Source organism: Megalobrama amblycephala, linkage group LG17 (assembly GCF_018812025.1).
Source record: "Megalobrama amblycephala isolate DHTTF-2021 linkage group LG17, ASM1881202v1, whole genome shotgun sequence".
NCBI lineage: Eukaryota > Metazoa > Chordata > Actinopteri > Cypriniformes > Xenocyprididae > Megalobrama > Megalobrama amblycephala.
This window is the reverse complement of record NC_063060.1, coordinates 29,959,898-30,104,076: the sequence shown is the minus strand read 5'-3', so window position 1 is coordinate 30,104,076 and position 144,179 is coordinate 29,959,898. Positions and strand designations below refer to the sequence as shown.

Sequence of the window (144,179 nt, the reverse complement as noted above, 5' to 3'; positions counted from 1 at the left end):
ATATATGCCATTCAATATCTGCATTTTTATTTTCTTTAACTTTATTAATGTCATAAATACAGGGGCGCAGGAGACATTTTCAAAGTGAGGGGGACCAAACTGCGTTCCGGGGGGGTTATGACAACGGGCGGTGCACATAACGAACGCGTCTTTCGCATGGTCTTTCCACGCTCATGGGCAAATTAGTTTCTCTGAAAGGCTCGCGCGAGACTGAACGGAACGCGGGAAATGAAGTATACCCGGGCCTTAACCGCTCTAAATTGTAATGGACTGGAGCTCACGTTCACATCGGGAACACGGGAGTACCGCGATGCGACCGCAAAAGGCACTTTCACTTTCACTTTCACGATCAAAGTGCACGCCACTGATAAGCATTGTAAATTAAGTATTACAGTATACTACCAGTTAAACGCACAGATCTCCTCTCGTGCGTCCTCCACTGGATGAGGCAATATCACTTTCGTTTCTATTTCAGATATCTCTTTTATAGATGCCATCAATGCTTTTGCCTTTCAAGATGTAATTACCGAAATCAAAACAGTCCATAAACTATAAATCCTCACGAAAACTTCAGTCAAGCCAGCTCGCGCGTCAACCTGAGAGATCAGCCTCCAGGGCTCTCAAGTTTTGGAGACAGGCAAGAGTGACGACACCCCAACCCCCCCCCCCCCCCCCCCCCCATTTAAAAAAAAAAAAAACCCGGAGTAAAATTTTGTACATTTTATATTTAAATGCATGAATCTAGTGCATTCTAAGAGCAAAATTAAGAGACTAGATCAATGAAGAAATTTGTTCTCTCGTAAACAATTTTGTGCTCTAAAAGTAAAAGAATGCACTAAACACACCACTTCATTATAGATAAAAATAAAAATATACCAATAAATAAATAAGTAAACTAGGTGAGTATATAATTCAGCAGCAAAAAGTATTCTAGCCTAATTCTTGGAAGAAAAAAAAAAAGCTATGGAATGGCTTCAGATGACTTTGAATATAGTGCACGAAAACTTAATTGGTGCTAGTCTAATTACGGACGGTAATTTAAATATCGCGTCATATCCGTATTCATATTTTGCGACTGTGGCGGGACCAATTAGAATGTGGCGGGCTGCCACAGTCTAGTCAATGTATGGGAAACACTGATCCATGGCCAGGATATAAAATGTGACATGATTTTAAAAGTGACCTATAACATCGACGATGCAATACACTTTAATTTATTTAGTGCTAATAAAATTATTAAAACTATTTGGAGAGAGAGATGTTTAATGTAACAAAATGTCAGTCTTCGTGTGATAGCAAAATATAACTAGGCCTAGACTACTTGTTCTGAGCAGGTGTCAATGAACAGGCTGTAAAACTGTTGTCTAAGTTCACACTCATGAAAAACTGAAGCTGATTATCTGATTATCTAACAGCAGTTGTCATTGTTTGTGTCAAACAATTTGTGAATTTGTTGTAACATTAAAACAGGAGATCATGACTTACTCTGTGGTCAAAGTGATGCTCAGAGCTCCAGTGTTTTCCTCTGTGGGTGAACGAGGATGATGGTGAACAATTCCAGGATATGCTTTTTTTTCATTGGTTGTTGCGTTAAATCTTACCCAGATACAATAGTGCTATTTTCTGATTGGCTATTGTGTAGCCTCTTTCTTTTTTTTTTGATTGGCTGATAAGTGGCAGGTTCGAGACGCGCTTGATTCCTGCCCGGTTCCATAGAGAGAGCGGCGCGGCCAGATACATTTTGGGCGCTGCGGCATATTAAATATATGATAAATAGTTTTTCTGCGTGAGAAATACAATGTGTGGCGGGAGTGCGTGACAAAAGACCGAAATGAGTGACTGTCACGCTCAGTGCGTGACACTTGAGAGCCCTGAGCCTGTCAAAAAAAAAAGTGTCAAATTTCTTGGTTTCTGAATGGACGGTTTGGCTTGATTGACAAACGCTAACGTTCGGGCATGATTTATATACCACGTTAGCACGCTTTGATCGATGGTTTGGAGATCACGCGTTTCTCCGTTCGAGAGCGCATTTCCTGTTCACATCCGCGACAAAACAGCTGATTATTTACAAATGGAAGCTCACAGAAACGTGAAAATGGTCTGAAAGAAAATTTCATACCATTTGAAAGAAAATATCCTAAGCTAAAAGATGATAAAGGCTAGTGTGACCAATTGAAGCAGCCCTTATCAAAAGTGCGGGGTCGACTTCTATCTTTTCAAAACTGCAGGGTTCCTGACCCCCCTGTCCCCCGTGCCAACGGCGCCCCTGCATAAATATGTTGCACTACCGTTAAGCACAAGCGCCATATACTGTCCGGGAGTGAATTTGCACGTTCACTCTGCGCATCGCCAGTGAAAATCGCTTGGGTGTGAACACAAAAAACGTCTCGAAAAACGCTGGCGATAAACGCGTGCGATATTCGTCCCGGTGTGTACAGGCCTTAAAGGATTAGTCCACTTTTAAATAAACTTTTCCTGATAATTTACTCACCCTCACGTCATCCAAGATGTTCATGTCTTTCTTTCTTTAGTTGAAAATAAATTATTTATTAGTTTTTTATTAGTTTTCATCAAAAACTTTAATTTCTTTTCGACTGAAGAAAGAAAGACATGGACATCTTGGATGACATGGGGGTAAGTAAATTATCAGGAAAAGTTTATTTAAAAGTGGACTAATCCTTTAACCGCGCTCGTCAATTTTAAAATGATAGCCAATCAGATCAACGAAGGCAGGGCTTTATTAAAGCCCTTACATTGAAAGTGTGTGTGTTAAGATATAAGTAGCTAAACATTTAATATTTGACAATTATTTTACAATGGATGTGTAATGTCCAGGGTTGAAAGGTTTTCACACCGAAACCCGCCTAATTGCTCCTCAAAACTAGCCCAATTGCATTTCAAGGGGGGTCCCACGGTAAAAAATTGCATTCTGCGTTTTTGGAGGGGGAACCCCCTGGTAAAATTCCCATTCCAGGGGCTAAATATCACGTCATTTGGGGTCGATTTAACCTGCGGACATGCAAAACAACCCGCGGCAACAGTGTAAAAGTAGCTCAATTCCACAGGAAAGTCACAAACTGGGCAACACTGGTAATGACCCACAATAACATACAATGATGCAAAGTACTCAACTTTTTTATGGAATTTCTCATGTAAATTATTTTATTCATAACTGAATGTGACGAGACAAGAGACGTTTTCTACATTTTTAACATATTAGACATACAAACAAGAGTGAATGTGTGCATATTTTTGAATAAAATATTATTTGGAACGAGTTTAAATGGACTACTTCATAACTATAATTAAACAAACCTCTTTTATCATTCTTATTTCTTCTTTATTCCCTTAAATTAATTCTCTTAAATTATTGTTATTCACCTCAGATTTGATTCAAATAACCCGAAGCCATGAGCTGTAAACACCGCAATAAACAAAACCCTTTCAAACATTGAGTAAACCTCATTTCCCACTTCTTACGTTTTATATATAAAAAAAAAAAATCCAACTAGGTCAAGTATGTTGCAATCGTCTTCAAACTATGGCCATGAACTGCCAGTAAATCAGACTAAAGTCAGGATGTAAATTAGCTGAATCAGTACTAAGCAGTAAAATTGATGTCAGCAGACAAATTAGGCAATTATAAGTCACTTCACTAATTGCATTTTCTCTATTAGTAGGCAAATTAGTAATGTTAAAACCACTTTCACTTAAGCTACATGCTTTTTTTGGCTCACATACATATTTATATTATCACATACACACCCACACACACACACTTTCCGTTGCTCTTACCTCTGTCTTTATTTCTCTCTCTACCACACACACACACAGACAAACACGCACACACATGATGAACACACTAGTTCCTCTGTGCTAAGCAACAAAGAGCACATACATGACAGGCTGATGGAGCCACAGTAAGATATTGTTCAGGTGTAATGGATAGCTAATGGTCACATGACTGCCTCACAAATCAGCAATGTGTAGCCGGATTGAGAATTGAGGGTCCACACATCCTTATTCTCTTTCTGTTTCCACCAAAAAAACCCTTACAAGTATTATGTCAGTACAATTCAAGTATTCTTAAGTGCAAGTTAAAGTATATTTCTGATAAGTACATAAAGTATATTTCTGAGAAGACTAAAAGTATACTTTCTTTTTTGTTTTGTTTAAAAGAAGTATACTAATAGCACACTTGAATAAACTTCTTTTTTGTAAGGGAAGTCTCAGTCTGAATGTAACGTTATAGACCTCAGAAAAAAATATATTTCCCAATCATGTTAGTCAAAGAGATACTGGTGGCCGCAGTCTGTATCTCTACAATAACAGCATTACAGTTACGTACATTTCATGTCTATAGGCTAAATTAAATGCTTATGAATAAGGGCTTTCAACATAGTCTCAGTAGTGACGAACCGAGATGAAAATTCTTGGCTAAAAAGTAAAATTCTGAAACACGTTTAGCCAAATTACACATACTGCACAATGTTTGTGTATTTGTACATTCTTTCGGTGACTTGTTCCATACACATGTGGGAGGTTATATGGTACTGGTTTTACTCAACAAGTGTCTCAGGAACTGTAAAAGAAAATTCTCCAGCAGGTCATCATTATAAGACAGCATTAAAAAATATTGCCCATGTCCAGTCAAGATAGAATCGCTTGTCTTTATACACTCTGCATAAGACCCTTGAAATAATACTGTCTGTCGTGAGGTTCAGACCACAAACCACAGCAAAAGCAGAAGATAAAAGCTTTGTTATATATTTTATATTATATATTCTATAAATTATATATATATCACATTATATTATATTACTTCAATGCTTGTAATTTGATCTCAACCTTTTTTATCTTTCAGAAATTAGATATGATGAAGAAATAGAGATGAGGGCTCTACAACGTCCTGGCTAAAGTGAAAGTTCATCACTTCCTGTATATGTGCATGAGCATCATTTTGTAGCTGAATGTTCTGAGTATGGCCCTGATGTGTGCAGAAACTGCTTTTACCTTTCATCTGAAACAAAATTATACTGGATTTTATGTAAACAAGAGGTAGCCAGTAATTATGAAGAGACACTTGGTAATAAGGTTGTATACGTAAGAGTGAAGGAGCATACTAACGCTTGATGAATATTGTTAGAATACTGCAGTTTAACAATATGTTTATGTGTGTAATCCTATAAATGTGGCTTTATAGGAAGATCATAATATTCATGACCCATTCCATACAGTTTTATATTTGATTATTTCTGATATTTGACATGAACAGAATAGGTTTAGCCATATCAGAAGGTATTTATGACTGTACATTGAAGGCTTTTAAATACTAACATTGAAATAAATTTATGCTGTTGAATGAACTGATTAAAGACACAAAGATTGATTTCATGGGTGCATTTATTGTCTTTACCTGCTGATGAATGAACAGAAAATGTTTAATGTTTGTTTAAATTTGTCTTAATAGTCAGGTGGCATATGGCAGTTTGATAACTGGTCTTTTGTTTTTTTTCCATTATCTTGCTTCATAGATCTTTTTAGCAATGTGGTCATCTAGTCCTGCAAAAAAGGAAACATGATTCATTGATAGATATGTCTGTCTGTACTATTTTTGAGCCACAGACTCTTCTTTTCTTGTAAGAAACCACATTCAGGTGAAGAGTATTGCTTTTGTACCTTGAAAAATCCCTTGTCATCATAATGATTGTCATGTAAGGAGTAAGGATACTGACATTTACAGTAGAAATCGGTGTCATTTCAAATAGATTCTCATTGTAATTTTTCACTGGATATTTGGGGGGCAGTATGTCATTATGTACTTATTTGTTCATATGTATTTCAAATAAAGTTAAATTTAATGCATTTATATTACATGTGATTTTAATAAAAGGTCATGTGTCACACTGTATATTTCTATAGAGTGGTGCAGGGATGACGTCAGGAAGGATAATTTGCCAGTGGTTCCTTCGAGATTTTCCTATTGGTTTTTATACTGGGGTTTTTCAAATTATGAGGGCAAATAAAGCCTGTGGTAAACATAACTTGACAATACTTTGACATTTTGCTCCACAACGTAAACTGCACACACTCACACCCCAAACTGTCTTATCTAGTAACTTATTATTTCAAAAATAAACATAACTGCTTCAAAATTTGCATTTTTTGTGTGGGTGTATGCAGTTTATGTTGTAGATTAACACGTCAAAGTATCATTATGTTATGTTTACCACAGACCTTATTTTACACATAAATTGAAAAACCCCATTTAAAAAATCCATTGGAAAATCTCAAGGGAACCAGTAGCGGTTATTCCAGGTTTTGACGTCATCACTGCACCACTCTATAGAATCATAGTATTTATTAATATTTTGAATCAGCTTTTGTTACGAAAACCTGGCAACCCTGTGTTTCGGTGATTTGTTTAAAACACTTGTCCCTGACACTCTGGTTTCATAAATCATTCAAATTACTAAGCACTTGAAAATTCTGTCATCATTTACTCACCCTCAAATTTTTCCAAACCTGTATGAATTTCTTTGAACACAAAAGAAGATATTTTACAGAATGTCAGTAACCAAACAGTTGGGCCCCACTGACTTCCATAGTATATTTTTCCCATAATGTGGAAGTCAATGAGGCCCATCATTCTTGTTGGAAATTATGGACACTGTGTCCTCTGGGCTAAAAAGGAGGGAGACCTTCCAGCATGTTATCAGCATTCATTTCAAAAGCCAGCATTTCTGATGGTATGGGGGTGCATAAGTGCATACTGTATGGGCAGTTTGCATGTTTTGGAAGGCACCATGAATGCTGAAAGGTATATAAAGGTTTTAGAGCAACATATGCTCCCCTCCAGATGACATCTATTTCAGGGAAGGCCTTGTGTATTTCAGCAGGACAATGCAAAACCACATACTGCGTCTTTTACAATAGCATGGCTTTGTCGTAGAAGAGTCCGGGTGCTGAATTGGCCTGCCTGCAGTCCAGATCTTTCACCTATAGAGAAAAATACGTCAAAAACGACCACAAACTCTTCAGCAGCTAGAAACCTATATCAGGCAAGAATAGGACCAAATTCCAACACTAAAACTCCAGAAACTCATAATAACCTTGATGCCCAGAAGTCTTCAAACTGTTTTGAAAAGAAGAGGAGATGCTACATCATGGTAAACATGCCCCCGTCTCAACTACACTCAAAAAAATGAACTTTCACTGTTGTTTGTTTCACTCAAACCATCCTTGTTCACATTACTTAAAAAACTCATGTAACTACATGAACTTAATTTAACTGAGTTTCTACTAAAAATGAGTATTGTCAGCTTTACTTAAGTGTTTATTCAGTCAACTTAACATTGCTGAGTGAAACGCGCAAATTAAAGGGTTAGTTCACCCAAAACTGAAAATTCTGTCATTTATTACTCACCCTCATGCCGTTCCACATCCGTAAGACCTTCGTTCATCTTCGGAACACAAATTAAGATATTTCTGTTGAAATCCGATGGCTCAGTGAGGCCTGCATAGCCAACAATGACATTTCCTCTCTCAAGATCCATTAATGTACTATAAAACATATTTAAATCAGTTCATGTGAGTACAGGGGTTCAATATTAATATTATAAAGCGACAAGAATATTTTTGATGCGCCAAAAAAACAATATAACGACTTATTTAGTGATGGCGATTTCAAAACATTGCTTCAGGAAGCTTCGGAACGTAATGAATCAGCATGTCGAATCAGTGTGTCTAATCAGCGTGTTGAATCAGTGGTTCGGAGCGCCAAAGTCATGTGATTTCAGCAGTTTGGCGGTTTGACACGCGATCTGAATCATGATTCGATACGCTGATTCATTATTTTGTTTTTTGGCGCACCAAAAATATTCTCGTCGCTTTATAATATTAATATTGAACCACTGTACTCACATGAACTGATTTAAATATGTTTTTAGAACATTAATGGATCTTGAGAGAGGAAATGTCATTGCTTGCTATGCAGGCCTCACTGAGCCATCAGATTTCATCAAAAATATCTTAATTTGTGTTCTGAAGATGAACAAAGGTCTTACGGGTGTGGAACGGCATGAGGGTGAGCAATAAATGACATTATTTTAATTTTTGGGTGAACTAACCCTTTAATGTTGACATAACTAACTGGGCCGTGGATCTGTAGTTCCCAGCATGTTTTGCAAGGGACTGCATTAGGAGAGAAAATTTAAGGATTAAAGTGTTTTGTTTTTTTTTTATGTGTTTTCAGTAAAGGGAAAGATGTTGTGAGTTTATGTTAGTGTTTAATGTTCAGTTATGTTGGACATTTAGAGAAGTTTCTGTAATGTTTTTGAATTTTGTGGTTACCATTATGCAAAAGTGTGGTGCCTGTGTTTAGGCTGTGAGCACTCATACGCATATGCATATAGGATGGAATTCAAATGAGTTTGTTCAATGAGGGTTTTTTTTTTTTTTTTTTTTTGAGTGCATTTTGAGTAAAATTGTATCCAATATTATTTTGTGCATAAAATTGTAAGATTTCTCATTTAAAATATTTGTTATATTATCTATGTTCTATTGTGAATAAATATTGGGTGATGTGATTTGAAAGTCTTTTAGTTTTCATTTTATTCAAATAAAAAAAACAAAAAAACAAAAAAAAAAAACGGCCCAACATTTCTGGAATTCAGGTTGTACTTCAAAATATCTTCTTTTATGTTCAGCAGAAGAAATAAATTCATACAGGTTTGGAACAACGTGAGGGTGAGTAAATGATGACAGAATTTTCATTTTTGGGTGAACTATCCCTTAAAGGAGACTTACTGAATGTTTGCTTCAATTGAACATTAAACCATAACACTACAGCAACAATATGACTGTATATCTGCCATTTTGATGTAAGCATGCTGTCATTTAGACCGTTGACATGCCAACTGCAAACTGACTGAATTTGTATTTAAATCATATGACCTATTCCACTGGACCACAAGGAAAAGTCAACACCCCCCATATAAAGTAGCAACTATATGCAACTGCACCCAGCAGCTTCAAAGCTTCTAAAACAGAATATTGAATATACTGTTTTGTCTTCTGAATACAGAGGATCCACATCTGTGTCAATTCACTTTTCAAGTGATCTAAAAAGTCATAGTCTTGCTTGTTTGCTTTCAAAAAGCATGTTTTTGTACAAACCCGATTCCAAAAAAGTTGGGACACTGTACAAATTGTGAATAAAAACAGAATGCAATGATGTGGAAGTTTCAAATTTCAGTATTTTATTCAGAATACAACATAGATGACATATCAAATGTTTAAACTGAGAAAATGTATCATTTTAAGGGAAAAATAAGTTGATTTTAAATTTCATGGCATCAACACATCTCAAAAAAGTTGGGACAAGGCCATGTTTACCACTGTGTGGCATCCCCTCTTCTTTTTATAACAGTCTGCAAACGTCTGGGGACTGAGGAGACAAGTTGCTCAAGTTTACGAATAGGAATGTTGTCCCATTCTTGTCTAAGACAGGCTTCTAGTTGCTCAACTGTCTTAGGTCTTCTTTGTCGCATCTTCCTCTTTATGATGCGCCAAATGTTTTCTATGAGTGAAAGATCTGGACTGCAGGCTGGCCATTTCAGTACCCGGATCCTTCTACGCAGCCATGATGTTGTAATTGATGCAGTATGTGGTCTGGCATTGTCATGTTGGAAAATTCAAGGTCTTCCCTGAAAGAGACGACGTCTGGATGGGAGCATATGTTGTTCTAGAGCTTGGATATACCTTTCAGCATTGATGGTGCCTTTCCAGATGTGTAAGCTGCTCATGCCACACGCACTCATGCAACCCCATACCATCAGAGATGCAGGCTTCTGAACTGAGCGCTGATAACAACTTGGGTTGTCCTTGTCCTCTTTAGTCCAAAAGACATGGCGTCCCAGTTTTCCAGAAAGAACTTCAAATTTTGATTCGTCTGACCACAGAACAGTTTTCCACTTTGCCACAGTCCATTTTAATTGAGCCTTGGCCCAGAGAAAACGCCTGCGCTTCTGGATCATGTTTAGATATGGCTTCTTTTTTGACCTATAGAGTTTTAGCTGGCAACAGCGAATGGCACGGTGGATTGTGTTCACCGACAATGTTTTCTGGAAGCATTCCTGAGCCCATGTTGTGATTTCCATTACAGTAGCATTCCTGTATGTGATGCAGTGCCATCTAAGGGCCCGAAGATCATGGGCATCCAGTATGGTTTTCCGGCCTTGACCCTTATGCACAGAGATTGTTCCAGATTCTCTGAATCTTTGGATGATATTATGCACTGCAGATGATGATAACTTCAAACTCTTTGCAATTTTTCTCGGAGAAACTCCTTTCTGATATTGCTCCACTATTTTTCGCCACAGCATTGGGGGAATTGGTGATCCTCTGCCCATCTTGACTTCTGAGAGACACTGCCACTCTGAGAGGCTCTTTTTATACCCAATCATGTTGCCAGTTGACCTAATAAGTAGCAAATTGGTCCTCCAGCTGTTCCTTATATGTACATTTAACTTTTCCGGCCTCTTATTGCTACCCGTCCCAACTTTTTTGGAATGTGTAGCTCTCATGAAATCCAAAATGAGCCAATATTTCGCATTACATTTCAAAATGTCTCACTTTCAACATTTGATATGTTATCTATATTCTATTGTGAATAAAATATAAGTTTATGAGATTTGTAAATTATTGCATTCCTTTTTTATTCACAATTTGTACAGTGTCCCAACTTTTTTGGAATCGGGTTTGTATAAATGACACCACTATAAAAAATACCACGGTAACATCCAAAGTACTATAGCACATAAATAAGATAATCATTTAGTACCAGGGTATATATATAACACTACAATGGTTTTACCATCACAGTTTTTGTTAGGGTCACGTACTGCAAAACTTTGTAGCTTGTTTGTGCTGTACGTGGGTCCACAAATGTGTTTTACCATAGAACAAAGATGTATAATTGGACTTTGGACCAGATTAGCTGCATTTGTCAACAGTCCAAAGAGATGTTGTTATCAGATCACTTTATGACTTTTAGATGGCTGTTATCAAATCACTTCTAGCAACCGAAGACGGCTGTATTTTCAAATGTGTAGATTGAAAGACGCTACAGCGCCCTCAGCTGTCTGAGAAAGAAATTACAGCAAACAGCAACACCGATTGCTCATTAGATGCATTACACAAATGAGCGCAATTTAAAGGCGTTGCGAGGTTCAAGACACAAATACAGCACTGAGGTCATTTAAAATATAATCATTTATTCATTAAAATCACTCTATCGCTAATGTAAAGCTGAGAGTAGTGTCACATCAGAGAGCAGAATCGTCAAATCTTTAATGAGGATGAAAACATCTATCTTGGCTCCTCATTTAAAGCTGTGGGTGAAGTGCACGAGAGGGCCTTTCATCTTCAAACACACTCGATGAGCAAATCGTCATGCTCTGACATCATGGTGAATGGTTAATTGAGGTAGTCAACCTAGTGTGTCACGCTAAATGAAGTGTTTCACTCCACTAATCAGCAAGAAGATTCGCACAATGCCCATCAGACAGCTAATTCCTCAATCCTCTTGTCGTTATTAAGACTTGATTAGAGGGAAATTATAGCATGAAAAATAAACAAGATACAGATGTTAATATGTTAATAGCTCTCCCTTGGGCCAGAAACAGGCAGATTATAACAATCATTCACAAATCCTATCAGTCTAAAACGGAACAACAAACATGAGCAACAAGCCTGCATTCAAGCTATCATGATGGGGACTTACTTAGCATTGACTGCTATTGTTTTTATACCGAGCTAATGATTTTCTGTCCTCATATCCCTAAGCCAAACCCTCACACAAACATTTTTGCATTAAGACATTATTAAGTAGGTTTATTTGTTAGGTTTTTACCTTTGAATTAGAAATTAATATTACAATTATAAAATTCTGAAAATAATTATTATGTTATGAACAATAATAATATTGGACCAATATTTGTCTAAATAAAAGATAAAATAGTAAAAACTAAAACAAATCATTTTAAATTAGTAAATTTAGGCATCAAAATATTATAATGTACAGCATGAAAATGGATATTTATTTTGAGATTTGATTTAACAGCAACATTAAAGGGTTAGTTCACCCAAAAATTAAAATTCTGTCATTTATTACTCATCCTCATGTCGTTCCACACCCGTAAGACCTTCATTCATCTTCAGAACACAAATTAAGATATTTTTGATAAAATCCGATGGCTCAGTGAGGCCTGCTTTGCCAGCAAGATAATTAACACTTTCAGTACCTAGAAAGCTACTAAAGACGTATTTAAAACTGTTCATGTGACTACAATGGTTCAACCTTAATGTTATGAAGTGACAAGAATACTTTTTGTCTGCTAAAAAACAATATAACGACTTTATTCAACAATATCTAGTGATGGGCGATTTCTAAACACTTTGAAGCTTTACGAATCTTTTGTTTCGAATCAGTGGTTCGGAGGGTGAATCGAACTGCCAAAGTCACACGAACCATTGAAATTTCGAAACACTTAAGCCTCATTCACTGAAATCACGTGACTTTCACCCTCCAAACCACTGATTCGAAAACAAAAGATTTGTAAAACTTTGAAGCTTCATGAAGCAGTGTTTTGAAATCGCCCTTCACTATTGTTGAATAAAGTCGTTATTTTGTTTTTTGGCACACAAAATTTATTCTGGTCGCTTCATAACATTAAGGTTGAACCACTGTAGTCACATGAACTGTTTTAAATATGTCTTTAGTACATTTCTGGGCATTGAAAGTGTTAATTAACTTGCTGTCAATGTAGGCCTCTCTGTGCCATCGGATTTTTTCAAAAATATCTTAATTTGTGTTCTGAAGATGAACGAAGGTCTTACAGGTGTGGAACCACAGTATGGTGAGTAATTAATGACAGAATTTTCATTTTTGGGTGAACTAACCCTTTAAAGATTAAATTTGATTTAGAGAGGATGGCGAAGGTAATCATAAAAAATATAGGAGGTAAATGTAAAAATATGGGAAATGAGCATTGAATTAAATATTCAATATTTAAGAATAAATTTGTAAAATCTCTTATAACAGCCGATAACTGACGATATGGTACAGATATATCGCACACACACACGCACACACACTGGATTTTCATTTTGAGACTTGCTAAAGATTACATTTAACAATTATTAAATTAAATATTCAAGCTCAAACAATAAAAATAAATTATATCTAATATCAGTTGATAACTATGGTACCGATACATTGTGCATTCTACATTGTTCTCTTTGACCAAGCCTATGCTCATTCAGTCTTTGCATCACAAAGACGTGCTTTAAATAAACATATATTCTCAATACGCTTCTGTACAGTTGCCATGTGTATGAATAGTCCAGGGCTCTTTTATGTGGCATATACCTGTAAGTAAACAAACTGATCGTGAACACAGAGGGGGATGCATGAGCAGGGATCAGACAGTGCCTTTCGCCCTGAATGTCACTGTCCCAAATCTGCCCAAACCTGTTTTGATCAAACACTGTGCTTCCATGCGGGAACAGAAATGACTCAAGTGTGTAACCTGAAATCATTTTATCAGCATGGACACAAAGCAGATACAAATTTGAGCTGGAAAATATAAAGTTGCTTGTGATGGCTTATTGTTTTCTATGTTTCTTGGAAAGGACTCGAAGAAAATCATTCAGGTGGCCACCCTAGTGTGATGTACCAGCGCACATAAACTTAAAGCAAGAGGAAACAGATATATTTTGCTTAATAGGATTTTGTTCTCAGATAAGTGCTGCTTTATTTATATCTAGTGGTGTAGTTTGACATGATTCCTGGCACACTTGTAGCTGCTTTGAAGAAACAGCAGGGGGAGCTCTGAGTATGCGAGTATTTATGTACGAATGGAGGATAGAAAGGTTTCAGGCCACAGGCCATCTAATTGAGTGATCTGCCATGACCTTTCATGGTCAGAGGGGAAATATCAGTGACAAAGGATTATTCCATTTGACATTTCTATTATTCTCCTCCAATATTCACATGGATAGTTTATTTGTTGTTTTTGTTGCCAACAGCACTAGGGCTTGCATTTCAGACATGGATGATTAAGTTTTATCTTGCAGATTTTGAACCGTTAAAGTGTGGGACTAATTACATAGAGTTGTATCTTGGATTTTTAATCTATACAATAAGATGCGCAACTTGCTACATGGAAGTTCTGTCCTCTTTATGAGTTAAGCATGTGAAACATGCAATGAAATTTGTCTGGGCAAAATTCAGCTCTTCATTGTAAACATCAGACATAATGGCAGTGGCTCTAATTGATTTGTTTCCATAGAAGAAGATTAGGTGGACCCAGATGTACCCTCGAGTACAGAGGTATCACTTCCCCCTTTTGTTTTGCATTAATTCACAAGTTTATTGATGTCATTCCCGGAATGACCTTTTGCTATTACAGCTTTAATACAAAAGAGCTTAAAGCCCAAACAGATGGTTGCTTCATGGGTTGAGGGACAACTCAACGCCCTTGTAAAGCTGGTGCATTTCCCGTCTGCATTACTACTCATTTTAGCAACAAAAATATACTGTATGCCGTGATGGAGACAGAGGGTCCCTTTACATTCCCTCAGCACAGATATCAAATCACTAGTTTTTTTTTTTTCCTTGCATGTGAATAGAGAAGGACCATAGTTTAAAAAAAAAGAGAGAGAGCGAGAGAGAGAGAAATTCCTGCGATGGAGTAGTAAATCCCAAGGGTCCCCAATGCCCCAGGCTACTACACCTCCACAGACACTCAGATGGAGAAATATTATGGAAAAAAGAATTTAATGATAAGGTGTTCTAATGAGAAAGAAGGCTAAAGAGAGAAATCAGATATAAACCACTATAGTTTCTGTAGTATATTCTGTTTGTGGACAATATAGAAAATTCATATGCGGTGCAGATCAGCATTTTACTGGAATGGGATTCTGAAAGAGATATAATAACAACAGATATAAATCAAACAGCAAAATCTAATCCATTTCACCATGACCTTTGTGCCCAAAAGAGAATGTGTGCAGAGAGAGAGAGAGACAGAGAGAGAGAGGAATGACTATTGTTCCATTAAGCTGCTCTAAAAATAACTACCATTTCTAACCAATGAGCTGTGGGTTGCTATAACGTCCATATCTTTATGCCAATGAGGGAGATATAAATGTGCAGTATGGAAGAAGAGAGGGGGAGGGGAAAGGAGAGAGAGAGATATTGATCACTCACTCCCAAATGGAATTGAGTGTGCTTGACAACACAGGGCTGGGGGTGCACAAGAACATGGCCTTGTAATTCTGCCCACAGGCTCCAAAGAGAACAACATTCGGTTTGAGAATATTCAAATCATTTTTGCCGTTTGCTCTGCAATTAGTTTGTGTGGGCAGTTTACACAGTTGTCAGAATCTAGCAGTGGCAAAACAAAAACAAAGTGGTGTTCTGTTTTCAGACAACATTCTTTTTCTGTTGTAATTTAACAGTTGAAGGCTCCATCAGATATGTTTGCAAATTAGGCTGTTAAGAACATCAGTGACAGTTTTGGACAGAAGAGATATGAAAGAGATTCTCCGCAGAGATTCATTACGCTTCTGTTTTAAAGCAGTATCACAAAAGCAAGAGCGTTAATATTTAGAGATGCACCGATTGCAATTTTCTTGGCCGATTCCGATTTCCGATTTTTTGTTAGTGAGATCGGCCGATACCGATTTTTGCCGATTCCGATTTTCTTTCTAAGAACTATAATTGACAACATATACAAACAGAAATCTACTTTTCTTCAATGCAAAGTTTTATTTTCATTAAAAAAAAACAAGTAAAAGTCAGTAATAAAATATAAACAGCTCAAATAAATGCAACAGAATAAAGAGAGCTATGAAACTAAGTTTTTTGGGTTAACTGGGTTTCTATTCAGGTAAGAAATACTACAGAAATTAAAGTAATCAAATGTAAAATGACACATTCAGTGTTATTTTACATTGGTTACCTTAATTTCTGTAGTCTTTATTGTAAGTATTAATACAGGTCAATTCTTACCATTAAAATTATAAAACGTATTTCAGTCAAGAGCTGAAATTGATTTTCTTTGTCTTTTGTTCTTTGATTAACATGACAGACAGCAGCAGGAATATTGGACTGCTGTCTCTTTAAGAGTTTATGAACGGTCTTCAACGGACCCTGTTACACATAACATGGGTTCGCTTTCTTTGCTATTTAACGATTCAAAACTGAGCGTGTTTCTGTATAGGCTACTCGCCAATATTGCCTGTGCCGCTGGTTTTGACATACTTTTGTATCTATTTGACAGTTTAAGCGCATTATGCTACTCGTTTTAGTACTTGTGACTCTGTTTGACTTCTGTCTCTGAGACTGAGCGTGGCTTGTTCGCTTTACGAATATAGATCAGTGGTGCGCGCGCTTTTGGTGTGAGCAAGAAACCTGCGGGAATGACTCAAATTTATGCGCAGTAAGCACTATTTAACCGGAGCGAATGAGACGAGTGAGAGAGAGGAGGCGCCCGCGCGGGTGTGTGTCACTTCACCGTGACAGAGAAGAGAGCAAGAACGCGCATTTGACGTTATTGCCTGTGCCGCTGGTAACAAAAAAGATCGGCTCGATCATGAGGAAAATCGGCCGATTCCGATCCCTGGCCGATCAATCGGTGCATCTCTATTGATATTCAGTACTTCAGCTTTTAGTAAAAATAGTTTAATAATCAATAAGTAAATATTGATTAACTTACATTTTAGTCACAATATTGCCAGTTTCTTTGTCTTTTTTTTCTCGCTCTGCTGATGAAAATATTTCCAAATAAGAATGGATTGCGCATCTCTGAGCAACACACAGTAGTGGTGTTTCCGTCCTAAATCTGTTGAGTGAATGATTCAATGACTCACTCACAAAAGCAATCGCCTGTTTATTTCCTGAATGAATCAATGTTTTAAATGAATCGCTTTTGAATGTTTAGACTAACTCAGAAATAAATTAGCCTCTGGTTTCACAGACAGGGCTTAAGCCTTTTCCTAGACTAAAATGCATGTTGCACTGGCATATCTTTAAATGGCAGTGCCATTGTTTTATGTCAAGACACACCAGTAGTGTTTTTGTCTAAGGCACGTTTATAAAAGCTACATAAATATCCTAATTAAACTAAGGCCTAAACCTGGCTTAATCTAAGTTCTGTCTGTGAAACCAGACCCTAGTCACTTGTTTTGTTCTTAAATAAATCAGTGTTATTAAATGAATCATTTAAATGATTCAAGGATTCATAGTTTTCATAGAATGAATCAATGTTTTGGTGACAAGACTTTCATTAAGACAGAAAATTGCCTAAACCTGGCTTAATCTAAACCCTATCTGTGAAACCAGACCCTACTCACTTGTTTTGTTCTTAAATAAATCAGTGTTATTAAACGAATCCTTTGAAGGATTCAATGATTCATAGATTTCATAGAATTAATCAAATGTTTTGATGACAAGACTTTCATTAAGACAGTAAGTTGTCACCATTTACTGGTGTAATGATGTAACTACCAGAAAGAATAGAACAATTCCCAACACTAAACTGAATAGACTGATTGTCGGCCAATCAAATTCAAGAACCAGAGCTATATGTTGTATAACACAAACCATTTTTTCCACAATGAGCATAAGGCCCTTTTAAGCAAATAGCAGATCAGATTTCTTCCTTCTTGACATTCACCACTAATCTACTATCAATCTTTAAATCTAAAGTTACTTTAGTAGGCTCTTTGTCATGTTAGCAATCCTGTCTAGAGTGTCAGGCCTGTGGAAAAGAAAACTGCCATTAAGAGGAATATTAATGTTATGCTGAGTCGTAAATAGGGCTCAGATACAGGCAGCTGACTTATGCACACTTGATGAGTTTAATCATGCAGTTACAAACATTATTTAGATGTCAAGCTTACATAAAGTGACTTCAGCATTTGTCCTATTGTATTATTGGACATAATTTAAAAAATCTTTTTTGTGTTGCTTCTCTTTAAAGATCATGCTGTATGGTCTCTGCCTCTCAGTATTAACACATGGTTTTAAAAGCAAAAGTTAAACCATGACACAAGTTATATACAAGTTTCTTCTGGCGACAAAATCTATCAAACCTGCAGCTTCATGACAGGGGGTGTTTATTATCGCAGGGAATCACACCCTGCATGGCCAGAAGCAGTGGATGCAAATGGAGAGGCACGAGGTTTTAGCAGCCATTCCAGGCAGGCAGCAGAGCATTATGTGGACAGATTGGAGTTGATACGTGATTGTGTGAGGGCAGGGACCCAGAAAATGGGCAGTTATTGAGACTGGGCTCTGAGGGGAGGACAATGTCCCATTCAATTGGTGAATGTGACACAAGTGTTGATGATGAAATGTGAAAGAGAGAGACTCGAAACGATGGAATTTGCTGCATGGAGCCTCCCAAGTTTGGAATTTCATCACACTTTAAACTTACTTAGGCTCAGGTTTTGTTCGCAAGCTTCATGTTAACGTTCCCATACAGATTAGAGTCCTTTCCAGATAAATGATACGAGATAGCAGTCACAACGGACTCTTCGTTTTGTTAACACACCTCATTAAAGAACAGCATTGGAAAGAGAGTCAGGCATAATTAAACCAATGAGTGGTCATTTAAGTACAACTAGAGGATAATCAATATTGATTTTTCAACTGTTTTAGAAGCGCATTGATTAAACATCACTCAGGAATAATTGATGTTTCTAGGCATATGTTACATTAAAAATTAAAAAGAGGTTCAAACTCTATGTCTGAACATATAGCGCTGGAAAATGATGGAGTCTTGACAGGACCCTGCTAAAGGGGGTCACTGCAAACCGTACTCTAACAGAGGCAATGACCCAGCAGAAAGAGATCATCAGAGCAAACTAGGTCTGTTGCCCCTCAAGTGGGCTGTGACAGTGGAATCAAAGGACTATTAGGGTGGTATAAGATTCTCCACTTTTGCTGAACTACGTGTCCTTTCTCCTGAAGCTGAGCTTCCGGAACCCACCAAGCATCACTGAACCCGCTGATTAGCTCATAACAAAGTCTGATCAGGAGTCCACTGTCAGACCACCAAGACTCAAGACACTAAATAGAGTACTAAACCCAAACGCCTCAGCTGAAGACATTTTGATCTGGGCCCAAAACCATTCATGCACCCACAGAAACCACACTAGCTTAGTAGCTCTTAATAAATATCCAATTCTTGCTCTGATTCCAATTTCTCTTAATAATTCTGGTCCTTAACTGTTCCATTAACGATTCTTTTAGTTTTATTAAGGAAGAAGTAGGTTATGATATAATAGAAATGACAAATTATGTGTAATAATGTAAACAAATAAGAAATGAAAACAAATAAACAAACAAAATCAAATGGTGGCATATTTTATTCATTCCTATATACTAGTGTTGTCAAAAGTACCGACTTCAGTACCAAGTTGGTACTGAAATTTTAAAAATGTGACGATACCAGCATTTCCCCTAGCGTTTTGAGCACTGTTGGATTCGTATACACATCTTATTGGCCACTGTGTTCACGCACTAAACAGATATGTCTGTGATTGGCTAAAATGATCAATGCACTGGAGCGTTTGAAAGCACAGTTTAAAAGCGGTTTGAAGGCGGGAGTGTGTATCTGTGTAAGCGCTTGGTGAAGAGCATCAAAGATGTCTATTTACAACATGTTTTTGAAGTGTTGATCATTGTAGCCAATCACAGACATATTTGATGAGCGTGTGAACACAATAGCCAATCACAGGTGTTTAAGAATCTGCTCAACAGAAACTAAATTCATGTAGTTACACTAAAAGAATAAAGAAATAACTAGACTTATTGGCTAGGCTACATTTGGAAAAGAACTTCAGACATTCCGGTATGCTGACCATTAGCAGAGCTGGCGATGGGGTAAATATGTTTGGTCAATATATAATAATATAAATAACAATAATAATGTCTCAGCAAAGACCGAACATATTTATTTGTCTCGGCACACATCCGCTAACAGTAACACAGCGCATCAAATCTTGCTGTACCTTGCAAACGGCAATGGGAACAACAGTGATGAATTTTTCCCCCTTTTGTGGTAATTTAGCACAGTAGTTTAAAAGCGGTTTGAAGGCGGGAGTGTGTATCTGTGTAAGCGCTTGGTGAAGAGCATCAAAGATGTCTATTTACAACATGTTTTTGAAGTGTTGATCACTGTAGCCAATCACAGACATATTTGATGAGTGTGTGAACACAATAGCCAATCACAGGTGTTTAAGAATCTGCTCAACAGCGCTCAAAATGCTAGGGGGAAATGCTGGTATTGTCACATTTTCAAAATTTCAGTACCGACTTGGTACCGAAGTCGGTACTTTTGACAACACTACTGTATACCACTGACAAAACTCATATGTATTTTAACTACACATTGTTATAATAATAATAATAATAATAATAATAATAATAATAATGTTTAATTTATATAGCGCCTTTCCTGAGCTTAAGGACACTTCACAAAGAGCAATAACATAACAATCAGTCATTTCACATGAACAATTATATAGACAATGGACATTTGCCCACTCCAAAACAAGAGATGATGCAGTTGCATATGTAATATCAAATTGTGAAAACATTTAAATCCATACAAAGAACCATAACATTGTGTAGAGTAGACAATGTAGAAGGTAGATAGATAGTATAAACAAACAAACACAATCATGAAGCAAATAAACAATATGACTGATAATATTGGGAGAACACATTGTGACTGATGATCTGGGTTTTGGGTTATATAAACCAGTCATTAGCCACACTGATTTAGATATCACAATCCTAACATAACAGTATCAGTTGCTTCATGTAGTCTGGAATTAATGACTTAGGGTTCAGTAATCACTAATTAATATCACATGTTTGAGAAACTCAAATTGATTCATGTGCTTGTTATTCATGAAAAAGAACTGGTTCATAAGAGTCATTTGTTGTGGTCACACTGTAGCCTATGTTTTTGATTCTCTAAAAAACAGCCAGCTCTTAAGAGTAATTCGGTTGAGAATCAGACTTCACTGCTTATGCTGAATATTCACTAAAAATAACCAGTTCATAGGAGCCTTTTGCTCGGAATAGGACTTTACTGGTCGAGCGGTGTGTTGTTGATTCACTAAAACGAACCAGCACACAGGAGTCATTCGGTTGAGAATCAGGCTTCATTGGTCGCTCTGTATAGTATGTTCTGCGCTGATAGTGCTGGGAACACTTTCAGATTACTACATTGTCAAAGGCAAAAGAGAACCGTTAATGGAACCAAACATCATGTAAATCATATAGCTAATAAAATAAAACCGGATAGGAAGGCCTATTTTTGAAAAAAAAAAAAGAAAAGAAAAGTAACAGGACACACAGCTGAAAAATTAGCAACTGGTTGTGTCAGGTGTTCTTATGATAATCATGATCTTGAGAAAGTAATCAAAATATTTGTTATAAAACACTGATGTTTCAGGCAATTTTCTTATTATGGAAGCCCTTTTCCATATTAGAAAAAATGCTTTAGTGGGTTAAATCACAATTATGACATAAGAAGTTGAAATTATGACATCAAAAGTAGAAATTAGAACATTATAAGTGATAGTTATGACATCAAAAATCCAAATGAGGACACAAAGTCATGATTATGACTTTTTTTTAATGACATAATTATGTCTTCCCATAATTTCAACTTTCATGTCATAATTTTGCCTTTTCCCCCATAATTATGACTTGGCATCTGATCATTTTGATTTCATAATTACGATTTTAGGAAAGCATGTTTTTTCTTATGTGGCAAAAATGGGCTTCCATACTTTAAAATATAGCAAAGCTTTTTATGATTTTATATTATAGATGATGGGCACATGTATCTAGGTTGTGTCATGTCCTTCACTGAGCTCTCAGCCTCTTGAAAAAGTCAATGTTGTGAAATGTTCATGTTTATTTACATGGCTTCACTGTAACAGACTCTCCTTTCATTTTGAGAAGTCAGCACAAGTCCTTTGGACACAGGAGAGCCAGACTACGAAACTCCACCGGCATTATGTATATTTTATTTGGTGTGGTTTATACCTTAGTGGAGTTTCACACCTCCTGTAAGTGCTGTAAGTTATGCTTGGGCTGTATTCTGTTTCACATTCATAATGAGAAGGAATGGAGGAGAGGAATGTAATCACAGCTGCCCCTTATAAAACCCTCCTTGTGTTTTGCAAACCACATGCCACACTGAGCTAGCTGTGCCAAGTCAAATAACATGCATTGTATAGTAACATTTACTGTGAGACAACAGCTTGATTGAACATATTCAGCACAGACACAATCTCGCATTACGGTCCGAGGCTCTGGTGGCTTGTCATCAGTGTATTGATCAGCAATTCATCACAGTCTGGATTTAGTCTTGGCTCTCAGTTCGCTTGTAAATAATGATCATTAAAAATGGTTATGTATGACATTTCCTCATTTATCAAAAATTATACTGTTTGCTTGTTCTCCACTCTCTCGGTCTATAAATGCCAATGCTTTCTCAGTAACAAAAACATAAAGCTTTTGAAAACTGAGTGATATGCAAGAATGTAGTTTTCAATGAATACAACAAGCTGGTTTCACTGAGTGAAGATAAATATTTGAGATAGAAATAAGATTTGGCAAAATCTAGGTCATAAAGTTCATGAAAACAAATCCATTCAGGGAATGTTTATGTTGTTTGGTTAAACTACTGTGTGCCCAACAATGTTCCTTCTTAGTCTGAAAATTTGAAAGAAGTTGAAAGAACACATAATTAGATGTCCATCTGTTGAAAAGATGTTTCAGATATAGGCACGTCTGGGTTTGGAAGCCTCAAGACCATGGCTAAATTTGTAATAGCATTCTAGCATACTACTCTTACTATTTTTGCCATTTTCAGGAATAGTGGTATGCTAGTGTGCTATTCGGAAATTGAGCCCATATTTTTCTTAGAAAGTATGCTTAAAGTCACCGTCAAATCAAAATAGACTCTTTTTTATTTTTTTTATGGAATATTTCAGCATTTATTATAAACTGCATCTGTGCACATCATAATTTTTTTAAAATTCATGTGCCCTCATAATTTTAGATTAAAGGTACCCTAGATTCAAAAATTGAATTTACCTTGGCATAGTTGACTAACAAGAGTTTAAAGGTACCCTAGATTCAAAAATTGAATTTACCTTGGCATAGTTGACTAACAAGAGTTCGGTACATGGAAATGACATACAGTGAGTCTCAAACTCCATTGTTTCCTCCTTCTTATATAAATCTCATTTGTTTAAACGACCTCCGAGGAACAGCGAATCTCAACATAACACCGACTGTTAAGTAACAGTCGGGATCATTAATATGTACGCCCCCAATATTTGCATATGCCAGCCCATGATTGAGGCATTAGACAAGGGCAGCCAGTATTAACGTCTGGATCTGTGCACTGCTGAATCATCAGACTAGGTAAGCAAGCAAGGACAATAGCGAAAAATGGCAGATGGAGCAATAATAACTGACATGATTATATCATGATATTTTTAGTGATGTTTGTAAATTGTCTTTCTAAATGTTTCATTAGCATGTTGCTAATGTACTGTTAAATGTGGTTAAAGTTACCATAGTTTCTTATTGTATTCATGGAGACAAGACTGTCGTTATTTTCATTTTTTAAACACTTGCAGTCTGTATAATGCATAAACACAGCTTCATTCTTTATAAATCTCTCCAATAGTGTGTAATGTTAGCTTTAGCCACATCAAACTCATTCAGAATCAAATGTAAACATCCAAATAAATACTATACTTACGCGATTAGACATGTTGCATGATGAACACTTTGTAAAGATCCATTTTGAGGGTTATATTAGCTGTGTGAACTTTGTTTATGGTGTTTAAGGCAAGCGCAAGCTCTTGGGGAGTGGAGCATGAGATTTAATGGGCCGCGTACCCTGAATCGGCGCATTTATAATGATAGGAAGTTAAAAAAAATTAATAAAAAAAAAAAAACTATGGGGTATTTTGAGCTGAAACTTCAGACACATTCAGGGGACACTTAACACTTATATTACATCTTTTGAAAACATGTTCTTCGGCACCTTTAAAATGACTTCCTCTCCTTTTCTTCTCTTCTCTGATGATGTGTTTACTGGCTCGAAGGCGGGGCAACCTGTCACTCATATGAGATGACAGCAATAGCAAACCACAACCATCCAATCAATTCCAGAGGGACAAAATCAAGTCTTGCCCTACATTTTTTCTTGTTCGAGAAGCCGTTTCACTATACATCACAATAATGAAAGAAAAAACTATCAAACTTCCTTTTAATGCCGACTTTAAATGTAAGCTTAGTATTATTTGTTGAAGTTGCACGGACCAATATGGCTGTTACGGCCCATGTCGAGTTAACAGCTCGTTTAAAAAGAATAACTAAATGAGGACATGGACCGCACACATGCAAGAGCCACAGACACGATTGTCAATTTTCAGGACAATAAATCGCCCTCGTTTAATTATAATAAAAAGAAGAAATAAACAATTCATAAATAATGTTGCAAACAAGGTTAGACAAAATATTAGCAAAGGAATTAACAGTAAACAGGTAGGGAAAAAACAGCCAAAGGAACAAAGAACGCCTGCCTGGCTATTCTCACCAACAGTTCTTACCTAGCTTCCGATAAAGCAAAAGGAGTGAGTCTTCCGGGCCTCTGCTTCCTTCACTATATTTACTACATTATTAAACAGTGACCTGTTTAAACAAATCCACTACCCGTTACTGTTAAAATTAAACATTAACCATATAAAGAAAACATATCGAACAAAACAATGACAAATCAAGAAAACAAACTAAACTACAACAAAACACAGACTAAGCGCCCCATGAGAGCGGACGATGGATGTTCAAAAGGACCGCATCGAGGGGAGAACGCAGAGAGAGACACCAGCGAGAGAAGCCCAGCGAGAGAGAGAGTCCATTGACGCCATCCACGCTTTTTATGCCGGAAACCCAGTGACGTCATCGTGCTTCCACCAATCCAGAGCTCCACCTATGGGTCTTTAAAACAAACTACACAGCCACGTAACACCCTCACCCTTAAGTGAATAAATTGTAGAAAAGAAATGATCTTACCTTCTCCTTTACTTAAGTAAAGTGTGCATACAATTTATTCCATCTAAACACGGGATAAGGCGTCAGCAATAAGGTTATCCTTACCACGAATATGTCGAATTACCAACTCACGAGCCTGTAGTAACAAACTCCAGCGCATCAAACGTTGGTTATTATTCTTCATTCGATTTAAAAAGACTAAGGGATTATGATCTGTGTAAACAATCAAAGGATATGAAACAGAACCAATATAAACATCGAAATGTTGAAGTGCAAGGATAAGCGCGAGCGCCTCCTTCTCAATGGTGGAGTAATTCTGTTGATGTCTATTAAATTTGCGCGAGAAATAGCAAACAGGATGCTCAACACCAAATTGATCTCGTTGAAGGAGAACCGCTCCCGCACCGGCATCACTTGCATCAACAGCAAGTAGAAACTGGGACGAAAAATCAGGAGCAGCGAGAACAGGAAAATTAGTCAGAAGCGCTTTGATTTTTTCGAAACTCGTTTGACACGTTTCAGTCCACTTAAATGGTACTTTGGGGCTAAGAAGATCCGTTAAAGGAGAAGACACAGCAGAAAAGTTTTTACAAAAACTCCTGTAATACCCAACCATGCCAATGAATCGACGAAGTTCTCGGCGCGTCGTAGGCGCAGGAAAATTAATAATAGCCTCAACCTTAGACTCAACAGGACGAACTTCTCCGCCACCAACAATCTTTCCTAGATACGTTACCTTTGCTCGACCAAATTCGCACTTGGCTAAGTTAACCGTGAGGTTAGCAAAAGACAGACGACGGAACAAGAAATCAAGTTGTTCTAAATGTTCTGACCAAGACGCGCTGTAAACAACCAAATCATCCAGATAAGCTTCAACATTATGCATGCCATCAATGACACGATTTACTAACCGTTGGAAAGTTGCCGGTGCGTTTCGTAAACCGAAAGCCATTACGGTGTAATGTAGGAAATGGTCTGGTGTTACGAATGCACTGATCTCTTTCGCACGATCTGACAAAGGCACCTGCCAGTAACCTTTAAGCAGGTCGATTTTAGTAACGAAAGCAGCATTTCCAACGCGATCCACGCAATCTTCCATACGAGGCAATGGATAACTATCTGGTTTTGTTACAGAATTCACGCGTCTAAAATCAGTACAAAAACGAAACGTTCCGTCCGACTTTTTAACCAACAAACAAGGCGAGCTCCAAGGACTGAAGCTTGGCTCTGCGATGTTATTATCAAGCATGAAGGTCACCTCTTTTTGCAGCTGAGTTCGTTTCTCAGGACTTACCCGGTACGCGTGCTGTTTAATAGGCAAAGAATTGCCAATATCAATATCATGTTCGATCAACGTAGTACGAGAGGGAACATCAGAAAACAGATTACCGTACGTCCGAATAATGTTACTCACATCAGCGCGTTCGGTAACATTCAAATAGGAAAGAAATGAGTCAAGGTTTTGCATTATTTCAGAATTTTTCAACCTTCCTGCCACCAATTCTGAAGGAGGAAAATTAACCCCATCCTCCTCAAGTATGGATAAAGCGACAGCGTTATCAGGAACTGCAGAAGGCGATGGACAGGTCAGAGATTCAGCACCGGACATCTCCTGCTCTTTAACCCCCGGGGAATCTGCGGATGAAACAATTAACACAGCCGACTTTTGTCCAGACGAATCTGGCTGCCTCTCACAGTACGGCTTGAGCATGTTAACATGACACAGACGAGTTTTTTTCTTTCTGTCAGATGTCATAATCACATAGTCGAGCTCACTCACCTTTTCCTTCACCTGGTAAGGACCATAGTAACGAGCCTGTAAGGCTGATCCAGGTACTGGCAAAAGCACTAATACCTTGTCACCATGAGAAAAACTACGAAGTTTAGCACCACGATCAAAGCGTTTTTTCATTCGTTGTTGTGACATCTCCAAATTCTGTTTAGCCAGCTCACATGCACGGTGCAATTTAAAACGAAACTCTGAAACAAAGTCAAGGATATTCTTTGGACTCGAAACATTAGACCAATGATCTTTGATCAGTTTTAGTGGGCCGCGGACAGTATGTCCGAACACTAACTCGGCCGGACTAAAACCCAACGACTCCTGCACTACCTCCCTCACTGCAAACATAGCCATAGGCACTCCATCGTCCCAGTCTTTTTGGAACTCCAAACAAAATGCACGAAGCATAGATTTCAAAGTCTGGTGGAACCTTTCGAGTGCCCCCTGACTTTCTGGATGGTAACAACTAGAAGTGCAGTGTTGAATATGCAACTGATCCAGAGCTTGTTTAAACACACGAGACATAAAATTCGTACCTTGATCTGACTGGATGGTACGCGGAAGGCCAAACAACGAGAAGAATTTGATAAGTGACTTCACAATCACTGGTGCTGTAATTTTTCGCAGAGGAATTGCCTCTGGAAAACGCGTTGATGTACACATGATCGTTAAAAGATACTGATTACCAGACTTCGTACGAGGTAAGGGACCGACACAGTCAATTAAAACACGCTCAAATGGTTCACCAATGATAGGAATTGGATACAACGGAGCAGGTGGAATTTTCTGATTCGGTTTTCCAATCATTTGGCACACATGACAGCTTCGGCAATAGCTTGCTACATCGCTTTTTAAGCCAGGCCAGAAAAAACAACGGAGTACACGATCGTATGTTTTATTTACTCCCAAATGACCGGCAAACGGACAATCATGTGCGAGTTTCAGAATTTCAGAACGATATGAGGAAGGAACTACTACCTGCTTAACGATTTGCCACTCATCCTCAGCAGATGCAGTAGATGGTATCCACTTCCTCATCAACACACCATCTTCAACAAAGTATCCTTGCGATACATGGTCGAGTTGTTCAACTGGAACAACAGCTTCAAAGAGGGATGACATGGTCTCGTCTTTCCTCTGTTCAACAACAAGTTGCTCGCGTGACAGAGACAATTTATCGAGCCCCATGGAGTGTTCATCTTTTTTAACGGCGATGTCTGAACCGTCAACAGAGTTTGAACACTTCACCTCACAAAAATCTGAATTAGAGAGAAACGTATCATTCAGATCAAAGTTCCACTCACCTTCTGACTTACCATGGTTCTCATCTTTCAGTCTCTGAGACATAGCGCGAGTAACAGCGCACGAAGGAAATACCTCTGGGTATTTCTGAGCCAATTCATCAGGAGTAGTACAGGGAAGAGGAACATCAGTTACCTCAGGGCTAGCAAAAACTTTTCCTCCCGCCAAGTCATTCCCTAAAATAAATGTGACATCACGAACAGGAAGACACGGTCGCACTCCAACAACAATGCGGCCAGTAACAAGAGAGGATTCAAGTTCAATTTCGTGCAAAGGCACGCTCACAAAGCCCATCTCGAACCCCTGAACCAAAACACTTGAACCAATAGAGCTCTCTTCAGACAATGGCAATATTCCTTCCAGAATAAAGCTTTGAGCAGCTCCTGTATCACGGAGTATCCTAACTGGTTTACGCGAGCTAACATTACCTGTTAGTGACACAAATCCGTCCATTGTGAACGGCACATACCCCTGATCTTCACACATGTCAGCTTGAGAAGCTAACAACTCCAGTCCTTCAAACTGTGGCGAGGACGTCATCAATAAACCCACTGGTTTAGGAACACTATTTTTCTTTTTAAGTACTGGGCACTCAGAAATAATGTGTCCACGTTTCCTACAATAGAAACAAACAGGGGAGGACAGAGACTTGACAAAACTCTCATTGACTTTGACATCAGACGGAGCGCGATCAAAATTACGCTTAGAACGCTGACTATTGCTAACAGATGGAAATTTCTGTGCAATGTTGAACACATGCTTATGTGTAAGCACATATTCATCAGCCAGAACAGCTGCAGCAGAACATTTCAGAACTTTTTGCTCATTTAAATATGTTGCGACACGGTCAGGCAGGCAGTTTTTAAATTCTTCTAATAAAATCAGTTCACGGAGCTCTTCAAAAGATTGCACTTTCATAGAAGCACACCACCGATCAAACATCGATTCCTTCTCTCTAATAAATTCAACGTAAGTCTCATCAGTTTTTCGATGGTTACGGAATTTTTGGCGATACGCCTCAGGAACCAGTTCATAAACTCTAAGAACGGCTGTTTTCACTTGATCATAATCAAGAGACTCTTCCACTGACAATGAAGAATATGCCTCCTGGGCTTTACCTACAAAAACACACTGCAGCAACATAGGCCAAAATGTTTTCGGCCACTTAAGATTAGTAGCAACACGTTCGAAAAGCGCAAAAAATTTGTCTACCTCCCGCTCTCGAAAAAGGAGGGACAATGCGAATGTTACGACTCACGTCAAACTCAGAGTTATCGGTTACACCTCTTTCACGAGCTTTCAACTCCATTTCTTTGAGGCGGCACGCTTGTTCCATTTCAAGCTTTTTCAACTCAAGTTCATGTCTCTCACGCTCTCTTCGTCTCTCTCTCTCACGTTCCCATTCCTCCCTTTCTCTTAACAAACCTCTTTCGTGCTCTTTAGCTTGCAACTCCAGCTTTTTAACTTGCAGCGCAAGATCCTCTGAACTACCCTCAACTAATTCGGGATAGTCTACCAGCCTTTCCTCATCACCAAAGACGCCTTGTTTATATAACGAATCAACAAGCAAAATCTGCAGTTCGCGTTTAGATGCAGTATTGCGAAAACTTACCTTATAATAAGCAGCAATTTTCATAAGATCAGTTCTATTAATTTGAAACAGCTCCGCTTGCGTCGGATTCGCAATAAAATCTGTTAATTCAAACATGATTAGATTTTAAACGTCGAAAGGTTGAAGAGAAAAATAAAACATGTACTACACGAGCCGAAATTCACACCAAGCAACTGTGACTCAACGAAGTTACAAAGTAACAAATTCGAAACGCGTGCACAGATCAAAAGATCAAACAAAGCCACGCAAAAATCGAGATCATTCGGATCATTTAGATCATCCAGATCCTATTAATCCAGATCCCGGACGAGCCCCCAAATATGTTACGGCCCATGTCGAGTTAACAGCTCGTTTAAAAAGAATAACTAAATGAGGACATGGACCGCACACATGCAAGAGCCACAGACACGATTGTCAATTTTCAGGACAATAAATCGCCCTCGTTTAATTATAATAAAAAGAAGAAATAAACAATTCATAAATAATGTTGCAAACAATGTTAGACAAAATATTAGCAAAGGAATTAACAGTAAACAGGTAGGGAAAAAACAGCCAAAGGAACAAAGAACGCCTGCCTGGCTATTCTCACCAACAGTTCTTACCTAGCTTCCGATAAAGCAAAAGGAGTGAGTCTTCCGGGCCTCTGCTTCCTTCACTATATTTACTACATTATTAAACAGTGACCTGTTTAAACAAATCCACTACCCGTTACTGTTAAAATTAAACATTAACCATATAAAGAAAACATATCGAACAAAACAATGACAAATCAAGAAAACAAACTAAACTACAACAAAACACAGACTAAGCGCCCCATGAGAGCGGACGATGGATGTTCAAAAAGGACCGCATCGAGGGGAGAACGCAGAGAGAGACACCAGCGAGAGAAGCCCAGCGAGAGAGAGAGTCCATTGACGCCATCCACGCTTTTTATGCCGGAAACCCAGTGACGTCATCGTGCTTCCACCAATCCAGAGCTCCACCTATGGGTCTTTAAAACAAACTACACAGCCACGTAACAATGGCATTATCTTGAACTTATACTGACGTCTAGTGGTATGTGTATATCATGACACCAAAGCAAAACCAATTAAAGTTGTGGTAAGCAATATTTCAAAAACGCTGTTTGGAAGTTAGTCGGACCGACACACCAGCAAACAACAAAGCCAATCAGCATTAGGGGGCGAGAGAGAACGAGCAAGAGGGAGATTTGAAGAAAGACTGCAGAAGGAGAGATGAGACACAATACAAAAGAGAAAAGAATATCACTGGAATGAAGGGTTATGACTAGGCAAGATCTATAGGACCCACGTTAATATTAGAAAGCTTTCCAGCGCTGGAGAGAGCTAAATGTGGGAAGGCCTGACAACAGACACTGAGGCTGCTTTGATTCCTCTTCACGCGTGAGTAACACTGGGTTTGAGTATCATTGATTGTCTGGAGCTGCTGTGCTGTTGGCGACTAACAACGAACTCTTGTTTGTATTTATGGTGTACTGTATGTTAATTTTTTGTGCTTCCTTGTTCGTTCATCATCTGCGCTTTATTTTTTCTAAAGCATTATTTTGTTGCGCGTCAGCTGTGATACACAGCCATCCACTCTTGCATTGCATGTGTAAAAGAGGCCAGCTAGTGAAAGATGTGCAGGTAAACCCATCTCAAGAGGTGCAATGACGACCGCTAGAGAATGCGGTGTTTAGCGTCATTGTTAGTGCACTCGGCAAGCGGGGTTCGAGACCAAATCGGTGCAGGGTGGTGAGGATTGGAAGGTGAGTTTTGGAGGCAGAGCAATGAAGAGAGAGGTGTGTTTTTCCCCCAAATATCAACAATGTCCAACAGTGTTTTTGAAATATCGCTTACCCCACCTTTAACATCTTCAGTTATCAATGCTATTGTAGAAATACACTATTCAGAGTAAGCTATGATCAATTTGTTTCAAAAGTGTCCGATAATAAAGTAAATAAAATTCGACTGGTCATTTGATTGTAGAGAAAAGCAGCTTTTTAAGCATCTTTTTGAGAGAAAAATTACTTTGTTGTTTATACTATGTTTTTTTAGGTTTGAGCTGCACCAACACAAGATTAAATTGACAAAAGATTAAAAAGGTTTTATATAATAGACTCACTGTTGATCAGTGAAATATGCTATTTCACGACAGCTGGTCTGAACACAGCCCAAAGCATCCCAGCAAATCATTCCTTTATCAAAATGTAGCCGTTCCGATCTTTACTCATTTTCTATTACACAAGCGCTCCGCATAGCAACTCCACCCCACCCCCTCCATCAGAGACACACAGACTGAAAAAAGAGGTAAAAATTGAAATCCAAAAACTCATCTTACATTGTTTGCTCTATAACATTCCGAACAGAGGATATCAGATGCATGGCCAGAGTGAGCCCAGGTGGAGTGGGAGTGCAATCACTCCAGAAGCAATAAAGAGCTGAAGAGATTGAGGTCTACACTGATCAAATCACACTGTTTCTTCTCATCAAAACGAGCACACTAATATTGATCTCGAACATAAAAAGCACACGCACCTGAACTCTTTTTCTGAAGTCGTCACAGGCTATTACCACATTCATTTTTCCCCTTTCTCCATTTCCCTTTAATTAATATCAAATTGAATTTCTAGTGGTGCCCTAACAACTTGACAAATCAAATCAAAGATTTTCTGGCCTGATAATACAATACATTCCCATCTCACAGCCTGCAACGTGCCTTGCTTCTGTTGTGTGGAAGTAATCATTACGCCGCTGCTGTCAACAGCATAATCAGATCAAATTATACATGGGACTGTGTTTTTGCCGCTGTAATTGATTTACATTGGTGTTTACAGATTTGCAGTGCCGTCAGCTCAGCACTCTCCCAACTTCATTTTTTAAAGCAGATTCCAGTACAGATGCCATATACACAGCACTTCTAATAAGGTGAGGCTGTAGCTTTTATTCCCTGGAGCTTTAAGAGAATGGATGTGAACTAAATGAACGTGGTACAAACTAGCAGCAACACAATATAGGTAATTTGGCATGATCTCATAATTTCATTGCTGTTGAGTGATAAGATACAACTCTATCACTATGGCCATAGACTTACAGAAACGATATACACCGAGGCCCAATAGCTTGAGACCACATAGAACCTAGAAATAAACAGAAAGTTTTAGGATAGTAGAAAATCTATGACATTAAATGAAGAAGATTCTTATTTCTAGGTCACTAAGCAAATTTAAGCAAATTTGTGACACTGACGTCAACTGATGTGGACTCAAAAGGTCAGATGATCTTGAGTCCAGTGAAGCACAAGATGCTCTTGGGGTCGTTCTCAAATCACGCTGGAGAACATGATCATCAGGTTTTACATAAAACCTGTGGAGTTCATGCAGTTCAAATGCTGTATATACTGTATACTCTGCTATATATTATATAGCCAAACATTTATGGACTCCAGTAAATTACACAATTGTGTGATTGTTGTTTTTACACCATAAATACATCATCCGATTGCTAGAATATGTTAATGGGTTCTGCACTTAAGATGCACAGCACCTGCACTTCACAATACAGCAAGAGCTAAGTACCTTACTGACAGACAGAAAGCAGGCGTATTGAAGTATATAGAACTATATACTGTTTACTTTTGTTCTCATGTTTAGGTTTCTGTTCCTTGCAAGCATATGCAAACTTCCTTTAGGCTATTCTGGCCCACTATCACTTTCTAGCTCTGTGCCAATAGTAAAGTTTTCTTTTACAAAAACTGCCTATTGGCTACACATTTTCCTTATAACATTTAAAAAAAAATACACTACTATTCAAAAGTTTGGGATCTGTATGTTTTTAAAGCCAGGGACACACTTAACAACTAGCTAAAACATTCTAAGACTAAGCTCAACACATAAAGATTCCTTCGACTGAAGCAGATTTGAATACTTACACACGCAATTTAAACACCGACTGAACGCAACTGGCTCTGACTCGGCGCGTTTGGGCATGATCAGTCATAAGTATCAAATTACATTCATAATCGGCCTTACAATCGTTAAGTGTGTCCCTGGCTTAAAGTAGGTACAGCACTGTTTCTACATTCATAATAATAAGAAATGTTTCTTGAGCAGCAAATAATCATATTAGATTTCTGAAGGATCATGTGACCCTGAAGACTAGAGTAATGATGCTGGAAATTCAGCTCTGCCATCACAGGAATAAATTACATTTTAAAATATATTATTTGTTTTTATATTTACAATTTGAACATTGAAAATCAGTAATTTGGGAATTTAATATGTTGAGTTGATTTTAAATAATTTCATTACTTCCTTTAAAAACCCCATTCCTTCAAAAAATCCAGGGGCCGGTTGCATAAACCACTTAGACTAGTCTTAAAAGTTAAGACACTAATGTTTTTCTTGAAGAGTGGTCCTCATTTTTTAAAGTCTGTTGCACAAAAAGGTAGATTGGTGTAATTTGAATTGGAAAAATAACATTGATTACCCCTTGGTAAACTGCAAGTTGGTCAAACTAGTTCTTAAGACACAGTCTTAATATAGTGACTAAGTTTATGCAACTGGCCCCAGTTTGTTTATGACATCCTACAGGAAATTGCAATATTTTTGTTAAAAAGTTTTTTTTCTTTTTTTCTTTTATAGCTCCTGTTTTGTATTATTCATTGGTTTTTCTCACTGTAAATCATTCCATGTCAAAAAAATATCAAAATTAACTTCAAGTTGACATCCTACTGTGCTAACTCTCAATCCTCCAGTGAACAATGGCTAACTTTAGCTCTTTATATCATGTTAGCTTCCAGCCTGAAAGACATCTTGCTCTTTTCTTGCAATTTTTCCATTGTGTAAATAACCAAGTTATAATTAATAAAAAGTAGGTCCTGGAGCTTCACCAGAGCACACTTCTGAGTCTGCTTTATAGTCTGACAGCTATAGTCTTTTTATAGAGATACTTCCATACATCATAACACATGTATATTCATTCTTTTGAAAAAATTACAGTGCTCAAAATATACTGTACAACAGCAATAACCCTAGCCGCATTTCAGTTTGTCCTTCTCTGCTTCCAAGAGATACAGTCCGTTCAGACAAGATGCAATGTTCCGTCAACATGCTAATGTTCTTTATATCGCTCCTCACTGATATTCAAAAACAGCTTCTTGCACAATGCTGACTCACTCATTTCCATTTCTGACTAAGCCTATTCAAACACTGAGATGATATATGCATGTACCCGTACATCAGTGTGCAGTAGTTTTATTGAGAGTGGTAGAGAGAAACAGAGTTAGAGAGAATTTAAAAGAGAAGAGAGTGAAAATGAGACCTTTGACAGCAGACAATAACAGCTGTCTGAATGCTGGCTCTGGATTTTTTTTATTGTAATGGTAAAACTATTCTTTAGTTGGAATCACAGTCTGAATCTATTAATGTTTTACTGAACAACAAACAGAAGACTGAGTCACAGTGAGAACACTAACCATGTGCTGTTAAATAAAACTGCTTTTGGTTCTGTGCAATCAGTAAAGAGAGAGCTCAAGAATAATGGAAAATTAGATTGGCTTATCATAACAAAGAAATGCACCAGTCTTATTTATTAATTTGTGCTTCATCATTCTAGATAATGCCCTAAATGATCAGTTAATAGGACTATAAGAGCTGGCAAATAAAACTAGACATTTTGAAATGAATCAGTGACATATGCACATGACCTTTCAGTCTCCTCATTCAGAAACTGCTTAACTATACATTCTACTCATTCTAAGCTGAGCATGCATTATGAATTAATACACAGAGGGCCTTTTTTTCTTGTCCTATGAAGCTAATTTTACCCTAAATGAAACGATGACACAAAATTCCAGTTTTTGTCTTTAGATGACTGATCAGAATGAGTCTTTGGGTGGTTTTTCTGATGTTGATGAACTATCGGTGAAATGAAACCTACAAATCTGCACATTGATGTCTTATACCACACAATTAGTTTTGATGTACAATTAGGGTTGCAGCCATTTCAAGGGAATTACCATTGTAACAATATTCTCTATAGCGTTTTGCTCCAGGGGGTTTCAAACCATTTGGAAAAAGGTCCAACTTCATAAAAAATAAAGCTTTCAATTTTTCCAGTATAAAACCCATACTGTGTGAGAAACAGCAGAATATTATAAAGACAACATGTTGTTTGCACAATTAAATAATTGTTTTTAATAATTTATATTATTGTACTGAAGCCAATGCAAAATTATTTAACTAATATCTGGAAAATGCTGAAAATACTTTGTATGAAGTTTATCTTTTTCCTACCTACACTATCCACTAAGATATATATTTTCAGTTCAATTTAAATTTATTTGTATAATGCTTTTCACAACAGATGTTGCTACATAGCAGTTTTCAGTTAACTTTGACAACCCTAAAAATATATTTTAAAAAATTGTTTTAAATTTCAATGTGCAGTTTGAAAAATGGAAGGAGATTCCAATATCAATTTATTGGTTTTACAGTAGAAAAAAATTATTGTAGCAATTATGGTAGGCAGTTTTTTCATGTATTGTTCGCTTTTTATTGCCAATGTGTGAACAGCTTGTAATGAAACTTAAAGGGTTAGTTCACCCAAAAATAAAAATTCTGTAATTTATTACTCACCCTCATGCCGTTCCACACCCGTAAGACCTTCGTTAATCTTCAGAACACAAATTAAGATATTTTAGTTGATAGCTCCGTGAGGCCTCCATAGCCAGCAATGACATTTCCTCTCTCAAGATCCATAAAGGTACTAAAAACATATTTAAATCAGTTCATCAGTACAGTGGTTCAATACTGATATTATAAAGCGACGAGAATATTTTTGGAGCGCCAAAAAAACAAAATAACGACTTATTTAGTGATGGCCGATTTCAAAACACTGCTTCATGAATCATCAGAGCACAAATGAATCAGTGTGTCGAATCATGATCGCGTATCAAACTGCCAACGGCTGAAATCACGTGACTTTGGCGCTCCGAACAGCAGATTCGACACACTGATTCATCTGTGCTCCGATGCTTCCTGAAGCAGTGTTTTGAAATCGGCCATCACTAAATAAGTCATTATTTAGTTTTTTGGCGCTCCAAAAATATTCTCGTCGCTTTATAATATTAATATTGAACCACTGTACTCACATGAACCGATTTAAATATGATTAAATAGGCCTCACGGAGCCATCGGACTTCAACTAAAATATCCGTGTTTTGAAGATTAACGAAGGTCTTACGGGTGTGAAACATAGTGGAACGGCATGAGGGTAAGTAATAAATGACAGATTTTTCATTTTTGGGTGAACTAACCCTTAAACCGAGACCTTTCCCAATTTCCTAGTCTGTCTATGTAAGCCTGTAGACTGATTTTTATGCAAAGGACACGGAACGTTTTTGCCGGTAAAATCAAAAGGATGTGACGTTTACGCGCGCTCCTGAGAGCCTCAGTCCGTTCAATGACACATGAAACATATGCTTTAATGTTCATAATTCCGAAAGAGCTATTCTGTACAGTAATGTCAATGTGTCATTCACAGAAAAGGGATTAATTCAAATTATAGTCTCACATAGCCAGGTCTATATAGTTTATAGTCTCAAATTTATAATCAAACTATCATAACAGTGTAATTTTAATTAGCCTACCTCATCGACATGATGCCGGTGAATTGCAGAGCTCATCCAAACATATCCACATCGCGATCAGATGCTTTCTTACCTGCTGTTTTCTCACCGCTGTCACTTTTGTTGTGTGTTTATATTGTTGAGCAGAAAACACTCTGCACATATTCTACAAAACACTCCGAATGGCGTCTGGATGTTCGATAGCAGTAGCCTATATCTACAAAGGTATTTCCAACTTCCTCTTACTTCTAAGCAAAGAACGGAAAATAACTTCGCCGTCAGTAAATCGGGGCCTTGAATCACATTCAGTCTAATTGTAGCCTACGTTACATGTGATGTGCACGAGAGCGAGCGCTTGGAGAAATAAGTTGCTGTCTGCAGTTCATTTAACGGCCAGCGGTGTCGCTAATAACAAGGGTTTCTGAATCAAGGCTGCATATCACGTTGTCTTGCACTTTTGGATATTGACAATGTTCTCTCTCTCTCTCTCTCTCTCTCTCTCTCTCTCTCTCTCTCTCTCTCTCTCTCTCTCTCTCTCTCTCTCTATATATATATATATATATATATATATATATATATATATATAGTGAGGGACATTATTGATATAGGATTTTTACAACAACAACAACAACAACAACAACAAAAAAAAATCTTTTCACATTCACCCAATTATTGCACTGGATTCAGTAATCAGTGGCAGTCTCTGTCTCACTGGTTGCAAACAAGTCACCTTTAGCTGTCTGCTTTGATTCTGGCTAATGCAAAGTAAGCTTGTGTTACAAACACACCCTGCCGTATACAATTACAGGTCTCCATGGCCATAATGTTTCTGTCTACTGTAATAATATCATAAGTGTGGCTACTGAAAATGACCATGAGACAAAGCTCTCAAAGCACAACAGTGAATTGAGGACAATTTCACCTGCCTACAAAGTTTCCTCCAAGTCATTTTGAATGACCTTGAGATCAACTGTGAATTATTTCTGTATTTATCTTCATAAAAATTCCTTCACAAATGCGATTACATTCAAATGATAGATAGAGGCAATTTTCTATTAATTATGTTAGAGAGCAGGAAAAAATGCAGAGAGAGATGGTTGCTTTGAGAAGGTTTTTTTTCCCCTTATAAAACAAGTGTAAACAGAGACTGAATGATGTCTTTGAGTCAAAAGGAAACTGTGCTGCTGGCTCTGGTCCCAGAATTACTGAGAAAGAAAAGAGGAAAATGAAGTCATATATTAATCTTTGGTAATTGCAGGATACAGTGAGGTATATAGGACAGCCTTTGGACATCATTTGAGTTGAACCCAATGGCATGTAAGTAAAGCACCAATTTTGGTTTTGGCAGTGCACTGTGCTATTAAAAATCCTGGAGGAATGTGAAACCACACAGTTTCTCTTTCTCTCTGTTTTAAAAAGAGAAAGAATTAGGATTACAACTCTCTGATTGTAAAGGTACAAGGTATTTGGAAAAACTATGAAGGCCTTTCAACATAAATATAGACCTCAGATATTTCATAATGGTCTGCAGGATGTTTAGGATGTGTTTGGACAGTATATTTCCTCTCCTCCTGTGCTAGAACTTTAGTACTTTGACTATTTGTAAAAAGACAGACTGGGTTATATAACTCTTAAAGAAAAAAGTGTTTTTTTTTTAATTGTCCACTCAATCGGAAAAGACTAATTTCTTGGATGACAATAAAAAATAAAAAAATAAATATTTAAGGTGCAAGGTGAAAATTATGTATACTCATTCATTCGTATGCTATATAGTTTATATCATTCATATACTTAATTTCTTCAACAATAGTATAATATCAGAGCACAATGAAATGGGGGATATGTTACAAAACAAAAATATTAAAGTGCCCCAATTATGCTATTTTAAAGATTTCTAATTGCGTTTTGGAGGTCTCCTACAACAGGTTTACATGCATCAAAGGTCAAAAAACACTTTCATTTTCTCATAATATACATTGCACATCACCACATCCCTCTTTTCCGAGAGCTACTCTGCTCTGTTTGGTCAGATGGCCCAGTCTGTTGTGATTGGTCTACTGCTTACAGTGTGTGTCAGAAACGAAACGGCAATTACCATAACTGAATTTCAGCTCAGAAGGCTGAACGTCAAAAAGTTGTACTGCTGTGGTAATTTTAATCACTGACTCTTTACATCCTCATCCTTTGGAAGTGTTTACATAGAGAATTTGCTTTTGCAGAGCAGAAAACAGCGTCTATATATTAGATATATCCAGCGTGGATATATTACATACAAATTGTAGTCAGTTACTGATTCCAAATTACATGACAAAAATTGTAGTTAGTAATGTAATCTATAGATTACTCATTTTATGTAATGTATTCTGACTACGTTTTGATTACTTTTTAGATTACTTTTAACCTTAACCGTTTATCACATTGATTTGAATAGGATAATCTTGTACCATATTAATATAAAAATACAAAGAGGAAGAAAATATATTCCATTCTTTGTTATTAACAACATGAAGTGCATTAAATATGTAATACGTCAGGGGTTCCCCTGAAACGAAGTAGAATCAATGAATTATGAATAATTGACTACCATTGTCAGAATAAAATGTAATCATGAAATCAATAGAAAAGTAACTGTAGTCTGATTACGAGTATTTTATCTAATTACAAGAATTCTTAATATTTGTATTTATATCCAGATTACATGTAGTCAGTTACTACCCAGCACTGACAAAACTTTATTTATCACTTTTGACTTTACAGCTTTGCAGATGTTTACATTCACAGACACACTGCATGAAAGGTAATATTCAAAAAAGCATAATAGGGACACTTTAAATATAATAAAATACAATTTAATTGCAATTTATTAAAAAAATTTTAATAATACATGATCTTGTCATAGCTTTCTTTGTTGTAGAGCACAATGATACAGTTGGGATATATGTAAGCAATAAGGTACTCGAGGCTAGTGCTCTATTGTGAATAAGTCACGGCTGAAGGGCGTTGTTAGGTACGATGCGAAGTGGAGTGCCTCCAACCCTTACAGCACCACACAATACAAATATTAAAGCCAAAAAATATGTAGCAATGCAACTTTCATGAAGTAAACTTTCACTAAAGCCTTCCTTCCGCCGGAAAAAATAGTCCCTGACCGTGAACAACAACAGAAGTTACATTATTACGCCATTAGATGGCGACAAAGACTGTCTTTATGAGTGTGTCAGTCAGTAGCAAAGACTTTTACATTGAAAAGACTGAAATGTTGTGAACACGGAACAAGACGCAACTGACAAATGCTTTGACTAGCGCTGTCAGTCATGGGAAAACCCCTTAACTGTTAAAAGGACAGGATAATACATCGGACATTTAAACAGGTTTTTTTATTATGAACATAAACTCGCTCACTCGATCTCTTTCTCACAACACTCTTCTACATAATACAGTACGTTTCATTGAACAATATCAATTGAGAACATACAGTTTACTTTGAGTGCTAAGAGTGCTTGCTAAGGGTGTTGTGTAGTGACACACAGAACCGTTGGGTGAAGCGGTTATAGCCGTGTTTTTATCATGAATAAAACACAGCTATTGACCAACCAGAATCAACTAACCGTTTTATAAAGAATAATATAATAAAAATACAAAAAATATGATAAAAATAAAATTACTATTTATCTAAAAACCTGATAAGTACCTTTTTTATTGTAGAGGTGCAAAGAAAATGCTTGTACTCATAAAAACTATAACATAGCATTATACCATGTCCTACATGATGCGTATTAAATAGCTTTACAGACATCGCAGTTGCATCCTTCATCATTGGCATCGCCAACAGATGTTGCTAAAAACTGCTTTCACAACATTAATGTTAAGCTGTGTTTGTATGGGCTTAAAGAGCTAATCTGCACGATGATTGGCAGTAGCATGTGCAGGTTCAATATGCTGGTGGTTTAACCCTTTGAATGAGGAGTCACAGTACAGGAAGAGGAAAAGCAGAAGTGAGCATGCATCCTCATTACCTCTAAATGCAATTAATTATTTATCAATGCAAATTCTAGCTTCACATGGCCCTTCCTTTTCGAGAGAAAAAAGCTGAATTTTTATCATATTGAGAGGGCCGTATTAATAAAACATCAACTCTTTGCAATGTAGTCATCTTTATTCCTTACATCTTCCACCAGACTCAGAATATTCTCTTTTAGTGCCACAATGCACTCTAATGAAAAAGAGTGACAGGGAGGATTGCTTTTTTATTCAGAGAACCGGGGTGGAATGCACCTCATTTGAACACACCTGGAGGCTGCACAGGGAGGTTAGCGTCATTGATCAAAGAACAAACCGATTCGTGAATGTGAAATCTCTGACACATACAGCCAGTGTATCCTATTTCAGGGACAAGGACTGCATTACAGCCGTTCCTCTCCAAAAAACACGACACAACAAACTGAGGAGCCCAAGACTCAGCAAACAATATATATGCACTGATGAAGGTGGATCGTTCAAATAACATCCCCGTCTGGGGTTCAAGCGAACCGACACCCCGCACAGGAAACATCTATCTCAATTTTTTTACCTAAATGTGTTGTCTGAGAGGAAAGAAGGAGAAAAAAAAGAGAAAGAATGAGAAACCGAAATTAGCCTGTCGACAACAGGTCGTCTAGATGCGCAGATCCATTCCGCTCCTTCTCTTTTTATTGTTCTCCTTCTCTCTGAATCAAAGTAACAATCACTCAGCGTTGGAATATCACTCTTAATTCTTTGAAGATTTACTGTAGTGAGATGTGTAAGTTGAAAGTGGTGACTTCAGTAAATGAGGGTTAATACACAGACTAGTTTTAACAACCATGAAATTTCGCCCAGGGCGTTCAACAATTCAGAGCTCTCTGTAATGACATGACTGCTGCCAACATGAAAATTCAAACCAATTCATTGGTACTGACAGATGGAATAGATTGAGAGGAGGATGAGTTTCACAGTTCATCCTTGCTTCTCTTTCTCATCTCCTAACACTGTGGATGATCCAGAATAAGGCTAAAAGATAACAGTAGGGTACGCTGGAATAACATTTATAAGCTACTGTGAGGGTTTCATAACATTATTGCATGTTAAACCACAACCAATAAGGGCAAGGCTTATCAAAGCAAAAAAAAACTGTTGCATTATATCTGAATTGTAGATGGTTAATAGCAAATCTGGCCCTTTTTGGATGTAGATGGCTGTGGTAGTTGCCAATTTTGGTCTAAATTGAGAACAGCATTAAGTAGCCAAAAATATGACAGATACTATCAAGGCCACATCCCTTTAACTGCAAAACATGCAGGAGCCCAGAGAAATTATAAACATGTCCTGTAGCATTTTCAAGAGCTCAGAAAGTTGAAAATAACTCATTGATGTTTACCAGAAGAATTTAAAAAGAGAAAAAAGCCATTTCATGGTTATACACAGCACACCATCAAGACAGAAATCAATTAAAAAGAAAAATACATTGCCAAAATAAATCCTGTTGAAGTAATGAACCGACCATTCGTGAATTTCTCAAATCCAATTTTGTGGTCGAGTTTTGAAGAGGGAATGTGGATGATTGCCATTTGGATTATGGAGAAGCTTCATTCATGTGCTATTGATTACTGCTGATGTTCCTTTTCCTCTTTAAACATATTATATTCACATGAAGTCACCATTCTGATTTCCTTCCTGTCATTTGTTTTCTTTTTAATATAGCCAATATTACTGGCAGATTGAAAATGCTGAAAGCGAGAATGTTCTGAATGAAAAGTTTTTATGCGCTGAAAATATCAAAATCAACACACATTAAAAAATAACACGAAAGAGGCCACCAACAGAGGTTGTCACAGCAGTTTGAGTGGAGTAAATTTTTAATCTTTTTTCCCCTCCAATAACCTTGATATAAATTATGGAACAAAATACCTACCATTTTTCCGGTCCTAATCCAGTCCCTGTTGGAATGTCTGATTGCGGTATGATTTTTTCCCCACCTCGCTTCTGTTAATTTATTTTGACCTTTGTGGACTACCATAAGTTCAGTACCTCATTTTGGCACACAGATTCTCTGACTGCCTGCTACACATTCATTATAGACCTTTATGCCATTCGATGAAAAAGCAGCTCAAAATGGCAGCTATAATAGCAATGTAAGGTAAGGATATAAACAAGGGGTTCTCAACTCTGGCCCACAGGGTTCACTTTCCTGCAGAGTTTAGCTCAAACCTTGATCAAACTCACTTAGTAATCCTGAAGACCTTGATTAGCTTGTTCAGGTGTGTTTGATCTAATCATTAATTAATTATTTTCCTTATTTATAAACATAATGTTAATTATTCACACTTGCAAGTCTTATTTCAATTTTCGTTTGTTTCATTGCCTACCTAATTCAGTACATTGATTCTGTTTTATTACTCATAATATATTAAGTGATGCATGTATTCACATATCCACCTCAATAGCTATAGTCCAGTCCAGACATGAACATTGTTTGCAAAACGAATCCTGTCTGAATAGTGCTGAAGACAGTAACAACAAATGCTTGTGTTTAGGTCCTTGATTAGTTCGAGGCTGCATCCCAAACCCCATATTTCCCTACTATATATATTAGGCGATAAACTATCAGTGCGTTCCAAATGGGATATATCGCTCTCCGAAGGGCACTTTGGAGTGAAAACAATCATGGCCGCCATACTGAAGGGTCGTTCCAAACCGAAGTGCTCAAAACTGGCCACTTCAAAGGGCCCTTCGGAATGAAGGATTTCAAAGGGTACAACTGATGGACACTTCGGGCCCCCATGATCCTTTGCACAGGGAAGTTGTTTTGCATCACAGAATGGGTACAGGAGGCTCGGAGTTCGATTTTACCTATAAATGTATGTATAGTATTTTTCTATACTACTGTAATATTTATACGAGTTAGATTTGTTACATTATTATGGTCAAAACGACATTTTACTTCAACAAAAATTCTTTACAGCTCCCTTTGTCAGTCCATTCAAATGTTTCAAATACATAGACAAAATATACGATATGGTGCGATAAACCAAAAATAAATAAATAAATAAACTAACATTAAACATAAGGCGCAGCTTGCACAATCTACTCCTCCTCTATTGTCTCGTTAAGATGACGCAGAAGTGCGTTCCAAAAAAACGAGTTTTTTTGACCCCTACACCCTTCTTCCCTTCGAAGTTCTCACTCCGGAGGGTAAACCCTTTGAAGGGATTAGGGCATAGGGATGAGCCCTTCCGAATGGAATGCAGGGATATGTGACAAGAGTAGTTTGATGGAAGTATGCGATTTCGGATGCAGAAAGAATCATTGATTAATTAATTAATGATTCAGGGGCTGTTTACACGACATAAGCCAAAAATGGAACGGTTTTGGCTGTTCATTTACACAACAGCGTTTTGGTGGCCTGAAAACACAAACTGTTGAAAATGGGTTTCAAAGTGGAAGTTTTTGAAAATTATACAGTTATCATCGCCGTATAAACTGCAAAAACGTCTTGCACATGCGTATTACCAAAGACTATAGAATACCACAAGACGCGTCACTCGTATTGTTTTGAATGGGAGAAAGTGTAACGTTCAATATGGCGGAATAAGTCCCGCCTTCTAAATAAGAGCCAATCGGCGACTGGTAAAGTCATCGCGTCACTTCAGCGGCCGTTAGAATCACCGGTTTCTATAGAAACAGTCAGACAGTAGTCATTTAGGTCTGCGCATGTGCATTAGCTTGATCCAGCCTGAAAAATACATTTTTTTTGTCATGATTCAAGCGTTTAGAAACTAAATTTATGAGCCGGTTGTTGTTAGATTTCATTGGTGATTTCAAATATGAAATTTAATCATAAGGTTTGCAAACAGTTTTGGAGAATTTGATGTTTCCCCATTCAAACAGATTGCATGATGCCCAGGATGCCCGAGAGGCGTTTCAAAGATGGCCGCCAAATGTAAATGACTTGTCTTAAAGGGACTTTGGTATTACGTGTTTAGTCTATACTGTGAATGTGCGAAACTCCCTATTTATAAGTCGCTATAGGGAAATAACAAGAAGAATATCAAAGTGCAGTAAACTGTAAAATAAGGTGAATATATAGGCATGTGCGAGGCGAGTGCTCTGTAAAAGAATGCGTAAGTGCGCAGTAGTCTTTATTTGTAGTCAACTAATTGTCTGGCATGCGAAACACAGCGTTTTTAGTCATTTGCACGGATCGGTTTCAACAGTTTTGAAAACATTGTCACCCTCGGTGACTCATAATGAGAGTCACATGTTGCCACCTACTGGCATAATACCACCAATGCACCAGATCATTAGACTGTAATGTTACACTAGAAACTGGTTAAGAGAGAGATGTTATTGTTAATTCATCTCATCTAAATGCATGTCACAAAGTAAACACAAAAGCTGTTGAGTATCCTGAGGGAAACATTTCTAACTAGATCTGTTAATGATGTAAAATATAGTTCCTGAACTTATTAAAATTTGTGAACGTCTCGCATTTCTGTTTTTACACTTCTCTCCGAAATGGTGATATGGTAATTTGAGTGTTTCTGTGGCTTAGTAATGACTTACTTCTGACACTCTGTTTTGTGGGGGTGCTCTTTGTTTATTTCATTTTTTCTTTTAAAGACATGCAGAACTCTTGACTTATGGGACATTCTTGCCGACAGGCACTAGGTCTATCATTATAAACAGAAAAAAAATGAATATCAGTCTTCTCTTCTCTTCTCTTCTCTTCTCTTCTCTTCTCTTCTCTTCTCTTCTCTTCTCTTCTCCAATTTACACAATACAACTGCATTCTGCAGTAATACAGAAGCCTGAAGCTAGACAATTTATACAAGTAGTGCTGCCTCTTTTTGTTATGAGAAATATAAATATATATCAACCTCTCTCAATAAAAACAAAGTGCATCACATGAACCTGTGTGTTTGTTTAGATGGTCAATAAAAGTGAGAGCATGTGGGTGCCCTATTGATGAGAAAACAGTTCTCAGCAGACCTCTGCTGCAATTCATCACACTGGCTATTAATGTCCATTTGTTCTGTTACCAGCGACTATGTGACTGCAGCCCCTTGCATGTGTTGACATTTGTTAAAGAATGGTTTCTGCCTACTTTTTATGTTTTTTATAAAATAGATCGTTCTGGTCTTGAATGCTAGTGAGTCAGAGTTCCAGTGCTAAAATCCATGATATAGTAACAGCTATGATATGAAACACCTGTTTACCATTCCACAGCTCCCAAAGAATAGCATTCTGTAATGTCAGGGACTAGCTTAAAGCTGGAATACACTATATAACTTTTAATTAATTTGCATATAAAATAATATTTTTACTAAAAATTTATTTAAAAAGTTGCCAGCCACAACCAGCATTTTTGAACATTTTCACAAAAATGTACTGGCCCCCAGAATAATTGGTTGTATGAATATCTAAACAAACAATGCTAAGCTATATCAAAAGAAAACCGTTTTATTCTAACTTCATGCATTCTTTTTTTATTAACATTTCAACCAAAAATGGAGACAATCAGATTTTTTGCAAAGACTACAACGTGCATAAGCATTAAGCAATGCTTGTATCGCTTGTTTCTGCTCCTTTTTTGCCGGTTTTGACCCAAAGATTCTCTATTCTTTCACAAGATGTGTAGTAGCGCCACCTACTGTATAACACTTAAAAAGAAATTCTGTCAATGGTGGGGAAAGAGTTAAAAAATAAAGTAAACAAAAATATTAATCTCCATTTCACAACGGCACCACAACACATGCGTGTTGTGTTGACGCAAGAGCAGACAAATTTCCCCTACCCTTATATAGGGCACTATTGAGGGGACAGCTATTTGTAGTGGTGTCCGAAACCATATAAGTGGACCATTGAGTGCACTCATTCACCCACAATGCACCGCAATAACGAGTGTACAACCGATGTACGCTCAACCATAGACATACAGTACACTGATGCCTCATTAGCGGCCGTTTCAATGGGCCGCTAAATGTAAGCCGTCCACCATATTGGAGCAGTCCGTGAACATTCGAGAGCAAGTTGACAGCGTTTGCAACCGTAGTTAGACACATATATGAAATTTATATTTGAAATCGACTTCAGCAGTTGATTTCGCTAAACTAAACAATACAACAAGATGAATGCGTCAGCTGACATGACATTAAAAAGTTACCATAGTAAGAGTAAAAATATTAAAAGTACCATAATAAAAATATGTAATATTGAGTTAATACATATAAAAACGTCTCGGTTACGTATGTAACCCTCGTTCCCTGAAGGAGGGAACGGAGACGTACGTCAGTAGTGACCGACGAATTGGGATATCGCTTAGAGAGCCCTATCATCTTCGTGTAAACTAAAACAAGCCAATGGAATTGGCGTGCGATATTTGCATAATGCGCACCGCCCCCGACAGGTGTATATAAATAGGAAGCGGATGCAATCGCACTCTGTTTTTCGCTGAGGAGACAACTGGTGTCCGCACTACAGCGAGGGTACAGAAACTGTGGCGACGGGACGTACGTCTCCGTTCCCTCCTTCAGGGAACGAGGGTTACATACGTAACCGAGACGTTCCCTTTCAGTCGGTCACGTTCGACGTACGTCAGTAGTGACCGACGAATTGGGATCCCAACTAAAACGCCACAGTTACGAAACCCCTTCCAGTGCCCAGCGCAAGCTCAGCCGCCCATAGCACCGGCTGACGGTGAAGGGGGCGAGCTTACACCGAGAGAGTCTACTGCTGTCTAACCACTACCCACTAAGTAAACTAGACACACTGGGGAAGCGAACCCGAAGGGACGCTGCGGAGACCACTACCTACCCAATGGGGGAGGAGTTTACGTGGGAATACACATATGGACTGGCCCGGGGGGCAGTACGCATATGGAGTCCCTGGGATGGCTCCACCTGGTTAGGGGGAGACTCATCTGACAGGTGACAGCAGAGCTGGCTCTGCTAAGGGAAAGACACGGACTCGGCCCGTAGGGAGTTTTAAACCGTGGAAAATACACATATGGGACCGCTCACGTAGAGGGGTCACGACATATGGGCCCCAGCCAACAGACAGCGTCAGCGACGGATGTAGGCCTGGCATCAGACACTCCGCAATGTCCGAGCCGAAGGGGGAGGCGGAGGAGCTCGACAGGGTTCGCCAAGCGGGGAACACGACTGGAGAGAAGTATGCACGTATCCGGCCAGTGGCGGGAATGGCATTGCAAGCCGACACTTAGAGTGGGTACAGCACGTCTACCGACTAGTGGATGCGAGTACACGTGAAGATACCGGCTCTACACGTAGGCTATAAAACCTAGCGAACGTGTTGGGTGTCGCCCAGCCCGCAGCTCTACAAATATCTGTCAGCGAGGCGCCATGAGCCAGCGCCCAGGAAGAGGCCACCCCTCTGGTGGAGTGGGCTCTCAACCCGAGCGGGCAAGGCACGCCCTGGGATTCATACGCCAAGGCGATGGCATCCACTATCCAGTGGGCCATCCTCTGCTTGGAGACAGCCTTTCCCTTCTGCTGGCCTCCGTAACAGATGAAGAGCTGATCTGAGGTCCTGAAGCTTCGCGTTCTATCCACGTAAACGCGCAGAGCGCGGACGGGACAGAGCAAAGCTAGGGCTGGGTCTGCCTCCTCCGAGGGCAGCGCTTGCAGGTTCACTACCTGATCTCTGAAGGGAGTGGTAGGAACCTTGGGCACGTATCCAGGCCGGGGTCTCAGAATAACGTGAGAATCACCGGGCCCGAATTCTAGGCACGTTTCGTCGACCGAAAATGCATGCAGATCCCCTACCCTCTTCAGGGAAGCCAATGCAACCAGAAGAACCGTCTTAAGAGACATTAGTTTCAGATCGACTGATTGCAAAGGCTCAAAGGGATGACCCCGGAGAGCTGTGAGAACCAGGGTCAAATCCCAAGAGGGTACGGAGGAAGGGCGAGGAGGATTTAATCTCCTCGCTCCCCTCAGGAATCTGACGATCAGATCGTGTTTCCCCAGGGACTTACCCTCAACTGCGTGGTGATGTGCGGCGATAGCGGCAACATACACCTTAAGGGTGGAGGGAGACAGCCTTCGCTCCAACCCTTCTTGCAAGAAGGAAAGCACGGATCCGACCGAACATGATCGGGGGTCCTCTCGGCGAGAGGCGCACCATTCGACGAACAGGTTCCACTTCAACGCATAGAGACTCCTAGTGGAAGGAGCTCTAGCGGAAGTGATGGTGTCTACGACCGCTTGCGGGAGATCACTCAGAACCTCCGCATCCCGTCCAGGGACCACACGTGGAGGTTCCATAGATCGGGACGCGGGTGCCACAGGGTGCCCCGTCTCTGAGTCAGGAGGTCCTTCCTCAGAGGAATCGGCCAGGGAGGGGCTGTCGCGAGGAGAATGAGGTCTGAGAACCAGGTCCGAGTGGGCCAATACGGAGCCACTAACAGAACCTGCTCCCCGTCCTCCCTGACCTTGCACAGGAGCTGTGCGAGAAGGCTCACTGGGGGAAACGCATATTTGCGCAGACCCGGGGGCCAGCTGTGTGCCAGGGCATCCGTGCCGAGCGTGCCGCCGGTCAGGGAATAAAACCACTGGCAGTGGGCAGTTTCCGGGGAGGCAAACAGGTCTACCTGGGCCTCGCCGAAACGCTGCCAAATCAGCTGGACCGCCTGGGGGTGGAGCCGCCACTCGCCCGCAAGTGGAGGCTGCCGTGACAGCGCATCGGCTGCACGGTTGAGCACACCTGGGACATGAGTGGCCCGAAGGGACCTCAGATACTTCTGACTCCACAACAAGAGATGGCGGGCGAGTTGCGACATGCGACGGGAGCGTAGACCACCCTGATGGTTGATGTACGCAACGGCCGCAGTGCTGTCTGAGCGGACTAGAACGTGCTTGCCTGACAACAGCTTCTTGAAGCGGGCCAGCGCAAGACGAACCGCTAGCAACTCGAGGCAATTGATATGCCAATGCAGCTGAGGCCCCGTCCAAAGACCTGCCACTGCATGCCCGTTGTACGTGGCCCCCCATCCCGTGGCAGAGGCATCTGTGGAGACCACAGCGTGCCTGGACACTTGTTCGAGGGGTACTCCGGCCCGCAGGAACGAAGGGTCCGACCACCGGACAAGGGTGCGACGGCAGCTCGGTGTCACGGGGACACGGAGCGTGCCGCACTGCCACGCCCATCTCGGGACCCGGCCGCGGAGCCAGTGTTGAAGCGGTCTCATATGAAGCAATCCGAGCGGCGTGACCGCGGCTGCAGATGCCATATGCCCCAGGAGCCTCTGAAAAACTTTCAGTGGAACCGCTGTCCTGCGCTTGAGCGAACTCAGGCAGTTCAACACCGACTGGACACGCGCCTCGGTGAGACGCGCAGTCCGTGCAACCGAGTCTAGCTCGAGACCGAGATAAGAGATCCTCTGCCCGGGGGCGAGTTTGCTCTTGTCCCAGTTGACCCGAAGACCCAACCGGCTGAGGTGAGCTAAAACCATGTCCCTGTGTTCGCACAACTGCTCTCGCGAGCTGGCCAGGATCAGCCAGTCGTCGAGATAGTTGAGAATACGAACGCCCTGTTCCTTGAGGGGAACAATGGCCGCCTCCGCAACCTTCGTAAAGACGCGGGGTGACAGGGCCAGCCCGAAGGGTAGGACCTTGTACTGATATGCCCGACCCTCGAACGCAAACCGGAGGAAGGGTCTGTGTCGAGGTAGAATCGAGACATGAAAGTACGCGTCCTTCAGGTCTATTGCTGCAAACCAATCCCGGGGACGGACGCATTCGAAAATGCGTTTCTGCGTGAGCATCTTGAACGGCATCTTGTGAAGATACCGGTTCAGGACGCGCAGATCCAGGATTGGCCGTAGCCCACCGCCCTTTTTTGGTACAATGAAGTAGGGGCTGTAAAACCCCGACTTCATATCGGCTGGAGGGACCGGCTCGATTGCATCCTTCGCCAGGAGGACAGCAATCTCCGCCCGGAGAACAGGGGCACTGTCCAACGACACCTGAGTGAAGTGGACACCCCTGAAGACCGGGGGACGCCGGGCGAACTGAATCGCATAGCCGAGTCTGATAGTGCGAATGAGCCAGCGGGACGGGCTGGGAAGCGTGCTCCACGCCTCCAGACTCCGAACCAGCGGGACCAAAGGCACCACAGACGCACCGGGGGTGGGGCAGCAAGGCAGAGAGGGACCCGACTCGGGCGGCTTGGAAGCGGCCGCGAGTGGGGTCGGACTCTGCGAGGCAGCAGTGTGCATGGGAGACGGCGCACGGGACGCGGTCTGCGCCATCACACTGCCGCCTGCTGGCGAATGGGGAGGGTGCTGCCAGCAGCGAGGCGGGGCCTGGCACACTGGCAGACACACCTTGTTGTGACCTGGAGCTTGAGGAAACTGCTCTTTTTGTGGCAAAGTGGGTACCGCTGGACTCCGGAGAGCCAGCGGCGGTAGATAGACAGACGCCACAAAATCCCCCCGGCCCTCCTCCGGGGGTGGGAGAGCAGATGGAATACTCTCCCGAAGGGCAGGAACCTTCCGCTCCAGGTCGCCCGTCTCAGGGCCGAGTTTTCCCCGACCGCTTGCCACCTGGCTTGGCAGAGACGGGCTGGGCACCACGTCCGCGACCGGCACCCTGCTGTTTGGCTGGTGTAGGCTGCTGCTTTGCCGACTTAGCAGGGGCGGAGGAGGACGCAGGCGGGCGCCCTCGGCGACGAGCGGGCTGAGGCTGAGCCACGGGCGGCTGGGTGGAGGCAGCAGCGGACCGCCGTGGCATGACATGTCTGATAGCCTCAGCCTGCTTCTGTGCAGCGGAGAACTGTTGGGCACAGCTCTCCACCGCGTCGCCGAAAAGGCCGACCGGAGACACGGGGGAATCCAGGAACCGATGTTTGTCGGTCTCCCTCATGTCTGCCAAGGTCAGCCAGAGGTGGCGTTGCTGGACTACCAGTGTAGACATCGCCTGGCCAACAGAACGCGCTGTCACCTTCGTTGCCCGGAGGGCAAGGTCAGTGGCAGCGCGCAGCTCCCCAAGCAGCTGTTGGTCAGGACCTTCCTGGGGCATCTGCGACAGCGCTTTTGCCTGATAGACCTGCAAAAGGGCCATCGCGTGCAGGGCAGAGGCAGCCTGCCCACAGGCACTGTAAGCTTTCTCAGTCAGACCGGCTGAGAAGTCACAGGCCTGGGACGGGAGACGCGGCTCACCGCGCCCGCCAGCGGCCGTTGGACACAACTGCATCGCAACAGACCGCTCGACTGGCGGGAGCTTTGCGTACCCCCTGGCTTCCCCGCCGTCCAGGGAGGTGAAGGCGGACGAGGGACCAGGCCCTGTACGAGCCCCATACGGAGCTTGCCAAGACCTGGTCACCTCATCGTGTACTTCCGGGAAGAAAGGCATTGGGGCGGGACGCTGGATTTGACCAGCGCGACCCCCCCCCAAGTACCAATCGTCCAACCGAGATGGGCCGGGACAGGGTGGAGGGTTCCACCCAAGCCCGACGCACAAGGCGGCCCGGGAGAGCACAGCCGCGAGCTCGGGATCCGATTCGGGCAACACTACCGTCCCGGGCGGCAGCGCGTCCGGATCTTCCCCCGAGGACTCAGGCTCACCTTCCGACGCAGCGGTCGACATCCGATCCGCCGCCAGCACACCAAAGGTAACGGCTGGACAGTCCGTAGAGGGCCCAGCGGAAACCAACGGTGGCACGATGGGTTGCGGTGCTGATGAGGCGGCAGGGGCCCGAGGAGCGTTTCCGCTCGGCGGGAAAGCCCTGACCGGAATCCTCAGGTCGCCCTCTCTATACAGCGCCGTACCGTCATTCCGGTTCCGGGGGCCGGAAAAAACGGTCGTACGCGGCATAGGAGAGGGGACCCCCGCTTCCTGAGACTTCAGGAAGGAGAGCCTCGACCTCAGCACCGCGATGGTCATGTTCCCGCAATGGGAACATGAACCATCCACAAAAGCTGCTTCAGCGTGCAGAATGCCCAAACACGAGATGCAACGATTGTGCCCATCAGCAGGGACCAGGGAACGACCGCATCCATTAACGCACAGACGAAATGACATACTGTCAGGGTTCGTCTGTAAAGCTCTTTTAGAAGGGGAAGTCAACTCACTCGTGCTGAAGCACCCAGGGAGCGACGCGATGTGTCAGGTACACCACTCCCTGACACACCGAGGAACCGGCCCAAATCGCTCACACACACACTCTTTGTGTTGCTGTGAAAACAGCAGTTTTAGAGCTTATAGCTCAGCTCCTCGGACACTCGCGACCTCGCTGAACGTGCCCTCTTCACCAGCACTAAAAGCTCGCTGTGATCCTCTTCTGTTTTTTTGTTTTAGAATAAATAACAAACGAAGAAAAGAGTCTTCTAAATAGGACACCAGAGAATGGCTCCGAAGCGAAAGACAGAGTGCGATTGCATCCGCTTCCTATTTATATACACCTGTCGGGGGCGGTGCGCATTATGCAAATATCGCACGCCAATTCCATTGGCTTGTTTTAGTTTACACGAAGATGATAGGGCTCTCTAAGCGATATCCCAATTCGTCGGTCACTACTGACGTACGTCGAACGTGACCGACTGAAAGGGAACACAAACTAACACATTCTCATCTGTGAAAGGTTATCCTATTTCTTCGGGAATTTAAATCTTGGTGGTTTCACAACCAGAAGCTGCACAATGTTGTGCAATCATTGATTCTTACTGTGAGTGACGACACTCTGACCATTGCAAGATGGTCGGCACGCCAATGTGTCTGAAGCGGTGGAATGAGGCATCTGCGTATACATATCTATGCACTCAACGGATAGAGAATACCCATAATGCACTGTGAGGGTCGTGCTGAATGACGATGGCGCCCACAGATGAACTGTAGATCCAGTCATTTTCCAAACTGCTTTTCCAATCGTAACATACAGCGTAATATAATCCAGGTATACATTCATTTATAATTGATTATTAAATTGTTTAATTAAGGTTTATACATGACAGAGTTCAAGCTACATTTTTTTCATCTTACTGCCCATTTGTTAAGTTTCAAATGATTATTAAACAGAAAGCACAAACTATGCAAAAGCAGCAGACCTTCCAGCACACTCAGTGTCCAAATTAGCTCACTCGTTTTCATTCACTCCTTCAAGTGGTCTATAAAGTGGAGTAATAGTCACTGAGGGTATAGGGGGTGATTTCGAACATGGATTTCGAACGTGGTAGTTGCATAGGCTGTCAATGGAGGGACAGAAAGCTCTCAGATTTCATTAAAAAGATCCTAATTTGTGTTCCAAAGATGAATGAATGTCTTACGGGTTTGGAATTAATTACAGAATTTTCATTTTTGGGTAAACAGACCCTTTAAATCTTAAATTCAATAATATTTTTATTATATGCCTAGCAACACTCTTTACAGTTGACTGTTTTCACTATAGCACTGCCACTCTTTTCTTATTGCTTAAATGTACATTCTGTATTTTTGTTTATGATGTGCTGATATGGAAGTCATCTTGGATTGGACTTGGTGTGGATTTCTTTTCTTATTTTGTATTTTATTATTTGACGTGTTATTCGAGTGTAGCTATATAATTTTACACATATTTTAAAATGTGCTATAGTGGAATTTATTTGTGTAAAATGCATTAATCAGGAAAAAAGTAAGTAAATATGGTTAGTATAGTGAAACATGATCATATACAAACTGTGCAGTGAGTTTGTAACACATGAGACATAAAGAACTATTAGCAATAAAATGAATAGTCAGGAGATATAAAGCAGTACTGCAGATATAAAAGCTGCCCTTGCTGTCTCCAGGACAGGAGGAATAATTTTGCAAGATAGTTAAGAAGATAACCATTTCACAGAAGCATCCTTCACAAGCCATTATGGCTGACAGCCTATTACATTTCAGATTGAGGAGGTGAAATGATTAAGAACATTGTACTATGTTGCCATGACAGCATGCATTTTTTCATCCTAAGAGTGTAATCACTATAGTTTCAATGATGTACAATCAAACCAGATGATAATAAGCAGCAGAGACATGGAGATATTGGGTTTGGAGGGATGTTTCCATGGCAACTGAAATAATAATCCCCATGATTGATGTTTTCTTTTGCGTTTTCCCCTTTGTATGGCTGTAAGATTCAAAGCCTGTGTGTGTTTTTTTTCTTCTTCTCCACAGCAGCTTCATATAGTTTATTAGTCTGTCAGAATAGTTTATGAGATGTTGTTGCAAAGGAAATAACCAAGTTCTCCTGCTTAATAACATGCCACATTTTCTGTTTACATACTCTTTGGGTATAAAACAAACATCAATGGATTCATCTTTCTCAAATACATTTTCCAGTTGCATCCTGGGTAAACAATTTTGCTGTCTATTAGCATCCAGGTCACACATAAATGTCAGAGAGATAGGGCTTTTGGGCAGAAACGAAAATAACAGTCACAGAATGAGTTGCCACTATTTGTTCATGAACGATGTTAAAAGTGTGACACCCAATTACTCTGACAATAATTCAGCAGCCGGTTATTCTTCACAAATAAAATTCCATTCCTCTACATAATGAAAATCTGATCAACTTGAAATAGGGTTACATAGTGAATACGTGCTAGAATTAGTTATTTGTAAGTGTGCTGCTGTAACTTTGTAAGTCGTACAATAATTAGATATGTATTTGTTGTGTGAAGTGTGGGAGCTGAGATATAAATGAACAGATGGTTCTTTCAGCATTGTGTCAGTATTATACTAACATTATTGTATATCGTCTTGGTTTTAGGAGCAGGACTCACCTTGCATGGAGCAAAAGTGAAAAGACCTTTAACACAGAATGTATTCAGTTTGGGTTGGGTATGAATTTCACATCTAGTGCATAATGCAAGACGCATGTGAGAACTGAGCATATGTTACACCAATCCACAGCAATTAAAAAACGTAACAGGCACCATAAAGTAGGCCATATGGCACATTCCAAATCTTCTTAAACCAAATGATAAGGTTTTTTTTGTTGTTGTTGTGAGGAACAGCATGAAACTGAAGTTGTTATTCACTGAAAATAGCTCTTGGTTTCATTTAAAAAGATACATTCAAGCTTGGTCATGTGACACATGAGAGCCAATGCTATATAAATGCATGTATATAAAGACAGAATTTCTATTTTCGAGTGAAGTAATGAGTTGCACACAGATAAAAGTCCTGAGCAAATGTGCCATTTGTAGAGATTAGACCCCACTATTTCTAGTATTACAATGAGCCAAACAATACCTACAGTGCATCCGCAAAGTATTCACAGCGTTTCACTTTTTCCACATTTTATGTTACAGCCTTATTTCAAAAGGGATTGAACTGATTATTTCTCAAAATTCTACAAACAATACCCCATAATGACAACGTGGAAGAAGTTTGTTTGAAATCTTTGCAAATATACTTTGTTGAAGCACCTTTGGCACCAATTACAGCCTCAAGTCTTTTTGAGTATGATTCTACAAGCTTGGCACACCTAATTGTGGGCAGTTTGTCCCATTCTTCTTTGCAGGAGCTCTCAAGCTCCATCAGGTTGGATGGGGAGTGTTGGTGCAGAGCCATTTTCAGATCTCTCCAGAGATGTTCAATCGGGTTCAAGTCTGGGCTCTGGCTGGGTCACTCAAGGACATTCACAGAGTTGTCCCGTAGCCACTCCTTTGTTATCTTGGCTGTGTGCCTAGGATCACTGTCCTGTTGGATGATGAACCTTCGCCCCAGTCTGAGGTCCAGAATGCTCTGGAGCAGGTTATCATCAAGGATGTTTCTGTACATTGCTGCATTCTGTCATTCCTGTCTAGTCTCCCAGTTCCTGCTGCTGAAAAACATCCCCACAGCATGATGCTGCACCACCACGCTTCACTGTAGGGATGGTATTGGCCAGGTGATGAGCGGTGCCTGGTTTCCTCCAGACATGATGGTTATTCAGGCCAAAGAGTTCAATCTTTGTCCCATCAGACCGTAGAATTTTGTTTCTCATGGTCTGAGAGTCATCCAGACGGGCTGTCATGTGCCTTTTATTGAGGAGTGGCTTCCGTCTGGCCACTCTACCATACAGGCCTGATTGGTGGAGTGCTGCAGAGATGGTTGTTCTTCTGGAAGGTTCTCCTCTCTCCACAGAGAAATGCTGGAGCTCTGTCAGAGTGACTATCGGGTTCTTGGTCACCTCCCTGACTAAGGCCCTTCTCCACCGATCGCTCAGTTTGGCTGGGCGACCCACTCTAGGGAGAGTCCTGGTGGTTCCAAACTTCTTCCATTTACGGATGAGGAAGGCCACTGTGCTCATTGGGACCTTCAATGCTGCAGAAATTTTTCTGTACCCTTCCCCAGATCTGTGCCTTGATACAATCCTGTCTCGGAAGTCTACAGACAATTCCTTGGACTTCATGGCTTGGTTTGTGCTCGGACATGCACTGTTAACTGTGGGACCTTATATAGACAGGTGTGTGCCTTTTGCAAATCATGTCCAATCAACTGACTTTACCACAGGTGGACTCCATTCAAGTTGTAGAAACATCTCAAAGATGATCAGTGGAAACAGGATGCACCTGAGCTCAATTTTAAGTGTCATGGCAAAGGCTGTGAATACTTACGTACATGTGATTTTTTTCGTTTTTAATGAAGATTTCAAACAAACTTTTTTCACATTGTCATTACTGGGTATTGTTTGTAGAATTTTGAAGAAAATAATGAAATTAATCCCTTTTGGAATAAGGCTGTAACATAACACAATGTGGAAAAAGTGAAGCGCCGTGAATACTTTCCGGACGCACTGTATATGTGTTCTGTATGCATGTGTTCTATATTTTCGTATATTTATATGCAATGCAGAAAATGCAGTGTTTCTGTTGATGTAATTTTTATGGCATATTTTCTTTGCATTGACGATGAAGCCATATGTACATTTGTGCATTCCACAGACATGAGGCAATTGGTTTTTCAGCACTATATCATATAGAGGGAATGATGAAGCTGAGTTCTTTAAACATTCATGGCAAAATGCAAGAAAAAAAGTGTTAAGACATGCATTGGAAAATAAAAAGCATCTCTAAAATGGATTTGAGAGACACTCAAGAGTCTTCTTCAGCAAAAAGATGCAGACACTGAAAAAATATGTTTAAATTTGAATCTATTATACAGCAATGTTCTAAATGTACTTAAACTATAAACTTTTCTTAAAGAAAGTGAATTGATCTTGATGAAGAACTGTGCAGTATGATGAATATATGAGTCATGGTTCTGAGTTTAACTAAGATTTTTTTAACACCAAGACTTATGCCTGCTATAAAATGTGTGATTTCGGAAATCCTATAAGATTATTACAAATCACACTGTATGACATGGATCTAATAAACTTGGGAATGACATACATGTAGACTGTACGATGATGACACCTATTGAATCGTAGGCTATGACGCATGTTAGTATAGAAGAATAAAAATTCGCTAGCATGCGCTAGTGGTAAACAAATAGAGCAAGATGAATCGCACTTTGGCAATCGCGGTTGTTTTGTGCACTGAAAAAAAGGAGGAAGCGAAAGAGGAGAATATGGACTCGATCATGGCTAGCGAAAGGCCAAATTGGCATGCCAATTTTACAAATGGTAAGTAGTTTTGAAGGCGTGGTTGATTAGGATTTCAATTTTTTTACTTTAGAAAGCGTGTAATGTTGCTGTTTGAGCATAAACAACATCTGCAAAGTTACAATGCTCAAAGTTTAATGCAAAGGGAGATATTTTCTTTTAAAGAAAATGCTTTTTAAGGACTACAACAAATGGCTGGTAGGGACTACGAGCTTCTTCCCAGGTTAGTGACATCACTAACCCTAAAATTTACATAAATCCTGACCCCGAGAACATGCAATACAGTACGTAACACAAATGCAATAGCATGTCATAAAAGCAAGATGACAAGTTATAAGTTATAACCGTAATTAAACTATACCTGTTCTATCTTCATGCAGCAGATATTCTCTGATTCTGTAGGATCTTACAACAGTTCCCACACGAGTGATTTATAGGTTATCATGACATAATATGCTAATCAATAACTTTAAGAGAGTTAACTCCACATCAGCTACATAAATTCATCAACTAACCATTCAGAAACATCCTGTTGCATTCTATATGTTGTCACTTCTTCTGAGTCTCTCCACCATTGTCCAACTCCGTTTTGAACATAAAAGGCTGAACAGTTTCTGATATTTTCAGTGAGTCTGCATGAGGTAATCTGAGTTGCTAACAAGAGCTCTTGAAACTCCACCCTCTTCTTGAAAGCAGCAGGTCATTTGCATTTAAAGGGACACACACAAAAACTAAGCGTTTTTGCTCACCCTCGAAAAGTGATATATTTAACATGCTATAAAAAATTATTTGTGAGGTATTTTGAACTAAAACTTCATATACACTTTGTATCAGAGACTTATTTTACATCTTGTAAAATTGGCATTATATGACCCCTTTAAGTTTTAGCACCACATTGCGTTCATCAGTATACGCCATTTCATAGTAGGACGTAGCATGCAACACTGAGATGATCATGCTAAATTTCTGACACTGTCTTCGCAGGCTTTCTTTGGTCGCAAGACCATGACAATATCCGTCTTTGAACCTCTCTCACTGTATGACCACCGTTTAAGCCACGACCACAGAAATCACCACGACTGGTCATCTTTCGTCTGGTAGCCTATAGCCTAAAATGTGTACCAGGCATTAGAAAACATTAAGAATAGAGTAGCTAGTAAACATATTTTTGGTGGGTAGTAAAAAAGCATGTGCAAGCAATAGCATGCTCACTTAAATTGAAACTGGTTTTATGTTGTAATTATTCCTGTATTTGCCACACCTGTTTCTTGTTATGCTTTATTACTTTAGTCTACATGCTGTTTTCCTTATGTGTTATCACTGCATCAGTGAGCCTTTTCTTATTTTAAGCATAATTGCATCTTTGTGTATTTACATTCTACATTACATATCTTTCTCAACTTTGTTGCCTTGATTGTGTTCTGTACATTGTATGACATCATATAGTCAAGGATATCGGTCTCAAATGATAAGTGCCTCAGACAAAACTCTTTGAACTTTGAAAACAAATCCAGTGACAAGTTCTTCCTGTTAGGTTCATTGTAGCAACCTGGTAAACGCAATTTTGTTTCCCAGTAGACCTGTGCACTCTGACTCCCAGTGACATTGGACTTTTTAGTGGCAATGAATTTTGAATGGAAGGATTTTCCATCCACATTGTTTGCTGGATTTCCCATGACCCTAGATTCTTATCAATCCACAAGAAAATTTCACATCAAGCTGAACATAGTAGTAAAGATCATGTGGCCCAGACATTCTAGACTCTTTTAAAGGCATCCATCGTTCGTGACCACCCAGATTGTCTACGGCCTAGAGGCAGGTCTTGTTATGACGAGAGATTGGCTTCTGGAGCCGGCCCTGGGGTAAATCCAGAAGATTCTCTAGTTTGACTTCAGAGGTTATTAAGCCCATGAGCTGTATGGTATGATGGTTTCAGGTATTGGTTACAGATGTTCCTTGTTATGTTTAATTAGTTACCTTCTTATTCTTTGTGAAATCTTGCATGTGTTTATCTTCAAGATTTCCCTTGTTAAGTATAATTGATTCTCCATATGCTTACTATTTGCTGTTTCTCAACTGATTGTGTTTCTGTACATTGTGCTTGGAAGTACTATACTTTAATGGACTTATTACCTGTCTTATCGATTCACAGTATTTAGATTATACGAAGTTCCAAACTTAGGTTTGGAAGGAGCCTAAACATTCAGTCCTGTCGATCATCATTACGAGCGTATAAGCAGCAGTCACTTTGGCATCCCTCTTCCTCCCCGTCTCCTCCTCTATTTCTCTTATTCTTCATCTGTGCAGTACTGTTATAGAGGGGTTTAGCGCGGAGCTCGAGCCAAACCTCGGGTTCGAACCTCCTTCGTGGACAGCAAGCTTGTTTACATTAACGATTAAGACTGAATGGGCAGGTGAACTGGTGAAATATGGGTTTGATAAAACAGTGGAATCTATCACACATATTGTAATTGTTTCAAGACTAGATGGATGTGTGTGAACATCGATAAACAAATGACATTTTTATTTATTATTTTTTTTGCATATGTGTAATCACATCATCAGTTATCACAGTTATCATTACCTTATGTTGAATTACCCTATTTCATATTTTCCCCATTGTCCACAATCCAATCTAAGAGTCTTCTCAATCTAAGAGTCTTCTCCATCTAACAACTATCTAGGATTTTAGGCATCTACATAAGGTTTCGTGGGGTATTTTTTTAAATAGTTAAGATGCACTAAATTATTTATCATTCTTTGAGGTCTTTCACATAATTGGTGCCATCTGTGTCTCTCAAAAACAAAAGTGTACAAAACTTTTACTAACCAACTGTTACTCTATGTCAATTTAGACAATAGTCTAAAATACTATTGAATAAGTTCACAACATATATTGGTAAAAAAAGAAAAAGGAGGTTGTGCGTCAAGCCTGTTATCATCATATTTTATGCCTTTTAAAGTGATAAGGTCTTCAATATAAATCACTCATCACTTTATCTTTTGCTTTTTTACATTCGTCAGTAGAGGGTAATCTTAAAATGTCAACCCTGTTAACATAATTTCGTGAAGTAAACAAGTGATAATTGAAAAGTATATTTTGGTAAAAAATATTGGCATTAAATTCTTTAGAGCACCTTGTAGTTTCATGAGGCTTGTAATGTCAAATTAAAAAACTGTTAAACCCTCTTACCATCAACCTTTCTGAAGGCTCTTATATTAAATTGTGTAAACTTAGCATGAGATAGCACAGTGCAATTGATAAACAATTAAACTCATTATTTTTTCTTATAGAATGTTTGAAATCTTACAAAAAAAATAAAAAAATCTATATCAAAGAAGAACAGGCCCATTTCATTGAATGACCTCTTTCTGAATTTTGTGCTCTACTGTGAAGGTTTTCCAGTTGAAGATGAGGAGGAGCACACCGAGAGGACTGGAATGTATTTGGTTTGAGACTGTGAATGATGAAGAGAGGATGCCAGAGAGAATCTATTTTCCATGAGTCCCTGTGACATTATTTAATTTAATGATGATGTGCCCGCTTTAAGAGGCTGAATCAATCTCATTGTGTCATTGTGTTAGAGCGCTCATGCGTTGAGTGAGTATGTGTGTGTGGTGTGTACCATGTTCATTTATTTGTGTGTCTACATGTGTGTAGTACAATAATAATTTTACACTGTGTGTGTGTGTGTGTGTGTGCGTGCGCGCGCATACATGACTATATGAGGTGTGGTCTGATGTTTGTGGTGTAAATGTGGGTTTGTGTGTGTTGTGCTCATTTTATTGTGTGTGTGTGTGTATGTGTGTGAGTGTGACAATGGGGTCAAATCAGTCTGTAGAGAATGGAATGAAACCCAGTGGAACAAACTGCTGATGAGGCCATGCTCCCCCTCCCCCTCTCCGTATAACTCAAACACTGGCTATAATACATCAATACTAGCAAAAACCCACATCTCATGCATACTTTCATTGTCTTTTCATTGCGAGATATCTTTAGAATAAAAGATAAATCACATCAAGAATACCAAATTAGCTTGGTTATGTCGACATATTCAGGGCTTTTATGAATACATATGAAAAAGGACCTACCAGAGAGAGCGATGGCAGATAATGCTCTCTCTCTAATAAGAACTAATGAACCAATGACGAACTTCAGCTCTGGTTAGAAAGCATAGGGTGCTCTCCTGGGTTCTGCTCTTAATGTGTAAAGCTGCTATACAACTATTTAAAAATGTTGCTATTTGTAAAGATTATAAACCTCTATTTATAACAATGTTTATAATAATGGTTCCTTTGTAGTTTAACATGTCCTGGGTTTTATTGAATAAATCTTACTTAATAATAATATAATTTAATAATACAGAGTGTATTACCTGCATTCAAATTTAGCATTTTCCTTAAGGTCAGTCATATGTTCATGATAAAAAATCAGTTTAATTTCCGCTGCGATCTTGTCCTTTTAATATTTAATGGGTTTTCCCGTGTCCTGCTGACACTGACAGCGCTAGTCAAAGCTTGTTCTGTGTTCACAACAAGTTTCAATATAAAAGTCTTTGCGACTGAGTGACTCGCTCATAAAGACAATCTTTGCCACCATCTAGAGGCGTAATAAATGTAACTTCTGTTGCTAGGTCAGGGACTATTTTTTTTTTTTACAGCGGAAGGAAGCCTTTTAATGATTTTACTTAATGAAAGTTGCATTGATACATATTTTTTGGCTTTAATATTTGTATTGTGTGGGAACCGTTTTATAAAAGCAATAAGCCCCGTGAAGCCGTGGTTTACAGTGAATTTATAACAGCTAAGGGGCGTTGTTAGGCATGACGCGGAGCGGAGCTGTCATATTCACTGTAAACCACAACTTCTTGGGGCTTATTGCTTTAATATAATATAATATCAAATGATACTATATAACATTATTTCATATATGTATATTGTTTTTTTATATATGTATAAATAAATTTAACATAAATAAAGTTTATAATATAATATCAAAGTGTTTATTATATCATTTTTTTCTGATATGAGAAAAATGAGTTGTATATGCACACTCAAAAATACACAGGTTCTTAAGCACATAAACAGACATCTACACACACACACACCCACTCACTTACACACAATGTAATTTGTGCAGACAGCTGCGCACACATAAGTCAGTCACCAAAAACTGTCAATGACATAATGGCATGGCACAAAATAAGTCTCATGAGCTTTAAAGTGACATCTGAGCAACATCTATTAATATGAAGGGGAACACAGCACGAGAAATGCAGTGGAACCTAGCAATAATCACGAAAATAAATTTATAACAGAGAAAAATATTACAAACATATGGCGTATTAAAGAGCTGAAGTCAAACTCTTCTCGTTCCGCTTCCTTCCTGCTGTTTTGAATTATTTTAGAAAACCATTAACTCTGTATATATTACTCTGTGTTTCAGGCCTTAGGTTTTGAAAAAACAAGAGGACCCCAGAAATGAACTTCCCACTCTAGTGTAAAATAGCAGCCTTGTCAAATTCTTAAGTCTCCAGGCAGTATCTCCAGTCTACACTATGTGACAGGCAAGAGACTTCCCGATCCAAAATCAAAAGCAAAATTGAATTTGATCTGATAGATTCAAAATAATCTGGTTGTCTTGGTGACGGATGTGAAAATCAGAAGCAGGGGAGTCTGAAAGGGTTGATATCAACAGAGAACTGGACAGGCTGTCATTTCTGGCACAATCAGTTTTTATCTGACACACACTGCACATACAAACGCACACTCCAACACATATATGTAGTGCTTGAAAAAACACATGGGTGACGTACTGATGTTGATGTCATGGGTTGGAAAACAAAAATTAATCATCACAAAAATAATACATCATTTTGTTAGGAATTTCTCCCACGGCCTCAAACACAATGCGAGGCTTATATGCATTTAGCAGGTCTGAATGAGAGAATTGGTGTAGCACTAACAGGATATTCAGCAAGTTAACGAAAGTGTTCAGGAAATGGACCAAATCAAGCTTAGACCAATATGATGTAAATGCGTCTCTGAATTTACGAGAAAATGTACTGGCAACAAATGCATTAAATAATGATGAGATTTATGGAGAAGGAAAATGGAAGAAACCCGGAATGCAGAATGGCCCCTGAGCAATGAAAGTGCAAATGTATTCAATGTACACTACTTGACATTCATCTATTGAAAGACAGACAGATCACCATGCAAGTGTGTGTGTGTGTGTGTGTGTGTGTGTGTGTGTGTGTGTGTGTGTAAGAGAGAAAGTGTGTGTTTATGTGTGGGTGGTTGAGCAGTGGGGGATGATTACATTTGGTGTTAGATACATTTTTTTGATGTAACAGAGCTCATCAAAAATAGGAAGAGGGTGAAACAGAAGAAAAAGGAAGGAGAGAATAAATTTGAATGTATGATATGATGTATTCAGCCTGATGCAGTGATGATACCTCACCAACAGCCTGCAGGTGAGATGCATACAATGTTTCACTGGATTAAGACGCTGTCAGTGTGAAAACATGACCCAACATAATGTCTCTGCGGCAGCATGCGGGCATTCTGTGATTTTGTGGTGAAATTTCGGCTGTCAGTGATTGAGTGCTAAAATGCTGATCTTGCTAATTCTGCTCAAAGACACTGTAAGAATCCATAAGCAATATTTAATGCTCACTTTTAAAGTCTGTGGAGTGTATAAAGCATGAATAATCAAATATTCAATATAAGTGGGGCTACTAATGGTAACATTGTAAAATACATTTGATTGACAGCTAAACTGTCTATATGTAGTGCCTACAGCCTGGTATAATGTTCAAGATTAGCAATGCATGATATACCTGTAAGATACTGGTTATTGGACAATTTGAGAGATTTTTTTAAAATGTATTTAGCAGTATAGTAATAAACCTTATGCGCCAGAGAAACAAACATGCAGCCATCTTTAGAATTTTGTCTTTGAACTTCCATTTTTGCGATAGCTCTGTATATTTCGATGGCATCGCTGTCGAAATAGCTGGTGAAGTGGATTTAATTATTGTAGTGTTGACAAAAGTTATCATGAGCATTGTAATGTTTGAAGCAGATGTTATAACTGATGTCAGTGGACCAGGAAGATTTTAAAACGAACATTTCTTTTTTCAAGTTGCGTGCGACGGACGTTTAAAGCAAGTAATTTAAAAAAAAGTCATGTGAACCAATGATACTGTGGTGGCTGTTACTGACTATTTAAATCTAGCGGGTTTGGTGTCTCATGTTTCAAATCCAATGACGGTGATAGTGACCAATTCTCTCTGACCAATCAGTGATCTGCAGTGTTTACACGTCACATTTAGTATCGGTACAGGTGGTACCGAGGTGGTACTATTTAAGTTCCGTACCAAGCCGTCCCATGCAGTGGAAAAGCGCCAAAAAGTGAGCCGTACCGAACCGTACCATGCATTGGAAAAGTGGCATAAATAAATTATGTTCAATTACAGTTGATCTTTAAAGGAGACCTATTATGCCCTATTTAACAAGATGTAAAATTAGTCTCTGATGTCCCCTGAGTGTTTATGTTAAGTTTTCGCTCAAAATACCCCACAGATAATTTTTATAGCATGTTAAAATTGCCACTTTTAGTGGTTGAGCAAAAACGAGCCATTTCAGTGCGGTCCCTTTAAATGCAAATGAGCTGCTGCACTCGGCCTAAGAGGGCGGAGCTTCAAGAGCTGATTCTCCAGTGTCAGGAGTCTGTCAGGCAGTGTTGCCAAGTCCGCTTATTATAAGCGACTTTGGGCTTGTTTTTCTGTAAAGTCGCTTACAAATATCGGTAGTCGCGGGTCGCGTTTTTTTGGGCTTGTTTCTAAAGTGTAGTTGCTTATTTGGGCTTGATCCCCCAGCTCCATAATAAGTTGTCAAGCAGATATTTTCTATATGTTGTTTAAATGTAGGAATTTGTCTAGCCGGTTCTCTCTGTCCCTCCCCTTTCCCCAAACACACAGGAGACAGCAGAGTTTTTTTCTCGTGATCACGACATAAAAGTTCTTTTTACAATGATTGATTCTGAAACACACTGCACCCGGATTCTACTGTTGCTATAGTAACGAACACAACTTTGACGCGCATCTGATCGGCGGATAAAACATGCGCTCATATATCTTGCCAGCTAAATGTTTACTTCACTTAATAATAAAGTTTATAATAAATAAATACATATAGGCTAATCAATCATTGTTCAATAAATGTACGCTTAACATATTGTTTGTGTAATTAACATAATATTCAACAGAGCATCTCAAGCGCAGGCAGCTGCCTTCAGAACGATGCCAGATTATTCTATAATTCTAAAGACTTTTAGATTAAACCAACTTTATTTTCCGTACTCATTTAAAAATATATATATATTACATAATGTGTTTGTTATTTTTATTCGTCATGTAGGATAGGCTGTGATATCATGTGCGTTAAACTGTCTTCCTCCTATCTTCCATTAAAAAGAGGTGCAATACACCAGATTTCCAAAAAACAAAACAAAAAAACTTTAATCCAGTTGATATAGGCTAAAACAATCTTGGGATGCTGTTTGAGAAGCGTGTTTATGTGTGTTGTTTCCTACAAATGTAGAAAATACAATAGGTTACACACTATCACTGAATTAAATGACATAGGCTATAAATCATATTTCTTATATAGCTACATTGAGTGACATTTTTAGGTAAACGAACACTGAAACTGCGATGATTAAAATAGCGTCTTAAAGATACACAATAAGGTTCAAACAGAATACTATACGGTGACATCAAAATTAGTTTTAATAAACAATAAAGGGGGGGTGGGGAAGTCGCTTGTTTTGGGCTTGTTTTCACAGGCCTGGTTGCTTATTTGTCTCGCGAGATCTGGCAACACTGCTGTCAGGAGTCAGTCAGGACGTGCTATAATGTCAGAAACTGCTAATATATGCTGCATGGAGATAGAGCAGGTATAGTTTAGTTCAATTACGGCTATAACTTATATTGTCTTCTTGTTTTTAATCCACTATATTAGTACAGGACTGTTGTACCGTCCGAATGATGGCCAAAACTATACATATGAGTTTTATGACGTTTATTGTACTTAACATAAAAGATGAAGCGTCCTTTTTCACGCTAGAAAATCACTGTAAGATCTTAATAAAACACTGCAAGTGTGCTTTAAAATATTATCCATAAACTCTCTCGCTTTTCCTTGTGTTATCACCAACAAACATTGCGAATTACACAGAAACTCCCGTTACAACTAACAGTAAACGAATATATAAAGACCTTATGCCGTTCGGGTGGTGCTTAATAAACTTTATACCCGTAAATCAACTCTGATGAACTGTAATAAATTGCCCTCACCTTCATTACTGCCGTATCCAGTATCATTCTGGAGACTGTAAGATGGATCACGAACAGTTGTATATTTTGTATTGTCCCTTTGTATTGATATTCGTTCACTAAGCAGTCCGGTGTGAAATGATTCGCTCAGACAAACTAATTTCGACAGAACTGAGGGAGCATGTTCCTGGAAAACCAAGTTAATCCACCTCGTTTTCAGCAGCTCAGATTTAGGGAGTAAATGAAGAGAGCTATGTGGATTAATCCATCCAGCTACAGAACACCTAAAACGCTCAGGAGACATTCTCGTCAATGGCGGTTCTAAGTTCAAACTTAAGTGTCAGTCAACACAGTGGGCGGGGCATGTGGCTTTTGTGACGTCACACTGCCAGGGATCTGGAAACGGCTTGTTCTGAGACACTGCTTATGATTTATGGGGATTAAAAAAAAGAATTGGGTGGATTTTTATCACTATAGGGTGGTTGTGTACACACACTGCCAACACACATTTATGTAGAAACACCAGGCAAAAGTGAATTTTGCATAACAGGTCCCCTTTAAAAATGCTAATAATTTAATAACACTGTTAAAGGAACACTACTTTTTTTGAAAATAGGCTCATTTTCCAACTCCCCTAGAGTTAAACAGTTGAGTTTTATCGTTTTCGAATCCATTCAGCCGATCTCCAGGTCTGGCGGTACCACTTTTAGCATAGCTTAGCATAGTTCATTGAATCTGATTAGACCGTTAGCATCGCGCTCAAAAATGACCAAAGAGTTTTGATATTTTTCCTATTTAAAACTTGACTCTTCTGTAGTAACATCGTGTACTAAGACCGACGGAAAATGAAAAGTTGCAATTTTCTAGGCCGATATGGCTCGGAACTATACTCTCATTTTGGCGTAATAATCAAGGAACTTTGCTGCCGTACCATGGGTGCAGCAGGCGCAATGAAAAAAAAAGTGGAATGCTCCTTTAAATGTAAGTTTTAGCAAATCTCAAAAAAATGTGATGTTGTGATGCCTAAAGTCACTTGTAGCATTAAAATGTTTGATTTTAGTTTTCTTTTGTGATTCTTTCTTTCTATGGGGTTTCTCTTATTCCAGGCAGCACAAAAAAAATTGTAATAACTTCTGCATCTCACAGATAATTTGAAAAATGTCATAAAAAGAATTTGTTGAAAATCAAGTTTCTTGGAATCGAACAGGTATGCACAATATGCGAATGTTTATGATTAATTAAAGAAGAAATACGAGTGAATGTGTGTTTGAAGGATTATATCTTGAAGTTATTATATGTACAGTTTAAGACAGCAGGTACACCGTAAAAATGTTTTGTCAGGAAACCTAAAAAAAATGTGCTTCTTGCAGGAACATTTTAAGTATTTGAGCCAAAAATATTATTTAATGAATCAACCTGAATACTTGAAAGTGAACCTGAATGCAATGAAAGTCATTTTTAAGGATTCGATCAAGTAAAACTATAACTACAAACTGCACTAATCCTCTGGGTGTTCATGCAGTGTGTGTGCTAGATATAGATTTGTGACTGTATACATATATTCACACAAATCAAACTGCACAGTGCATGGGGGAGGTTTTACATTTCTATGGGGGGAAGGGTGTGTGTGCAAGGGGGTTGTTTGAATGTACTTAATAGGTAATATGGTGGGGGATGGGACGTTAACATTGAGGAGATGCCTGTTTCTGAGGTAAAGTTATGATTCCAAGTATCCAGCACCGGCACATGCTCATGCTCTCTCAAATACACAAGAGACAAAACAATAGGCAATCAGAGTAGCCTTTTCTCATACAATTAGGAACACACACACAACTACCTCTAACAGACTGGGTTTTGCAACTTTAAAAAAGATTCTGAATCTTTTTGTTCAACCACAGTTCAAACCCAAACTCTGGCACATGTTTTGAACTTAATTCAGAGTGAATGAACTTGATCTTGATGAACGTGCACTTTATAAATGGCCTGAATAACTGAATCCTGATGAACTTCAGCTGCATGCATGCGAGGAAGTTGGTTTAACACTGGTGGTTATATTTGTAGCTATCAGATGTTTCACATTGTGAAATCTTATTGATTTTTGGTTCTGTGTACATCCGTTGAAATAACATATTGACTAAAACGGAACTTCCCCATGGACACAACCTCCAACCGAACACCCTTCCCAAAAGAAAGCCTCATCCACAAACAGTTTGGCAGTGTTAGGGGAGAAAAACCGAACAATTTCTTTAACTAATATCCTCGTCGTCCTGCTTTGTTCACCTCTTGTTCCACATTTGATAAATTAACACTGTGTCATCCAATTGAAATAAGTTTATTTACGAGCTCTCTCACGATGTGATAGCTGAGTGTTAGTCTGGCAACACAATGCTTCAAATGCCAGCTGATACTCAAAGGTTAATGGAATAGAAACCTCATTGTACATTTATTCACCCAATGTGGGCACCATATTGTTCTTTAACAAAATGTCAGCATAGCTTAAATGTTAATGATTTCTAAAATTTCTTCATCTTTGAAATTGTCTGCCACATTTATCAGGCTACCTGTTCACTATATTTACCCAACAGAACTTTATAAGATTCATGTGCTTATGGCAACTGTTAAAGGGTTAGTTCACCCAAAAATGAAAATTCTGTCATTAATTATTCACCCTCATTTCGTTACAAACCCGTAAGACCTTTGTTCATCTTCGGAACACAAATTAGGATATTTTTGATGACATCCAAGAGGTATACAGTATGATTCGTCCATAGACAGCAATTTAACCAACACATTCAAGGTCCAGAAAGGTACTAAAGACATCATTAAAACTGTCGATGTGACTACAGTGGTTCAACCTTAATGTTATGAAGCGATGAGAATACTTGTTGTGTGCAAAAACAAAACAAAAATAATGACTTTATTCATGAAATAGCTTCTCTTCTGTGTCATTCTCATATGCTGTTCGCGTTTAGCACTTCCAGGTTCTACATCAGAATGCTGACTCATTATTGGCCGGCTCCTGCGTCAGCATCTCACGCATGCGTCGTAGTGCTCACGTGAACAGCCTCTGCAAATACTGAGCCGGCATTCTGACGTAGAACCTGGAAGCACTTAATGTAAACAGCATATGAGAATGACACAGAAGAGAAGCTACTGTTCAATGAAGTCGTTATTTTTGTTTTGTTCACAAAAAGTATTCTCATCGCTTCATAAAATTACGAACCACTGCAGTCATTGACTGTTTTAACAATGTCTTTAGTACCTTTCTGGACCTTGAAAGTGGTGGTTAAATTGCTGTCTATGGACGAGTCATATACCTCTCGGATTTCATCAAAAATATCTTCTGAAGATGAACTGGTGTGGAATGACATGAGGGTGAGTAATTAATGACAGAATTTTCATTTTTGGGTGAACTAACCCTTTAAACTCAACTTTTTTTTCTCTTGGAAGCATATGTTAGACTATTGTAGCCCATCTTTTGAATAATAAAAGAATAAAGTTAGATTTTATGGCTGAGAATGTCATGAAGCCAGAATGTTTTTTTTTTTTGTTTTTTTTTTGGCTGCCAGTCACACATTGTTCAGAGATTAACAGCCTTTGAAAAAAATGCTGACATGACTTTGACCACAAAAAAGCGAGCTGTTGTGTGCACTAGCATTCAACGTTCAACGGCCTGTATCCAAACAGAACCAGAGCAGACTTTCTTTTACTGTGGCTTTTGATGCAGAAAGGCCACAGTAATAATACATTCTGCTTTGGTACATTCCAAAAACATCATACCAACAGCAGCACTGTGTATCTCTATCATCATCAACCTCACCATCATCATCATAATCATCTTTGAGAAATGATGAATAATGCCAATTTCTCCAATGTAATTGACAAGAAATAGGACCACCTGCACCTCCTTCATTTCCATTTGTCTGAGGAAACATGGGCTACTCATTTCCCACCGAAAAACATTATGCTCTGTCATAGATGGCATTGTTTTTGTGTTTCTCTCATGCTTTGATATAGTTCCCAAACAAATGAAAGAGAGAAAAAAATGACAGTCAGTCAGTCAGACAGACAGACAAAGATAGATAGATAGATAGATAGATAGATAGATAGATAGATAGATAGATAGATAGATAGATAGATAGATATGAAATATCATGTAGCTAGATCCCCCCCATCCCACCCCCGAAATAGCCTTTTTTTTTCTTTTTTTTTTCATGTGGTGCAATTTTGCAACATGACCCAGCACACAATGTCTCAAAGAATGCATATCTTGAATTCTAAGAGCAAAAGTAGAATCCGGAATAGCTCAAGCCCATCTTATGCCTGCGCACAGAGCTGCTTAATAGACTGTGTGCTGAGGTCTGGAGCGAGTATAGTGAAGCCTGTCAGCTTTCTATTTTAATTCTGTAAAAGCAGCTTTGGTTTCAGCTGCTATAAAATGACTATTTCTTAAGATTTCCTGCCATTTGAGATTATTTCTGCTGATTATTGGAGCAAATGATTTCAGAAACTGTTATTGATAGTCTCTGTTTTCAATCACTATAGTTTATGCATATAAAATAAACATAATATTCCTAAACAGCAGTCACATTTACACAGTCAGTTAATGTTTTGCTTGGTTATTAAGGAAGAATCAACTGCTACATCTATCATAAAAAGCGATATAAAAGAACAACAACAACAAAAACGTTAGAAAATTGGACAAGCAGTGAAAGACCGAAAGGTTTATCATTTATGGCCAGTGTTGGTTACTTATACTGTTTACAAATGAGATAATTAAAATTTGAATTAGTAACCTAATCTTTTAAAAAGTTTTCACTTTTAAAAACATATTCCACCTAATTTATTTATGTTCTCTGACAGATAGTGAGCTTCCAGGCCAGAGTTTGTGTGAGGTGCAGAGTAGAGGAGCAGCGACTGGGGAGGGGAAAATGAAAAACCAGGAGTGGAGGTTTATATGTCGGTAGATGAAGGGATGGATATCTTAACATACACAATTCCAGTTTCCAGTTTCCTTTATTTAGGATTGCCACTGCTATTAGTAAACTGTAGAAAACTGTGTTTTCAACCACCTCATATGAGTGTCAACACATTAAAACAGTTAATAGTGATTAATTGGATGATTCCATAACTTTTAAGAACTGCAGAAAGCAGGTTTTGGAGTTTAATTTAATTGTGAATTTGAATTTATTTAAGATAGACTGTTTTATTATAACTTATTTTAAATAATTTAAGTCATTGTGTTCACCTTTGGAAGTTAGTTGAGGTCACATAATGGACGCAGGCCCACAGATTGGACTACTGCTGTAGACCAATTCACCATAATATATTCTAATGAGGCGAAAGACAGCCCTGTCAAAAAATATGTTCGTTTTGAAGAGCAATAGCCTACTGGCTAACACAGCTAAACGGAATCTTCCGTCACCATATGTTCAGACAGTATCATACGCAAAGTGATGCAAATCCTGAAGCAGGAGCGCACATCGCAGCGCCCCCTGTGGCCGCTCAGCGGTACAGCCGCGTGTCTTGCGAGTCTTTTGTGTGTGAACATTGGCAAAGCGCTCGCTTCTCTCCATAGAGCAGTTACTCTGAGCCACAGCTGCACCAAGAAGATACACATCTCTACTCACAGCAGTCAACACAGACTCACCAGATGCTCTTGTTCTCTTCAAACCTGAGCACTTTTTTCCGCTTTATCTCTCTATTGTAAGACGACTGAGGTAAAGGTTCATATAAAAGTTTTTGAGAAAACCGCGGAACGGATGTGAGGCGCAATAGAGAGCCTCTTTCAGTCTTCAGTTTGCACCTTCTTCTCTTATTTGCGTTGCGATTTTTGTGTAAGCGAGGAACACGTTTTCTAGTGGGAAAGGCAATAGGGGCCGGTTGATGATTTTACTGAAATGGACGTGAGATTTTATCCACAACCTCCACCACCATCAGCAACAGATCCTTCCCGACTGGGACAGTCACACTATTCGGACTCTCCGTACTGCAATAAGGTAAAGCTTCATTTCATGATGCTTGATCTTCATGAACGTGTTTTGTTTTGAGTTTTGCCTGGCTGAACTTGAATGACGACTGTTGAGGACTTGTTCAAAGTTACTTCACCCGACTGTCACAGTGAGAAAGTAGGAGCGATTGAGCGCGAGACCAAAAATGTTTCCAAACCTGATGACTTTGTTTATTCTTTCATTATTATTGTTGTTTCTTTTTTTCTTCTTCTTCTTAATATAAACGTTCTTATATTTAACTGTTAAATACGTACATCAGCATTTTCACGTGCCTTTTTACGTCGCGAACTTAAAAAGCGCCTCTACGGGTTGTCATAGAGACCGCGCGCGGAGTGTAAATAATTATGCAAATAAATAATTAGATGCCACAATTTAAGTTGGTAGCTAGAAGTAGGGCTCGCTTACTCAAAAACACCTGCTCTTCATCACAGCCCCTAACTCATGGGCATCAACAAACTGTCCTTTACTTAAACATGCACAAACAACAGATAGTAACCATATGTATGTGTATGTTTATGAATGCTGTTCACATCATATTTGTGTTTTATACTTTGTACCTATGGCATTAATATATCCTTCAAGTTCCCTGAGGAACAACAGAGATATGTGGGGTTTGTATTCCTCTATTTCTCCTAATGATGGTGCTGTTACTGTGTGTGTAGTGCATGTGCGCAGGATAAAGAGAGATGGGGTAGAGAGAGAGAGAGAGAGAGAGAGAGAGTGTGTGTGTGTGTGTGTGTGTGTGTGTGTGTGTGTGTGTGAATGAGGAGGGGGTAGGGTTACTGTGGGGTGATAGAGTGGGGGTTGGGGTTGTATTATTCCTTTCAATGCTTCTTGATTCACTGCCATAGGTCTCATATCCATGTCTAAGTGCAGTCACATACACAGTGAAATGTTTTATGGATTAATCACATTTTTAGTGACAGACCTTATTTTAAAAAATCCTTGAAAGCACAATTTCATTGCATTGTTTCAGTGATTCATTTGTTAGATGTAATTTTGATGTGAAGCAGTAAATTGTTAATATCTTTGCTGAGTTTATAAAACCAGGGAAGAGAGGTTGGCGGGGGTAGGGAGGAAAGGAAGAGGGAGGGAGGGAGGGAGGGAGGGAAGGAGGGGAAGGGCTTTCAGATATAATCTATATAGTGTAATTTTACTGCAGAGGCAAGTCAGCCTATATCAACTCCACTCGAGATTTTTCATCTTAGCAATTCAGAAAGAGAGGGAGGAGGGGAGCTGGAGTTAGACGAGTGAGAAAGAGAGAGGGGGTGGTGGTGGTGGTGGTTGTGGGGGGACACAGCAGAGCAAACAAGTGAGATTGTGACAGTGGTGTGTGGTATCTCCAGAACAAATAGACAGAAATTGATGGTATGTGGCTAAACGGGGGTCACGGTGCCAGGGGGACTGATTCAGTCTGTGCACATAGACCCCCTTCTGATTACCTTCCTCCCTACCTGCTCTGCTCAGATCCCAGAAGACTGCGGTCCACACTCTTTCTGTTTGATGTGGACAGAAAGATATAAAAACAAGCACTGTATCTTTATTCATATGCTATGGATTGTAGTTCCGAGCCTTAGAGACATATGCTGGTTTGAAAGCGTTTAGTTGCAGTGCACTTTGTTGTGGATTTTCTGCAGTTCAGCAAAACGTGTAAATGCAGGAAAGTCTGTGTTTGTCTAGCGCAATGGTTTTTTTGTGCAATGAAAGGTACAAGTTTGGAGCCTGAAGTTATTGCTGCGGGGATAAAAAAATATGAAGCAACTGTCTGAACTTTAATGCTCCACACTTCCTGGTCTGTACATTTTGGTTCTTATCGCCCTGTGCTTACCATGCTACCTGCTCGGGCATTTTGTGTTTCCCCTGTTTCCCAAGCAAATAAATGCAAAAGCAATTAAATCTGAATTTGAAGACCTGGTATGTAGAACTCTTTGAATCTGAATCTGCACCTCTGATGTGTGCTTTACATGAGTGCTGCTGTTAAGGAAGTCAAGAGTGGTCTTGAGGGGTACTCTGGAGAGAGAGAGAGAGAGTGTGGCACCATGATTGGATTACAGTCTGTTTGGGATTATGAAAACCGGCAGAGATGCAGCCCCTGACCATTAATGGCCAACAAAACTACTCTGCTGAAACCGACCTATATCAAAGTGAATGATTTATTTCATGCCTAATGACTTTCAGCTGGTGCTCAAGTCGCTGCATTAATGGAGTTTGCAGGCTCGAAGTTATTACAGCCAATGAGATAATGCAAGCAAGCTGTTAACACTACGTATGACTCATTGTCTTGTAAGTCTGTCGTTGATGTGGTTTTAAAGATGGCGAGAGCTCATACGCTTCCAAATTTCACAGGTTTTGCTTGTTTACGGTCTGCAATCTTGTGTGCTGTCAGGTGATGGGATAGCAGAATTGGGCTGGAGTCATTTTGTACCTACAAGGTTTGAATGATGTAAAAAATAAGTTGTCAATAAAATAAATAATGATTGGGGTAACATTTTACTACAAAGTACAATTTTCAGACTTTCTACTTCAAAATTTGACATTTAATTTAATGTGTTACTTTCTTTGTAATTATGTGTGCATTGTGCTAGCAGTTTCTCAGTGAACATTGTTTAAAAGTAAATCCTACATCATTTTTTAATTCAATGTATTACTTGCTGTTTCTTTGTAATTATTTGTGAATTTTACTAGCAATTTCTTAGTGAACATTGTTTAAAAGTAAATCCTACATCGTTTTTTTTCCAGTGTATGAGTGATTTAGGCTGATACAAGAGGATTTAATTGCCTGTGCATTTAAAGAAACAGCAAATAACATAGAGTTTGTGAGAAAGCAGGCCTGTGTTTTTTTAATGATGCACATTTTTTATACCTAGCAAACAGAGAGCTTTTTTTATTAGGTCAATGACGTGACGGGTCATTTTTTTGTCCAAAGACCTTAATAATAATAAAAAACAAAGATATGACATCCAAAGTATGTAAGGTAGTACAACTTGATCTCTTTTATTGAATCAAAAAGGTTTTATTTTAAAAATTTGTCAAAAGGTAATTCGGTTTAACCGTCCATAGGCAAATACAGCCATTTCGGTTGTGATTAAAATATCTTAAAATACATGTATATGTTTTTTATTCTGGTATTAAATGGTATTAAAATTATGTGTAGAAGTCGTTGCTTTGTTATGAGAAAGAATGTCCGGAAAAATGAATTTCATTGATGTCATTCGGAGTAATCAATATAAAGGGACCATTTTGGATCATGTGGTCAATGTTATGTGACAGGATATGACAACATTCAGACACCTGCAAAGGTGTTGTACAGCAAAGTAACTCACTCTCTCTTAACTATTTGAAAAATTAACGTTTTCCCTTGCTCATACGCATGTCCCAAAATATCAGGTCATTCGGTACAACCGCTATAAAACATGGAAAATGTTGTAATATTATTGTATAATATGATTTTAAAAACTATCTAGCTAGCTAGCTAGATATCAGCCTGTTAGCATTGTTCGAAAATATCGTCATTCAGTATAACCAAAAGTGTCATTCGGTAAAACCGAAATTTTGGTTAAACCGAATGACTTTTTTGATGACAAATCTTATAATAAATGACAAAGCAGTGTTAACTGATTATAAAAAAAAAAACACATAATCTCATTGTTAACACTTAATAAAACTTCAAAATGAATGATATCTCCCGTTATATTTTTTGACACTTTTAAAAACCTTATTTGTCAATGACCCATTATTATTTTGAATTTCGTCTCAAGACAGACACCTATGAACATCTGTCAGTTGAAAACCTACACAGAATTACAGTTATGGACTATATTTTCCTGAATCTTCTGTCTATGTTTTTTAAGTCTTAGTACATTCCAAATGTGATTCCTGCTCTTAAGGAGATTACATTAAAAACGGATGAGAAATTAGATATCTCAAATATGTATTGCTGCCATGGGCCGTGCTCTGCAATATAAAGTCTGCTGTGTGCGTGTCTTAGCCACAGGCATTTTCAATTAAGTAGAAATTACTGAGATCTTTGGTGGTCCTGGATGTCAGAGGGTCCCAGGATGTCGACCCTGACATTATACGTTGTCTTTTGTGTTTGTTAGTCAAGAGCAGTACTCAAACCCCACTCTAAAACTGACCAGCCCCCCCCCACCCCACCCCACACTCCAGCTGCAATGATCATTACACGCATGTGCATTTTTAACAAAAGGAACTAACGGACTTATCATCTGAGCACTGAAAGTGGAAGCTGATTTGTCTCAGAGAGAAGGAGAGAGGAGCTATAGCTCTGGTAATCTCTGTTTACCAGGTCACTGCTTCTCAGAAAGAGTGATGTGATGACAGGGTGAGACTGAGTGGGCATTTCATTCGTGCCCCCCTCCTGCCTCGGCCTTTACAGCACTGATCAAACCACACTCCTAAATGTGAGAGGAAATCAATGCGTGCAGCAGTCTGTTTGTATTTGATGTTGTATCGTTCACATGATGTCATATGGTAAGTGGTTTGCTGTACAAAAATCCGAAATCTTTATTGTTCTTGGCTCACATCGAAGCATATAAATATAAATCATGCGGCACTTTCCATGAATGTGGTTCTCTTTGGTTTTGTTACAAGATCTATTAGATATGTTTGGCAAACTAACCTGTCAATTTGACATCGCATCAAAAGTATAGTTTTAAACACATGAAATTCTGTCTTATTCCTCCATTAAAGGTCTTGAATTAATTTATCTTTATTCATTTATTCATTTATTTCTTTTTTAAAATGTTTAATTTTCATTGCTTTATTATTAAATCTCACAAATCTGGTTTTAAACTCCAACCCCCGGTTCCACAGACAAGGCTTAAGGCGTTTGCACACTGAGTCCGAAATTTTCGCTTTGCGTTTTTTTCGTATTCGTAATCCTAAAAATTCGTCATGCAGAGTCCGATGCATATTAATGAATGCGTTGCAAAAAAAAAAAAAAAATCGCAAAACAATACAAAATGAAGTCTTCAAGCAGTGAGCACGATTTAGTTGTCCTCTCTCTCCTTAAAAAGAGGAAATATTGGGTCCATCCAATTTCGCGAATACATAGAGAGAAATGAGAGTTTCACCTCATCGAGGAGCTGCGTGATTATCCCGAGCATTTCAAAGTTTACTTCAGGAAGTCAGTGGCTCAGTTTGATGCTTTGCTACTGGCACAATCTGTCTTTGTATTCCGCACGTTGTTTGTCATTCAGTGCTGCTGTTTTGTGCTGTAGGCAACGTGGATCAACTTGTCAGATGGCATTCGGGATTTTTGCGTTCGCGTACGGTGGCTCTGAATTGTCAAAACGTCTCTCAAAATGCGTGCCATGGATGCGAAAAACGCAGAAAATCGAACCTGATTCGAATATTTTTTTTACGCACGAAAGTTTCGGAGGCAGTGTGCAAACCTGATTGACATAACGTGAGGTCGAATTTATTTTTTAATGTGCGAAAATTTCTCATGCGAATTTCGGACTCAGTGTGCAAAGGCCTTTAAGCTAGTCCTGGACAAAAATGCATGGTTGAGCGGTTTTAACTGAAAGCAACTGACATATCTTAAAGGTGCCCTAGATTCAAAAATTGAATTTACCTTGGCATAGTTAAATAACAAGAGTTCAGTACATGGAAAAGACATACAGTGAGTCTCAAACTCCATTGTTTCCTCCTTCTTATATAAATCTCATTTGTTTAAACGACCTCCGAAGAACAGGTGAATCTCAACATAACACCGACTGTTACGTAACAGTCGGGGTGTACGCCCCAATATTTGCATAATGCCAGCCCATGTTCCCAACATTATGAAAGGGATTACACAAGGCTAGCCAGTTAACGTCTGAAGCTGCACACAGCCGAATCATCAGACTAGGTAAGCAAGAACAACAGCGAAAAATGGCAGATGGAGCAATAATAACTGATAAGCATGATATTTTTACTGATATTTGTAAATTGTCTTTCTAAATGTTTCGTTAGCATGTTGCTAATGTACTGTTATATGAGGTTAAAGTTACCATCGTTTCTTACTGTATTCACGGAGACAAGAGCCGTCGCTATTTTCATTTTTTAAACACTTGCAGTCTGTATAATGCATAAACACAACTTCATTCTTTATAAATCTCTCCAATAGTGTAGCATTAGCCGTTAGCCACAGAGGACAGCCCTTAAATTCACTCAGAATAAAACTTTAACATCAAAATAAATACTTTACTCACATAATTCGAAGCATGCATGCAGCATGCATGACGAACATCTTGTAAAGATCCATTTGAGGGTTATATTAGCTGTGTGAACTTTGTAAATGCGCTGTAATATAGTCGACAGCTCGTGTGGCAGGGAGCACGCGATTTAAGGGGGCGGCGCCGAGTGTAAATCAGTGCATTGTTAATGATGCCCCAAAATAGGCAGTTAAAAAAATTAATAAAAAAAATCTATGGGGTATTTTGAGCTGAAACTTCACAGACACATTCAGGAGACACATTAGACTTATATTACATCTTGTGAAAAAGCATTCTTGGGCACCTTTAAAATAAGTCAATACCATTGTTTTGTCTCAAGATGCACACCAGTCTTTTTTTCTAGGGATGCACGATATATCGGCCACCATTCATTTTTGATTTTACTCTTATCGGCCCAATAAGAAAATTTGGCCGATATATTAAAGCCGATAAATAATGGATTATTTCCTTCAGCTGAGACCCTTCAGATGTGCACTGTTCACCATGATGGTTTGGAAGTCACTTTAAAAAGGAAAATATAGTTAAGTGCAACATGTGCAGCACAAGTCTGTCATATAGGCTTCATAAAATTATAATGAGGAAAATTATAATAACATTATTGTTTTGTTTTGAAATGTTGTCTTTGTAACAAGACTCTCAAAGATTATATATAAATTTGGATTTAGATTTATCGGCCAATATATTGGTTATCGGCTTTCAAATATAAAGAATTATAGGTATCGGCCAAAATTTTCATATTGGTGCATCCCTATTTTTTTCTAAGGCATGTTTTAAAAGCTACTTAAATGTCCTTATTGAACTAAGTCCTAATCCTGGCTTAATCTAAGCCCTGTCTGTGAAACCAGACCCAAATGTTGTTAACATGGTTGCAAACATCACAAACCTCATTTGAAATGCACAGTAAATAAAAAAGTTCATAATATTTAATTTGTTGATCAACATTTTCTAAAAGATAAGCACGTCCTTTAACTGATCATTTGTTAAAAAAAGAGTTTCAGACCCTATTTGCGAAAGTGCCATGTATTGTTATGAAATATGAAAGTTTTAGAATATGAAAGCCTGTTACAGTTTTGCTGAATTATTAAAATTAATGTGGATGTCAGTGTGCATAAACAGGTGTCAGTGATTAGGGCTTTAACACCTCCATGTTTGAATCGTTTTGAAAGCATTGTACAGTAACTCCAAAAATGGCTTGCTCACCCCCTTTAAACAAAGATGTCCTTCCGCTGATGGATATCTGGGAGTTTTTCCTATGTCAACAGCATATGTCAACATTACACCGGCTGGCCACACATGGGTGGATTGTCATAAATGTGAGATGTTTACATAGGCTGTGATCTTTGTTCATGTTGTGCCTAGGTCAAGCTCCAAGCACAACAGCACAAAGAAGAGCTGCGTGTCATTGATGTGACTTTGTTTTCTTGATGCTTTTCCATGCGATGACATCTCCTCACCAAACTACACTTGTCAGATATCTTTGCAAGTGATTGACACTTTTTGATGTGTTAGAATAGTCTGCAGTAGTCACCACAGTGCCCTGTGAGTACAGACATACCATTTAATATTACTAGTAACTTCTTACCGTTATCATTGCAGCAGATGCTAAACCAATTGTCAGTTAATAAACTAAAATGTACATTTGCTGAAAGAAGAGATCCAATTATAATCTCGTCTCCACAATATCAATATATTCTCATTTAAGGTGAACTTAATTGCATCCAAATTTGGTCTTGCTGGTAACAAAAGCCATTACTGTTTGAGTTCCTGTTCAGTGGCTAGCTGGCACGGTTCACTGGCTACTGTCAAAAAGGATTTGCTTCTGATTGACAGCCTCACTGGAATGTGAATGGAGTTTTTAATTGCATATCATGTGTGCATATCTAAAGAGACAAGCTCTGTGGCTCGGGCTACTGTTCATTACGACTCTACAGGTCAACTATATATCTATATAAAGATAAACACAAACACAAACACACACTCATTATATAAGACCGTGGCATGTGAGCTTGTTTCTTCTCACTTTTTTCTTTCATTATGGATTATGTTTGTTTGCTTAGATTTTACGGACATCTCCACATAGAATTTTCCCGTATGTGGAAATTAAATACATAATATACTGTCTAAACACGCACACAGATCACCATTTTATTTGCACACCATAAATGACGCTCTCTGTCAGCGACTGTGCTATCATGAAATTTCTTTTGGATACATGACATGACTGATCCTGCCAAGCTCCAAAAAAATAAATAAATAACAATATAAAAGTATTATTAATAAAAAAAAAAGTATTATCATATGACTTGGGTGCTATGTCATTTGATAGCTTTGTGAGGAACAGACTAAAAGTGAAGTTGTTATTCATAGAAAATCTTCCCTTCCTCTTCATTCTTTTTATTCAAACTTTTGGTTACAAATTTAACCACGTTTACCAGTAAACTTTACTTTATTCTCTTTTTTTCCATTTAAAGGTTTACATGGGTATTTCAATTCTATAAAATTATTGTTGGCCTGAAGATTTTCACTGTTACTGTTGATTCAGGGGTTTACAAATTAGAGTTCGGGGATGCAAAGTTGGCCTCAAGTATATATATATATATATATATATATATATATATATATATATATATATATATATATATATATATATATTTATTTTAGCTTTGGTACATTGACTATAAAACAAATATTTAATATTGTTTATATCACACTTCAAATCAAATTAAGTATATAGCTGCCTTCAAATTTTAGGAAGGGGGTCCAAATTATATCTGGGGGTCCTTGGCATTAAAATTTTGAAAACCCTTGGTCCATAAAGTTTTTTTGTTTTGTTTTGTTTTGTTTTTTTGTCACAGGCTACATATTTTTTTTCATACATATTTATGTTCTGTTTTCTCTTCCACAGTGAGGTGTACAGTGAAAAAAAAAAGTACTCGTTTGTTACTCTGTATCTGGAAAGAAAAAGTGTAATCAGTGCACCTCTAGTCCAGAATGATTGCCAGTCATGATCTCCAAGCCCACAAAAGTGTTGTTAATTATGCTGGAAGAATGATTATTGTTGTCATTGCTCGTTCCACAGACCCAGAGGGCCAAACCTGAAAAACAGAATCGAGGAATATAATGTGGTATCTGCAATCAGCCAAGGTGGTTTGGGAAATCTATCAGTGATGCTATTAAATGCAAAATGACAAAGAACAATCTGCATAAGTGGAGTATGTTGTAAAGAGGTGAAAAGAGCTTGTCGTAGTCAGTCAGAGGAGACCTGTGCTGAAGTGCTAAGGCATCACTTTGTGTCTGGGGATGAAAAGAGGGAATTTTGCTAGCTTGGTATGTTCCATTTTTGTCTTTGTCAATGTAGAAAATGCAAGGCCATAAACACGAGCATTCCTGTGAGAAAGACTGCATTTTCTGGCCTTGAATTTTAGTGACATGTTTACGTCGTCCGTGTCTGTGTTTACGATGCTGGTCGTCAGTCCCAGTTCAGCACTCTCCAATCTTTGAGTCCGCCTTGCGTGTAATTCAAACAAATGTGACATAGCGCTGCAGCCATGTTTGTTACAAAATAAGATTATTTTCTCAATATAATTAGCTTTTATCTCAGCTAGCATATCAGCCAGTGTAGTGTGATGCAGAAAATGCCAAAAGATCAACTCATTAAGTAGCTGAACATAATGATCATAAAATCTGGACATGTGTTCTCTTTATTTTGGCTGGGGGAATGTTTTTTTTTTTTTGGGCTGCCATGCGCGTCGAGAAAATTCTGGCACAAATCTGTGATTGCGATTCATTGGAGGCATCTAATTTTTTTGGTCCGCTTTGCCCAATGACAGTCTACATATGAATAGCTGATTAGGCTCCCGGTTTGAGGAAACATCCAAACAGATGGCTCTGTGAAAACCAATCCAGAATAGCTTAATTGTTTAGTTTAATCTCACTATGAAACATATTGCAATCATTTTCACATAAAGACTTTTTATTTTTTTTCGCAGAATGTAATGAAAGTTATGGTGCGGATCCAGGATTTTTGGAGCAGCCTGAAAATATCCCAAACATCCTCTTTTGCCATCAGTATAATTGCTAATATCTTCATAAGACTCTCACCATAATAATTCATATTCCGTTGTTTGTGGTGTTTGAGTGCTTGTCATCAGCACACGAGGCGTATACAGCTCACAACTGTAACCCTCCGTTTGTTTAATTCACAAACTTTTCTCGATAATATTTTATGGCATTTGCACGGTTTCAATGAGTCCGGCATCTGTTAAATACACGTTTGTTTGTTTGTTTGTTTGCATGCTTTGAGTGTTATTGTGGCCACAACAATAGTTCCAGCCTCTCCATTGTGTGGTGCTGTTGCGTGGAGGGACTTCCAGCAACACGTCAGGACTGATACGTGCACGGCAGCTTTGTGAAGGAGCACACCGTGGCCTTTGTGGGCCCATCTGTAGGTGAACTAATGGCCTGTTGTGTTTCCCCTCATTCAGTTCAGTCTTTGGTGTTTAAGTGGCACCTGTCAGCCTTTTGATGCCTGGCCCTCTGTTCTCCTGCGATCAGGAAGGACACGTTGTGAGTTCCTGATCGCTGTCTTGTGACAAGTGTGAGATCGTGTTTCAGCAGCACTAGAACAGGTGGGCCCCACACCTTTCTCCTCTGGAACATAATCATCAAAATGGACTCCACGCTCTGAGGCTTATCATTAGCTGTAATCAAAACCTATAAGAGCAAAAAGTAGGGTGGTGCGCAAAACATCAATATTGCACTCATCGTGATGTGGTTTCAGGATGATGAGAGCATTCTGATGCCTTGTTTTATATTATTAAATAGAACTGATGCACACCACCATTCAAACGTTTGGGGTTAGTACAATTGTTGAGGAAGAATCTAATACTTTTATTCAGCAAGGATGCAATTGGTCGAACGTGACGGTAAAGACTACATTATTACAGAAAAGTTCTAATAAATGCTGTTCTTTTGAACTTTCTATTCATCAAAGAATCCTGGAAAAAAAAGTGTCACGGTTTCCACAAACTGTTTTCAAAATTGATGAGAAGAAGAAATATTTCTTAAGCACCAAATCCAGCATATTTCAATAACTTTTGAAGGATCATGTGACACTGAAGACTGGAGTTTGATGCTGAAAATACAGCTTTGCCGTCACAGGAATTTAAATTAAATTAGATTTTTTCACAATATTACTGCTGTACTGTATTTTTGATTAATATATGCAGCCTTGGTCAGCATAAGAGATTTCTTTTAAAGACATTAAAATAGTTTTGTCGGCGCCGATAGCCTTGTGGGCAATGCGCTGATATAGCGCTTTGGGCGACCCGAGTTCGAGTCCTGGCTCATGGACCTTTCCTGATCCCGTCCCCCTCTCTCTCTCCCACTTTGCTTCCTGTCCTATCATAAGAAAGGCAAAAATAAATCTATTATATATATATATATATATATATATATATATATATATATATATATAAACATTAAAATAAACTTACTGACCCCAAAATCTTGAAAGGTAATGGATGTAATTATTTAGAAAATCTACAGCAATTTCTGAAATTCATAAACATGTGGGCTCTGAATGTTGGCTGTTTTGAGAGGGATAGATGGATGGGCTAGGGTGGAAGAAAACTTCATTTCCCAGAATGCATTGCTTATGTTGAATTTCTCTGAATTGCATTTAAGTAAATCCCTCTTCCTGCTTTCAAAAACCATTGATACATGCTTTTTATTTTCAAATGTAAAAAGTTAGCTTTATGATGTACATGAAAGTCTTTTGGACGTTTCCTCTGCATATAAAATTTAAGAGCAAGAAGAAAAAGATGTTTTTAACAAACATGTCTTTTTAATTTTTATTTTTTTGTCTTCACTGCAAGCAGCTGTGTTTGAGGTCAAAATCGACCCAAAATAACAGACTTAAAGTTATAATTGCACGCTTGACTTTCAGAGAAACTCCCCTCCGTGCTTGTTCATGGTCTGGTGAAAAGCTTTGAAGCAAGTCATTTACCCAAGTTATTATTTGAGGGGTTGAGGCTGATCGATGTTCCATATTTTGGGTGTTTACACATTCAGGCTTTTAGAGGACACACTCAGCCAACTCAACTCGATTCATGAGCCTAAAATTAGGCATGAAAATATGCGTTACTCTGACTGCAGCGCACAAGAGAGCAATTAATTTTAGTGCGGCAAGTGCGTACGCCGTTCATAAGCAAAAGAGAAGGTAATTCAAAGAGACTTAAACCTTATCAGGACAGCTACAAGTGAAATGGAAATGAAAGGCGGTGGACAGAGAAAACAAGGAGCTCATTTCAACAGGAAACCAGCAGAAAGTCATACTCAATTTTGTTTTGTATTAGTCATACCTTCTTCGCGGTTTCCCGCTGAAAGGATAGAAAATGGAGTCAAAAATGGTTCCAAACCCATTTGTTTTATAGAAGCACTTTGAAAAGTTTTGCGGTTGAGGCTAGCATTAGATTAGTTGGGATATGAGACTGTCTGTCATCAAAACAGCCTTTCACCCACTACCATTATTTTAAACACTAAACATTAAAATTTAAGCTTTAAAGTCATTTCAAACATTCATTTCCGCATAGCTTTCAATTGAAAGAGCGTCTTCTGGTCCTGATTTAGTAAAATATGATTCTCGCTGCGCAAGACAAAAGGCACAGTGTATTAAAATCTGTCCGGAAGGGCACGTTTCTAGCCTGTTCTGGATAAGAGTGCAAATGAGTCTGTCATCACAAATATTACACCCGATCTATAAAACAATTCATGAATTTTTGAAGCCCCTGGGCATTCAGTTTCATACCTTCCCTGTTCGTGGAAATGCAAATCAGTATTACACAGGTGTTATATGTGTTTTAAAAGATGGAAATAGTTCCTTTGTCATTTTAATAACAAGTTTTTTTTTTTTTTAAACCTTGTGATTCAAACGGTTGAGGCTTATAAGTCGAACCACAAAAAGCATCCCTGTTTCAGTACCTCTGAGTCTGATAGTGTTGGACACACTGTTTTTGCTCTCTGCAAACAAGGCCCTGAAGAGAGAGATAAAGAGAGAGTGAGAGAGATATGCACACACACACACACACACACACACACACACATTCAAATATATGACCCCAGTGTAAATGAGGAACAGCTGCACCATTGTAATTAAACATGGGCAAAGAAAACTACACAAACAAATGAACCTCACAGCCGTAGGTCCTGAGGCACATTAAGGGGAGAGAGAGAGAGAGTCACAAAGCTTCCTACAGGTGGTTAAAACACAAAATTGCTTCTTGGAAGACAAATGAAGCACCCTTTAAATTTGTCAGATAGGAAGTTAATGCTTTTAGTGCTGTTAACGGAGATGAGGCAACCACATTCGCATTTGACACGTTTCACTGGGTGGAAACTCACAATGCTCAGCTGTAGTTAGATTAAGCCAAATATTATTTTAAAACATCATCAGGCTAATATGATGTTATAATGAACATTATACAAGGATAAATAGCAATCAAAGTGTTTCCACTTAGTTTTAAGTGGTGTTATTTGTAATTAACTGATTATTAAATATAAATAAGATTAAAGAGATAGTTCTGCAAAGAAATGAATCTGTTTTTAATTATTTTCTCATGTTGTTCCAAACCTGTCACTGTTGTTGTTATTATTATGTTTTTTTCAGTGGAAAATGAAAGTGGAAATTTTGTAAGGTTTAGTTTAAAGTGACCACAACTGTCAAGTTTCAAAAAGGAAAGAAGAAAAAAAAAAAAGCATTGAAGCTCCATTTGACTATATATATGTATGTATTTATGTGTGTGTGTGTGTGTGTGTTCTGAACCAATACGATAAATTTATGTAAGAAACAGACCAAAATCATACTGCAGATCTAGCCCCCCCCCCATTGACCACCATAGTATTTTTTTTCCCTACTATGTTAGGTAGTAAATGGGGGGCGAAATCTGCTTGGTTACTGACATTCTTCCAAATATCTTCCTTTGTGTTCAGCAGAACAAAGAAATTTATACAGGTTTGTAACAACTTGAGGGTGAGTAAGGGGCCGTTCACACAGAACACGTTTTTCCTTTCCAATGCACTACTTTTCCATTGTTTTTCTATGGAAACACGCGCTAGACGGACGTACAAAACCGTTGCGCTCACGTCTTGCTTCTTTTGCGGCGTCTCGCGCGTGACGTGGCGTTCTAAAAACGCAGCGCTCAAGTTAAAATCAGTTCAACTTTAAAAAAATGTGTCTCGAGACCATGCGGTTTTCCCCGTTCCACTGCCCGTGTCTCCCGGTTTTGTTTTTGTTCTGTGTGAACGAGCCCTAAATGATGACAGAATTTTCATTTTTGGGTGAACTATCCCTTTAAGTAAAAAAAAAAATCTGTTCTACTTGAAAGATGAAAATCACTTTAGCCATTGTTATGGTTGTGATTATAATGCATCAGCTATGAATATCATGTCAAATATTTTTTTAGTCTTTGTACCCTCATATGTGTAGCATCACTCTATTTGATTAATATCATTACACGTCATGAAACTTCAAAGTAAATTTGCAGCTTAGGTTCACCCGCAATCAATACCGTAATACGATAGAGATATTTTTGTCCTCTTAGCAAATATGCTGGCGATTTGCAGACTACAGTTCGAGAGATGAACTTCCAAGGCGCCATTATCCAAGTAAGAGAAGAATGAGACGTAAAGGCAGGTTTTGGCCTCAGGTTTACTCCTTAATCAATAGTTATGTTTTTTATGTAAACAAAACTACAATAGTGACGAACTGCAGTAGGTCGTGCTAATAGCGATGCAGGCGCAAGGCACATCTGAGGATGCCATGGAGACCCATTTGATCCTGATCAGGCTGAAACTCATTAGCCAGGCCAAATTTGTGCGATTGCCAAGGATGCCAAAATCTTGAACGAAACGGATCTTGTGGATGCTTGTCATGGCAACAGCATGTATCAATAAAGCAATCTTTATTTCCTGACAGGGAACGAGACCTGCATTCTAATGGAGGGGCTGTTATTGCGTCGTAGCTCGACACCGTGGCATAAAGGCTGCAGTCAAACTAGCTTTAGTTAACCCATACGTTTTGCTGTTAATGTATCAATACAGACAACCGGCTTAGATGATTGACACATAATGGGATGTTTGTGCCCTGTAGTGTCCGAGCTTGTTTTTCCGTGTATGTTTTTAGCAGCGGCTCATTGGTCAGGCCGCATTAATTCCTATGTGTTTTCCTAGCAGGAGAGGTAATGAACAGGAAGTGATTGTGGTCATGCGTCCAGATAAGAGAGCTTGTGTCCCAGCATCCCTGATGCTTATCACCCACCACACCAGGGCGGCAGCTGCAGAGGAAGTGCATAGCGCCATAGCAACAGCCCAAGAGAGGAGAATTCGCTGTAAAGCTCACAAAAATGTCTCAGGTTCAGCTCCGCACAAAACAGGGATGTGAAATCACCTGTTTGAAACATTTTCTCTGAGAGTATAAAAAAAAAAAAATATAACGAATATATAGTTCTGTCTCTAAATTCTGATGAGTCACATTCAAAGCTTGTTGTAAAATAACTATAAATGCAGATAATATTTTAATATGGCAAGTTATTATAGTGAAATATATTACATGATAAAAATGTTGTGATATATTACACATGTGTGTTATTGTTGAACACTGATGTCTTTTATCATATTTGCAGTTGCTGGCGTTTTATAAAAACAATAAGTAAGCCACTGATGAAAATCGGTGTAACCAATCTTTTTTTTTTTGTTATACAGTATTAAAGGGTTCACCCAAAAATGAAATTTCTGTCATTAATTACTCTAACTACCCTCATGTCGTTCCACAGCTATATGACCTTTGTCTTCGGAACACAAGATATTTTTGATAAAATCCGATGGCTCAGTGAGGCCTGCATTGCCAGCAAGATCATTTCATTTTTCAATGCCAAGAACGGTACTAAAAACATATTTAAAACAGTTCAATGGTTCAGCCTTAATATTATAAAGCGACGAGAATACTTTTTGTGCGCCAAAAAAACAAAATAGCAACTTTATTCAACAATATCTAGTGATGGACGATTTCAAAACACTGCTTCATGAAGCTTCGAAGCTTTACGAATCTTTTGTTTCGAATCAGTGGTTCGGATCGCGTATCAAACTGCCAGAGTCACGTGAACTATTGAAATTTCGAAACACTTATGACGTAATGAAGCCTCGTTTACTGAAATCAGGTGATTTTGGCACTCTGAACCACTGATTCGAAACAAAATATTCGTAAAGCTTTGAAGCTTCATGAAGCGGTGTTTTGAAATCGCCAATCACTAGATACTGTTGAATAGTCGTTATTTTGTTTTTTGTTTTTTTTCTGGCACACAAAAAATATTCTTGTCGTTTTATACATTAAGGTTGATCCACTGTAGTGACATGAACTGTTTTAAATATGTATTTAGTACCTCTCTGGGCATTAAAAAAGGAAATGATCTTGCTGGCAATGGAGGCCACACTGAGCCATCAGATTTTATCAACAAGATCTTAATTTGTGTTCCGAAGATGAACGAAGGTCTAACGGGTGTGGAACGACATGAGGGTGAGTAATTAATGACTGAATTTTTATTTTTAGGTGAACTAACCTTTTAAGTATTTTCTTTGTAAAAAACAGAAAATTGCACCATGTGGAGGGTTTCTAAAGAATAGCACCCAAAATTCACAGGTAAAATAACTTTTAAGGTATTGTTTATCACTCAGTTTGTCTTCCTATTGCTCAAACCTTAGAGAATAGTGCTAGCAATGCCAATGTCAAGTATTATTATTTTTATTATTGGTCTAAAAACATAAATGAAACAATTAAGCTATATTGGTTGATATCTACCTGTCAGACCTGGTACAATCACTGTAACACACTTTCTTTTGCGGCGTATTGCTTTATTGACACACACAAACAGAATACAATTGTACAGTGGTATGAATTCAAAGCCTGAGCCATAGATTGAATGGAACAAATGTGGAGGGGATGCTTGGGGGGCTTTTTTTTTTTCCCCAAGTATGTCCACTGCTGATAGCATTCCTGGTTTCTCGTGTCGTGGGCTGTAATAGGCCGGGCAGCGCTGGCGAAGTGAAGCACTGCTGTGCTGTTGACTGAAGCTGAGCTGAGGATGAGAACACAGTGGCCCATTGTACTGCGTTCAGATACAGAGCCTGATGTGTGAGTTCGGTCAGCTCCTGCTGGGAGCTTTTGTCAAGCGGAGTAGCCCGCTCAAGGGTGTCGCTTTTTCGCGCTAAATACGTACATTTCTGTGGGAGATTTGGGGAGGGGCCTGTTGTAATGAACATGGCCCTTTTGATTTGCCATCACTGCCCGCGACAAGCCGCACGTTGCCCCTCTGTCAGCGTAGTGTCAGGTTAAATGATGGATTAGCGGATTGATTTTCCTAGATATTCTGCTCAATTGTCTTTCGTGTTTTGCAAATTAGCAGGAAAATGACTGAACATGACTCTCTTTGTGGCTTTCCGTGTTTTCACCAGATGGCAAGAGCTCTGCTATTACAAAATTAAAAAAGGTGGACTTAAATTAATGTAAACAGCAGTTTATTAAGTTTTCATTTACTAGCTCTTGCAGTTGATAAAAATAGCTTGTTAATTGTGCCCAAATGTACCGAGTTACCTTCTCCATGTCAATCAGGTGTGACGAGGGCACTTCCTAATTTAGAGGAAGGTGGATTCATATTTTAATAAGCCACTGTGCATGGCATTCAGCCATGAGGTAAGAAAAAAGACGACCCAACATCTGAATTAATCGTGTTGGAGGTTAAATTCAATTTCACGTAATGGGACTTGGCACAGTTTTTTTTTCCTGCACAATAGCTGAAATTGCAGCCCTTTCAGCTGGCTGCTGGCAGCCGTCCACCCAGGTCATTCTGGCTCCTGCTTCTTGTTGTCTCTTTTTTTCTCCCCTCTGTATAAAGATACAGGCAGAAAAATGTTAATCCTTTCAGTGCATCGCACCTGTTGACATTTTTTGGGGTCTATCGGTTTTGCGATTAGCGTGATTTAATGTAGCTTACCTCCCTGCAACAAGGACGGCAAGAGAGTTCTTGGGGGTGGGGGCGGGTTGTGTCCATTTTCCTGATGCATCAGGACAAATTCTTTGAGTCTGTTGAAAGTGATTAGATTTCTCAAGGGTCCTTGTCTCAGAAACACTACCCTACATAAATTACTCATGCTCTTCTCTCATGGGCTTAGGGACCGGCTGCCAGCGCTGGAACACATCAGCCATTTGCCTGTTCAAAGGCTGATGAGGTAAATATATATTCATAGTATATACATAGTATATGTGTGTATGTTTCTTGAGCACCAAATAAACAGAATGATTTCTAAAGTATCATGTGACACTGAAGACTGATATGATTAATCGCACATCAATTTGGCTGAGAAATTACCCCCAAAAGATAAAGTCATTATTGTGTTAAAGGGTTAGTTCTCCCAAAAATGAAAATTCTGTCATTAATTACTCACTCTCATGTCGTTCCAAACCCTTAAGACCTTCGATCATCAAATTAAGATATTTTTGATGAAATCTGTGAGCCTTCTGGCCTCTGATAGACTGCAACACAATTGCCACATTCAAGGCCCAGAAAGGTAGTAAAGACCTCGTTAAAATTGTCCATGTGACTTAAGTGGTTCAGCATTAATTTTATGTAGCGACAAGAATACTTTTTGCTTGCAAAAAACAAAAAAAATAACAGCTTTATTCAACAATTTCTTCTCTTCCATTTCAGTCTCGTGCACAGTTGAGGTAGTAAACACAGTGCAGCACAATTCTGTGTTTTACAACAGAACACCGACTCAATATTGGCCGACACTGGTCATGTGAGCAGCACGACGCATGCGTGTGATGCTGACGCTGTAGCCGGCCAATACTGAGTCGGCGTTTGGATGTAGAACATGGAAGTGCTGCACTGTGTTTATTACTATCTTAAAATTAACACTTTAAATCGACTTAATATATATATAATTTTTTTACAGTATATATATATATATATATATATATATATATATATATATATATATATATATATATATATATATATATATATATATATAATGCCTGTTAAACTTTATACCGGGTCTTAAAGCAAAACTTTGGAGAACAATTTCAGTGCTCAATACTCACCATAACGTCTTGAAACTTGTGACGATGAATATCTGTATCTCTGCGTATACAGGATGTAGGACTGGTTCAGCCAAAACACAGATTTTTCACTTCGACTTGATAGATTGACTGAGCACTATTAAATATGTTCGGTGAATATACATTTTTAATTTTAAGTGAAGACATTAAGCTATAATTAGAACAATGCATCTTTTTGCATAAGGATAATTATTTGGGAGTCATTTATTGAGCCAATATGTAATTGTCAGTTTCCACAATTTTTTTAAATTACAATTTTTTACAGTGTATATATGTAGTGTATATAGACCTTATTTAGCCCCGCCCCTTTTCAGCGTTGCGCTCGTTGTCTTTTGACTTCCGGTTTGTATTTCCACAGCGATATTACATTTATGAATGAACTGCTCATTTTAAAATCTTCCCGATCTACTGACATTTGTTAAGACATCTGCTTTAAACATTACAATGCTCATGATAACTTTCATTAACTCTACAACAAGTAAATCCACTTAACCAACTAATTATTCTTTGACAGTGATGCCATAGAAATGTACAGAGCTAACGCAAAACGGAAGTTCAAAGACAGTTTTATAACGATGGCGGCGCGCTTGTTTCTCTGGTAAATAAGGTCTATACAGTGTATATATTGCCCATTAAGTGTGACTTAAGTGTCCAAAAGTGTATATATATATATACTCAATATAATGATGAAGAATGTCCACTACAACACCGTATGTGTTGTGTAACCCTCTGTGCTGGCGACAGTGGTCTCATGTGGTTGTTTGTGAGGGGTCACCATGTCATGCAGAAGGTTTCATGTCTTCAACTAGCTGTTCTGTGGTTGAAGTGTATTGTGGGACATTGGTGTAGACATATGTCGGACTGCATCCCAGACACCAAAAGTAGCACACACACACACACCACTCCTGTTGAGATAAAAATAACGTGACCTACCTTTCAGCTGCAAACATCCTCAAGTGAGCAGATACACTTAAACACTCTCCCACACAAGTTAAACACCGTTGACCCCGCACAGCTGCACCAAAATCTGCACCATTTATCAAAATACAGAAATGAAACAGACACCGAAGACAAACAAGGAGAATAAATGTTGTCTTTGGGCTTTCTGTGCTGGAAAACACTTGTTCAAACACCCTTATCAAACCAAATTTTCCCCTCAACCAATCGTAAAATAAAGCAATTAAGTGGTCGTGTCACCATCTATTGGTCTCCAGTGAAATATGCCTTCATTTACCTCTATTGGGATTCCTGAGGCAGTAAATTATGATACACTGTAATTTTGTCTCACTGTGAAAGGATATTTAACAAGCCACTGGCTGCTCACTCTGAAACTTAATCATTTTTATCCCCCGTCCCCCGACTTTTTTCAGGTCAGCTCTGTTTTAGATGAGATTCGGTCAGTGTTGAAGCATATCTAAGGACTCAGTTTAGGGGAAACAGATATTAAAGTTCACTAATGGTTTAATTTAAGCTAATTGCGCCAACAACAATGACCAAAAACCATGAGCCGCGAGAACCGATAAATCGCTTCACGGCAACAGTACTGGCCAGGGACATCAGGAGAAAAGGAGAAAAGCAATATGTCATCATTCATGAATCATTAAACCAATCAAGTCAAAATGTTTCCCAGAAACTCGGCTGTCGCTTTACAGACCGGACTGCAACGGCAAAGCTGCGTCATCGTGTTATTCCCCCTTATATAAATTGCCGTTCTTCACAGATCTATGTCAGGCCATTGTGAAGATAATTGTAACATAGGAGGCTGGTTTCACTCTCAGCGTGGGGCTTTCACCAATCAACTGATAGAAATGAATATGTGCATTACATCGCAATATATTCAGAAATAATTCCGCACAATGCCTTGGAGGCGAAGCGCAAAAAGGAAAAGCCCAACTTGGTTTCTCGGCTCGACATGAAATCGCACCAATTCAATAAGAGCCAGCCAGTGATTTATACTTCATCCTCATCTCTGGGCCTAATATCAGAGTGCCTCTATAGGTAGTCATGAAAGTCACTCTAGCTCACTGTAATAAATTACAGTGGTGGAACACGAATGAAGACGCTTTCAGTTCAGCTTCAGGCTCTCAGAAAATTGCCATTTTGAGGAGGGGGGGTGGGGGGGTGGAAAAAGAAATCACTTTGTGCTGTAATGCAGTACAGACAAAGGTTATTCATCAGAGGAATGATTTGAAGTCAAAGATGACTGCCACTCTTGATATTGAATGCTAGGGAGCAAAGAGAGAAACACTCCCCCCCTTCTCTCTCTCTCTCCTTTTGCCTCTATTTCTCTCCATGACGACCCTGACCCACTTTTGTGGCTGCTTATTATTCAGGCTACGGTTTATCCATGGAAAGAATGTGTATAATTTGGTTTGACAACAAACCCCAGCGTGTTCCTCTCAGAGAAGTGGTTGCTATCGACAGCGACTCTTATAGAGTCATTTTTTATTTCTTTATTTTAATATAAAAGAAATCATAATGTACTCATATCTGGGGAATAAGCTATAATTTTCTGTACGGAAACCATTCGAGTGTGCGCCTCGCGCAGAACTATTGCTGTTAGTAACAGCGTTTGACCTTTAGATTTCAGCTGAAATTAAACCATGAGGAAAGCTCTCCTTGTCTCCCATACATCCTCCTCTTCACTGCGTGCCATTAAGCTCACATTTTTCTTACCCTCTCTGTGTTTTATAAACGCTGACATGTTTAGAATGTGAAGTTTCACCAGTGACTAATTACACCAGGGGAAACCAAAGGTGTACATTTGGATGTTGATACTATTCGTTGCTCGAGCATCTGCTGATCAAAAATGAAACGGAGAGTGTTTCTGGCACATCTCCAAGACAGCATTAGCATCTTGTGAGATGGCAGAGGAATATATTTTATTACCTGACATACTGCTGCTTTTAAGGGTCCACACGTGTTGACATAGGGAGGTCGGCAGAAGGTCTGAAAGGCCAGATGTACCTTCAAGTTGATACGGAGCGGCTGATAACAAGATGATGGGATTAATTATTTCCCTCAATCTGCCAACAGTCTCTAATGCAGTCAGGTATATACAGCCGGAGCAAAATGTGTTCATATAATATATCATCTCATGTATGTTGTGAAAACGTTAGAAGAGCGGAGAGGAACTGAATTTAAACCGAAGTGGGGTTTTGTGTTCGTTTTAGCTTAGAGAAAATAATATATTCAAAGACCATGACTGGACTCAAAACAAAATATTAATTTTTTGTATACATTTGCATTTTTCTCTGCCCTGCCTGTTTTTAGACTTACTTAGTGTTTTGTAAAATAAAATCTCAAAAAGGAGACATAATTTGGTTGCTTTTTAGTTACTTAATCAAATAAATATTCTCCTTTTTTTTTTTTACATTTTGGGGTATTTTTTATATTAATTTTTATATAAGTGTGTTCACATTTACCTGCATTGCTGTATTACCTGATATATATATATATATATATATATATGTATTTTTTTTTTGCATTTTGCCTTTTGGAGTATTTTTAAGCTTATTCACATTTATCTGCATTGCTGAATGAAATAATTTTACTATATGAATATATATATATATAAAATCAGATTTTAAGGTGTTGAATTGCAACTTAAGTATCATAAATTTCACATTCGAGCCAATTTTATGTAACTCAATCCTAATCTTTCTCACCGTAAATGAACCCAATAAATCATATTGTGAAAGAAACACACACTCTCCCTCAATGAGAGCCATCATTTTATGCAAATGTTATACAATAATCTGCATTCTATATTTCAATATGAAACACACACACTCCGAAATGCAATATATATATATATATATATATATATATATATATATATATATATATATATATATATATATATAAGCTATATATATTTACATTTTGGAGTATTTTAAAGCTTACTCACATTTACCTGCATTGCCTGCATAACATTTAAAACAATCATTTATTGCAGTTTATTAAAAACAAAATAAAATCATTTAAGTTGTACCATTTATTATTAACTTATTAATAAAAACCTTAATCTAAACATATGAGATGTTCAAAATAAAATAAAAAACAAGCTGGAGATAAAACAGCTGTGAAGTATTTCACATTTAAGAAGCACATTAGCATTGAGAAATGCATTATATCCATTTCTGTCAGTTCAAGAGGTTTTATAATAGATATTTTAGGGGGCCCATATATTTCAGCGGCTCCGAGTCCGACATAAAAGAGGACGAAAATGAGCATGGTGCTGAGTAGTGAGTGCATTTAAACCACAGGGTGTGGAAAGAATACACACTCGCAGTTTGATTTTCCCATACTCTGACCTTCCATAAGAAACTGATGAGGAATGAAATTGGTTCCAGTCTCGCGAAAAAAAGCTCTGATTCACATCTGGACATCTGAGAGAGAGAGAGAGAGAGAGAGAGAGAAATACACACACACGCGCTCAAAATGTCCTAGTCGGTGCAGCAAAAATGGTTCCTTTCTTTCAGACAATGTGAAAAACTGTCATATTAACAGTCAAGGCCTATGCTGCATTCCTGCCAAACAACTGCATTTAATGACTGAAAGCTATACCGCACCAAAACATTTGTGAAAAAACAAAACAAAACATGATGCCATTCACATCTGCGTCACATGAAATGATGAGTACAGCGCAGCAATAAAGTCTGAGCACAGGTGCAATGCCAGAAATAGGATTCGTTCTATTTGATTACAGTATGTATCACTGAGCAGGAGAGATGTCACTTCTAGACATATCATCCAGTGCCAGAGAAGCAAATGCATAAAGCCAATTTGACAAAGGGGTCAATATACAGCATCCAATAAAAAAGAAATCTACAAGATCTGCCAAGAGCTATAAACATCAAAATAATGGCCCCACTGTTCAACAAATATATTCAATTGGCTCCTCTTTTCTTATTTGTTTCTTGGATCGTTTTATATTTTTTGCCATTTACAAAGTCGTAGAAGTCAAACGTGATGCATGACGGTGAAAAGTGTGCCGCGTATGAAACGTTAGCCGTGTCTGTACAACAGGCAATCACGAGAGATGATGCGGGGCTCATTGATTGCACGCAAGTTGCATGATTATGTTCAGCGCACGCAAAGCATTCCATTGCACTCATATCTCATTACCCCTCTTCCTGAACGGTGGCCATTTTGATTGGGTGATGCTACAGCAGAGAGAATTGTTGAAACAAGAGAGTGCCATCAGCCTCCGGTTCCACAGGAAATGCATGATAATCTGTGTAGCTTCACCAAAAAGGCCTCGAAATGTCCTTTGTTTGTAATCTGTTCTGTCACCAATATGTTGGTGGCATCATGTGTCTCTCCTCGGTTCCCTTCCCCCCTTCTTATGATATCTGTTTATATTGGATCTGTACAATATGAATAATGTAGAGCAACCAATCTCATTACCATGCTGAGATATAGAATACAGATTATTGTATAACATTTGCATAAAATTATGGCTCTCGTCGAGGGAGAGGGAGCGCTTCTTTCACAATTTGATTTATTGGGTTCATTTACGGTGAGAAAGATTAGGTTTGAGTTACATAAAATTGGCTCGAATGTGAAATTTATGATACTTAAGTTGCAATTCAACACCTTAAAATCAGATTTTAATAGCTGGAAATTTTAGACACCTTTCAGTCAGAATGACTTTTCACAAAGACCTTTATCATCATTAGCACTTTTCAAAGTTGTTTCATAATTCCACACATGCATATATTTTGCACCCTCTTTTGCATAATACGCTCATTTACAAACCCTCACAAAGATGTATTTTGCTCATATAACAAATGCAACATTTTATAGCTTTTATTATATTACACGCAATATGCAAACATCAAATGAAGTTTTTCTACAAATGGAATATTTTGCTGTGATCTAAAAGGCCTTCGTTTGCATCTGTTTTTCAAATTGTCGCTGTGCAAAAATCAGTAGCATATTATGTTGGTATTACAGCCCACAATTCTAGTTTTGGAAAAACAGTGGCACGCTGTCATCAAATATGGATGTTTGAGGAGTTTTTTTATGAATGCAGTACAATATAATTAGCTGGAGTGGCCAAGTACTTCGCTCAAGGGCACAGACTGGTCCTAACATAAAACATAAGGGTTTAACATCATCCCAGCTTCACAGCTTGTTTTCATCCCAGAACCTTTCAGAAGTCCGTCCCGGCCTAGCTAAGTGGCAAACACTTAAGATTAGAGGAACAGAAGTTCCTCATATATTTTAATAGAGAGTTGTTCAGAGCTGGTTGAGGTTGGCAGGGTGCCCTGGTACCTTCCTCCTCAATAGCTGGTACTCTTATATAATAGTGTATGCCAGGAAAAAGAGTTTGTCAGGAAGAGGGGGTGAAGCTCGGGGTGGGGGTTATATAGGTTTAGCCAGAACGTTTCCATTTTATCTGTGTACACGGTGGGATGATGAGGCCAGGCAGGGGGGCTCTGCAGAAATCCTGCTGACCTCTGTAGAGCTCAGAGAGCAATACACTGATACGAGCTCCTCTCAGACTGCAGGTGCTGAAAGCTATTACTCTCTTGATTACGGATGGGAATCTCAGGATTTAACGATTCTGGTTTCTATTTCGCTTAATGATTCCGGTTTCTTAATACCGTTGAGGAAGTACCAGATAATTGATCCTAATTACACTGTCATTGTGTTTATACAAAACTCTGTTCTTAATGTTTATTTTTACCTATACGTTGTCATATGAACAATCCGTGTATAATTACTTTGATTTTATTTTCATTAACCGTTGGTACATAAACAGTAAACAGTTTTTGAGTCATGAGATGAGTCATTTTGAGTTTGTGATTCATTTTGACATTTATTAAAAAAATGTCATAATAAAAGTCATATAGTATACTGACTATACTCTATACACTCTAAAAAATGCTGGGTTAAAAACAACCCAAGTTGGGCTGAAAATGGACAAACCCAGCAATTGGGTTGTTTTAAACCAGTGGTTGGGTAAAATGTTTGCTTAAAGGTGCTCTCGAATGAAAAATTGAATTTATCTTGGCATTGTTAAATAACAAGAGTTCAGTACATGGAAATGACATACAGTGAGTCTCAAACGCCATTGTTTCCTCCTTCTTATATAAATCTCATTTGTTTAAAAGACCTCCGAAGAAAAGGCAATTCTCAACATAGCACCGACTGTTACGTAACAGTCGGGGTGTACGCCCCCAATATTTGCATATGCCAGCCCATGTTCCCAACATTATGAAAGGCATTAGACAAGGGCAGCCAGTATTAACGTCTGGATGTGCAGAGCTGAATCATCAGACTAGGTAAGCAAGCAAGAACAATAGCGAAAAATGGCAGATGGAGCGATAATAACTGACATGATCCATGATATCATGATATTTTTAGTGATATTTGTAAATTGTCTTTCTAAATGTTTCGTTAGCATGTTGCTAATGTACTGTTAAATGTGGTTAAAGTTACCATCGTTTCTTACTGTATTCACGGAGACAAGAGCCGTCGCTATTTTCATTTTTAAACTCATGCAGTCTGTATAATTCATAAACACAACTTCATTCTTTATAAATCTCTCCAACAGTGTAGCATTAGCCGTTAGCCACTGAGCACAGCCTCAAATTCATTCAGAATCAAATGTAAACAATATAACAGTATACAATACTCACATAATCCGACGCATGCATGCCGCATGCATGACGAACACTTTGTAAAGATCCATTTGAGGGTTATATTAGCTGTGTAAACTTTGTTTAGGCACTGTTTAAGGCAAGCGCGAGCTCCGTGGGCGGAGAGCACGAGATTTAAAGGGGCCGCAGAGCATAAATCGGCTCATATTTAATGATGCCCCAAAATAGGCAGTTAAAAAAATGTATAAAAAAAAAAATCTATGGGGTATTTTGAGCTGAAACCTCACAGACACATTCAGGGGACACCGTAGACTTATATTACATCTTGTAAAAAAACGTTCGATGGCACCTTTAACATGCTGGGTAGTTTTATTTAACTCAACTATTGTTTAAAAATTACTGTATTGCTTGCTTAAAATGAACTAAAAGTATGTTGGAAATTAACATTTATTAGGGGCCGTTCACATATCGTGTCTTTTGCACACTCAAATTCGTTATTTCAAATGTAGACGCGCGGCAGGTGCGCTCATAATGCAAGCGACACGATCGCGACGTGCATGTAGTGCGTTTTCCAGGCACATCGAGATGAAAAATTCTCAACTTTTCAGAATACCGCAAGCGCACCGTAGGTCATGTGACAAGAACCAGCAGATCAGCTTCTGCCTTTCTGTAACAAAACATCGAAAGCTCAGCCGAACAGCTGATCATAGCTGTACAGCTATTATATCTCATCTCCATAATTATATCTAGTAGTAAAGCTAATGCAAGGGCTAGAAATCAATTTATCCTTTGCTGAAACTTCCTACTCCTCATGGAGAGCCCAGTTCTTGGTTCTTATTGTTGCCTCTAGTAATTATGTGTCTAATTTTTAATTTCCAACCTATTTTGGGTTCATTTTAAGCCAGCCATAGTAATTTTTAAACAATAATTGGGTTTAATAAAACTGCCCAGCACGTTGGGCAAACATTTAACCCAACCACTGGGTTAAAACAACCCAATCGCTGGGTTTGTCCATTTTCAACCCAACTTGGGTTGTTTTTAACCCGGCAATTTTTTAGTTTGTCCATTTTCAACCCAACTTGGGTTGTTTTTTTATCCCAGCATCTTTTAGAGTGTAGTGTTGACAATTGTTTAATTCATACAAAGTCACCACCTAAAATAGTTATGTTTTTCTGTGAGACTGGGTTGGCCCTATTCACACACTAGAGTTGTCAAAAGCACCAACTTCGGTACCTATCGGTACTGAAATTTTAAAAATGTGATGTTTTGAGCGCTGTTGAGCGGATTCGTAAACACCTCTGATTGGCCATTGTGTTGACTTGCTCATCGGATATGTCTGTGATTGGCTACAGTGATCAACGCACGGGAGTGTTTGAAAGCACACGAAAGTGTTTGAATTGGAAAGTGTTTTGAAAGCGGGAGAGGAGTGTTTGAAAGCAGGCGTCTATCAGCAGACTGGTCCGCGATAGACGCTTGCTTTCAACGCTCCCTTATGTATCTGTGTAAGCACTCGGTGAAGAGCTTCATTGATGACTATTTACGTTTTTACAGCGTTGATCATTGTAGCAAATCACAGACATATCTGATGAGCCGTGAACACAATGGCCAATCAGAGGTGTTTACGAATCCGCTCAAGAGCACTCAAAGTGTCACATTTTTTAAATTTCAGTACCAACTAGGTACCCAAGTCGGTACTTTTGACAACTCTATCACACACGTTAATTGAGTAAAATTTTGAAGCTAGTGTCAGATTAGAGTCAAATACAACTCTCTTAAACACATCGTTCTGATCGACCGTCAATGTCGAGACCCTCCAGTGACACTAATTAGAATAAATTAACAGAAAACCCCTTGTAAGATAAATACAGGCATTAGCAAATGAACACATCCCTGGCCACAGTTCAGTCTCCGCACACACACTTTGGCCCGTAGGCCTCGTCGTTCTGAACCAGGGGAGTCATTTAAGGATGAACAGTTTAATTACAGAGCTAATAAGTGTTGCCACAGACTTTCTAATATTATTCTGGGAGAACACTAGCATGTCATTACCCTCCTCCCCCTAAGGAACACTTCCTATTAATCATAATGAGGAATTTGTTAGCATGTGGTCATGTCAGTTGGGATCAATTTCTTTTACCTAAGCTTTCTATGAAGCTGCCAGACGCTCGGGGCGGAGTGTGGAAGGGATCGATTTACAGTCCCGCAGCCATTAGGCCCTGTTTTGTTTTTGTTGTTTTTGTTATTTGATAGCTCATTTGCATCAGCACGGCAGCTGCTGAACGCACATTGTAGTCGTTTGTTGACCTGCTCGCAGAGATACTTTCTTGCTTTTCGCACTAAAACTTGTTTATTTTAGGATGTAACTGATGCCTGCGGCCCTGTAGTTTGATGGTGGACTCTTGTGGTGTTTTTCGCTAATCATGCAATAGTTTGTGTAGTGCATGCAGTTGAGCTGTCAGATTTTAGAATAGCAATCTGCACTAGGTGTGGTTTTATTGGTCATGTAATGGCACCTCAGGCTCTGAAAGAAAAGCTACAGTGACACAAAATGGCTTCCAGCTTGCCACAAGATTGAGAAACGCTAGTTTGCACGAATCAAGAAAAACCTCAGTCATAATCGGCCTGTACGGCTCGCAAAATGGAGTTTGCACATTGCAGGGTTTGCTTCTAAAGTGTAGGTGAGGGAGGGTGTTGGCCAACTGTTGCTGGATGGATTTGGTGTCAGTTTGATGTGTTTAGCTCTGAGGTTTCACTTTTTCAGCTAAGGCCACCTCACACTTTCCACTGGCACATTCATATGCAAATAGCGTCTGATTGGGTAAGAGCTAAGCAGATAGAACAGTGCACAGACACTGAGAGAGACATGTTAAAGGTCATAACAGTGAGAAACCAGAGAGAATCTTTATAAAAATGGATATGGTGTGAACGGCTGCGTCTCGAACCTTCTGTTATAAATAACTGGCTGCCATGTGAGTGGGAGACAGGACTGTTGAAATGAGGAATGAGGTTTTATTAATCAACATAATGGGAGTAACCATACACAGGCTGTTTTGTGCTGCTGTATTTACTGTCCAAGCTTATTGTTTCAAAAACATATATTCATTCTATTACTGTTCTATGCCTGTGAGATGTTGGTTCTGTTCTAAAACCTAGCAAGTTTCCTACTTAGGCAGCATTTTAAGACCACATTGACACGGTATACCGATGTGAAGGTTAATCTAAATATACAAATGTGCATATTTTTTGGCCAAAATCTAAGGCAGCATTGCTTGTATCCTTTCAATCACATAATGCATTGCAAATGAATAATTTATACAATACCAAAAAGAACATATATTTTACCCAAGATTTTACCCCGAAATGGTGCTGTTTTTATGCTTATTAGAGTAAAATCCAATGGCTCAGTGAGGCCTGCATTGAAAGAAAGGTACTAAAAACACATTCACGTGACTACAGTGGTTCAATCTTAATGTTATGAAGTGACGAGAATATTTTTTTGTGTGCCAAAAAAGCAAAATAACTTGACTTTATTCAACAATTTCAAAACACTGCTTCATGAAGCTTCAAAGCTTTACGAATCTTTTGTTTCGAATCAGTGGTTCGAATTGCATATCAAACTGTCAAAGTCATGTGAGCCATTGAAATTTCGAAACACTTATGACGTAACGAAGTCTCGTTTACTGAAATCACGTGACTTTCACGCTCCGTACCACTTTTTTCAAAACAAAAGTGAAGCTTCGAAGCTTCATGAAACAGTGTTTTGAAATCGACCATCACTAGATATTGTTGAATAAAGTCGTTATTTTGTTTTTTTGGTGCACAAAAAGTATTCTCGTCTCTTCATAACATAAAGGTTAAACCACTGTAGTCACATGGACTGTTTTAATTATGTTTTTAGTAGCTTTCTGAGCGTTTAAATGTGTAAATTTACTTGCTGTCAATGCAGGCCTCACTGAGCCATCGGATTTTATCAAAAATATCTTAATTTGTGTTCCGAAGATGAACGAAGGTCTTACGGGTGTGGAACGACATGAGGGTAGTTAGAGTAATTAATGACAGAATTTTCATTTTTGGGTGAACTAACCCTTTAAGTAACACATTTCAAATCAGCAATAAAATCTGACATGAACTATCCCATAAACCCTCAAACAACATTGGTCCTGCCAATGTGCATGTGCTGTCCAAAGTGCATGTTTTAGGAAAATAATTGTTTCTATGAGATGACTTTACCAATTTTTGATTTGCTCTTTTATTTGCAAGGTGGCAGTTTCTCCCATTAATCGTAATAGTGAACAGGCTTGGTATATATACAATTTTGACTACACATAAGAAGCTGTCTGTGAAGGCAGCTCACTAGTCCCATTTTAATTAAGCTGCTGCCTATGTTAAAAGTAGATAGAAAGGCAGCTCACTAGGTTTTGTAACGGAGCCATTGTCATGTGTCTAAACCAATAAGTGCAGCATAGCTGGAAAAATTAGATTCTTTTTCTCCATTTTCTCCTTCTTATGAATATAGTTTGGTACACTCATGACTATCTTGTAGTGATATTTTAAAAACAGCAAATTTCATAGTTTAAGAATAGCCACATCTTAGATCAGCCTGATCACATTAATCACAATCAATAAGCTAGCATGAAATTAACTGTCATCCGTGTGCAAAAACCAATCAGATCGGCCCATCAACTCACACACTTAAAAGGTCGCAATGTGATAGGCTTTCATTAGGATTATTGCCATTTCATTTCCATAGAATTATCTCGAGCAGGCATAATGAAATGAGATGTGCTGCTTGGATGAACAGAAATACAAACATTCAGCCAGTGACAGGCGTCAGCCACGAGTTTCCTCTCTCACTCGATCTCCTCTTCTCTGCGACGCCCTCTCTCATTCTTTCGTAACACTCAAATAAGTGTCATGGATCTGTGTTAACGACAACCCTGTCAGGCTGAGAAAGCCATTCCCTCACAGCCAACTTAAAACATATCTGATTTCTGCTTTTGATATTAATCAGTCATTTTTTCATGGGTTTTAAAGAAGCGGAGGAGATGTAAATTGGCGTGTATTTGTCAGGAAGGCGTGTCAGCAGAATTTGTGTGTGTTGCTGAGTGGACTGTAGCAGGCAGGCAGTGTGGGCTCCTGTAATTTCCCAGGTGTGCTGCACAGCTGGGTCACGGGCTCATTCTCCTTCATCACACAGTTAACCTGCACTGACTCAGCCGAAGCCGTTTTGAGCATCTTCAGCAGGTGAATGCACAAGCTGCATGTTGTGTACTGTAAAAGACACACTGAGGCTGAACTGATTGATTGCTGTTTGTCACGGAGGTATAGAAGATTCTTGTTTCATGAAGTTTTCTTACTGATTCTCAAGAAAAAAAAAACACTCTTTTAGAACTTTAAAGTCAACATGAAATACCATGTGCAACTCATTTTACTTCTGCAATCTGACATAAGTCTGAGTGAAACAGGATATTTAATGAGGAAAAAGGCTTGATTTCATCCATCTGGAATAAATTGACGTGCAGATTACGTTCCAGAATAGACCCGGATTGATGGAATGGAGGGGTTGAAAAAGCATGAGGGAATACATGACGTCAGTTGTTTCAGAGGCGGAACATTTGATTAGATTTTGAAAACAAAAAATGCACAAAACCTTTTGTTTTCAAAAATTATTTGTTTAATATTTGAAATTATATTAATAAATTTAATAATATTAATATTAAAATATAATACTTTTTTTTTTTTTTTTTTTTTTAAAGGTAAATAAATGTGATTATTTTTTAAAATTCAGGATAAAAACAGATAAACATTTTCTTCTGTTTGGAATAATATGCACCAATGAATCATACAGAACAAGGCCAGAAACGTGAATTCATATTTTCAGATTTTATTTCATGTTTCATGTGAAGGTGAAGCTTGTATTTTCGGAGCCACTAGCAGCATAAGAATTGCAAAATTAACAACTCTAATTTGGTGCTGCCAGTGGCAGAGAAATTACACACTTCATTTTATCCTAATTGAGGTAAACCAATTATAAAATCTTAGTGTAAAAAATGTGTTTTTATTTAATTATCAGCCAATCTTACATTTCGTATTGATTTAAAGGTCTGTTGATGGTATAATGAGTCAAAATGTCACTTTAACAGGTTTTTGTAAGTTATGTTATCTGCGGTGAAACACCTGGACCCTTCCTACAGTCTCAGGTCTATCCATGTGTGGGCTCATCAAGCTCACACATGACTCCCTCTGTTTTATTCCACTGCGCACATGAAAGCATTTCATTCATCCCCCTCAACCAGCAACTTTAATTACCACTGTACTAATTACATCAAATCACTGACATCTCCATCTGATACGGCAGGGACTTCAAAGACTAATTGTCTTTGAGCCCTGCGTTTTGAGCAGAAAGCACTGAACAGAAATACCAACCGCATGTTCTGTGGCTCTGTCTCATTCTGTCGCTCATATTATGTGTCAAGCAAACATTTCTGACTGTTTATTTATTGTTTTTTTCCCCTCTCTCTGTCTGTTTGCAGTACGACAGCGAAAACATGTTCATGAGTATGCCAGAGCCCAGCCAGGACTTTGTGCCAGGGAACCAGGTGGGTTAATTACTGCTCACTCCTTTTGTTTTAAGTCGTAATTAAACAAATTTAAGCCGCTGCATCACAAATTAGAGCCGCTATCAGTCGCCACCATAATCAGGGGCTATTATAACATGTAAACAAAGCATTTAAAGCTTAATGAAATGAAGCTTTAATGCATATTGTCGCAGGCTTTCATTTCCTCCATTTACACTTTCATTAAAAACGACACACGGTATGGACTGCAAACAAGGCCACGGGTTTATAAAAGGCAGACTGCAGCGCAATTCTCCTCTAGTTATGCCCGTTACTCATCGAAAAGAAGTTTATTTCAGGATACTTGCACTTGTTCAAACATCCAAGATAAAAGGCTGTTTCATCAGTGACTCAAGCTTTGCCGACTAGATAGTGCAGCACGTCTTGCTATAAAAAGCACAGCTTGATTAATATTTTAAACTAAAACATGCATTTCGGTGCATTAAGGTCAAGGGTGAACATGTCTGCTTGAGGAGAGCAGGTTGTCCTAAGGGACCTTTTACATGTTTGCCTAATGAATTAAGGCTACAGGTTAATTAGCGCCCCTTAGGACACATTCTGCTGTAGGGAAGTGAATGTGACAGGTGGCTGGATGCACTGTAGACGGACTGATCCTGTAAAATAGTACGTTTAGAGTCGAACTTTAGGATTTTTTTCCCGCGCTATTCTCCCTGCTAGTTTTATCAGCCAACAGCAGGCTATGTATGATGTTGCTGTTCTATTAAAACATTTTCTTCCTGCTTTTGTCACGAGCTGTTTGGGGTTGGCCTGTTTTTATAGACGCATTGATCTGCACTATGTGCTTGCATTCCATTAAATTTAAGCAAGCTACATTTTGACATTTCAAACTTCGAATACTATACACAATGGGATGCTGAAATATTATTCAAGGTTAAAAAACAACTTTTCTGCAAAGCGCCTTGACGCAGTAAACACAATGAAAGTGCTGAATTCAATCTGTTTGTGGATCACAGAGTTTGGCCTTTAATGTAAGACATGTAGAGTGTAATGTGTAATAGCTCCTGCTCTAAAATAACTCCCCCATCTCACTTTTGTTTTTCTCATTACAAGTTAAAAAAGTGTTATGAATAATTATTCCATTTGCAAAAGTAAATTTAATAATGAAACACATTGTAAGAAAAAACTGTCCATATGGTTTGGCAACCTGCTCAAAACATCTTCTGTCTTTTAGTTTGACATAAGTAACGTTTAACAGGTCTCTGTTCTCTTGAAACGTGTGAAGGTGCAATTCACACCTTTCTCACGCATGTTGAAAATTGTATATTTAAACGTAATCATAAACACATTCGCTTGCAATTTGACAAAGTTGTAGGTGTTTGTGCAATGACAGACATATATTTAAGTTTGCTACATGCATGGTCAAACATATGTGTTATGATGGTCAATCAGCTGACTAGTTAGGTCAATTAGTTCAATTAGATTATAATATAATATAAGGTCCCACTTTATATTAGGTGGCCTTATGTACTTAAATTAAAATTAATCATTTGATACAATGCTCTTATTGTGTACATGGGTCAATGACGTGACGGGTCATTTTTTTGTCTAAAGGCCTTAATAATAATAGATAGATAGATAAAAGATATGATATCCAAAGTATGTACGGTAGTATAACTAGATCTCTTTTATTGAATCCAAAAGGTTTTAATTATATTTTGGTAGTTATTTTAAAGATTTTGAATTGTCAAAAGGTCATTCGGTTTAACCGTCCAAAGTCAACCATTTAATTTGTGAATAAAATATCTTAAAATGTAATAAATTTATATATTTTTTATTGTAGCATTATTTTATATCATCATATATCAACATAATGCAAAATGGTATTAAAATTATGTGTAAAAGTCGTTACCTTGTTATGAGAAAGAATGTCCGGAAAAATGAATTTCATTGATGTCATTTGGAGTAACCAATTTAAAAGTCATGCGATTAGTATCATGTGACAGGATTTGACATCATTCAGACACCTGCAAAGGACCACACACGGTCATGAAGCAAAGTAACTAACTCTCTCTTAACTACTTAAAAAATTAATGTTTTCACTTGCTCATATGCATGCCATGTCCCGAAATATCAGGTCATTTGGTACAACCGCTATGAAACATGGAAAATGTTGTAATATTTTTAAAGCTTGTACTAAATATAAAATGTTTGATTGTCCTTTTGTTAACTAGCTAGCTAGCTAGATATCAGCCTCTTAGCATTGTTTGAAAATGTCGCCATTCGGTATAACCAAAAGAGTATTTCATTAAAACCAAAATTTTGGTTAAACCGAATGACTTTTTTGGTGACAAATTTTGTCCATCTTGTAATAAATGACAAAAGCAGTGTTAATTGATTATAAAAACCACATAATCTCATTATTAACACTTAATAAAACTTTAAAAACTTTAATTTTGAACAAAATTAATTATATCTCCATTATATTTTTTGACACTTTTAAAAACCTTATTCGTCAATGACCCACATACATGTTTTTACATTGTACTTATATTTTGAAAAATACCTGCATGTAATTACATCTGTAATTAATTTCTGTAATTACATTTATAATTACACTGTTTACCAATCCCTTACACCTTAACCCACCCTTAAATCTACCCATACCACCAAAACGGTCCCTAACTTTACCCATATCCCACCTCAATAGCAGCAAATGTGTTTTGCAGTACAATATGAAGTACATTGAACTTAAGTACATAGTAGTTAAGGCCACCTAATATAAAGTGGGACATAATATAATATAATATCATATAATATATAATAAGCAACAACAATAAATTAAAAAATAATATAATTTAACAGCAAATTAGTGTTACTGATTTTGTTTTGTTTTTAAAGAAACTATTCAGTGTAATCTAATCTAATATCAGTGGACAAATATATTAGTTAATAGTCGACCGAAACTAAATGCTAATAGTTGGCATCCACTGACTTGTCACAGTTTTAAAAGCACATGTCTAATTATGATGTCATGTCGTTACATGCTTTGCTTTGGGTCATGCTTTGCTTTGTGCTTAAAAAGTTATGTTCATGTTCAGCACATGACATATCTTATGTGAGTCCTAAAAGCTCTTCAATAAGCACTGACAGTGCATTGTGATATAGAGAATTAGTGAGAATTACAGTCTAACCTGTGGGCTGTAGAGACTAAGCCCAGTGGTGTTATGGCTCTCAATAGGAAGAGGAAAAATAAATAAATGATATTTGACTCATGTATTATTCAGCGCACTGTAGCAAATGCATTCAGGAGAATGTAAAGGAAAGTGCACTAAATTACAGGTCACTTGTTTGTTTCATAGAGTTTATAATTCTTTAAAAGAAAAAGCTGCATACGGTACTATTTTGCCCCCCATTACATAGCCTGAAATTGGTTTAAAATGTGCATTGTCTGCATTGTACATCCCTGGTCACTGTGTTTAAGGTGCTTGTGTTGCATGTTTGCTACAGCTTTAATGTGGGTTGAGATGAAAGATGCATTGAGAATGTAAAGCACAAAGAGTGATGAAAGTTGAATGGAGTCTTGCATGTGCTATCGTTTCTTGTTACCCTGCTGTGTCGGTTGACCCCTTGGCCTTGCATCCCACTGTAGTTCCGCGTGCCTGCCAGTCCCAGCCAGACGCAGCACAGCAACAAACAGGCCGGCGGCCACTGGAAAAGAGAGACCCCTACACATACGGACGGCCACCGTCTGACATGGGTAAATAACCCTACACCAACGCCGAGCAGATGCCCATCAATGCAAATTAACATCAACTTACGTACTGTGTGTGTGTCTCATCCATATGGACCCTTTTTACATTTACAGGTTTGGAAAACGGAAGTGGCTGATTATTATTTATGTACTATAAAAACACTACTTTGTATAAATCATTTAAAAATTAAACACTTAAAATTAAAGTCAGTCATTTTAAATGCTACAAGTGATGTTAGGCATCACAACAGTATAATGTGCAGTATGAGAAACAGATAATTATTTTGAGATTTGCTACAGGTTACATTTAACAATTTTATTAAATTATTAGTGTTTTTAAAGATTCGTTTAAGTGAGCGCTAGATGAAGCAAATGACATGTGAAAGTGTAAAAATAGAGGAAATTAGCATTGAGCGATAACGGTAAACCTCTTAAGTCTTTCTAAAAGAGTTAATAGAAAGAAAATGAATATTAATAAATTAATATCGAGAGAGATTACAACAATTTGTTGTAATTGACTACAAGTTGATTACAACAACTTCCTTAGCAGCTGCATTTGAAACCGTACGTGAAGGCGCTGTAATATAAGATGGCATATTAGAGCATCAAAATGACTTGAAAATGAAACAAGCTAGCTATCATGCTAACAAATAAAATAAATCATCACAGTTACTGACTGAAGAGATATAAGGTGCATTCAGGTTTTTGGGAAAAAGTGTCCCAATCACCCTGAATTCACCCTAGCTTCTAAATTAATTTGTACGCATCTTTTTCACAATTGAAATGTTATCGATTATCCTGGTCGCTAATGCTAATTTAGAGAATGTTGCCTTAAACTCCTTTGCAGCAGTGCCTACTAGATTTTTCTTATTAATTCCAGAGTACTGCTATTTTAACTTTACATTAAAATATGTACATTAAGAGAGAGAAAAGCTAACCTGCTAAATTAAACTTGAAAATTCCTTGAAGTTTGTGAAAAGGGTCCATTGTACTGTATACAGTCTTTAGACGATGTCTGTCCCTGCATCCTGCACTCCATTGTTGTGTAGATCACAAATCTATTTGCCATTGAGCTCCACATTGATTTCACATGTATGAATAGGATTGCTGTAATCTTAGAGCTGCTTTGAGTCTAGCACTACTTTTATGTTTCCCTTTGAATCTTAAAACTCCCTTTGTAGATATTACTTCCTTTTGCTTATGAGCTGCAGTCTCTATTTTCTGCTGTTTTCGAGCTTCCTTGCATCTCTCTCCCTCTCTCTTTCTCAACTTCTCTCTTTCCCTCTGTTGGGAACAGGTAATTACTTTTATTGGCAACAACAGTTGAATTCACCTTGACCTCAGTGTGTGGTTTGTAGCCACAAAGCTTTCTCCTGCTTTTAAACACACATTAACTGAATTAGAGAGAAGTGTACCCCTGTGCCTATTTTAAACTTCACACTCAGGAAGCTAAAACTGAAGCTGAAAAGCGTCCGCCGCTCCAGCGCTGAAGGCAAAACGTACTGCAATAGTGTCTTTTAATCTGCTCTATAATACAAACCAAAGGAAACCTGGAAAGCAACCAAGGCCAAGTGTAAGGATCATGGTTATTATATGAATGGTTGGTGAAGTGCTTTTGGTTTGATCTGATAGTTTTTAGGTTTATTTTAAAGATTGAAATGCTGCCGTGGTCTGTGCACTGGTATGAACAACACTGTTACTTTCATAAGCCGGTCCTCAGAGCGATTGGTGAGATCAATGATGTTGAGTGTACCGTTGCAGATGTAATTTATGTGCATTGATACTGAAACTAGAGGTGGCCCTTCACATCTCTGCAGTTGGAATAGCAAAGTATCGTGGACTACGTTTGCAGGGGTTAAATTGGGATTTTGAAGGTCGAAGAACTTTAAGATCTCGTTATGAACTTGAAAGCTATTTTGTTCTTACTAAATGGAGCCAAAAAGTATGTAGTGGAGCAAAAACTGGTCTAGATCAAACATATACAAAATGGATAGAAAAATAAACTGATTAGCTTTTTTTCTTCTTTTAAACTTGTTAAAACAACATTTTGGTGCAATTTTACCCCTGAGTATTTGACAGATCTGAAAAACAAAATATAAATATTAGGCTATGGGGGCTAGTTGTCATTTATAAGTCATTTTCTGTATTGACACATACCTTAAAGTTTTAGTTATTAAAAAAACAACAACTTGATATTGCCCAGAAAAAGACAAGTTGTCACAATGGAATATGTGGATAGGCTTTTCATCAAAATTTAAACAGTAAAACAATTATGAAAAAACAAAAATATGAAAGGTAACTTTCAAAAATATGAAATTGTGAATAAAAAATGTTAAATGTTGTAAATTTAAATGATGTGACAACTGCTGACATGACATTTATGAAAAACCTTTTGAATTCTCTTTTTGAGAGTATTGGCTTTAAATAATGTAAAAGATTTAGTGGTTGGAAATTTAACTTATGAACAGAGCTTGTGATGAGAGGGACTTTTTATAAAGGAAACGGGCATGTGTTAAAATGACATTTAAAAACTTCTGTTCATCTCTTTGAAATCTGCCTGCCTTTTTTGCCATCAAAACATTCCCACTGACTGACAACACTTTTAAAAGCCTCGTAGCTGCTTGAAGTGACAAAATGTGATACTGTTATCCATCTGAGCATCTCTGGATGTGGAGATCCGTTTCTCTCTGAGAGACATAACAATAATAACAGCCCAGGAAAAGAAAAAAAAAAAAACAGAATCAATAAAATGTTAAAATACATAGAGCATTCATCGGCCAGACTGCACCTCAGCACTGTCTGTCTGCACACAGGTTCTCTCCTATCTCACCATCTCCTCTCATTCCCCCTTCTTCCAACCCAAACCATGTGTTTCTTGGCCATTAAATAAAAGCCACATTTATTAGCCCAAAATGGCGGAGTGTTGAGCGCATGTCAGCCCACAAGCGCTCTGTATCAACGTTTATTTATTTTAAATGCAGCAGCAAGATGAAGTAGCGTGTGCCAGCGATGCTAGATAAAGCCGACTACAGCACACACTCACTGAACACTAAAAATATACACACTTCTCATATTTCTGGACTATGCTCAAAGACACTACTTGTGAAAGTGCTCGCTTTGACTCACAGAGCGAGCAATGTTCACTTAACAACTCTTGGTTTTTGTATAAACCTGATTAAGTGTTTAACAATCACGTTCGGTCGGGTGAAATGATCTTATCTGAGTTATATAGAAGATGCAATGCGTCATTCAGGAAATGTATATGATGTTAATACTATCCCAAACTATAAGAGCAGCACAGACAGATACGATATGTTATTTGTGTGTTTCTTGCACAGAATGTATTTGCCCACTGCAATGGATTCATATGTATATAGTCTCTGATGAGGGGGGTTGTCAGATTGCTGTGTGGGTTTATATAGAGTTGCTCGTATCCATCCCCCACCCCCCTCCCCCCAGATGTTGCAGAGCTCTTGGGGGACCAGGAGAAAGCTGTGCATTTTAAACATGCATAAACTAACCTTGTGCTCTCTCCTGGGAATGAAGAGGCCCGTTCTTACATGTGCTTTTTAGTGTATTTCAGACATGTTCAGAAATGTTCTCTTGAGCCAAACCAATGTTTCTATACAACATTTTTATTAAATATTTCTTTAACTGTATTAGATCTTAAACAGTCACTATAATAATCTAGCAGTTTCTAGCATTGTATTTCTCATAATATGCATTATTCAGAGATATTCATGAATTGCATATTCATGCATGCATAAGCTTTAAGCTGCTCAAAGGCATTGATGCAGCGTGCCGGACAGGGAGTGGACCACGCCTGCATGCTTTGATCCCGTTCGGGGTATAAGACACGCCGGGTGTGATGCCGCAGCTCGGGTCAGACGAAGTCTCATGTCACCTCCAATAGACAAAGTAAAAACCTCCTCCAAAATGCTTGACCTTAATGCTAGCACAAAACAGACAAGCCCTTCTGCATTTATCCAGAAGCTCTCAACAGTAATCGGCAGCTCAGCGGGTCCGAGGTTGTTTTGGGGGCCCAGCCAAAGAATGTTGCATTCAAATGATCACTGCCCCTGGGTCCCAGAGGTATTCATTACAGGCTGAATTGCTTTCATTGCCTCTCTCGCACAATCCCAGCCTAGATGGCAAATGAAAAGCCGATTGGAAAAAAAATAGGGCACCTTATTAAGTTAAACTACTGTAGCATTTAACCTGACATCCTCATTATTCAAAATTACATTACGAAAAAGCCGCCTCATCTGTAGGCGCAGGTTAGCATTGTTTACGTTTTCCTTTTGCTGTTCTTTGGCAATTTAATTGGTGGAAGGGCATGACAACATGTTGGAGTGCTCTTTGTGCCACATGGAGCTCTGGGTAATGATCCACAGCCAATCCTGGAGTGATCATTTAAATAGAGTTGGTTTTATTTTCTGAAAGTCAATTTCTGCGAAGGCAAATAAGTGTCGCCTAGAAAAAAACCTTTTGAAAAGTTGCACCTAATGTCCCTTTCACACAGCAATCCTGGTAAATTACCATAAAATTACTAGAACGAATTTACTGGTAAATACACAAATATGCTGTTTACACGAGCAATGGTGTTCAGCACCAAAATACCGGTCCCGAACATGACACGCTTGAAAAAGATTCAAGACATGGCGCAACTGTCAAAGATGTCCGTCTAGCACATATTTACATAAAAAACGAATAAAATGCAGCTGTGCTTACTGTAAATGGCGCGGAGTAATCAATCTCAATAAGAAATTTATGATTGGCCCGAAACATCGTACATGCTAATACTAGTGTTCTTCATTCTTGGTTCACATACAGCATCATACTGGTCATTTTCTGGGAATGGTACAACTTCTCATACTGGTAAATTGCCAGAACCGATTTATCAATATTCACACATGATCTCTTAGCGGTAATTTACCAGTAAAGACTGTGTATGTGTGAAAGGGGATTAAATGTCACCGTCCCGCTAACGGGATTCTTGGTGATCTTTTTTTTTAATGCCTTTTTTTCCTATCACATATTTTAGTAATCATCATAGATTAGGTATCATTCAAAAGCTTAAAAACTCAAAATTCATCATGTGAAACCCATTTTGAAATCAGACATTGTTACAATTGAAACGATACTTTAAATCTCCCCCTAGTGGGCAGTGTCATGTTTCATATTACATTTTTTTTAACTATTTTAGAATCAAATTTTTTTTTTTCTAATCTTGACAAAACATATCGTCAGAAAGGTCTGAGACTCAAGGTTCCATATTTGGCAACTGTTTTGTGATAGAAGTGATATTGTGACAGAAATGTATTAATTTGTGTCAGAAGGCATCACAAAAAATTAATGCAATATAGCTATCACCCGGTGGCTATTTTTGGTATAGCGCCTAAACAAAATCTCTGGGAACTTCAATGATATTTGAATATGATGTTTGTTGTGATATCAACTTCAAATTTGGAACACAACTTTGTTAGACATATGGCTTTTAATTTTATAGCAATTTTAGAATAAAATTATTTTGTAATATATATATATATATATATAAAATGTTTAGTACAGTACATTTGTTCTATAGGAAACTTAAACGTTTTACGCTTTAATTTTTTGAAGTTCATTAATCTGTGTCTTACCAACCTGTAGTTTTTATAGTGTATTTTCACATCTATGCCCAAAAAGTGGGGTGACAGTTAAGGGGTTAATGCCCAGGAAAAAAGACAAAGTTCATTTAATACTCATTGACATTTTTGCACGAATACTGGGGAACGTTGTCACACTCTATGGGGTAAATTGTCACAATGAAAATGCTGTTAAGTACTGTTAAAAATATTAAAACAATTTTTCAAACACTTTTAGTTTTCACATTCAGTGAATCTTGTGCCGATACCAGAGTACAATTTTAGAAGATAAATTTCACAAAAATTAATAATAATAACAAATATTAAGAAAATTAAGAATAGTTGAAAAAAAAACAAGAATGCATTTATTTTTCTATATTCATTTAAAATGTTTTTATTTTCTTTTTCATTTCATTTATCATGTTTATAAATGAATTTTATTATTATTAAAATGATTAAAAATTATTATTCAAAATTGAAGTGGGTAGGTGTTTGAAACCAACATACAAAACCACAGCTAGAGTTAAAAACATTTGATTTAAAAACTGGGATACAGCTTCCCCAGTTGACAACTAGCCTTCAGTCTCACCCATCCTTCTAAATCGTATGTCTGTCAGAAAGCATCTCCTAAATTTGTTTTAATGCATTTTGTGGCATAACGATGGGGCGTATATCTTATCTGAAAATGCACGTTTTCTCATCCACCTCATATCTCAGTACGTGTGCTCTTTTTTCATAATGACGAGCTGATTTACGCCTGTCAAGATGGAAGGATTATAAACAATCTACATCTCCATTGTGAGGCTGCAGTAATTTAATGCGTAATTTCTGCTGGTGAAGCATTTCTGCCACTCATTCACTACACTATGTTAAAAACACAAGAGCTCTCTTATATCTTTCCACTCTCTCTCTCATTTCTTTCCTTATTGTCAGTGTAAACCACATCAGATACATGACTATTCCCCCAGTTTATTCCACTCTTCCCCTCGCTGTGAAGCTTTGATTGACTGCTGACTGTGAAGTCGGCCATAGACAATGATTCCATACAGCCATCATGACCATCATCAGTAATTGATAGTAGATTTAAATGACTCTACTGCTCATTTGCCATTCATCTCCCACCAGTCCCATTACCCTTGTGCTATTTGACAGGCAATCACCTCCCTGAGAGATTTGTTGTCCAGTCGAAATGATGTCACACGCAATAGACAAGGACTTGCACGTTATGGATCTCAAAACTTGTCTTTTTTCTCCTTCCCCTCCTTTGCATGTAATGCGAACGAGTGTTGTTGGGAAACTATGTGTCATCCAAAGTCCTCATTTACACAGAAATTGAAGTTTTTCTTCTATGTTTCATTTATTGTTAAATGAAAGATAGCCTTTTAGAGGGAAACCGCACACCGAAATTATGTTAAAATTATACGTAGCGGTCTGAATGTAACCGGATTGTGAATAGTAAACACAGAACTGAATGTACAGATATTGTGCGGGTAATTTCCCACAATCCTGACTCAAAATTTAAAAAGTTCATTTAGTTCATTTCAAATTATCTGATTCAGATCGGAACTTTCTGACCCTGGAAGTTTAATCAGATGACACAAAAATATTTCAATTACCAATGACATGACTACAGATTGAAAAAATGAAGCATGTTTAAACAAGAGGTTGGAATTGGAAAGCACATATTGCTTCAGAAAACACATTTATTCAGATTAGCTGGAACATTTTTGCAGTTTCTAGTTTAATAAGTAGATCTGCATCAGGAGACACCATGTTTTGATATGTTTGTGCGCTCTGCCTCATCTAACGTCTTCTTTTTCACAACAAAAACACACAGATGTGGGAAATGTTTGCAGTGCTCTTAATTTTTGTGCAATTCACTTTTTTTTTCAGAGCCACACACCACAGCACAGGGTTATTTATTTCCTGTGTTCTCTTTCTTGGCTGCCTGTTTACGCATCTCAGTGTCACAAAAAAAGGAAAGTGTAAAAAAAGAAAGACAGGATACTGAGAAACATTGTGTACCGTTAGAGCACATAAACAATCACGCCTCGACTCGAGCGGACAAAATGGTCATCCGTTTATTTGTGTAATTTTTACCTGAATATAATAATTTCTTCTTCTTCTTTTTCTTCTTCTTCTTTTGACAATAAGTACATTCCTCGCATGTATCAACAGCAATGTAAGCCACTGCAAACAGTCGTCTTGTTTTATGTGATTTTTTTTTTTTTTTTAATTTGGCAGTAAAATCATTCCTCTAAGGGCCTTACTGTATGAATTATGCCAGCATATTTCCCGCAAACAAACGCAGACATCTGTGAGGCACAACACAATCAAATATGCAAATGAGCATGATACATTGGCTTTTAGAGGCAGAAGTAGGAAGCTCATTAAAACGATTATTGCAATCCTTAAAAGTAACAGTTGGACCGTTATTTGAGTTGAGTTTGAATTTGGAACCAATTTCATACCTAATTGCCTGTAGTTGGCTGTCTGACAGGTTCATTTAGTTTGCTGCAAATAAAAGCTATGTATTAGAGATAATAAAGCAGCAGAAAAGAGGAGCCCCTTTCAAGGTAAAAAAAAAAAAAAAAAGATAGAGAGAGAGAGAGAGGGATCGTTTGAGTCATTTCGAGTCGAATCAGAGGTTGAGGCATATTCACGGTTAACATTTCGTGAAGTGTTCGGCGCGATGTGTTTTCCGGCTTCCCTTTGGTACAGAACATATACTTCGACTCTATGCCTTCTGATAACTGTATATATTTTTCTACAGTATTTTACTCCAAGGGAGTGTTTACCGAATAATTTATGATTTTGCTTGGATTTGTACAGCCTTTCATCTCCTTATCTGCTTTACATCTTTTTCATCACAGTCTAAACTGACAGGGGCTGGAGGAGGCAGCGTGCGGGACGGGCTGTTTTAAGGCAGCCAAAGCAAACTTCACAGCCAAGCACAAGTGACTGTTCAGCCTCATAAAAGCAGCCTTTTGTTATAGTCTAATGAGATTGATTGACCATTTGCATATAATTTTACTTCCTCAAAGGCTCAAATAGTACGAATGAATCACTGTAATGTGCAGCGCACTTTGATGTACTTTATTCAGCATTTCATTTGCTGCGTATATAGTTGTGATTAGTCTTTTTTCTGTTATTGATACAGTGTGAATCATTGCCATAGCAGGATCGCTTCAGTGGCAGAATATAGAACATCAAAGAATGTTGGTTTTCAACAAGATTTTTCTGTTCTTGCTGTAACCCATTTCATTCTCTTATTTATAAGTATCAAATGGACAGTCTGTCCTTGTTCTAGCCTACGGTTGACCCCCCATTGTGCAGTATTTCAAACTAACTGTTTGGAAAGGCTTTTCATGCTGCCTTTAGAGACTGTCTGACAAGAATGCTCATTGCATTTCACCATCTTTTCACTTGCTTTTCTTACAATGTCATTTTTTATGTTGTGAGATTTACAATGTGAATCATGTTACTTTGTATTTACCTCTGAATAAATGATAATAGACATGAAAAAGTATTGTATTCATCATCACTAATGACCAGTCAGTCATAAACGAATCGTCTTTTGAAAAAGATTGTGGTTTTGTAATCAGCCAATCACTGTTCTGATAGGTCACGAAACCTTTGTCTACTGTGTCTCTGTTCATTGCAGCAGTCCTACCCAGTGCCCAGTCTCGGGGATGAAGACTTCAACATCCCGCCAATCACTCCCCCCACCCTCCCCGAACACATGCTGGCACACCTGCCTGAGTCTGAGTCCGGAACATACCATCACCTTTGCCCCCCTGTCTCCCAGAACGGACTGCACCCCTTTCACCTGCAAGGAATGGACCTGCCCGGCATGTCGGTTCCCAACATGTTGGGTCAAGATGGTGGTCTGCTCACCAACTCCCTCTCAGTGGTGAGTACTTGTACTTGCATATAGAAGCCCATCGAAAAGAGTAATTAATGGATAAAGTATAAAATAAGCAGTAGTCACATTGTGTGATATACAACCAGTTTCACAGACAAGGCTTAAGCTAGTCCTAGACTAAAATGCATATTTGAGCTGTTTTAACTGAAAGCAACTTACACTGACATATCTTAAAATGTGTCATTGCCATTGTTTTGTCTCAAGATGCACGCCAGTAATGTTTTTTTTCTAGGGCACGTTTATAAAAGCTACTTAAATGCCTTAATTGAACTAAGGCCTAATCCTGGCTTAATCTAAGCCCTGTCTGTGAAACCGGGCCATAAAGTCGCAATTTCATGATTTAAAATAACATTGCGACATATAAAGTCATATTGTGAGTTATAAAGGGACACAACAGCAATTGTGAAATATACAAGTCGATGTTGCAAGATATAGTCACATTTAGAGATTTTGAGATGAATCACATTGTATTTTATAAAGATTACATTTACAAAACAAAGTTGCAATTTGGGACATTCTGTATAGTCACCAGTGTTGGGCTCGTTTATCAAAAAAATGTTTAATTTATCACACATTACTAGTTACTCCTTTCAAAAGTAATATTATTACTTTACTTAGCAACAGTAAGTAGTTACACTACTACCCTTCACACCACACAGAAGTTGTAATTGTGTATCTTCCCCATAAAATTCTTCTAAAATGTTACTAACAACATATTTCTGCCTCATCATTTGACCCGAAATCCACATTGGATCGCAGTCAGAAGTTATTACAAACTCAATTGTGACTGATAGTGACTTTTAAATAAAAACGATTATATTTCATGATTTTATCAAAATTAATCACAACAGTTTGTAAGAAAAATGTTTTGTTTTCCAAAAAGAATTTTAATTATAGTAATATAATTTATATCGGGATCAGAGGGATGTGGGTGGGCAGGCCATGTAATGCCAGAGTAAAGTAATGCCACAACTTACACAATGGTGTTCAGATCATATTTTCTTCTGATAAAAACAATGTAATTGCAATATTTCCATCCACTGAATATAAGCTTTTCCATATTCCAAGTTTGCCTGCTGCACTGGTGACTTCATGTTCCTGTGCAAGTTGTGAAAATTATGAAAATAAATCTAGGAATTATTGGATTGTTGGATTTTAAATCAGTAGGAGTTGAGGCATCAAAAGTAACTAAGTAACTAAGTTTTTTTGTGAATGGTAACTGTAATATTATTACTGAAATCTTATTAGTAGTTAGTTACACTACTAGTTACTGCGAAAAGAAACAATACTATTGTAACTAGTTACTGCCCAACACTGATAATCACAGTAACACTTTATTTGAGGGGGTTTTTTAACTAGTTTCTTATGCATATTACTAGAATATTGCCTTTTTATTAGTACTTATTAAGCACATATTAATGTCTTATTCTGCATGACCTTATTCTACATTCTTAATCCTACCCAATACCTAAACTTAACAACTAACTTACTAACAATTAATAAGCAGTGAATTAGGTGTTTATTGAGGGAAAAGTCGTAGTTAATAGTGAAAGTGTTCCCCATACTAAAGTGTTACCATAGTCACATTGCAATACATTTATATATATATATATATATATATATATATATATATATATATATATATATATATAAATGGAGAGATTTCTTATTTTACTCTAATGCTGAAATGTGTTCATGTATAATACAGAATGGAATGTTACCAAAAATACAGTTTCTTTCTGTATGGAGGAAAGTTCATTGTAAGATGCACATGCTCTCCTTTGAGATGTAACTAATGCATTTCACATGACAGAATTATGCAACACCAAAGTCGTTTTAGTGCCCAAACAATGATTTAATTGACACAAATGAAACACCTCAACAGAGATTATAAGAGGTTGGAGCGGCATATAGAATGATTGAGATAGCACCCAGCAAATGAGAGCTAATGTGATTTAACGCACAGTGAAACAATGCCAAATTCCCTGTTGGATTAAGATAATTAAATATAATTTAGCATCAAGGCACTCCTCCTAATGCATTCTGCTTGCCTTGTAGCTGTAACTAGATAGTTGTACAGTACATTCAGAAACTGTAAAAAAAAAAACTTTTAAATGAGAATTATGGTTATTACAATATATTTAAATATTAGAATATCTGTGTGTGACTTTATATATATATATATTATTAGATTGAATATTTGATATAAAGATAGATTACAAATGAAAATGTGTTTATTTAGTATTATACGTATGCTTCTCTTGTCTTTTTATTCAGTTATATTGATATTAATTACAAATATCTACAAATCGCTGCCACTTCTGCAGAAATGAAACCCAAACCTTAAATTTTGGTTATGTGCAAGAAACCTCATTATGTGATTATGACACATATGAAGTGCTGGTGAGCTGTGACTAACTGTGGTTGAAGATGAATGTGAGATGTACTGGTAATCTTAACGCTCGAGTCAAACTGAAACTTCTCCTCTTCATCTCTCACCTATTGTTTTCCACATACTCCATGTTTCGGGGACCAAACCTAAATATTGAGTGTTGTTTTTGTGCACGATAAACCCTCCTCATTTTGCATTTTTCAATCATGACCTTTATTTTATTATATTCGCATGATGATTTGACTAAATGATTTAGCTTTTATCGGAAATGAGCGCATGAAGGCAAAATTACAACTGCTGTGAGAGAAAAAAACTGGTCCAACCAATATTTTCGATTCCTTTGTTAGTCTTTTGGGAAAATGCACCTTCGTAGTGCCCCTCTCAAACTTACATCAAATAAATTTTTAAAGAATAACATGCACATAAAAATACACACAGAGTGACATGCACACTGAAAGATATTGAGATTCACAAAGGCATTTGTTCTTTTCACCTTAATGTTCTCAGTGCTTGGAGAACATCCATTTAGAGCGGCTATGAATTATGGTTGCCAGGCAACGGGACAGAGAGCTTGTAGCTGCAGTGGAGAATGAAAGAGCTAGCTGATGGAATTAATTTTCTCTCAGCATTAGCCTGTTGGAGCTGCCTTCTCTGGTGGAACAGAGAGTGCATTTATGTGCCTCTCACATTTTGCATTCATTGTATAGGTCTCAGAGCTTGCATTGTTTAGCCAGCAGAGATAGTGGAGTGAAATGTGCTTCACCTTAAAAACTATTAGATTAAAAGGAAAATTATCTCATAAGGTTTCACCATCCCTCCTCGTTCCGTTAAAACGAATGAAAGCAAATGCCACGGAATGGCTAAATGGATACCCTAGTAGTCCCGAGAAAAACGGAAAAGGCTTCTTTTTAAACGTATAATGTGAGAGATGAGATCTCATCGGGCCGTTCTGATGAGCTCAGTGATTCGCATAAAACGCAACGAATTTATTGGAAATGCTCAGGTAAGGTTTGCTTTCCAGAAAGCCACATGTCCGCTTAAATAAGCACAAGTTGATGTGTGTAAAATGTGCAAATCTAAACAGAGCTGACAGCGGAGGAGAGAGAGAGGGAGCGAGCGGTAAAAAGCACCGAGATCGTCCATCATCAGCGCAAAAGCCACTAAATCCTCATCCAGCAGTGGCCTAAATAAAAAAAAAAAAGGAACAGTAATGGACATAAATCTCCATTTATTGTAAATTTGCAGCAAAGCCTACAGTTTGCAGCACTTTGCTGTGCACTGCAAAACGCTTGAGACCTTGAAAGTGCAGCGTGACAAGCTACTTCTATTAGACTGCTTTTGCATAGATCGTTTACAGTGAAGTTTAATGAAAGACAGGTATTTGCATGCGGTTGTTGTAAAATTCGAGTGAAAGCAATTAAACACCGGCATGTCCAAATGACAGATGGCGTAATACGGCTTTAAGCTTTTATACTCCGAATTACCTCACTTCTCATATGTACTCCCGCATGTCATAAATATTGGGTGTTTTCCATCGTGTAGACTGTGACAAGCTATTATTACTAATAAAAAATAACAGCGATTTTGAAGCGGATTAACTCGAGAGGAAAGAAATTAATAGCCAAGACTATATTTCAAATTCATTCTAATGATCAAAAGGGTAAACAAAAAGCCAGTGTGTATTTTAGCTTATAAAGATCTACAGTAACACAAGGACATGAAATACACCCTCATTACTCTGCCTGAAAAAGTCCTTATCATTGGGCTGTGGTTTTATTACCCTGAGCAAACAATTGGCTCTGATCTAGTCCAGCACTTAAGCTATTTATACCTTTTTAATGGAAACAGAAGGACATGAAAGTGCCCCTGAAGTGACAGCCGGAGTAAAGTAGACATTATTTTCCTCCCTTTAAAATGTCATCGGACTCCATGGAAAGCTGGGGTTCGCTCGTCCCTTTCATACGTCTCTGTCGCACACTATAGGAAGATAAGCATGCAAATAGTCTCCTACTGTACGTGTGATTACAATTTGCCCTGTGATTTAAAGGAAATTGATATCAAATGAGTATGACCTCCCTTGCAGCACGGGTCAGTGGATCTGATGAAAAAACAGCCAGCCCAGGCAGCCATTTGTTATTTAAAACTTAAAAAGTGCAGAACAGGCAACCTTTAGGGCTTTTGTCTGTGACCTCGTCACGTGACCTCTATTCATCCCTGGCAAGCCTTTGTCCTCTGTGTAGTGGAGATTAATGGTGAGCTCAGATGATAAATACCATCACAACCTCACTCTGACAAACGCGATTTGAGGTTTTTTCCGCGGTCGTGTTGATCCTCTTGCCATAAAGTTTTTTTTCTCGTCGGGAAATTTTACTAGTTATTGCAGAATGATTAAACAATTTTTCACTCTTAGTTACTGTTAGAAAGCTTGTCCTGGCTCTTAAGTTTTGTTTTACAGAGAAAAAGAAAGGTGACCTTTTAATAGAATGCGTGGTTTTCAACTTGAAGTCTGTTTTCTACTCAAAACTGACCACATTGTCTTGTTACCCCGCACGAGGTGGGTATTGTCTGGTTAACTAGCAGAAAAAAGTCCCCCTCAAGAAAATACAGATGTTTCACAAGAAATCGAGTGGGAAGGGGTAAAATACTGAAAACACGGAGCGTATTAATGAGGTGTGTATGAAGGTGAACGCGTTTCGCTGAAAAATGAAACTTTCTCCTGTCCATTTACACTCTAATGGTTAAACCCCCTGAAAAGTTGAACAGGTTTCCACTGCGATTTTTTTTTTTTTCCAGCCATTTCATGAGAACTTGACATTTTCACCGGTGTCAGTTTATGATTAGTCAGTTAACCGCTAAAACAGCACGGATTGGAGATTTTCCTCCCGATTGCTGTGTAATGTCATGTCATTAGTCCTTTGCATCTAAATCAATTTGCGTTTGGATACATGCTGAATTCTCGTAAATTAATAGACAGTTTTTCAGATGTTCCATGACACAAAAACAATTTCATGTATTCTAATGATTATTCTAATCAAGTTGAACACATGACAGTGCAATTGTTGGCTAAAAATTATATATATATATGTGACCCTGGACCACAAAAACAGTCATTTGTATCAATAACCAACAATATATTGTATGGGTCAAAATTATCGCTTTTTCTTTTATGCCGAAGATCATTAGGATATTAAATAAAGATCATGTTCCATGAAGATATTTTGTAAATTTCCTACAGTAAATATATCACAAGTTTATTTTTGTGTGTGCATATGCATTGCTAAGGACTTCATTTGGACAACTTTAATGGCAATTTTCTCAATATTTTGATTTTTTTACACCCTCAGATTCCAGATATTCAAATAGTTGTATCTCAAAACAAATATTGTCCTGTCCTAACAAACCATACATCAATGCAAAGCTTATTTATTCAGTTTTCAGATGATGTATATACCTCAATTTTAAAAAAATTGACCCTTATCTCACACACACACACACACACACACACACACACACACACACACACACACACACACACACATATATATATTTATATATATATATACAGTACTGTGCAAAAGTCTTAGGCCACCTCCAACTTTGTTGTTTTATAAATGTTTTAATGACCATCCATATTTATTTTTCTGTCTCTTTATTAAGATAGAAATAGAAAATACAGGAAATATGTACAAAAATTGTAAAATAAATAAACAAATAATAAAAATAAAAAATCAGAACAAAATGGCTTCTTTAAGCAAAATTTGTATTTAGTGTGACCTGGACTTCTTCCAGTTTTTCATTTAGGTTTAAGAGAGCCAAGTCCCTGTCATTGCTCAACTGTAAGGGGAGATCACTAAATACTTGCCACTTTAGCCTATAGAAGCCATTTTTTCTGATTTTTTGTTTTCTGTTTTTTAATACTGCATACAAATTTCCTGTATTTTCTGGTTATATTCTAATAAAGAGACTGACAAATAATTATATACGGTCATTATATCATTACCATTGCTAAAACAACATCTAATGGTGGCCTAAGACTTTAGATATATACAAAGGACTGTACTGTATATATATATATATATATATATATATATATATATATATATATATAATTTCATTTAATTTAAATTACTTAAATTTAAAAACCACCCAGGACACCCTAATAGCATTAGTAACTTTTGCATGGACAAGCCCCACTCAAAAATAAAAATACATTGTTTTACAACACATGTAATGCATTTTTAAATATTATACAGTACATTTCCCTGTGTCACTGTCAATGTCTGACAGTATGAAATATGTGTGAAATATGTGTTATTCAGTGCTCTCAAAGGCTCTCTTTGACTATATTAGAAAGCGATTTCATTATGTTTTGTGTATTGAGGGTTCAGTGTGTCTGAAGTGTTTATGTGGGGAGGGAGACAGAGTCACCTGTCCTTCAGAGAAATGCCCGTGGCCTCTAACCCCAAAGCTCCACCTGTCGGGGGCATTGTGCTGCACACAATGGTGGGCGTGGGGTACATTTCAGGTCACCTGTTGCTTCAGACAGTATCAGGTGACAGACTACCACTACAGGGCTTGTCCTTGTCGGAAGTGATTTATCCCCCAGATACAGTGTACAAAAGCAATGTTTTATACACCCTGATACAGGATTCACAGCAGCAGGAAGGTGAAAATATAAGTCATAAGGCACAGATGGAGACATTAGTGCTAGTTAACATTAGGATCATCCTTGTATGTATAGGTAGACCTTTTGTGGGCTTAGTTTTAATAAGTAATAATAATTTAATTTAACAAGTAATAATATTAAGTAGTGACTTTAACTTGAAGTTTTCAAAGGAATATTTCAGGTTCAGTACAAGTTAATGCAAAGTGCCTCACTGTAACCTCCATTTTCACCAAGGGATTCAATTCAAAATTATTTTAGTGGTATTCAACATCATGCTACAAATGCTGTTAATTGAGATTCATTTGTGTTTCGTTCGAGTATTTTTGTTTAAAATAAAGTTTTATTTTCATCTTCCAGATGCAGCAAATGGTCAACTCAGATTCGCGTTACGGTGGCCACCCTCAGGTGGATACGCTTAGACCCAGGGTCCAACCTGGCATGGTTCCTCAAGGTCAGCTGACCACAATTAACCAGTCACAACTCAACACTCAGTTGGGTCTGAACGGCAACAATGGCACCCATGGATCCCCATCTCCACCAGAGAGCAAGTCAGCCACACCCTCCCCCTCCAGCTCCGTGCATGAGGACGATGCAGATGATGCTGCCAAGGTGAGAGAAGGAGCTTTACCCATTCTATGATCTCATGAATATAAAAGCTTATCTTCCTCACACACATATCCTCGCACACACACACACACACACACACACACACACACACGGTCAGGTACTATTTTATGCACTGTGGCAAAATACAGTGTATTAAAAGGAATGAGTCACTGCTGACCTTTCAGCAAGTTGTACTGCCATGTTTCCTTAAACATAGATTTGCTAAGACACTGATCTGCCTCAAGTCTGTTCTTCACAGCCCAAATGCAGCACATTTTCTCCAAAACTCCACATCAATACTGATCCTCTGGAAAGTGTGGCCATTTATGTGCTCTGCCAAGATATTTTTGTCTTGTTTCCTAACACAGAAGACACAGTTCAGCTTAAAAAAGTCAAGAAACATACCCCATCATAATTACAAGCTACTCGTATTTATATGAAGTTTCACAGTCATTGAAAACCTAAACATTTCAGGGGATTTTAAAACTGTGGTTTCCAGATCAAATCATATCAAGATCAAATCTAATATTTCAATCACTTATTAAACTTAAAATGTCATGGAAATTTATATAGTTAGGATTGTTACAAGTATGAAGCTTTGGCTGGTGATTAATTGTCATTCAAGTAATTAAATTAAATGTCTGTTTAGTTTATTAAACAGTTACAGTATTACAGTGTAAACATAAGAAATCATTTAATCACACTGAACTTGAAACCATAAAAATGTATGATTTATTTTATGGCTTTTTAATAAACATATATTGCACAGAGATGAATGACATAATATTTTAAATAAAATAAATATAAGCTAAAATATTAAAACTGTAATTTTTCATTCAAAAAGTACTATTTCTAATGATTTATGGTATTTATACATGCAAATAAATTTGGATAGGCATATGTGACCCTGGACTACAAAACCAGTCATAAGGGTCAATTTTTTAATCTGAAAGCTGAATAAATAAGCGTTCCATTGATGTATGGTTCGTTAGGATATGACAATATTTGGCCAAGATAAAACTATTTAATAATCTGGAATTTGAGGGTGCAAAAAAAATCTAAATATTGAGAAAATTGCCTTTAAAGTTGTCCAAATGAAGTCCTTAGCAATGCATATTCACTCACAAAAATAAATTTTTTATATATTTACTGTAGGAAATTTACAAAATATCATCATGGAACATGATCTTTACTTAATATCCTAATGATTTTTGGCATAAAAGAAAAATTGATCATTTTGACCCATACAACGTATTGTTGGCTATTGCTACAAATATACCCGTGTGACTTATGACTGGTTTTGTGGTCCAGTGTCACATATATGATTGGCCTTTGAAGTGTACAATGATCAATCAATAGGTCAACAATTGTGAACAGACGATTATGTAATAATCACAATACCCTATAGCCAAAGTTCTAAAATTAATATTTAATTAGCTAGAAATAGCTCTTTGTCAGTAAAATCTTTATAAAAATATTATTTTATAATATTACTTATTTAGTGAAGACAAACAACTACAAACGTCATGGAAATTCATTGGTAAAAACGCGTGGGAACCCAGTATATACGACTAATGCACGGAAGTCATTAAAATTTAAAAAATAGCTCCAGGCTTTAGTGACAAGGCTCACTAACTAGCTTTAGGAAGATGATTCATTCATAAAGCTGTTATTATGGCTTAATCTAATTGGATATCTATTGTTTACTATAATGAGCTCTTCTCCTTTCAGATGAATGGGGCAGAGAAGAGAGCAGCCACAGACATGGCCAAGAAGCCCAAAACCCCCAAGAAAAAGAAGAAGAAAGACCCCAACGAGCCTCAGAAGCCAGTGTCAGCCTATGCCCTGTTCTTCAGAGACACACAGGCAGCTATCAAAGGCCAAAATCCTAATGCCACATTCGGAGAGGTTTCCAAAATAGTGGCCTCTATGTGGGACGGTCTCGGCGAGGAACAAAAACAGGTGACTTTCTCTCTTTAATAAACTTGCTTGTGTGCAAACGTGAAAAAGTTGCTTTATCTTGCTGCGATCTTGTGGTTGACTCATAAAGACTGAGGTAATGCAGCAGGCATTAGATTACTCTGTGCTTCTATATACACAGCACATGTTTTGTTTATTATCTAAGTTATTATCTATAATGTATACAAGAGTATGTCCACATAACGATTTGTTATGACAGCAGATGTGATGACGCACATGTTGGTCAGAACATTTGCTGATTTCCCCTCGTGCAATCACAGAATAACATTGTCTCCACAGTGGTGTTGTGGTCTAACATCAGCGTGGTTGTGCATGTAGGGGAAGTCTTAAAGTCAGGTGTGAAAACAGTGCAATATGTGTGATGTTTTCTTTTTCATTCGAACATAACAGACAAAAGTTTTGCGGGGTCCGTAATCGCTTTATCGAGTTTTGGTACATATTTAGCAGGAATACAGTCTGTAATGTTGAGTTTTGATTTAATCACCAAATTGCTATTTACAGCATAGTTCACAACAGAATTATGGGTTTCAGCATTTTTTATTTTATTTTATTTTATTTTATTTTATTTTATTTTATTTTATTTTATTTTATTTTATTTTATTTTATTTTATTTTATTCTGAACTGGTTGATTCTCAAGTCACTTAAGACTATTTAAAATGAATAATTCCTATTGTTCTACTTGAAATATTACAAGAAACTAATTATGTTTAATAAAATGGATAGTTCACCCCAAAAATACAATTTAAAATACATTTATTTCATACTAAGTATACTTCAAATCCATTAACATATTTATTGACACATCACTTAAGACTTACTGATGTAAAATTAGAATTAAACTTAATTTGGAGTATTTCTTTATTGCACAATTAAAGTGTTTTAATATCACTATTAATAAGGATTGTATGATCTTTATATAATATCAGTCTTTAAATGCAAGATATTTAAAGTGTACCTAAAGTATACTTACAATAGTTCCACTTTAGCACACATCAAATATATACTTAAGTATAAAATTAGTTATAATTAAGTGCAAAGTTAGTTGTTCCAATTAAGCAGACTTTAAGTATACTAGTTTAGTTTACCAAAAGTACAATTGCAGATTTTTATTTTTATTTAGCACATAAATATGTAAATATATTTGTAATATACTTAGCACAAAATAAATGTATTACAATTTAGTAAATATTTTTTTCACTTGGGGTAACAAGAGGATTTTCAATTTTGGGTGAATCATGCAGATCATGATCATGCAGTCAAATAACAATTACTTTTTATTTGCTGTGCGTTAAAACAAATCAAAGTGTAACGTTGCTCCTTGTGTAGTACAGTAAATACCCTTGTAAATGTTTAATACCCTCATCAAGGTTTCTTTTAAGATTGAAAGCAGCGGCGATGAAAAGGATGTTAACATCTAGATTCTTTTCTATGGTGTGAATTTAGGTTTTGAAGAATGACATGATTTCCAGAGTTGCTTGTGATTTCAGAATAAACACAACTGAAAGTACCTATTTCTCTCACCGAAGCCACCAGACAGCATCTACAGTCATAAAAAGCTAAATAACTCTTTTATTTTTTGTAGTCGCTGATTCGCGCTCTTTTTACTATGTAAAACACTCAGCCGATGAAGCTGATGAAAACACTTAAAAGTACTTTTCCTCAGGAGAGGATGTTTGCCTGATAAAAGAACATCATGTCTCTCTGCTGTTTTTGTCTTTCTCTATCGCTCTCTTTTGCTCTTGTCTTTTTAGTAGAGGTCTATTGGTTGAGGTAATAACAGCACAGATGTATTGATGGGCAAATAATTACACATATGCCCCAACTGAAAGGGGAAATATGGACAGTCCATAAAGGCAGAAGAACAAGCGATGGATAAAGTGGGCTGCACTCAAGCACCATTTCAGCGCTCCAACAACAATTACGCATTATGGCTCATAAATGGACTGCCATTAGATCCCATTTCTAAGAATAATTGTGCACAGGAACATGAAGAACAGCTTTGGCCTCTTAATATATTTTTTCTTTGTTTGTTTGTTTTATCATGGCAGGTGTACAAGAAAAAAACAGAAACCGCAAAGAAGGAGTACCTCAAACAGCTGGCTGCGTACAGAGCGAGCCTCGTGTCTCAGGTACGTATGACTCTGAGCTATTGATATGCGTACATACGTGCTTTAAAATCGTGACGTTTGAGAAGGGACATTTCGATGATGGCAGTTTAGAGATGTTTTTGAGAGCTTGAGCAGTTAATGAAATGAATGAAACCTGAATGGAAATATTATGAAGAGAGCTTAAAAAAATACTAGTAGCCTGCAAAAAATCCAATATTATTTATTAAATGTAGTAACATTTGAGGCATACCACCTGAATGGAAATATTAATATAGTAAGACTGAGCAGATTACACAGAGAAATCCAATATTAAAATATATATTTTATATTTTTTTTTAATAAAATTTATAAATAAAGTATTTATAAATATATTTAAAATTGATATAAAATTTAGATTTATACATACAGTGCTTAACAAATTTATTAGACCATCTGTCATAATAAAGAGAAAACACAAATATCTTGACTTGTTTAAAACTAAAAAAAAATATTGTCATTTATTAGGCAAATAACAAACTGAAACAACTAAATAGTCTTTATTCACTCATAATAACCAACCAAAAATGATTTTTTATTTTGTATGGCCTCTGGCCTTGATAACAGCTTGCATTGTTGCTGGCATTGTTTTATGTACATTTCCACAGTCTCTGTTGTTATTGACTTCCAAATAGTTTCTAGTTGTTCCCAACAACTTGCTTTTGATGAAACTTTTGTGCGATCTGTCTTTGAAGCCATAAAACTCCCAACAATAATTATATTTTAGCCTTTAGAAACACTACTGTGGCTAAAGAGCTTATACATACTGGTGTAGATTAACCATTACAGAAACATAAAAATGATTTTGGTAATCAACAATACTGTTAGTTTAGGGCAGCTGTGGCACAAACTTTACATTGGGTGGTGGTCTAATAAATTTGTTAAGCACTACATATTGAGCATGTATGCATGTATGTATATATATATATATATATATATATATATATATATATATATATATATATATATATATATATATAAAAGCATTTTAAATTTCAGTCATTAGGCATTCTGATTTAATAATTTAAACATAAAAATGTATATACACGAATCACTTTTTATATGGGCAAATTAATAGAAATATTTAAAGTTGTTTATTTAATTCCTGTTTTTAAATATAGTTTAATAAAACAGTAAAACAATAAATTTTAAAAATCTTTTTTGAATGTATAAATAAATAGACAAATTTAAAATGGGTTATTTAATTTATTTTTTAAAACGTAGATCAATAAAACAATAAAAAGTGATTCATTTATATACATTTTTATGTTTAAATTATTAAATTAATTAATTTATTCTTCGTTTTATTTTTAAGTGTCACTCCTGGTCCTCCATATTTAAAAGCACAATAAATGCTTAAAAATAAAAATTAATATAAAAAAAAACAGAAGCCTCTTTATCTTTGATGCAACCAACAACTAAAATATTCTCGTAACTTTCTCTAGAGTTACAATGACCCAGGCGATGTGAAGGCATCACAGGCCTCTCAGATGCTTGGGCCCAAGCCACCGGTTTTCTCTGGGGCAGGCCAGTCTCACCCAGGTCTCTACATGGCTCCTCCGTACCACCAGCAGCCAGGACTCAGTCCCCATCTGCCCCAGATGCAGCCAGGCCTAGCCCGAGGTGGCGCATCCCGGCCCAGCGCACCTATGAGCATGGGCAGCATGGCGGGCTCATCCCCCCCCTCCGCTGCAGATCAGCCCCCCCTTACACCAGCACCTCAGTCTCCACCAGCAACAGCAGCAGCTCAGCAGCCACCCGTTGCCTCTGCACTCCCCATCCATGGCCCAGGTGAGACATCATCTACTGATAGTTTTGGCAATGAGTAATGAGTCATTTTTCTTTTTAGAAATTATGAATAAACATTGTACATTTAAAATAAGTTCCACTACTGTTCAAAGATTTGGGGACTTTTTTTTTTCAGCAAATACACATTAAAGTGATCAAATGTGACAGTAAAGACAATTATAATGTAACAAAAGATGTCTATTTAAAGCTGCTGTCCGTAACTATTTTTGTTCAAAATTTACAAAAATTATATAATGAGACTGTACAACATGAATCCATTTTCCAAACTGTGTTTTTGTCTTACCCTGAATCATTATGGTACACTTATATATTATATTAAGTGTTTATATTCGGACTATTTCAGACGGGGCTGGTAGGACCCGCCGCAGAGTATCACAGTAACTGCGTGACTCGCCATAGACATACACAGAGAAAAGTAGCCCCGGCTACAATGTTCTTCCGCAAGACGCGTGCAGTTCTGTTTATTAACCGCTAGAGGGCCAAAAATCGCGGACTGCAAATAAATAAATGTGTCCTTTTGAACTTTCTATTCATTCAAAAATCAACAAAAAGTATGACTGCTTCCAATATTAAAGGGTTAGTTCACCCAAAAATGAAAATTCTGTCATTTATTACTCACCCTCATGTCGTTCTACACCCGTAAGACCTTCGTTAATCTTCGGAACACAAATTAACATATTTTTTGTTGAAATCCGATGGCTCCGTGAGGCCTCCATAGGGAGCAATGACATTTCCTCTCTAAAGATCCATTAATGTTCTAAAAACATAATTAAATCAGTTCATGTGAGTACAGTGGTTCAATATTAATATTATAAAGCAACGAGAATATTTTTGGTGCACCAAAAAAAAAAAAAAAAATAACGACTTATTTAGTGATGGCCGATTTCAAAACACTGCTTCAGGAAGCTTCGGAGTGTTATGAATCAGCATATCGAAAAATGATTCGGATTGCGTGTCAAACTGTTGAAATCACGTGACTTTGGTGCTCCAAACAGCTGATTCGACACACTGATTCATAACACTCCGAAGCTTCCTGAAGCAGCGTTTTGAAATCGGCCATCACTAAATAAGTCGTTATTTTGTTTTTTTGGTGCACCAAAAATATTCTCGTCGCTTTATAATATTAATATTGAACCACTGTACTCACATGAACTGATTTAGATGTGTTTTTAGTACCTTTATGGATCTTGAGAGAGGAAATGTCATTGCTCCCTATGGAGGCCTCACGGAGCCATCGGATTTCAACTAAAATATCTTAATTTGTGTTCTGAAGATTAACGAAGGTCTTACGGGTGTGGAACGACATGAGGGTAAGTAATAAATGACATTATTTTTATTTTTGGGTGAACTAACCCTTTAATAATAATATTAAGCAGCTCAACTTAATATTATTATTAAACAGCTCATCATATTAGAATGACTTCTGAAGGATGATGTGACACTATAGATGCTGAAAATTCAGCTTTGTCATCACAGGAATAATTTACATTTTAAAATGTATTTAATTACACATTTTTTATGACTGTATGCATATAACATTTTTGTTGCCATATCAGTTAACCACTAGTCCCCAAATCCAAAAACTTAAATATTTAAATAAATAGTTAAAAAAAAAAAGCATGAAATTGACTTAATTTAATTTGATCTAAATTGACTAAATTGTACTTTTTAAAATGTTGTCTTGGACTTAATGTGAACGATTCATTAGTATTTGGATGTGACCACCTCTAACCACCTCTTACCATCCAGTCAGTTCCCAATGGATAGAATCAAGACCCTCCCTACATTTTTCTTCTTCTTTTGCGAAATCCGTCACATTTAGGAAGTGAAATGGGTTGTGAACTCTATTTCATGTTGACTTTAATCAAGAAAGACATTAGCAGTCTTTTCACTGTTTTTAAGGCAAGACTAAAAAGAGGCACAGCAGACACCAGGCCGGGCCAATTAAAGGATTTGCTTCTCCGCCAATCTATTTTCCATAAACCTCTTCAAGAACCCGCCTTGTCTGATACTTCTCCAATTTCCATTATACATTATCGTGGAACAGATAGCGGAGCGTATATATGTGTGTGTATGAATGTGAGAGTGGAGGAAGTGCTGTTTATGCAGCAGATGCTGCACCGTTTCATTTTTCATCATTTCCGGCCCCTTCAGCCTATCTCTCGCACCGGCGAATGAGGTCAAGAGAAGAACCATTAATATCTGCCAGCTTGTTTTATGTCCACACCGTGCAAAAAAATCCCAGCGTATCACACAGACAGATTTTCAATTTTCTCTCTGTAATAAACAGATGCATTAGGATTTGGATGTGACTTAAGGTTGCACAAAAAAACTCACATTGAGATTGATGAATACATCAGTGTGGAAGACAAAACGCCTCAGCTATCTGATGAAAACAGTTTTTCAGACTGGGCCGAAGGAAATGAAATTAGTTCTCTGCTAAAGTGTATAGGAGGAGAAGGCTGTTTTTTGAGGACGTAGACAACAGCAAAGCAGAGAAAGCAAATAAAGGCCCATTCAGACAGAAACCAAAAAAAAAAAATCTAATTAAAGAGAAAACGACCTCTTTTGAAATAACATTCACTGTGTTTATTGCCTCTCCTGTTTTAACGTGAGGAAGAAGAGGATGTTTCAACCGCAGCCCCGCGTTAACACACAGCCTCATTATTAGCATCAGTGCTAATTAAACCCTCGTCCCCCTAATAGAGATCTCAAACAGAGGTGGTTAAGGAGAGGTTTGAATCCTGAATCTCCTTAAACACTCGTGGTGACGGCGAGAACGGCGTTTAGAGTTCTGTGTTGATGCGTTTCATGTCTTAATAGCCCTGAGTTGTGCTGGAACTTCAGTGGGATTGAGATGAGGTTGTAATGAGGTCCTAATGAATAGCACCCTTGTGCCTGGAAGCTCTTTAAGAGATGAGCATCAGCTGGGAGGCAGGACTGACTGGTGCTGGAGAGAAGGAGAGGGCGGAGAATCACATTGTCTTGGGGTAAACAGGGATTAGCTTCATAAAGAGAGATGAATCAGGTGGTCAGGAGAACAGGTGACACGCTATCCAATGACAGCGGTTTGATCTTTCACAGAGGGATGCGCCGCGCCGACATCGAGTGATGAGCTGTTCGCGTTCGAATTGTTTTCGTAGTGTGTTTTGATAGGAATCAATTTTTTGAAAAACATATTTCTAATTCAGACTGTTGCCGTGAAAAAGTTCGCCATCCACATTTGAATATGAAAGGCATATTGTTGTAAGTTTCTCTTCCTGTGCCCGCTGGGAATTCTGGGAAACGTTGTATTTAAAAGAGCAACTAGTTGATTGAATTTCATGTGCTTCTTTTTTATCAGTCCTCAGCAGGAAAATTAACTATTGCTGTGGATGATCATCGTCATAAGGCAAAAAAAGTGTCTAATTTTCATGCAGATTATAGTGTGAATTTGTCTGAAGTCCAATTTTAGATTACCACAGGGCTCCTTGTATAGCTCTGTCAATCTTTTGGAGGAGAGTACGAATGCTTAAACTTGGCTTTTCTCTCCTCCGTTTGGGGAGTTCTTAAGCCTGTTCCGCAGATCCTGCCTTTATGGGAGAGTTTTTAAATCCAAAGGGGAGTAATAATCCTCGTTCATTTTTGCATATTTGTGGAGAGCAAACAAAAACGCGCAGTTCAACTTTTTCGGTGAGCCGAGGCGGGCTGGGGGGAGGTGGGGCGGTGTTGGGGGGGAGGGACACAAAGGGGCAGATGGAGCCTTTGTGATCGAATGAAGGAGAAGAATTTGAGGAACAATTCATGAATAGGTAGAATCTCTGGAGGGGGAAAAAAACGCAGCCACCTGCTGTCTTGCTCTTTCAGGCAGATTCTCTTGTGTACCACTGAGATTAACTTCCTTTTCACATGCAGTCTTTCCTAGGCTAAGAACAGAGAAGAAGTCTTCAAATTAGAATATCTGCTTCGTTTATTTTTCGTCTACCCCCACCGGTCTCGTCGACCACCGAATGCAGTTCCTCATTAATGCTCATTTGAGGCTGCTTGCATTACACTGTCATCATGTCCACTTCAGATCGTGTGGGATGTTTGCTGGAATTACACTTGGACGAGTGATTTAGTGCTTTGCTTGGGTTTTTCTCAGAAAAACAGGAAGGCTGGTTGAGCAATCTGAATAAATAAATAAAATTTGGGGGTCAGTAAGATGGTTTTCTTTGAAACAAATTAATACTTTTATTGAGCAAATATGCATTACATTAATCAAAAGTGACAGTAAAGATAAAATATACATATTTCAAATAAATGCTGTTGTTTTCAACTTTATATTTATCAAAGAATCCTGAACAAAAACTGTATCATGGTTTCTACTGTTTTAAACATTGGTTATGATAAGAAACATTTCTTGAGCAGCAAATCAGCTATTCTAATCTATATTAGAATGATTTCTGAAGGATCATGTGACACTGAAGCCTGGAGTAATGATGCTGTTATTAAATTATGAAATAGTAATATAAAGTTATGAAATTAGAATAATTTACATTTAAAATAAATTACATTTTAAAATATATTAAAGGTGCCGTAGAACGTTTTTTTTTAAAAGATGTAATATAAGTCTAAGGTGTCCCCTGAATGTGTCTGTGAAGTTTCAGCTCAAAATACCCCATAGATTTTTTTTTATTAATTTTTTTAACTGCCTATTTTGGGGCATCATTAAATATGAGCCGATTTAGGCTGCGGCCCCTTTAAATGCTCACGCTCCCCGCCCCCGAGCTCGCGACTGCCTTAAATAGTGCATAAACAAAGTTTACACAGCTAATATAACCCTCAAAATGGATCTTTACAAAGTGTTCGTCATGCAACATGTCTAATCGCTTAAGTATGGTATTTATTTGGATGTTTACATTCTGAATGAGTTTGATGGTGCTACGTGGCTAAAGCTAACATTACACACTGTTGGAGAGATTTATAAAGAATGAAGTTGTGTTTATGAATTATACAGACTGCAAGTGTTTAATAATGAAAATAACGACAGTCTTGTCTCCGTGAATACAGTAAGAAACGATGGTAAACTTTAACCACATTTAACAGTACATTAGCAACATGCTAACGAAACATTTAGAAAGACAATTTACAAATATCACTAAAAATATGATATCATGGATCATGTCAGTTATTATTGCTCCATCTGCCATTTTTCGCTGTTGTCCTTGCTTGCTTACCTAGTCTGATGATTCAGCTGTGCACAGATCCAGACGTCCTGTCCTTGTCTAATGCCTTGAACATGAGCTGGCATATGCAAATATTGGGGGCGTACATATTAATGATCCCGACAGTTACGTAACTGTCAGTGTTATGTTGAGATTCGCCTGTTCTTCGGAGGTCTTTTAAACAAATGAGATTTACACAAGAAGGAGGAAACAATGGTGTTTGAGACTCACTGTATGTCATTTCCATGTACTGAACTCTTGTTATTCAACTATGCCAAGATAAATTCAATTTTTAATTCTAGGGCACCTTTAAAATAGAAAACAGTTATTTTAAATTGTAATATATTTCACAATATTACAACTATTTTACTGTATTTTGATTAAATTGATGCAGTCTGGGTGAGCATAAGAGAAAGAAAAAAAAATATTAAAACATCTCACCAGTAGCACATATAGTGGATCAGCATTACTGATCCAAAAATGGCATTCTTATGTGAGCCTTTTTTTTTGTTTTTTGGGAAATTCTTAATTTTTTTTTTTTTTTAAATCCTGAAATTACTTAAATCTTGATACACTTATTATTAATTAAATAACAAACTTAAACTTCAATGCCACTGTATGTCTTCAAACAACTTCTGAACAGTCCCTGGTCACTACGAGCTGTTCTTATATGGCGAAAAGCTGCGTAACCATTCCTTAAAAATGTCTACTTTTGTGTTTTCCATACAAAAATACAGCACGACATATCGTGCTGAAATAATTTATTCTGGCATATAAATAATTATTATTATATAACAGATCCAGTTTGCTTCTCATACCTCTGCACTGTGTGTATGATCTAATATGTAATCTGCTATTGCGTTGTGTTCTCTCTTTTTCTCAGGGTTTCCCCCTTCAGGCAGAGTATCAGAGCATGGTAAATGTCACATCCTCCGGCGGACCTGGCCTGTCCCCTTCAATGGACTACCGCACCGGCTGCAGGAACGGACCGACCCAGGGCCTGGACTGGAACCCTGACTACTGCGGCAACGGGTGAGTGGACACTAGCGCGATCAATCACAATCATTCAGGAAAATAAGCACATTTCTATGACAGCCATTTTGACTTGTTCGTATTTGCCTTCGCAGAGCTCTGCAGAGGGACAAAGCCCTGTACCTGACCTGATCGACATGTTCAGCCTCACGCTCCTTCACGCTCACAGGACCAAGGCAGTTCCTCATCCCAGTACAGCTATTCAGGGCCTGACTGTTCAGGCCTTACTTTAGACTAGACACAAACCACGCATCAGCAAAACAACGTTTGAATGTTTTCTTTCTCATGGCTCACACTTTAGTGCACCCTATCGTGGTGGCTTTGCAATTTCCTTCTAGCTTCTGACATTCAGACCTTTTGGATCTTTAAAATAGAGTTTAAATCATCGAAAGCATGAACATGTAAATTGAATGCTAAAACTTGTTTAAATGCAATCACTTCTCTAATGATATTGACTTTTTACGCCCTACTATTGTTCCGCGTCCTCGTTGCGTACCTATTAAGAGGCCGTGTATGGAAACCCCCTGTAGACGTGTGTTTTATTGGAGATTGTTCACGGTTTTTAAGACGTCGCGTAGGTCAATTTGCCTCGCAGGAAGGTTGTCAATCCATCAGTTTCTAAGCACTTACCGCTGCATGTCAGAGACTCCAAGCTCTCACTGACAAGCAGCGGAACGAAAACCAAAACAGAACTTCTTTTTTTGTACAAAGAGGAAAAATCACAATCTGAAAAAAAAGAAAGAAAAAAACGCAGACGATATGACTCCTGCTTTCGCCCCACTCTTTTCCACACTCTTTCTCGTCGTATCATTCTTCCTCTCTGTAATGATCTTTTTTAGTCAACTGCCTTAGAAACAGAGTTCTGTTGTAAGTATAAAACAGTCGCTCATAGGAACGTTATGAACGGCCGGACGGGTTGTTTCAAGCAGCCCTCGTTTCAAGTTGTAAATAGAATCTGTGTTACTCCTAGAGTATAAGAATTCAACTTTTTTTCTAGTAACAATGTGATTTTGAATTGGACCACACCAGTTCGTTTAAAACTCGAAAAAGGATAATTAGCCAAGAGGGGTAGTTTCTTGGCATCGGAAGTCGCCATTGATTGGACCGACAAAAGAGACTAAAGAAGTATTCTTTTCCCAAGTTTAATAAGGTAAAGGTTGATGGCATCAACCAGCGAGGTGGCATGGAAATGATTCATTAAGGAAAATACTAAAGAAAAGTTTATTTTGTATTACACAAAATACTTCTTTTGTATCACTTCTGGCATATTGATTAATTTCATCCAAACTATGTGTATGAAACTGTCAGATGCTTATATGGTGTTAATTAGAAGAAACAGTGGCAGATTGGAGAGTTGCTGTATAACCCTGGCATATGGCTGATCATTTACTATTCCTCTACACTGTGTCTATATGAGATCTTTTTATGGTACTTGTTTGCGCCTATTTATGAAGGAAAAAAAATAACTGTAGGTGTTTTTTGAGTAATTATGTTAGAGTTCCAGGGATGTTTTTCTGTTCATTTGTTTTGACAGAATTGATCCGGGCAACAATGTGAATAATTCTTATTTAGTTTTTATTGTGTTTGAAAATAAATAAAGGCAAACCTGCATTTTTGTGCAGTAATTAATCAGCGAGTGTCACGAGTGTTTCATTACGAGGAATTCAGGGCAAAATATTTGTATTGAATATTATTTGAATCATTTATAACCTCATAATTCCTTTCCGCAGAGAAAGGTCAGGCTTAAGTTTATGTATAATGAACACTAATTCTCTTCCTCACTCATATCTCATAACTGGGTCACAGTGTTGTTGATACAGAATGTAATAACAACAATCCATTTTCCAACCATGAACACAGCAAAAATAAACCTCCCAATGTCAAGAGCACATTCCTGTCCTGCCATACAGCTGCAATAGACTGACTTTACATATTGATCTCACTCTAAATGGTTCTTTAGTTTATTTTAAGCATTCATAAAGTCTCCATTATGCATAGAAACAACAGTAACCAGTTGAACAACTGAATTTGTTCTGAATTTTGTCCTATTTATGTCAATGTTTCCAAAACGACTGAATATAACATTACTGCTGCATACTACATACTCAACCTAATGCATACTGAAGGGGATCATGAGAGGAGTTTTGAATTGATTTGGGTTTTTTTCAAGTCGTATCTCTCCTGACAATGTCATGTATTTTTTTCACTGTTAGTTACTCAAATTAACAGACCTGAAATAGTAGGTTCATTATTTAGACTTCTTGAGAAAGTACAAATCATAAAACAATTATGCTGACAGCTGATAGTGTTTTATTAGTTGTAGTTTGAGGTAAAGCAAGGTCAAAGTTAGGTTCCATAAACAGAAATGAACTTCCTCTTGACCTAAAACCCTATTTGGACAATGTCCAGCCTTAATGGACTTTGTATAGGAGTCTCACTAGAAGCTAAGACAGATTAATCGACTACCCGTATTTCGAGCACCTCGCTGTTTTTGAAAACTATACTTCGTTGTCATGGAGTTCATTTTTAGTGATGGCAAAATATTGCCATCTCATGGCCAATGTCAGAATAGCAGCGGGCCAATGTTGTGATCTATGGTGTGAGTGCAAAGAATCTCACTGCTTGTTATAATAGATAAATGCTAATATTATTCATATATGGGTTTTTTTCCATTAAATGATGATTCATTTTCCAGGTAAACCTGTTTTTGACAGGTAAATTGTCTCTGTGAGCAACAATTTGATTTACCAAGGTGACGACGTGGAGCGACCAGATGGTGCAATAGGTGACTAATGTTACCCTGTCCTGATCCTTATCATTTCATCCAAAACAAAGACTGAAAGAAAGAAAACCAGAAATCCTCCCCTCTGAAACCACACCCTTTACTTGCTCAATGTCCAAAAACAGTTTATAAAGTGTCCAAGGACAAATTTATGCATTCCCTTTCATTTTCTTTAATTACTGCTATAATATAAAATATTAATACGAGACTTTGCTTCTCACTGAAAAGTCTCACAATCAACAC

At 38.1% G+C, this 144,179-nt stretch overlaps 2 protein-coding genes across 3 annotated transcripts in view; both read left to right on the top strand.

Moving 5' to 3' along the window:
• The window catches only part of ca8 (carbonic anhydrase VIII), a 17,484-nt gene extending 12,095 nt beyond the window's left edge, over positions 1-5,389 (top strand). For both annotated transcript variants that reach the window (XM_048162433.1, XM_048162435.1), the window contains one exon: positions 4,865-5,389. The gene's annotated coding sequence lies outside the window, so the exon portion shown is untranslated. The remainder of the gene's footprint in view (positions 1-4,864) is intronic.
• Positions 5,390-73,921: 68,532 nt separating this feature from the next.
• On the top strand, positions 73,922-142,783 carry tox (thymocyte selection-associated high mobility group box). The gene is given in 11 exon segments (XM_048163027.1): positions 73,922-74,422; positions 107,991-108,056; positions 111,685-111,792; positions 121,078-121,326; positions 128,754-129,005; positions 130,734-130,964; positions 133,032-133,112; positions 134,573-134,806; positions 134,808-134,918; positions 141,006-141,154; positions 141,250-142,783. Coding segments are annotated over 11 exon segments (1,617 nt in total). The 5' UTR covers positions 73,922-74,323; the 3' UTR covers positions 141,287-142,783.
• The last annotated feature ends 1,396 nt before the right edge of the window (positions 142,784-144,179 follow it).